The sequence below is a fragment of the Lepidochelys kempii genome, chromosome 2 (genome assembly GCF_965140285.1).
Source record: "Lepidochelys kempii isolate rLepKem1 chromosome 2, rLepKem1.hap1, whole genome shotgun sequence".
Taxonomy (NCBI): Eukaryota; Metazoa; Chordata; order Testudines; family Cheloniidae; genus Lepidochelys; species Lepidochelys kempii.
This window is the reverse complement of record NC_136381.1, coordinates 44689070-44833248: the sequence shown is the minus strand read 5'-3', so window position 1 is coordinate 44833248 and position 144179 is coordinate 44689070. Positions and strand designations below refer to the sequence as shown.

At 42.7% G+C, this 144179-nt stretch overlaps 1 protein-coding gene across 2 annotated transcripts; it reads right to left on the bottom strand.

Moving 5' to 3' along the window:
* Positions 1-45842: 45842 nt before the first annotated feature.
* TRIQK (triple QxxK/R motif containing) lies at positions 45843-125480 on the bottom strand. Of its 2 annotated transcripts, none has more exons than XM_073330587.2 (4): positions 124897-125477; positions 104165-104245; positions 70318-70403; positions 45843-48670 (listed from the first exon to the last, which is right to left on the bottom strand). In XM_073330587.2, the coding sequence occupies exons 2-4, from the start codon at positions 104223-104225 to the stop codon at positions 48557-48559; spliced, it is 261 nt and encodes an 86-aa protein (XP_073186688.1). In that variant the 5' UTR covers positions 104226-104245; positions 124897-125477; the 3' UTR covers positions 45843-48556. The 2 variants fall into 2 exon arrangements, with proteins under 2 accessions (XP_073186688.1, XP_073186689.1); XM_073330588.2 differs by lacking the exon at positions 45843-48670 and adding an exon at positions 65189-65442 and having other exon boundaries at positions 124897-125480.
* Positions 125481-144179: the final 18699 nt, after the last annotated feature.

Below are 144179 nucleotides of genomic sequence, written 5' to 3'. Positions count from 1 at the left end.
AGTGTGCACTCCCCTATGCTTTTAAAATCCCAGACACTTTCTTGAGGCCTTGCCTCCCTTCCCATGAAACTCCTCACACTCTTTTTAAGGTGATTGATTTTTTTCTCAGCCTCCTTTCTCCTCCAGCTTCCCTTAGCCAGTGCCCCATACTTCAGTCTCCCAGCTTGTCACTGCAGTCCCTGTAGTGTTAACCAGGAACTCAGATCTTGCCTATGGTTAACTGGATGTGCCCTAGGTTCCACACCTCAGAGTCTCCACCCAGCAGACTTGTTCCCCCAAACCGCATCTATCACCACAGAGAAAACTAAGAACAGGATTAACTATAAAGCAAACTGGTTTATTGAACAGTGACTCAAACAGGAAACAGGTTTCAGAGTAGCAGCCGTGTTAGTCTGTATTCACAAAAAGAAAAGGAGTACTTGTGGCACCTTAGAGACTAACAAATTTATTTGAGCATAAGCTTTCGTGAGCTACAGCTCACTTCATTGGATGCATTCAGTGGAAAATACAGTGGGGAGATTTATATACATAGAGAACATGAAACAACGGGTGTTACCATACACACTGGAATGAGAGTGATCACTTAAGGTGAGCTATTAGCAGCAGGAGAGCTGGGGGTGGGGCGTAGGGACCTTTTGTAGTGATAATCAAGGTGGGCCATTTCCAGCAGTTGACAAGAATGTTTGAGGAACAGTGGGGGTGTGAGGGGGTGGAAATAAACATGGGGGAATAGTTTTACTTTGTGTAATGACCCATCCACTCCCAGTTTGCAAATTAATTCCAATTCAGCAGTCTCTCGTTGGAGTCTGTTTTTGAAGTTTTTTTGTTGAAGCATTGCAACTTTTAGGTCTGTAATCAAGTGACCAGAGAGATTGAAGTGTTCTCCGACTGGTTTTTGAATGTTATAATTCTTGACGTCTGATTTGTGTCCATTTATTCTTTTACGTAGAGACTGTCCAGTTTGACCAATGTACATGGCAGAGGGGCATTGCTGGCACATGATGGCATATATCACATTGGTGGATGTGCAGGTGAACGAGCCTCTGATAGCGTGGCTGATGTGATTAGGCCCTATGATGGTGTCCCCTGAATAGATATGTGGACACAGTTGGCAACAGGCTTTGTTGCAAGGATAGGTTCCTGGGTTAGTGGTTTTGTTGTGTGGTGTGTGGTTGCTGGTGAGTATTTGCTTCAGGTTGGGGGGCTGTCTGTAAGCAAGGACTGGCCTGTCTCCCAAGATCTGTGAGAGTGATGGGCCATCCTTCAGGATAGGTTGTAGATCCTTGACGATGTGTTGGAGAGGTTTTAGTTGGGGGCTGAAGGTGATGGCTAGTGGCGTTCTGTTATTTTCTTTGTTGGGCCTGTCCTGCAGTTGGTGACTTCTGGGTACTCTCCTGGCTCTGTCAATCTGTTTCTTCACTTCAGCAGGTGGGTATTGTAGTTGTAAGAATGCTTGATAGAGATCTTGTAGGTGTTTGTCTCTGTCTGAGGGGTTGGAGCAAATACGGTTGTATCGTAGAGCTTGGCTGTAGACAATGGATCATGTGGTGTGGTCTGGGTGAAAGCTGGAGGCATGTAGGTAGGAATAGCGGTCAGTAGGTTTCCAGTATAGAGTGGTGTTTAGGTGACCATCGCTTATTTCCACTGTAGTGTCCAGGAAGTGGATCTCTTGTGTGGACTGGTCCGGGTTGAGGTTGATGGTAGGATGGGAATTGTTGAAATCATGGTGGAATTCCTCCAGGGCCTCTTTTCCATGGGTCCAGATGATGAAGATGTCATCAATGTAGAGCAAGTAGAGTAGGGGCATTAGGGGACAAGAGCTGAGGAAGCGTTGTTCTAAGTCAGCCATAAAAATGTTGGCATACTGTGGGGCCATGCGGGTACCCATAGCAGTGCCACTGATTTGAATGTATAGATTGTCCCCAAATGTGAAATAGTTATGGGTGAGGACAAAGTCACAAAATTCAGCCACCAGGTTTGCCGTGACATTATCGGGGATACTGTTCCTGGCGGCTTGTAGTCCATCTTTGTGTGGAATGTTGGTGTAGAGGGCTTCTACATCCATAGTGGCCAGGATGGTGTTATCAGGAAGATCACCGATGGACTGTAGTTTTCTCAGGAAGTCAGTGGTGTCTTGAGGATAGTTGGGAGTGCTAGTAGCGTAGGGCCTGAGGAGGGAGTCTACATAGCCAGACAATCCTGCTGTCAGGGTGCCAATGCCTGAGATGATGGGGTGCCCAGGATTTCCAGGTTTATGGATCTTGGGTAGTAGATAGAATACCCCAGGTCAGGGTTCCAGGGGTGTGTCTGTGTGGATTTGTTTTTGTGCTTTTTCAGGGAGTTTCTTGAGCAAATGCTGTAGTTTCTTTTGGTAACTCTCAGTGGGATCAGAGGGTACTGGCTAGTAGAAAGTGGTGTTGGAGAGCTGCCTAGCAGCCTCTTGTTCGTATTCCAACCTATTCATGATGACGATAGCACATCCTTTATCAGCCTTTTTGATTATGATGTCAGAGTTGTTTCTGAGGCTGTGGATGGCATTGTGTTCTGCACGGCTGAGGTTATGGGGCAAGTGATGCTGCTTTTCCACAATTTCAGCCCGTGCACGTCGGCGGAAGCACTCTATGTAGAAGTCCAGTCTGTTGTTTCTACCTTCATGAGGAGTCCACCCAGAATCCTTCTTTTTGTAGTCTTGGTAGGAAGGTCTCTGTGTGTTAGTATGTTGTTCAGAGGTGTGTTGCAAATATTCCTTGAGTCGGAGATGTCGAAAATAGGATTCTAGGTCACCACAGAACTGTATTATGTTCGTGGGGGTGGAGGGGCAGAAGGAGAGACCCCGAGATAGGACAGATTCTTCTGCTGGGCTAAGAGTATAGTTGGATAGATTAACAATATTGCTGGCTGGGTTAAGGGAACCACTGTTGTGGCCCCTTGTGGCATACAGCACTACAAAAGGTTCCCTCCCTCCCCGGCTCTACTGCTGGTAATAGCTCACCTTAAGTGATCACTCTCCTTACAGTGTGTATGGTAACACCCATTGTTTCATGTTCTCTATGTATATAAATCTCCCCACCTGTATTTTCCACTGAATGCATCTGATGAAGTGAGAGGTAGCTCACGAAAGCTTATGCTCAAATAAATTTGTTAGTCTCTAAGGTGCCACATGTACTCCTTTTCTTTTTGCGAATACAGACTAACACGGCTGCTACTCTGAAACCTTTCATGATAAAGAGATTGAGCTACAGTACTGGTATGATATGAATTGAAAAATACTATTTCTTTTGTTTATAATTTTTACAGTGCAAATATTTGTAATAAAAATAACATACAAATAATAATAATATGAAAATGTAGAAAAATATCCAAAATATGTAATAAATTTTAATTGGTAATTATTGTTTAATGGTGCAATTAAAACTGTGATTAATAGCGATTAATTTTTTGAGTTAATCACATGAGTTAACTGCGATTAATCGACAGCCCTACTTAAAACAGAATTTTAGCAGTCCAAGCACATTAGCGCTTCAGATCAACTAGAGTTAACTGTATTCTGAGTGGTAATTATGTTATTACCACCTAATCAAATGCTATTTAATGCAGGATGTAAGCTATATCCTTGGCTTTGTGTATGGCATGTGGTTTGTGAAGAAAGGAAGTATTCTGCAGAAGACAATTCACATAAGCACAGGATCTTGGATTAGTTAGAAAAACAAACATAAAACTATGGAAACTGCATACAAGTCTGGAGCAGGGAAGAGCACAATACATTACATTAAAATGGAAAAAGAAAAGGTGCATTTATTTAAAGATTTTATTTCTTTGGCTTTTATTATAATCAGAGTTTGTGGCACCACCTATAGTTAAGGTTTCATAGATTTTAATGCAAGAAGGGATCATTCGATCATCTTGTCTGACCTCCTGTATAGCACAGGCCATAGAATTTCACCCAGTTATCCCTGAATTGAAACCAGTAGCTTGTAATGGACTAAAGTGTATCTTCCAGAGATGCATCCAGTCTTGATCTGCAAACATCAAGCGATGGAGACTCTATCGCTTCCTTGGTAGTTTGTTCCAATGATTAATTACCCTCACTGTTACAAATTTATGCCCTATTTCTAATGTGCCTGTCACTTTCCATTATAAGACCTTGTTTTCAGTTGCTTAAAACTTTGCCAAATTAACAGTTTGGTCTAAAACTTTCCATGCTGGGTGTCTGTCTCATGCTGAATTTTTTGGGGGGAAGTTTCAGCTAAACAGGTTCATTGCTCCTTAGAATGAGGTTAGGAAAAATGCGTTGTTTGCCCATGTTAAAAAAATTCTTACAGCTGTTTTGTTGAGAAGCTCTAGCACCTCCATGATTTGGGACAGAAATTTGAAATTTGGCAGGAAGGTCACCCTGTTGTCAGGGATGTGCCTTTTGCCATGCCTGTGAAAATTTGCTTAAATTTAGCCATGTTTTAAGCCCCAAAAAACTCAGTTTGTGCATGCTAAGTAGACTCTTGTTAGAGTTTGGCAGCTAAATTCTCTGAGAAGTCCATCTCCACTGAACATGCTTCATCCCATAGCAGCTCCTACGTGCTGCCTAGACTGTGCATGAGCCATCCCTGCAGAGTGACTGAGCACATTTCATCCTGGAGCTCAGGGGGTGAGCAGGACTTTCCCTGCACTTGCTGCTACCAGCAGGGTTGCTACCTCTGAAGTTAAAAAATAAAGGGGACTTCTGGGATGATCCTGAGCCCACAAAACTGGACGACTGGCAGTGTACTGAGCACCGTTGCAGATTTCCCGGGACAGCTACCTCAAAAAGAGGATGGTCCTGGGGAAACCTGGCCAGCTGGCAACCTTAGCTCCCAACTCCTGGGGTCACTGCGCCACCAGATCTGAGAGCAGGGAGACCATCTATCTTGTGCTCTCACAGCTTTCCCTGCTGACACCCAAGCAACATGGACGAAAATGCAGAAGCATGAAAAATGGAGATGGGGGTTTCAAGAGCCAGGGGATGTTGAATTGTATAAGAGCAGAGGGAGGGGGTAGAGGAAGGCAAGATAGGAACAGAGGAGGAGGGAGGGCAGAGCAAAGACAGGAGTAGAGGGGAAGGAGCTGGGATGTGGGGATAGAGGGAGCAGAGTGAGAAAGAGACAGGATGTGGGCACAGGGGCAGCAGCACCTCTAACAACTACAGAATACTGAACATGGAGTTCTCAGTCTCGACATTCTTCTGCTGTCACCAAATAAACTGAAACCCACTGGCAAAATGTGTGTCCCATCCAATATAATAGCCTACTACTGCTATCCATTACTCTGTTAGCTCAGGTGGTAGAAATCTGTGTTGTGGCTCTAATGGTCCAAACCTTGGTGATGACCCAAACTGGAAATCAATATGATTCCACAGGATTACATTTCTGTTACATCCAAAAATGATGTTAAAAGAATTTTAAGATTGCAATGTCAAGCACTCAAAAGATAGGAATGTCTCCATACAGGTGCTTGTGCAACCTTAATTGCCTTTCCACCATCCGCTCCATACATATGTATTATGCTACAGTCTTCAATTGCATGATCACATACTATTTTTTCTACAGGACCTTAGAATTGTGGATTTTCTTCTGTATCCTTGTCCTTCTGACTGCTTCTGCTCAGACACACGCACCTCCACCAAGCAATTCCCAGGACCCTGTGAAACCCACCCCTCCTCCCACCCCACCGCCTGTGTTATGGGTGGCAGCCCCCTACTGTTTCAGCTGTCTTACTCCTAAAAGGAGCTTACCTTGCTCCTGAATGAAGGATGGGTATCATTGCCATCAGCTTCACCCAGGTTTCACTCAACCCCCATTATAACATTATGGCCCTCCATGTTATCATCTTTATACTGTTTACTTCTAAAATGGAATGGATTGTGCCCTAATATTTGAACATGTATCATTTCTTCCAACAGACACTCTGTGCTTCTCTTGCTTTACAGTAAATTTCAATGGATGCTGGTCTGCAATACTAGGCCCATATAATTTATTGGGCTAGTTATAATCCTGATGCACAAGATTTGATCATTATCTAATATATTATTTGAAATCTTGCCATAATGCACTTGATCAATAAGCTATCTTATAGATGATTTCTGAAGAATTTCTTTTCTGTCGTAATTAAAAAAAAAACACTTTACATACAGTAGGTATTTTATTTCCTTAATTATTTTCAAAAAGTTACTGAATGGTTTATGCATTCATCCCCATACACACAGCCTGCTATTCCCTGCTGGAATGCAACATGTGCTGAAAGTGAATTATTTGCATATCTAAATAACAAATATTCATTTCTACTGTCTGTTTACTGCCCAACTAAGTTTCACCTCTAAATTAATTTAACAATGAGTCATAGTTGAGGATATTGTTGGGTATAGGAAAAAGAAATCAAATACATAACATCACATAAAGAAAAGGAGGACTTGTGGCACCTTAGAGACTAACAAATTTACTTGAGCATAAGCTTTTGTGAGCTACAGCTCACTTCATCGGATGCATACTTTCACTTGAGACATAACTGTCTGGAGTACTTGTGGCACCTTAGAGACTAACCAATTTATTTGAGCATTTATTTCGTGAGCTACAGCTCACTTCATCAGAATTGGTTAGTCTCTAAGGTGCCACAAGTACTCCTTTTCTTTTTGCGAAGACAGACTAACACGGCTGTTACTCTGAAACATGTCATAACTGTCTGGGACTCCGCAGCTGAAAAGACAATAGCTGTAATAGGAATCTCAAAGATGCACAGGTTAAGGGGATTTCTCTCTCTCCATGAGGGTCCCAGGCCTCAAAAGATCCTGTTTTAAGGATAGTTTGGGAGACCCTATTGTGGTACTGAGGCCTGTGCTGTAAGAGCTGAGCTTCTCAGACAAAGAATTGTTGTTGTTATGCACAGCATGCAGAGCTCTTGGAAGCACTTTTAGCACTGTGTGATCAGTGAACACCCCACCTATCACACTTGGTTCCGTATAGCTATCACCCTCATGGTCACCAAGCTTTCTCTGTGCTCCTTGCCAACCTCATTTAGGCATCATAACATCATCTATTGGGGAAGGGCAGCCATTGTTTCTGATGCTTACTGCCTCTATTCCTTCGCTTAGGATCCCCTGCCCAACAGATTTCTCTATCAAATACTTCTCTTTGGATGCTCACAGAGCCTGAGCATCAAATCCCTTCCCACTTGTTCAGGTGAATTTGAATCCACCACTCATATTGAGAAGTCTTCCCTCCTCCACCTACCCAACCTATGTATGTGTTTACTTCTGACTCCTTGGAGAACCCTCCACTCATTCCTTTCCATTCTCAAGCTATTCGAATGACTGTTTCATCACAGACAGATCAATTTAAATACAAAGAAGTACATTTAAATAGCACCATGACTATTCTCTTGTGGATTAACACCAAAAGATTAAGAATTAATATCATTGCTCAGTCACTGAATAACACCTTTGTGAAAAAAGTGGAGAGGAAGCAATGGCTTGAGCCATCAGCTTGAAGTATTTGGCTTTTGTTGGTGCATGTATGTTGTAAGTGACACTCAGCCTTAATAAAATTGCAAAGTAGCTTTCTGGTAGCCAATATCTTTGCTGTTTAACAAACAAATAAAATATTACAAATGAACAAATGGGAGTAGCTTAAGTATTACAGAAAAACTGGAATTTTAACTTTGATAACCAGAAATGAGATATGAAACCCAGGACAACATGACTTTGTGTTCCCATCTGCTTCTAGTGCCAAGTTAAGATCTTGAATCTAACATTCAAAGACATCCATGGGTCAGGTCCCTACTACATCAGTGACTGCAGCTCCACCCATCACCCATCAACATAGCTGCATTCCCCTGGGATAATGCGGCTCGAACACATGATGGAAGTGGATGATATCTGCAGAGCAACTGTTCTGTGTTAAGGGGATGAGGCTATGGAGCAAATTTCCAGAAGAGAGCAGACTAATCTAGAGTCCTGAGTGTCATGTTGCAAGACCCTTTTTGATTTGAAGTTTTCCACCATAGCCTATTCTAAGGACATAAGTGGTGTAAAAGCCTCACGCTGGGCCCTCTACATAAGGCTGAGTTTCACCCTGAATGAGCAAAAAAGGTGAAAAGCAGGTCTCTTACATAACAAATATTTTAAACCAGGACAAAGTTCTCGGCCAAGTTTCAAGCACCCTAAAGACTGGTGCATTTCAGAGCCAGGGGTTTGGTTTGGTCCATTATAGAGATATGGGCCTGCTGAAATTCCATGTGAAATTCTAATGGTTACGTAAATTAGAAATACAACAAGATTTTTTAAAAAGTCATATAAAAGAGGGTTAAATAATAGGATTTCATTCATTTTGATACAATTGAATGGGTTTCTAGGGTTCAAAGCTCTTAAAATAGTGCTCACAAGCATATAAAATCTCTCTGAAGTGTTTAATGAGCTTCAGTAAACTTTTGACATATCTATCTTACCTTAGTGACCGCAAATTGATATCCAAGCTGTGTAATGGCCAACCATTCCTGAATAAAACAGGATATTGCGAGCAAACAGAAGAAACAAAAGCAAAAGGAAAGGATTTATGACAGAGTGCACCTCGTGCACACCTGCACTTCACAGACCTGTGTAAAAATGTACCACCTTCTTCCCTCCAGATAAATATCTACTAACAAATTACTCCTATCTCCAATCTCTGCGCTGCTGACAAATTAAATGAAACCGATGCAGAGTGCCAGGAGACAAACAATACACAAGCTAATTTTGGTTTTTGTCTGCCGGGAAAATAATCTTCATGGGAAGACCTAATTAAAAAGGATTCATCTGTTTGTGGAGCGGTCATGCTGCTTCTTCATAACAGAATAAGTTCTGATCTGGATACAGACACATTGAGACATGGACACAGAAGGATGGGCTGCACACAGAGACTGCGACTTTATTCAGTTTAGTTGTTAATTTGAGGTAACAGCATCCCAACAGCAACCTGGCAGAAAAGTTCCAGTGAATTTCAAATTGGCCACAGTAACTAAAGATATATTAGCAACCAGAAAGCAAAAGGGTCTTCCCCAACACCTCCTCCTTTGACTGCCACTTGGCCTGCATAGCTAGAGTCCTCCTTCCTGTCTTCATGTGAGGTAAGGCGTTAGATATGGAGAGCCTGAAGCTGTGCAAGACATTGAAAGTTCACTGTGTCAAACCAGCTCACAGGATCAATGACTGAATAGCATCCAAATGGGAGTAAGTGCCCATGATTGATGCTTGCAATCCACATTCAAATCCAGCCACAAGGTTCAAGAATCAACAAAATACTCCCAAATCCTTGAATGCCAAGAGGAAATAACGCAAAGTGTTTGCCATTTCTGCCAGCTTTTCTTTAAAACATCTTGGGAAAGTCAGATTTTTTTTCACTTAGTCATCCCTGCTAGTATTGCTTCCTCATCTATTCCTTCTACTCTTACTTCTGTCTTCTTTTCACTAAACTGAAGCTGCTCTTCTACCTTTTCCTCATGATCTTCTCTCTCTCCTGGTTTGATTGTGTCTCATGACTCCTTTTACAAGCGGCCACAGACACCCCTCTACTACTAGAGCTGTTCCTTCTGGGGTCTGAAGTAAAATGACCATGGATTCCTTAAACAGGACAGCTAAAAAGCTAAACTGACAGAAAATGATCAGATTCAGGTCAAAGATGTAAAATGTTCCAGTGCTAGATTTCTCGGTTACTATGATGGGAGAGCCTATATTCTAACCTACTGCACACATATTACTTGTGCTTGCCAAGAGTGGCTGCAAATGGCTGTGAATTCATGTGCAATCCTTATGTCTAGGCTTGGTAGAATTCAGTATTTCTTTTTTTATAATATCAGACAATGGGCGGGTCAGACAATAATTATTTAATGCAAGTGGATGTTGAGATTCAAAAAGTTACATCTTTATAACTGTTCAAACTCAAATTGTCAACATCATATGTCAAAATATACAACATATACAGCCTTCCAAACACTAATAAGTTCTCAGGAACATTTTTCTTATTTTGCCTATCTGTAAATTTCTATGATCATCCGTGGACATATTTTTTTCAGGGGTTTGTGTGTCTAGAAAGAAACAGATTTTTATTGATATTTACCAAGAAAAATCTAATCCTTCTAAGCTTACTTATAAGATGCAAACTATACTAATTGTATTAATTAATGTCAAAACAGAATTGTTCTGTGTCTAATTGGAAGACAGTCAGTCTATCACTAAGGATTAATCAATTTTTCAAAAGCTGCTTTAATTAACATATTAATATATTATTGTGTTGAAGTCTCTAACACAAGGTATGTATTTCTCAATGTCTGTCAAGTACCTAGCAAGATGTGTATCTCACTATATATTGATATAGATAGCTACACATCATGCTATGTTCTTCATAAACAAACAATATATTGCCTTGAATTGAAAATAAGGCAGTAATTCAATAGAGAAATTTATAGACAACATGAAATCCTTAAATTGAATTCATTTTAAATACAGCACTTACAGTACCCTTGGGTGAAAGCTTTTTTTAAAGCATTAGAGGAATCAAACAAACAAAGTCTATATTTTTGCATAGAGTGTTTTATGTTCAATGCCTCAATATTTATGTGCGGCATTATTTACTCTATGTGAAAATAAAGGCTTTGTGTCTTTCATTCACTCAGCATTTCAGAAGTGTGGATACCCATGGGTGTATTACACCCACAGGTTTTATGCTGACAGTACTTATATAATGAAAATGAATTTTTTACAATTTAAATTAAAGCTAACTTTAATTTGCAATTGTAATGTACTGTAAGAGATCATTATACAGTATGGGTGCCAAAGGAGATTTATTATGCCAGTGAGCTACATTACATGAAGGTTTGCTATGAATGAATGTGACACAGGAGAAGGAAAATAAAAAAAATCAAATGAATCAAGTTACTAATATATAATCATTTTATACAACTAAAATCCTTCCAACTGTAGGCTCAATAGTCTCTCTGTTAGAATCTGAATTGCACTCACCTACCACAGACTCTCATGACTAGCAAACCAACTTCACCAACAGGCTGTTCAACTACAGTATAAACAGTTCTCCAGTAATTATTCAAAAAATGATGGCTCAAAGATTTTCCTGGATAAACTGTCAACAACTGCACTCTAGTATTTTGTGTGTGTGTGTGTGACTGTGTGTGTTTGTGTGTAAAATGCAGAAGTCTTATTTTTGAATAATACAAGTAAGAAACACACCTTTACTACTATACCAGCATCCACTTCAGGCAAGCTTCCACCCTTTCCATTCCCTAGGGACCATTCTCAAGCAAAGCTGCTAATGACATCTTCCTGGTTAAATCTGAAGGTCTATCCTGCTCCTTTGCTACCTTCCTTTAATATCACTGATCTTTTTCTCCTCCTTGTCATCTCTTCCATTTGCTTCCATGACTCTGTCCTCTTCTTGGTCTCCTGGCATGATTACGTAGCCATCTTCCCTGTCTGTATAGTGCACTTCCAATGTGTTTCCCCACCAATTTCCTGTAATTTTCACTCTTAAACCTCACACAGGGGAGGGAGCCATAAATGCCTTACTCCCTATGGGCCAAACTGGCATTTGCCGGACTAGGCAGTAGCATGGAGACTCTTAGGGATGGATTGTTCCTCAGGAAAGCATAGAGTGGCCTGTTGTGCAGGGAGACTGTGCAAGATGCACCATCAATTAGGAGAGTGCGGCCCCTTCCTCTCAGTGCAGAGAGAGTAAGTGAGCTATTGCCACTCCTTTTGCTCTCCTGAGTGCCTGGTGTGTAATTGTGATAACCTTTGCACAGAACATGCAAAGGGACATGGGGATGCTCCTTGGCCCTTGTGCACTCACATAAGAGCCTATCACAATTTGGCTCGAAACAAAGAGAGGGTGTCACAAAGGTGCAATATGTAAAGATGGAACTGGAAGTGTCAAATCTCTGCTAACATAAACTATTTCGCAGATAGTGACTACAGACTGAGAGTTACTATCCCTAATGTGTAGTGATCAAGTATTTCCTGAATAAGGTCTGGTCTATACTACAGACTTATATCAGTATAAATTCACACCCCTGAGCGACATAGTTATACCAACCGAACCCCCCTAGAGACAGCGCTATATCAGCGGGAGAGCTTCTTCCGTCCATATAGCTACTGCCTCTCGGCGAGGTGGGCTAACTACGCCGATGGGAAAGCTCTCTCCTGTTGGTGTAGAGCATCTTCATTAAAGACGATGCAAGCTCTGCCAATACTGCATTTTAAGTGTAGATATGCCCTCAATCTGATCCACAACTAGAGTGTTTTTTGTTATTTTCCTTTTTTAATTTTCACTGCAAACACTGTCTATTTACACTCTGTCTGTTTTAAAATTCAGGTGTCAACCAAGTGCTAATCTGCTGCTATTTGCTGGTGCTTCAATTAACACATTATTAGCTATCAACAGCTGAAGGTGACTGGACCAGCACCTCTGTTTATTTCTTCAAAGTAACAGCTATCTGAAGCATCAGTATAGATGCACTCACATAAATATAACGCTGAACATAAACATATGCAGAATACATAATCATACACAGTTTCAACCAGATCTGTTAACAGAACCACGTCTTGTTAATTTTATCCACAGCCACAGCCTATGCAGTTCTGAGTATGGAGTCAATGTAATGATGCTAGAACTGACCTGTACCAGTTCTCTCTCTCGTATGCTTCAGCGACCAGTGTATGGAAATCATATAGGATTTATATAACTGAATTTGGTCCACTGGTGGGATCATTAGCTTCCCCCTGGCCGGGTACTGATGGGGAGTGCAAAGTGAATGATGATCCATGCCCCCGTAGCTCCATTGACTTGCACCACCTGAAGATCTGGCTCCTTGTAGATATCTTTCTATACCTACTGCCAGTCTGTCCAGATGCGACAATAAACAGAAACAAACAGTAGCAGTCTTCTAACAAGGTTTGACTTGAAAGGTCCCACCCTCCCTAGAGCAGAGAGACCTCAAATGCCCACTCCCCAGAGAACTTTAGGGAGTAAAGGCTATTTTACTTTGTCCCAGTTCCTTCCCCTACTTGTCTGTCTAATTTGAGAGAGAAAAGAAAAGACAGAGGGTGTATGCACTATACTAGCATTTCCCATCTCTCTCCCCCTCCTTTATTTTGCTCAAAATCTTACCTGCTTCTGTTTTCTCTTCATTATGGGCTGTTTTTGTTTGAAGAGGGCATCCAAGATGGAGGAAAGGCAATTAATAGAATTATATATAGTCCCCTCCGCCCCCCCTTGGAAAGGACCTATTGGCCTTGGACCCCATATATACAGTTCTGGCTCAGAATGTAGTCATTTTTGGAGAAGCTAGAGAAACTCTGTTTCTCTGATCAAAGCCATTTTTCTTTTTGTACATATAAAGTCTGGTTTATTGTCCCATTTGTTATTTTCATTCTTTCTCACTTGCTCTCTATAGCCACTTTAGTAATAAAAATTGCACATGTACTGTGCATTGTACCCAAAGCTTGGTTATAGGACTATTAGCTACCACTCTTCATCGCCCAAGGCAGCCTGACAGGTTTTAAGTACCAAGAAAAAGTGAGGTCCTTCCATTGAACTGACAGAGCTATTCTATAGCACTTAACTACCATCACTACCTACACAGGACCACATTTAATAGGAAATCTGGGATACTATCCAGGCAGTACCTGGCACTGGAACTAGCTTTTTCTCATCGCTGTGATGCCATGTACAAAAATGATCTTAATGTTTTTTATGCCCTATTTATGGAGAAATAGCAAACCAAAATTTAAAAAAATCTTCCTTGCCATCCCAGACATTTGCTGATAAAAGCAGCAAACCAAAGAAATGAGGATGGATACAGTACAGTTAAAGGAACTACCATGAATATGAGAATGGGAGCAGAAAGAATAATAGGAGTGATGAACACAATGTGAATAAAGTAGTTTTTGAGGAGACACTGACCAACAGGACTACTAATATGCATAACACTGAACACATTCATTAGTCTTTGCAAGACTGGGGCTGTAATTATCTTTCTCATCCAAAAATATTCTGTAACAGATGAGACCATTTTAACCATGTTTGTTGAATCAGGTCATAATATATGGTATTCACTTTGCTTATCACAAATTGTTGGATATAGATTTTGTGCATATGGATGTCTGATGGTCCACTTCTGCAGATGAAGAAACAACAGATCTGGATGAAGAATCCTGCCTTGTTGTGATAAATATCTGGAGACAGAGTAAGCTGCATCTACGATCCATCTGACAGCTGAAGCTGGTGTATGTACCACTGCTGTCTCAGCGAAGCAGAAGCAATTAATATGATTGTTGCCCTGTCCGGATGAATCTTCTTGACCACTTTCTGAGTCAATGGATAGGTGGGGAAAGCATACAGAAGGCCCTTTCCCCAATGTAGAAGGAAGGGATTCAAAAGGGATTGAAGGTGCTTCCTGCTCTTCAGAGCAGGGGATACTTTTTGTTAATTTCTGTCACAGAGAGTTCTACCTCGGGCTAACTCCAGTTACTAAAGATGTCATGAACTACTCAATCCTTCAGAGACGCCTCATGAATCTGAGAACAGTCCCTGCTGAGACAATCGGCTAGCCCATTTCTTTCCTGTGCTAGATGCAGGGCCACTAGACAGATATCATGAAGAATGCACCAGTCCCATAACCTGACCTTTTCGGTACACAATTGGAATAAGTGAACTCCTCCTTGTTTGTTCTCATAATACATAGCAGTTGTATGGTCTGTGGCTACCTGAACCATCTTCCCTTGAATACTGAGGTATTAGCTGAGAGACAAATTAATGGCCCTTAATTCCAACACATTGATGTGCAAGCTTTTTTCTTGAAAAGCCCAGTGACATTGGATATTTCACTAAGCTAAATGGGCTCCCCATTCAGTTTTGGAAACATCTGACATTGTCCTCATCAACGGTGAAGGGGGAACTGATGAAAACACCCTTGAGAACACTTGTCCTATTCATCTACCATGTCAATAAATGGAGACCATCCTGAGACCTGGTGCCAAACATATGAAAATTGTCTCAACTTGGTGTGTAAATGTGCCATTTGGAGCAGCTTGTGAACATCCATAAGCAAAATCACCTTGTGAGATGGTCCCTGAGAAGGGAAGGGTAGGGGGAATTGAAAGAAGGCAGTTTTTCAAATTGAATGGCATAGTCCTTTTCTATACTTTTTAGTATCTAGTTCAGTGGTTCTCAACCTGCGGCCCAATAAGAACACAGCTGTGGCCCATGTGACATCCTCAGGGTGGGGTGGGAGGGGAACAGAACCATCAGGGGGTGCAAAATGGGGAGGCACAGGATCAGGTCCAGCATCAGCCCCACAAGCAGGAGCAGGCCAGTGCTATCAGCCCCCTCCTTGCCTGGATCAGGCCCAGCGTGTCAGCAAAAGGCCAGGGTGCTCAGTGCCCCCACACCCCACAGTGACCCAGGCTGGAGCAGGCTTCCTAGCACTAGGATCGCAGCGGCAGGAAGTCAGGGCAGGCTGCATGCCTGAGCTACATGCAGCCGAAGTAGACCACCAGCGGGTGCAGGGAGGAGGTTGCAGAGGACTGGGGCATGGGGAGGGGGTGCAGCCAGTGTATGGGGGACAGACTCTAAGTGGGGGAACTGGTGGCTGGGGGGGCAGTCCCTGGATGCAGGGCTAGATACTGGGGCACAGTCCCTGGATGAGGGACATTGAGTGCTGGAGGGCAGTCCTTAGGGTGGCTGGGTGCTGAGGTTAGTTGTTGGGGTTTGCGGGGGGATAGTCCCCGGGTGGGGCATTCTGCCCCGGCCAGGGCACCCTGTCTCTGCAGGGCAGGCAAGTGTGCTAGCCCAGTGTTGGGGGTGGGGCTGGATGCTTGGGGGACGGTCCCAGGGTGGGGCTGGGTGATGAGAAGCAGTCCCTGGCTGGGGGAACAGTCTGGGGGGGCAGTCCTGGAATGCGGGGGCTTGGTGCATGGGGGACAGTCCCTGCATGGGGGGCTCAGTGTATGGGGTGCAGTCCAGGGCTGGGGCTGCACCCCACACCAGGCAGGGTTCCCCATCTTTGCAGGCAGGGTCCTCAACCGTGCTTTCTGGGCACTCAGCCCAACCGTGCTGCCAGCAGAAGTACACAAGTGAGGGTGGCAATACAGCATGCCATGCTTACAGTAAATTTATTTTAACAATTAATGTTTTGATGTATTTTGCTAATTTGAAATGTTCTTGGTAGACATTTGCCAGTGTTGAAATGAAAGGTACTATATTGATTTGAATCATATTGCTGTCATACAACAATTTTTTTTGTAGGTGTATCGGTAGTATATATATTGTGTGGATGCAAACCACATAACACACAGAGAACTGCATATGCAGCCCCCAATGGTAAATAGGTAGAGAATCGGGTGACCATATGTCCCGATTTTATAGGGGCAGTCCTGATATTCGGGACTTTGTCTTATATAGGTGCCTGTTGCCCCCCCTCCCTGTCCCGATTTTTCATACTTGCTATTTGGTCACCCTAGTTGAGAACCACTGATCTAGTCTAATGTAATAAGACTCCATTCATTGATAAATTAGGGTAGTCTGTCTCTGACTAACAGAGATGATTAGTCCACAACTCTTGAACCTCACATCAGATCAGAGGTCTCGTGTTTGCTGAAGATAATATTGTCTCTGGTATCTAAAGGATGGAGTAGAAGGTCTCTTCCTGATCCTGGCCCAAGAGAGCAAGCAATAAATCTAGTTGTCATAAATATAAAGGGAAGGATAACCACCTTTCTGTATACAGTGCTATAAAATCCCTCCTGGCCAGAGGCAAAGTCCTTCTGACTGCCTGTAAGATTATCTTCCATTCTGATCTTACAGAGTTGTTCTCTTATCTTTTTTTTTTGTTCTTCTAATAAAGTTCTGATTTTTAAGAATCTGATTGGGTTTTTTAGGTCTTAAAAATCCAAGGCTGGTTTGTGCTCATCTTGTTTATTCTCAAGCTGCCCCAGGAGAGGGGGTGTAAGGGTTTGGGGGGGATATTTTGGGGAAATAGGAATTCCCAGTGGTCCTTTCCCTGTTCTTTGTCTAAAACACTTGGTGGTGGCAGCATTTTACCTAATCCAAAGGCAAAGACTTTGTGCCTTGGGGAAGTTTTTAACGTAAGCTGGTAGAAATAAGTTTAGGGGGTCTTTCATGTGGGTCCCCACATCTGTACCCTAGAGTTCAGAGTGGGGAAGGAACCTTGACACTAGTGTCCTTCTATTTTTCCAAGTGTTTGTCTGTACTGGTCTTGGTAATGAAAATCTCAGCCCTTTCAAAGGGGTAGCACTCTACCTTAACTTTAGTATCCATAGCCAAAGAAGATGATTCTAAGCAAGCATGATTTCTCAAGGAGTCTGCAAATAAGAACGGCCATACTGGATCAAACCAATGGTCCATTTAGCCTGTATCCTGTCTTCTGACACTGGCCAATGCCAGATGCTTCAGAGAGAATGAACAGAACAGGTCACTTACCAAGTTATCCATCCCCAGTTGTCCAGACCCTGCTTTTGGCGGTGACAGGCTTAGGACACCCAGAGCATGTGGTTGCAGCTCTGACATCTTGTCTAATAGCCATTGATGGACCTATCCTCCAGGAATTTATCTAATTCTTTTTTTAACCCATTTATACTTTTAACCTTCACAACATCCCCAGTCACCAAGTTCCAGAGGTTGACAACACATTGTGTGAAGTACTTCCTTTTGTTTGCTTTAACCCTGTTGCCTATTAATTTCATTGGGTGATCCCTGGTATTTGTGTTAGGAGAAGAGGTAAATAACACTTCCTTATTCACCTTCCCTCTTATTCCATGGCTGCTTACTTTGCTTAACAGTCTTTGCTGAGGGACCTTGTCAAAGGCTTTCTAAAAGTCCAAGTATATGATATCCACTGGATCCCACTTGTCCACATTTTTATTGACCACCCTGAAAGAATTCTAATAGATTGGCGAGACATGATTTTGCTTTACACAAGCCATGTTGACTCTTCCCCAACAAATCATGCTCATCTACATATCTGAGAATTCTGTTATTTACTATAGTTTCAATCAGTTTGCTTGGTAATGAAGTTAGGCTTACTGGCCTGTAATTGCCAGGATTTCCCTAGGAGCCTTTTTTAAATGCCATAGCTCTAGCTGAAGAGTTTGAAGCACTGAATGATGCGCGTAGGCCATGCTTTGCCACATTCTATCCTTCTGTGAGGAGAACATTAGCCAGTATCCATTTGTCCTCTGGCATTTCTTGCACAAATAAAACAAATGTTTTGCCCATAGGTGAAAGAAGCATGCCATTACTGCTTGCTAATTAGCCACTCTAATTCCCAGAGAAGAGGAACAAAACACCTTTCTCACAAATCCATCAACCTTCTTCCTCTCTCTATTCACTGGTGTAAAGTGACCTTGGCCAGACCTAAACCTATTACTGGCAGCAGCCACCACCAGTAAATTTGGTACACAAAATGATGGGAGTGGAAATAAGAGAAACTTTCTTGCAGCACCTTATACAGTCTGTCTACTTTCTTAGAAGAAGGATGACAGGAAGAGGAGTTGACCAGATAGCTTTAGCAGCTTGCAAAAGGACACCCACAAAAGGTAGCCACCTCCTATTCATGGAGGTAATGCCCCAAATGTTAACTACAGGATGGGAGGTCTCCTCCACAGCCACAGGAGGTAAGTTCAATGTGGCTACCACCCCATAAGGTCATGGAACTGCACAGCATCCTTAGAAGGGGAGGATGCTGAAGCCACACCCATGTGCTCATCATGTGACAAATCCGGACTAAGGTCTGAATCCAGATGCTCTTCTTTAAAAAGAGGAGCCATTTCCTCCTCCTCTTTTTCTTAAAGTATATCCAGCACCACTGTCTCCACTGACTGGTCCAAAGGAACCAGCTCTGAGGACTGATTGGCCACCAGATGCTTACAAGAGGCAATTTCATCTCTCTATCTATGAGAAGGATAATCCCAAAACTGTTGCGGAGAACCCAATAGGGCCACAAAAAAGTCTCTCCAGAAGCTGGGATCTGGAACATACCCATGAGAGGAGGAGAAAAAGGAAAATGTGGCATAATGGAGAATGAAGCAGGTCTTCTGACTCTTCCTGTATCCTCCTCTAGGGATTGATCAGACCTCAGATCCCATATGGACCTCACTGGAGAGCTCAGAGGAACCAGAGGATGAAGACAAGTGAAGGGTGAGAAAGATCTGCCTGGAGATCCCATAGGAGTCTTGGGAGGAGGCACAGAAGGGACCAGAGAAAGACTAACAATTATCTCTTGTCTCCTCTTTTCAGGTGAAGCAGATCGTGGAACTGACGAAGATTGTCTCTTCTCTATTGTCAAGTTCCTGTCAGGTGACTCCAAGGGATGCTCAGGCAGAAGAAGATGAACATTAGCCACTACTGTTTTCTTCTTCAGATCTGATTATTTGAAATTCTTCTTACTCAAGGAAGCTACCAGAATAGAATCCAGGCTCCTAGTTTTTTGTTCCAATGAACTCCCAGAATGGCACAGTTTAACAACCAGAACTTCTTTCCCCAACAGTACCTGAAGACTCGTATGCCTATCCCTATGTGCTATAGGAGTGAACGTTCGACAAATGGAGCACCCAAAGGGAGAGTGTCCTTCTCCCTGACACTTGTAATTATCCAATGCTGGGAAAAGAGCGGGGCATGAAGCATACCTTTTAAGCCCAGATTCTTTTCCTTCTGCAGTTCTGCCACAGAACCTAATGTTATGAACCAGCCTTAACAATTATATACTCTATCTGTACTAAACACTAGCCTATACTGACTACTCTAAGAAGAAACAACTATAAGCTGTAATTTAACAAGGAACTTATAATGAAGAATACCCCAGATCTGAAGGACCTGAGTGGTTCACTTCCTTCTGCCACGGCTGTTGGAAGGAACAGAGGTGATAGAGGGCACAGGGCCCCCTTATACAGCCTCACCCTTCAAATGTTTGGAGACACTGAGGGGAGGAGTCAGAGGGGGCATGTGCACTCCAGCAGACTCTGCTAGGAGAAGTTTCTACCGTTAGGTGCCACCAGGTGGCGAAGTGCCCATAAACAGGAACATGCAGAGCCATTTGAAGAACTAAATATCTTTAATTATGACTGTAGAACTAGTGGCCCAAACAGCGAGGCAATTTTTCATGTGGGCCCAAAATATAGTTATTACCACAGACTTCCTGAGAATCATTCTGAGGCCCGGGAGCAGCCAGAGTTCTGAATGGTGATACGAAGGTGTAGAAACCTGTTCCACAGGTAAGGATGTACTGTTTTTGTTCTGCTTCTCAATTTGTTTCCCCAGTCAGGTATTTACTCATTGCCATGTCCCAGATGAGTCTGAACTGAGCTGTTTCTAATCCTTTTCCTTGTGGATTAATTTTCTTGTACTGAAAGCATCAGTTAGTTTTTCAGCAACAATCAAATATTGCTGTGTTTCGTGAACAAAGAAGAATGGGGTCCTTCATAACCAGTGGAAAAGCCTCACTACTTATGTTCATTTGCATTGCTTGTTTCACACGTCAGTAAATTACATAAACAGTTTTTAATAGCTGCTGTCAATTAAAAATTGTAGCATAAAGATGTGCACAGCCCTTCCCTGTCGGATTCAGTTTGGCTTCTCTTAGAAGGTATATGTGAATGGATGCAGTTTCATTTTAGCTACCCACTTTACTCCATGTCCTAGGGTGTACAGTACTGTGTCAAGCAGTTCAGTGTGTGCATTAAAAAGCATCTGGACTGTTCACAGCAGTTACTCTTAATCCCTTTCTCCAGCCACTTTATTTGTTCGCCTCATGCTAGGAGGGAAAACAGGGGGCAGCTGCTCTGGATAAACATGCACAATCGTGGGAGATCCCCTCAGGAGAAGTTCTGTCACCAAGGACTTTTACCTCATTGACAGTACAGTGCAGCCTGTCTTCTTGGCTGCTGCGCTCTGGAAAAGAAATGGCAGCATTTCAGGCTGTTAAAGGTGTGATTGATGGGTGCTGTCGTTCTCTACCTGTCAGCTCGTTGCATTGACAGGAATGAGTTCCCCTCTTGGGAGACAGACTTATACAACACAGCCCACCCATCCCTTTCAATGAGACTATAATATCCCACTGCTGATCTCCCAGCAAGTGGTAATCTACTTCACAGGCTGGGGAAGGGCTATTTGAAGAGCTGGAAATTCTATTTTTCCTGGCAAAGCCAATGACAGCCTTTACACATTTTAGCAGAGAGGAGATTACAGTCCACAGAGACTTGCTTATGTGAATGGCTAGTTCAGCTCAGAGTTAAGGTGGCTTCTGCTGTCATAACCCCAGCTGCAGGGCCTCCAGTGGTGGAAAATCCATTTGGGGGATGTTGGGCTGACTCCAGGTACCCCCAGCCTCCCCTCTTTGGAGGAGGCTGATGTAGTCAGCAGAGCCCAAAATGTGTGTACACTGGTGAGTGAGGGAGTGGGGCTAGAAAAGCCCTGGGATGTCCTGATTCACAGCTGCTACCAGCAGAGCAGTCATGCAGCTTTGTGAAAACTAAGGCCCCAAGCCTGCAAACATGTATGCACATGTTTACATGTGTCAAGGTTCCTTCCCCACTCTGAACTCTAGGGTACAGATGTGCGGACCTGCATGAAAAAACCCCTAAGCTTATTTTTTACCAGCTTAGGTTAAAACATCCCCAAGGTACAAACTATTTTACCTTTTGTCCCTGGACCTTATTGCTGCCACCACCAAGTGTCCAACAAAAATAACCAGGAAAGAGCCCACTTGGAAACGTCTTTTCCGCCAAAATCCCTCTGAGCCCTACACCCCCTTTGCTGGGGAAGGCTTGATAAAAATCCTCACCAATTTGCATAGGTGAACACAGACTCAAACCCTTGGATCTTAAGAACAATGAAAAGCAATCAGGTTCTTAAAAGAAGAATTTTAATAGAAGAAAAAGTAAAAGAATCACCTCTGTAAAATCAGGATGGTAAATACCTTACAGGGTAATCAGATTCAAAACATAGAGAATCCCTCTAGGCTAAACCTTAAGTTACAAAAAGACACAAAAACAGGAATATACATTCCATTCAGCACAACTTATTTTATCAGCCATCTAAACAAAACAGAATCTAACGCATAGCTAACTAGATTGCTTATTAACCCTTTACAGGAGTTCTGACCTGCATTCCTGCTCTGGTCCCAGCAAAAGATAACACAGACAGAGAGAACCCTTTGTTTCCCCCGCCCCCTCCAGCTTTGAAAGTATCTTGTCTTCTCATTGGTCATTTTGGTCAGGTGCCAGTGAGATTGTCTTAGCTTCTTAACCCTTTACAGGTGAAAGGGTTTTTCCTCTGGCCAGGAGGGATTTAAAAGTGTTTACCCTTTCCTTTATATTTATGACATGTCACATGCTTAGCTTTACATACATGTGTAAAGTTAAGCATGTGCAGAAGGGTGTGCAGGATCAGCTCCCAACCCCAAGGGAGGATGTGAGGCAATACAATCACTTACCCTCACTTGCGTGAATCTCCCATAAATGCAGAGGGGCTATTGGTGCAGGTGGGTGTCTATTGTAGCTCACGGAGATCAATCTAGCACTTAGCCCAATTCTTTTTCTGGCTTTGCATGCACACAAATAAAATAACTGGTCAGAATAACAAAGTGCCCTAGGACCCATATTTGCTCATTTTGTGTTTGCTAGTGTGTGAGTTAAGCCCACTTTTCAACAGCATAATGTAAAGATGATCTTTTAAACTACAAAAGCACTCAAATTAGCTCTCTGACCCTTCAACCAGTGTTGACACAAGAGAGTAGCCATAACAAAATCCAGCTCCCCTGATTCCAGTCACCTCCTCGTCTGCTGTATTTCTTCCTTTTCTGGCTGGACATAGAATCATAGAATATCAGGGTTGGAAGGGACCCCAGAAGGTCATCTAGTCCAACCCCCTGCTCCAAGCAGGACCAATTCCCAGTTAAATCATCCCAGCCAGGGCTTTGTCAAGCCTGACCTTAAAAACCTCTAAGGAAGGAGATTCTACCACCTCCCTAGGTAACGCATTCCAGTGTTTCACCACCCTCTTAGTGAAAAAGTTTTTCCTAATATCCAATCTAAACCTCCCCCACTGCAACTTGAGACCATTACTCCTCGTTCTGTCATCTGCTACCATTGAGAACAGTCTAGAGCCATCCTCTTTGGAACCCCCTTTCAGGTAGTTGAAAGCAGCTATCAAATCCCCCCTCATTCTTCTCTTCTGCAGGCTAAACAATCCCAGCTCCCTCAGCCTCTCCTCATAACTCATGTGTTCCAGTCCCCTAATCATTTTTGTTGCCCTTCGCTGGACTCTCTCCAATTTATCCACATCCTTCTTGAAGTGTGGGGCCCAAAACTGGACACAGTACTCCAGATGAGGCCTCACCAATGTCGAATAGAGGGAAACGATCACGTCCCTCGATCTGCTCGCTATGCCCCTACTTATACATCCCAAAATGCCATTGGCCTTCTTGGCAACAAGGGCACACTGCTGACTCATATCCAGCTTCTCGTCCACTGTCACCCCTAGGTCCTTTTCCGCAGAACTGCTGCCTAGCCATTCGGTTAACCTTTGTGCTGCTTGACCTCTCTTTCATCTGGTTTATCACAGGACTGGAGCAGTCAGGCAAGGAGACCCCAGTGGGCTGATCCAAAACTCACTGACATCAGTGGAAAGACTCCCAGGATCAGACCCAGTTTGAATGAGCACCATGGCCCCTTCAATAATCTTACTTGCCAGACTGTTATTCACAGGTAGGCATTGGGGCCTTGCATTAGACTATTGGGGGTACACTATACTGTACTGCAAGAAGAAGGTTGACTCCACCACTGGGAGGAGGGCAGGTATAGGCTTCCAGGCAATGCCTAAGATGAGACTCTGTGGTGGCTGGTGAAGGGATCCCTTTCCTTCTAAATCAGAAGCAAGGACTGCAGCTGTATAGCTAGAGCATCTATGTAGATTCTGTGGGCCACCAGCTAAGGATGCTGCTGTGCTTTTCTGCTGGATGGGAGCATTCCAATGGATGATGTGTATAAATATGTCTCCTATAAAAACTGCTCCATATCTTCCTCAATTAATTAAATGCTAATTTTTCTAATGAGGTGACAATGGCAATGACCCTATTATTAATATTTTAGCTACTACCAGCAGCCACTGGGCAAGTACAGAACCCTTATGCTATTGTTAAATTCCATTCCTATATTAATTAAATACTTTCACAGCTGTATTAGCCTGACACTGGACAGCAATGTGGATTGTAATTAAAAGGGAAAAATACCCATTTGGAGATTGCAGAGTGGTTTAGCGATATTTATGATTTTGCAGCATTGTTATAGAAACCTCTTCCAATTCTGCACTGCTACTTTAGGAAAGGTAAAACTCCGGAACACAGCCCTCCCCTTGCTAACATGAAGACTACAGTCATTTAAAAATGGTGCACATGGCAGATGGAAATTAAGGACAAAGTACATCCCTGAGATTATGTCCTGGGGAGGTGGGAGGTTGAGTAGGTATCTGGAAAAGGCCCAGAATAAGATGTACACCTCGGCCAAGATAGTCAAAGATATTTAGGCATGTAAGTTCCATGGCTTTCAATGGGAGTTTGGCACCTAAATACCTTGAAGAAACTGAGCCCTAGTATTCCCTTGAATGCTAAACTGAGGTGCTGGCTAAATATGTCCAAAGACATTTCATGGCCCAAGGGGAATTAGTCAGTGGATGAAGCAAACAGTTACTCCATTCTGGAACAGCAGCAGCAGGACAGCTCTCCACATTCCTCCCAGTCCCTTTTGCCCTTTATAGGGAGAGTGGCTGTGACATTCTCCCATTGACTTCACTCTCCTTAGCCCAGGTGGCTCAGAGGGGAAAAGGCAACATTTTCCCCTATTCCTGGAGATCCTATTAGTAAATGAAGAGACATCCTGTTTACATAAGGAATCTGTTGTTCACTGTCATGTTTAGTTAAACTAGTAGCGGATTTCCAGCTAGGGCATTTTACAACCATTATCTTCATGATATGAGTCTAATAGTAAAGACTACAAGGTGAGACATACCTGTAACTTTTCTTCTGAGTGTTTCATGTAGTCGATATTACAATGTCCTACACATGAATGCTAAAACCTGCCAAGATAATAAAGCTGTAATGTGAAATTCATGCTCTAAACGGTTTTAAGATCACTTCTTTATTGAATTCACATAAATATCTTCAGAACACTTTTATTATCTTTAGCACAATTTAAGCCAATGTAATAAACACAGCAGTGGTAATCAAATGTAAATCTATTCACAAAAAGCAGCAAGTAGACAAACACCCCTCAGATACACCTTTGTGTCCTTGTTTCTGCTGCCACAACGGAATGATAAATCCCTATTTTCTACTCCTACTCTTAGATAATAATACAGTAATTTACATTTAAATAGCACTTGTCGACCCAAAAGGATTTTACAAACTTAGCAAAATGATATTGAGGGAATCAATTTACCCAGATACTGAAATGCAGCCACCTCTGTGGTGAAACATGGCAGCTGATTAGCAGCACACCACAGAAGCACTGCATGACAGAGTAGGATCAGAAATAAATAAAGGTACTGTAACTAAAAGACACTGAAGGAGAATTAATTGAGATGCACTTTGGTAGAACATCAGGGTTAAAACACTTAGCTTTGAAATAAGTGTCATAGGTTGTTTAATGACCACACTTAGGTCATTCCATTCCATTTCATCCTAAATACAGAACATCCAGCTGCACAGTGCATTGCTTCTGTGCAGATTCATATAGAAGAGCAGAGCTCAGTCCTACACAGTCGCTGACATTAATGAGAGCTGAAGATTCCAGGCATCTGACAGGATTGGGCCACATGTTCTTTTCAGGTCTCTTCTCCAAGCTCTGATCCAGTCCAGCCATGCTTAGCTTTTGAGAGCTAATGGCTGGTTGCTCAGGGTCATATGGGGATAGGCAGATGGCCCTTTATGCATAGTTACCATACAACAGCAAAATAATGGGTCTTTTACATTTTTTATTTTCAATATTTTTATTTTTCCATTCAAACATTGCACTTTTCTTATATTCACATGATGCAAAATATAAATTAATGGAAACCACCCTGCTTAGTGCAGAGAGAGAGAGAATGTGTGAGAGAGAAATAATTGTTCTGCTGAGATCTCCCTGGTGCTTGGAGGTAGAACTCCCCATTCCCCAAAGTTATTTTACAAGACTTCCTTTGTTTCGTTTCCTTTAGTCCTGCCTCATTTATTCAGATTTCACATATAAGTTATGTCCTGGTGTTAAAGTTCCTTCTCCACTCTGAACTCTAGGGTACAGATGTGGGGACCTGCATGAAAAGCCCCCTAAGCTTATTTTTACCAGCTTAGGTTAAAACTTCCCCAAGGTACAAACTATTTTACCTTTTGTCCCTGGACCTTATTGCTGCCACCACCAAGTGTCTAACAAAAATAACCGGGAAAGAGCCCACTTGGAAATGTCTTTCCCCCCAAAATTCCCCCAAGCCCTACACCCCCTTTCCTGGGGAAGGCTTGAGAACAATCCTCACCAATTTGCATAGGTGAACACAGACCCAAACCCTTGGATCTTAAGAACAATGAAAAGCAATCAGGTTCTTAAAAGAAGAATTTTAATAGAAGAAAAAGTAAAAGAATCACCTCTGTAAAATCAGGATGGTAAATACCTTACAGGGTAATCAGATTCAAAACACACAACAGTCCAAAATTATAATGAGGCTGCCAAATTGCCTTCACTGCTGACCCGAGCCAAATTTAAAAACCAGTTTAGCACATTATAATACTTAGCCCTGCCTGAGTGCAGGGGATTGGACCAGATGACATTGACATTTCTATGATTAGTTTAGTGTGTCACCTGCATCCTTGTCCTCCCACATGCATTCTTTTTTTGGTTCTGCCTCAAGTGTTACTTACTCACTAATTCTTAAATAAATCCTGTGACTAGTAAATCTCTTGGAGGGCTGATGCAACATTAGCCCTTGCTCTGCCAGGGACATCCCCAACTAATGTAACCCAGAAAGCAGGCAACACTACCTAGGAAGTGAGTTTCACAAGGGCACCTGGAGGGTGCTGTATATTAAAGCTGGCAGAACCCATGGAAAGAGTAGTAGCGGAAACAGTACCTGTTTTCTCGCAGCATAAATGCCCCAGCTGGAGATGCTTCCTTTTCTGATGAAGACAGGTGCACATTGCACTACTCCTGTGCCAGGAGGAGTTATTCAGGCCCAAAATCCACATGGCTTTTTAAATTACAACTCTCCCACATCCAAAACAAGTTATTGTAACACTATAGTAGTAGTCAAACCATCTTTGTTGCTCAGAGGGATGGGCGCCCAAGATATCACAAAGGATTCCACAGCAGGCATCACCAGGTGGTGATGTTCCAAGTTCTCTTTCTTAGCACGTGACCAAGTTGTGACTCTTAGAACTACATGCTAGGTTACTGTTTGGTTTTGGTTATGCAGGGCTTTGTGCAGATGCAGCAACAGGAAAGAAGGCATGGTGTGAGCAGCAAGAGAGTTTGCTCTCTGTCTTAGCCTCTGATTAGAGTCAATTCTTGAGGCAGAGTTACTCCCTGGTAACTGGGCATTGGCATTGGGCAGGGCTGAAAAAAAGGGATTACCTGGCATGCTGTTTGACCAGCTCATTTCAGGGCTTGTGTTAATAAATCAAGTTAATACCCAGACTTCACATCATTGATTTCTCCTCCACTGGGAAGCTGATGTACAAGGTCCCAGCTTCTGCTACCACTTGACAGAGAAGCAACAACGGGTTCAGAACGAGACACAGGCATGGGAAGAAGGCACAAGGGTATCTTTTTCAGGCAGCCTACAGAGTAGCCTGGGATGTTTTACTCTGTATCCAAGGGAAGATGCGGTGTCTGCCATTGATAGGTGGCAGATAAAAATGGGAGTAAAAGTAGTAATATTTAAACCAACCAACCAAACATGAATATTGTCAAATTCCTTCCTACAGAAGTGTGGAGTATTGTGAAGTGCGACACATGCAATGAGTGTGTTAATCTTGAAAGTTCTGCCTGGATGTGCTCTTTAGGGCAATCTGGCTCCATCTGCCTCCTCTGCTTCTGTTTACTTTGAATATTTCCATTTTCAGTTGCTGCATCTATTCTCATTGGTCTTCTGACTTTGGTGTCAACCAATAGTAAGCTCAACCTTTACCTTGCAAGAGAAGAGATGTAAGACAAAAGGTACCACACATGTGAGATTCCCTGTATTCCTTGAGAGTTCTGATATGCAGGAGATCTTGGCAGTGCAAGAAAGTGCTGCTTATTGATCTTGGTTTAATATTTGTCTGGGAGGGAACGTAATAGTGGGGTACCTCTGCAAGCTATAATTTAATTAACCTAACTCTTTGTTTCTACAGCCCTAAACACCGGGATAGCAGGGAAGCCTAGAGTTTTGCAATACTGTTTTGTTTCATTAAAATGTTCAAGTTAGCTGTGTGGAACAATGTATTGTTCTACCACTGACAGACAATGAAAGGAAGAAGACATCATTAATACACATTACAGTATCCCCAACCACCATCAGAGTTGGCTCATCCACTAGTTCTTGAACAGAATTAAAATATTTCTAGTTGAAATGTTGTTTTACCTCTCATGTTCTGATAGATGTAGCAAACTGGAGTTTCCTGTTATATGTTCTAAGCCTTTTGGCTCTATACTATATGCCATTATATTTTGCAAAGACGTGGTAACATTCATAAATGAACTCTCAGTGTTACATCATGGTAGGTGTAGCTCAGCATATGCAGTTCCCATAATACCAGAGACTGGTTGCCTTTTCATGTAAAAACATATCTAAGGAGTAGCCATGGAGAGGAAAATGTCATGAGGATGCACTCACAGAATATTCCTGGCATCATTCCATTGCAGGGAGAGTGCATACGGGGTGGTATCCAGCAGCTGTTGGAGTCTCCTGTCGTGGTCAATGTATGAAAATCAGTTTGTTTCAGTGCATCTTCTTGTGCAAATGTAGATGTAGCGGGGTGGTCACCCACTCCATCCCAGAAGAGGTTAAAACAGCCCTGGGAAGAGGCCGCCCTGGGGAGCCAATAGGCTAGGCTGATTGGGGAAGCAGCCACAGCTGGGGCTACCCCCCAATCAGGCCGTAGCTGGCCCTATAAAGGGGCTGCTAGGCAGGAGCTAAGTAAGTTTCTCTCCAGCCTTAGAGGGAGATGGATCTGGCTACCAGGGAGCTCAGGGTACAGAGGGTGGAGCAGTGCTGGGGAAGGGGCAGGCTGAGCTGGGGAGTTCAGGCCTGGCAACCTCCCAGGCTGTGGCCTGATAGAAAGCCCAAAGCAGGTACTGGGGTTGCAGAGGGGCAGCCCAGGGTTAGGCAAAGGCAGCAGGTCCAAACCCTCCTTGCCGATCATGAGTGGTTTACAGACTGCAGTCTGCCCCAGCGAGCGGGGGCTAGATGGTGACTGGCAGTAGCCACTGAGGCAAGGTGGGGATAGAGGGTTGGGGGTTCCCCGGAGAGGGGAGACCCAGAGACTGAGGGGGTACTGCAGAGGGCACAAGGTAGAGGGGCACTGGGGTCTGGAACGGACACGGGGACCAGCGGCAGGAGAGACACCAGACTGCAGAGGGCGCTCCAGGCTGGAAGAGCTAATTCCCAGGAGGGACCAGCAGGAGGCGCTGCACCGGAGAGTCATCGCTTCACTACAGTAGACCAATGAGGGACCAGCAGATGTGTCCTCATGTCAGGCAGATGTGGCCGCATGTTTTTGCCACAGCTTGCTTTCTTCAATCACATTTTTCTTTGGCTTTTTCTGTTCTTCTATTCTCAATGCCTTTAAGTGCAAACCAACAGGTCGGCCACCATCATGATCGATCATCATCATCAGCAGCAGCTTCCCATGTGTTTGGGTTGACTTGACCCGCTTTTAGGTGAGCTTTGAGAGTTTCCTTACATTATTTGTATTGGCCTCCCAGCGTATGTGCTCCCATTTTCAACTGTCCATGAAATACGGCTTTGGGGAGTCATGCATTAGCCATATGTACAAGGTTACCAGCCTGGTGAAGATGCACTTGAATGATTATGGATTTAACACTAGTCATGCAGCACCAGTCTAGGACTTCGATATTTGGTATCCTGTCTGACCACTTGATGTTACAGAGGAGACGCAGACAACAGAGGTAAAAATGATCTAGCTGCTTAAAGTGCCTGCTACAGAGTGTCAATGTTTCACAGCCATAGTGAAGAATGCTTAACATGATTCATGACAGACACTAATCTTGGTGTAAAGCCAAATGCCTCTCATACTCCACAGGTCGTGACAAAGTTGACCATAGGCAGAACTGCCTTTAGAAATGGGCTATGTGATTTCATCATCAATCATGGCATTATTAGACAGTGTGCTACAAAGACAGCAATATTTTTCTACTGCATTAAGCAGTGTGTCATCAATTACAATTTTGGAGGGAGAACACATTTTTGGAGGGAGAAAGCACTTTGTTTTTCTTGAGACTGAGAATCCAAACTGCTTTGGCCAATCTAGAAAAGCCATCAATTAGATGCCGCATGTCTTTCATGATATATGCTACAAGTGCGTTATAGCTTGCAGAGGTACCCACAATGAAGAGGAAGTGACTGACAAACAATTTGTTTTTTGTAGTGCGAGCATGAAGATGCTGCCATCTGTGTGGAATGGCATGTAAACACCCCAGTCAGTCTTTTGAAATAATCTAGCAGCGTAGCACCAAAGAGAATGGTAAATAGTGTAGGTGCGAGCACACAGTCCTGCTTAATGCCATTCATGACAAAGAAAAGCTCTGATGAAGCTCCATTTTCCACCATTCCAGCATGAAATAAGCGCACAGTGGTGATGAATTTGTGCAGGCACCCAACTTTGTGCAAGATCCATCCTTGCGACTAACAGTGTCAAAAGTCTTTGTCAAGTCTACTAACACCACACAGAGGTCATGGTTGTGTTCCCAGCCCTTTTTCTGTATTTAGTGAGCAGCAAAAATTATATTCACTGTTCCACATCCCACAGGAAAGCGACACTAACTCTCTGAAATGTTATCAGTGATGGGGGAGAATCTATTGAGCAAGATATGCCAAAATCTTCCCAGCAGTGGAAAGAAGCAAGATACCATAATGGTTGTCAGACTGCTCGATCACCTTTGCGTTTGTATATATGGACAACTGAGGCATCCTTGCTGAGGCATGATCTCCTGCTTTGAGATGATTCTGAAGAGCCAGGTGAGCATTTAAAACATGTGATAACCATTATACTTATAGACTTCTGGTGGTATTCTATCTAAGTCAGGTGCCTTTCCTTGTGACAAATGTTTGATGGCGGCTTCTGTCTCAATAATTGGCACTTTAATGAGTTCTTTGTGAATTGAGAACGGTGGTATACCATCGATAGTAGCTTCCAGAACTGCAGATGGATGATTGAGTAGACTGTTAATGTATTCAGTACAACAATTGATGATGGCTTTCTTGTCTGTGTGTAGTATATTGCCATCTACATTTTGGATACACAGATATAGGACCAAAAATTGCTTCCACCAATTATATTTCTTTATACACAGCTTAGAATAGTCAGAGTGCTTAAAGCTGTGATAGGCAGTTTTCTTGGTGGTCCAAGTCTTGTCAGATAACCATACTTAATATGCCACATGGTCTTGAAGTGCTTTGACATTGTACCACTTTTGCTTAGTCTTTGGGTGTTTGCGGTGTGGTGGAGTGAGCTGCAAATACATGACTGATCTTACTAATCAATGGTCTGTCCAACAGTGATCTATACCTCTCACGGCTCATGTTATATAGATGTTGGCATAATCTTGGGCTTTGACTATAACATAGTCAAAGAGGTGCCAGTGTTTGGACCGAGGATGTTTCCAGGTGGTCTTAAATTTGTTACTCTGCCTAAAGATGGTATTTGTGATGAGCAGGTCATGCTCCACACATTTTCTGAGGAGAAGAATACCACTGGGGTTTACATTTCCCACCCCTTCTTTGCCTATTGTGCCACTCCAGACTCCCATCCGACCCTGGTATTGAAATCTCCCAGGAAGATGAGTTTCAGAGTAGCAGCCATGTTAGTCTGTATCCGAAAAAAGAAAAGGAGGACTTGTGGCACCTTAGAGATTAACAAATTTATTTGAGCATAAGCTTTCATGAGCTAAGCTCACTTCATCGGATGCATTCAGTGGAAAATACAGTGGAAGATGAGTTTGTCTGCCTTAGGTGTGGCTGTGAGGACTGCATCGAGAGCACTATAAAACTGCTCCTTGTTGTCTTCCTCATAGATTCATAGATACTAAGGTCAGAAGGGACCATTATGATCATCTAGTCTGACCTCCTGCACAACGCAGGCCACAGAATTTCACCCACCCACTCCTGCGAAAAACCTCTCACCTATGTCTGAGCTATTGAAGTCCTCAAATCGTGGTTTAAAGACTTCAAAGACTTCAAGGAGCAGAGAATCCTCCAGCAGGTGTTGGAGCGTTTGCACTGATGACTGTGGCATATTGGTTGTTGCTGAGCTTGAGCTGAAGAGTCATGAGACATTCATTGATCTCCATGGGAAGCTCCAAAAGCTGACTGACGATCTTATTTTTTATGGCAATGCCAACCCCATGAATGCATCTCTCTTCAGGTGACTTTTCTTTCCAAAAGAAGATGTAGCCACCTCCATCCTCTTTTAATTGGCCCGGCGGCTCTCACTAAGAGCTGCAATGTCAATGTTGACTCTTGCCAGTTCTCTGGCAATTATGGCAATTCTTCTTTCTGGGTATTAACTGTGCTGAGAGTCCACAAGGGTCCAGGTGGCAAAATTCATTGTCTTGTATCTCTTGTTTCGGCTGCAGAGTTGAGTGATCCCATCCTATGTGGCCATCCAGCCAGAAGAGTGTGAGACAGCCTATGTTAGGGGCACCTTTTCTAGCCCCTCCCCATTTGGGGTGAGCAGAGAGAATCCTAAAAAGGCCTGCTCAGTCACACCTGCTGCTGCTGAAATGCACTTCTGTCTCATTCACGCACAAGATGTCCTTCACGCGGCTGCCACCTGCATGCAGTTTTGTGACTAAAGACTCCCAGAGATCACTGTGCCTGTCTTCACCACCACTCGTCCATCTCTGCAAGGCTTTGTGTGCATGTCAGCCCTTTGGCAGAGGCCTGCATGTGAAATCTTTTAACATGGGTGTGCTGGGTTCAGTCACAGACAGCCCCTTGGGATTGTTACTTGGTGTGCTGAAATTACTTCTGAGCCCGTTTTCCCTGCCAGTTTGGGACTCCAGAACCCTCTTTGTTAAGCCAGACTGCTAGCCTGCTGCAACACAGACCCAGGTCTGAACCATGCCCCCAAAGCTGCAGGCTTTAACTGAAAACCACTCAGCAGCTTACCTATATCCAGCACTGAGACACCCAGTTCCCAATGGGATCAAAACCCCAAATAAATCCATTTTACTCTGCATAAAGCTTATACAGAGTAAAGTCATGAATTGTCTGCTCTCTATAACACTGATAAAGAGATATGCACAGCTGTTTGCTTTCCCAGGTATTAATCACTTACTCTGGGTTTGTTAATAAACAAAAGTGATTTTATTAAGTATAAAAAGTAGGATTCAAGTGGTTTCAACTAATAACAGACAGAACAAAGTAAGTTACCAAGCAAAGTAAAACAAAACACGCAAGTCTAAGCCTAATACATTAAGAAACTGAATACAGGTAAATCTCACCCTCAGAGATGTTCCAATAAGCTTCTTTCACAGACTAGACTCCTTCCTAGTCTGGGCCCAATCCTTTCCCCTGGTACAGTCCTTGTTAGTTCCAGCTCAGGTGGCAACTAGGGGATTTCTCATGACTGGCAGCCCCCTTGTTCTGCTCCACCCCATTTTATAGCTTAGGCCCAAGGCGGGAAAGCTTTGTCTCTTTAGATCCCCACCCCTCCTTCTAAATGGAAAAGCACCAGGTTTAAGATGGATTCCAGTATCACGTGACATGGTTACATGTCCTGTGAGACCCCAGCTTTCATTCTTCCAGGGCTGGCCTGCACATCCCCAGGAAGGTTTGCAAGTAAACCTATTGTCCTAGTCAATGGGAGCCATCAAGATTCCAAGCCACCATTAATGTCCCACACTTTGCATAATTACAATAGGACTTTAGAGTAATACTTCATATTTCTAGCTTCAGAAACAAGAATGATACAGTCATACAAATAGGTTGAACAGGTGATTAGATAATAGATTATAAGCTTTGTAATGATACCTTCCAAAAGACCTTTTCCGTAAAGCATATTCCAGTTACATTATATTTACACTCATAGGCATATTTCCATAAAACATATAGAGTGCAACATCACAATGGGGAAACCGGTGCTCAGGCAGTAACCACATGATACTTGACAGGAGGAAAACCCTGACCCAGTGGCAAGGAGATCCAAGACAACCAGGGACCTCCCTCCTGCTGCAGCTCTCATCCACCTTCACAGCTGCAGAGTACTAGAAGGTCTTCTATATGCGCCCGATCCACCATGGGGACTGTGAAGTTTGGACCATGGTTAGTCAGGAGCCTCGCCTTAGACCTGCTCACCAAGGGGGACCCTACCAGGAGTATGAAAGCTCCAGATAATGTAGCTCTGAGGGTCGTTAGCCCATGCAAGCCTCTTCACCATAACAAGGTTGCAGTCATCAGAGAGGAACTTCGTGCACTTCAAGTCCAAGCCAGCTGCGTGCGAGACGTTCCAGCAGTCAGCACTTGCCTGAGAAACTCTCTAACTTGCCTGATAACATCAACATTCAATAGCACTGGGATCAACTTAAAAATACCATTCACAGTGCATGTGCTGAAACCATAGGATATTCCACTCATTGGCACCAAGACTGGTTTGATGAAAACAGTGAGGAAAACCTAGCATTAATTCAACAGAAAAATGCATTCCATAACTGGCAAAATGATTCCTCTAACTGATGAAAACATGAGGCTTATCACCAGCTCAAAGCTAAAAGCCAAAGGAGGCTATGTGCCATCAAAAACAAGTAGTGTCAAGAGAATGCCTCTGAGATCCAGGGTTTTGTAGACCAGGATGACATGAGAAGCTTCTTTCAAGAAAAAAAATCTACATATGGGTCAATCTCCAAAGGCCCAACCCCTTTATGTTTCCAGGATGGCTCCACCCTCCTCACGGACAATGTAGACATTAAACAACAGTGGAAGAAGTTGAGAGCCTACTAAACTGCGAATCCACGGTCTCTGAAGACACCATTGAGTCTATTCCACAATGCTCAGCAATGGAACACCTTGCTGATCCCCCATCTTCTGAAGAAGTCCAGCATGCCATCACCTAGACAAAAAAATCAAAAGGCACCAGGTCCAGATGGCATCCCAGCTGAGGTTTTTAAAGCTGGTGGAACAATGCTCCAGCTCAAATTTTGCCAACTCCTCAACAAAATCTGGACCTACAAAAAAATTCCAATTAACTTCAATAACACCAACATTGTTACAATATTCAAGAAAGGGGACAAATCTTTCTGCGGAAACTACAGAGGTATTGCCCTCCTCTCCATTGCAGGGAAGATCTTTGCCCAGATCCTACTAAATTGCCTCCTCCCCCTTGCCAAGGAACTCCTCCCCGAATCCCAGTGTGGCTTCAGGCCATCCTGAGGCACAACTGACACGATCTTCATGTCATGACAGATTCAAGAGACGTGCAGAGAGCAACACCTGGGACTGTTCATGGCATTCATTGACCTACCCAAGGCCTTTGACTCTATCAATCATGATGGCCCATGGAAGGTGCTGTGTAGGATTGGCTGTCCACAGAAATTCATTTCCATCATCAGACTACTCCATGATGGGATGACTGCCACCATTCTGTGTAACCGCTCAGAGACTGAACCATTCATCATTCGCACTGGTGTCAAGCAGGGCTGTGTCATTGCTCCAACACTCATCTCCATTTACCTTGTTGTGAACCTGATTCTCATCCACAACCACCTTCTTGATGGAATCTGGATTGAGTATCATATGGATGGTCAACTCCTCAATCTCCAACGTCTCAGAACAAAATCTAAGATCACGAGAACTGGCATAACTGACTTTCAGTATGCAGATGATTGTGTTATTCTCGCACACAGAGAGGCCGACCTGCAAAGCACTCTAAATCTTTTTGCAGATGTCTAACACAGCCTGGGTGTCTCTCTCATGATCGGGAAAAAAAAGGTACTCTACCAGCCCTCAACTGCACAAACTACTCTTCGTACTCCACAAATCACCATCAGTGGAGAACCCCTTGAAAATGTGGACCATTTTCCATACCTTGGCAGCCACCTCTCCCAAACAGCCAGCATTGACACAGAAATTGAATACAGGATCCGCTGTGCCAGCACAACCTTTGGAAGACTACTCAAATGAGTCTTTACCAAGATCCTGGTTTACAAGGCAGCTGTCATCCCCACTCTTCTCTTTGAGTGAGAGACCTGGGTGACCTACAGACAACATCTCAAGCAGCTGGAATGGTTCCAGCAGTGCTGCCTCCGGAGGATTCTCAGGATCAGCTGGGAAAAATGATGCACTAACATCAGCATTCTCTCTGCAGCCAACATCAGCAGTATAGAAGCGCAGGTCATGAAACACCAACTCTGCTGGGCTGACCACTGTGTACATTTGCCTGACACTCACCTCCCAAAGTAAGTACTCTTCTCTCAGTTAAGTCAGGGAAGGGCTCGTGGAGGGCAGCAGCACTTCAAAGACATACTGAAAGTACACCTTAAAAAGGGAGGCATCAACCCAACAAACTGGGAGAACTTGGCACTGAACAGAACACAGTGGTGCCACACCATACACCATGCTACAGCTCACTCTGAGGAGAACAGACGTGCTCATAAGACAGAGAAGTGACAAAGGAGGAAAGAAACAGCACAACAGTCCAGCCAACAACTATGTTTCCTTCAAGATTACCCCTGTCACATCTGTGGGAAAATCTGCAGGGCATGAATTGGTCTCCTCAGATACTTAAAAACCCACCAATGAACCCCCTTGGCAGACATCATCTTCGCATTGAGGGATAGCTGAAGAAGTGATATGTCACATGCAGCAAGTCAAGAATGTGCATTATTTCTGAGGCATTTTCATTGAACCAATCTTGATGTTTTCTTGTGCTAAAGCCTAGCATGTAACTGGCAGAACTGAGGGTTATATCATGAAGCTGGCTTCACTCAGCCTCAACATCCATTACAGGGTTGTCTGAGGATAAAGCCTCTGAAAACATTTGCTGCAGTTCTTTCTGTTTATCTAAGAGCTGGAGCTTCTGGACGTTACATTTATTTATGGTTTTGGCTCACTACTGATGCTTCTTGGAACAGACGGCTAGCTACTTTTTGCTCCACACCAGTCTATGGTCAGACCAACAGTCAGTACCGCTCATCAGCCTGGTCAGGTTCACTTTCCGCAGATCACAATGGCACATTATGACAAAATCTATCAAATGATGATGGCAGGATTGAGGCTGTATCTATGGTGTTTTAAATTTGTTTGCCTGTAATACAGTATTGGTAATGACCAACCCATTGGCAGCACAGGTGGAAAGAAAAAAAGTACCATTGGAATTTTCACTGCCAATGCCATGGCCGTCAATGACGTTCTTCCAGACTGTATAATTATGGCTGACTCTGGCATTAAAATCTCCCAAGATTATGTTTGTCATTGAGTGGAATTGTTCCAATGATGCTTTTTAGATCATCATAGAATTTTTCCTTTTTTTCTATGGGGTTGGGAAAATGAGAGCATGTGCACTAACAATCATAACACATCTTCCACTGGATAGACCAATATGCAGAACCATAAGTCAGTGATGCGTTTTGGTAGAGAATCCAGCTCCTGTGAAATGGATGTTCAAATGGCACAATGAACACCTGACTGGTGCCTTTTGGCAGCAGTCAAACCGATCCAACAGAAGATATATCCAGCACCAACCTCTTCAAGCTGAGACTCATCGGCAAAGCAAGTTTCACTGAGAGCAGTGATGTCAATCTCATATTTGTTCAGTTTTCAGGGAATGATGGCAGTCCTCCTTCATGCTCAGGTATCAGTGTCCAGAAGTGTCTGGACATTCCATGAGGCAGTATTGATGGTGCGTTTTATATACTTCACATTCGTTGTTCTTTGATTGCAGAGTTGGATGATCAAACAGCCACAGTAAGCTGTCAGGTCAGGAAATAGAGCAGGCATTGTTTAGGGATCCTTTTCTCCCCTTTCCTCAGATTGGGGAGAGCAGGGCTGTCCCTAAAAAGGGCTGCTCTGATGCATGGGCAGGTTACAAACGATGCAGCTTCTCCAGTGGCTATGATAAGCAACCATCATGTCCACACCACCATGTGTGCAGGTTTGTGATCGGGCACTCCCAACAGTATCCTCTGTCTGCCCCCATTGCCACTCCCCCATTGCTTCAGGATTTGAGACTTGTGAAACAAACTGACTACTTGCATATTAAGTGGATCTAAGTGAGAGGGGTTGTGCATCAGCCAATCCCACTCTCTCATTCCGGCCAGACAAATGCCCAATTGGTACAGAAAACTGCAAAAAATAGCTGGTTAGGATGCAGCTATTTAACCCATAGGTAGGGGCTAATATGTCACTTTGAGAAGTTGTACATTTTCGCACTGAAGGATAGCCACCATCACCATTTAACCCATGGCTGGGACTATTTACCCATAACTGGGGCATAGTAGGTGAGTGCCGGGGCATATCCACACACCCATGGGCCTGCACACTCTACCTCTGGGGCCCATGATGCTCTGAGCTCTCTTGCACATTTAGCCTGAAGCTGCAGTCAGTTCCCAGCTGGTGCCACGGGGAGCGAGTCTTGACAATGGAGAGGCTATGTACCAGCAAGAAGGATTCACAAAATTTGCCTTCCTTTTGCCAAAGCTACCTAGTGGCTGGGAACAAAGCAAAAAGGAGAAGGTAATCGCACTACACAAAAAGAAAAGGAGTACTTGTGGCACCTTAGAGACTAACCAATTTATTTGAGCATAAGCTTTCGTGAGCTACAGCTCACTTCATCGGATGCATACTGTGGAAAGTACAGAAGATCTTTTTATACACACAAACCATGAAAAAATAGGTGTTTACCACTACAAAAGGTTTTCTCTTCCCCCACCCCAGTCTCCTGCTGGTAATAGCTTATCTAAAGTGATCACTCTCCTTACAATGTGTATGATAATCAAGGTGAGCCATTTCCAGCACAAATCCAGGGTTTAACAAGAATGTCTCGGGCGGGGGGGGGGGAGGTAGGAAAAAACAAGGGGAAATAGGTTACCTTGCATAATGACTTAGCCACTCCCAGTCTCTATTCAAGCCTAAGTTAATTGTATCCAATTTGCAAATGAATTCCAATTCAACAGTCTCTCACTGCATTCTGGATTTGAAGTTTTTCTGTTGTAATATCGCAACTTTCATGTCTGTAATCGCGTGACCAGAGAGATTGAAGTGTTCTCCGACTGGTTTATGAATGTTATAATTCTTGACCTCTGATTTGTGTCCATTTATTCTTTTACGTAGAGATTGTCCAGTTTGAACAATGTACATGGCAGAGGGGCATTGCTGGCACATGATGGCATATATCACATTGGTGGATGTGCAGGTGAACGAGCCTCTGATAGTGTGGCTGATGTTATTAGGCCCTGTGATGGTGTCCCCTGAATAGATATGTGGGCACAACACACTGTACGAGATATGTCACATAGTCCTGTGTTGAAGCACCATCGTCCATCTAGCAGTACATCTGTCTCCAACCCCTGCGGATCCATCAAGATTTGTAAGCATAAAAGTCTTGGGCTTCTGCTCTGGCATGGGAAACCCCTTGCCACAGAATCTGAGCCAGTACTTCTGTCTCTTGTTCAACAGGGCTCATGTACAGCAATCTTACTTTAAATGATTTGTTTTCCATCTTGGAAGTGTTTATCACTCTCCACACTACTCATCATTTTAAGTGTATGGGATCTCTCTCCAACTGGTAGAAACTGTCAAAAAATAGAAGAAACTTTTAAAGTGCCACTTTCTAGGAAAACTGTGAAACCCAGCTTATATGTAGAGTAAAATGAAGCCTTGGAGACCATTCTTTCCTAGGCAGATATTACTGTACTTTTAATCCTTGTACATCACCTAATGCTATGGTGATATGTGCCATATAAATGCTGTTTATTAGTCTAGACAGAACGGTTCCTTCAGGCTTTTTAGAGTGGTGAGAGCGAAGGGCACAACGGGACCTACAGGTCTGGCCTATAGTTCAGCTGAGTGTGGATAGCTTCATTGGGTGGATTGATAGAGCAATTGAAGGGCAGTCAAATTTTTTCCATTAGTCTGTATTGCTTTGTAACATTTGTATTTACATTATTGCACGTGTGCTTTGAGTTTTGACAGGCACATTTTAAATAGCTAAATAAATAAGAACGCAATAGTAACTTTTTTCTTTTTGCAATTTCTGGGAAAAAACGAATCATTTATGAATATGATTTATGAATCTGCCACTTGAGGGACAGAGCTTCTGAGCTGGTGGCAGAGCAGCCCAGGATATGAACCGTAGTTCTGAAGGTCACAATTAATATCCTGGTTCCCCCCAACTCCCGAGGAAATTAATCTTCCACTGGGCTATGCAGTAGCAGATTAGTTCCCATTCCATGCTGGTTCAGGTGCACTGGCCCATTCAAAAGGTTCCACACTCCATCCCAACCCCTGGTCACACACTCTCCACTGAACTGTGCAGGAAGGGAATGGATGCTACTCGCTCCCTCTTTGCAGTGTAAGCAATAGGGCACATATACCACGTAGGGGAAGGAGGGAATTTATGCCTCTTTACATCCCTTAGCAGGCATGTAACATGGAAGATCTTGCCCTTAATATTTATATTGTTTTCTTAATTGTACATGTTACACACTGTCCAGGACAATATCTTATATACATTTGTTTTTTATCTTAAAGTGCACAGATGGGAAGTTATCTTCTGCTTCAGATTTGACACCTTTGGTTATTTATATAAAGTGACAGCTGTCTCTCATGGGTGTACATAAATACGAATATTAATGTCATGGTATTATAAAGAATGTTTTTATCAGCATGAGTCTGAGATGGCGACAGCCATGAATGAGTCGTACAAACTCTCTCAAATGTGTAGACATGGCCTTTATATCACATATCACCATGTATTCTGAATATGCCACAGATGTGGTATAGTAGAGAGAGAATCTACATTCAAATTCTATTTTGTGTTGTATTTCAGACTTTCCAGTCTCGCATGCTATCTGGTTGAAAATCTCTGAAGGCAAAAGGTAAACCTTGCTTATGAAGAATTTGGATACTTAACGCAAAGTATTAAACAGGGTTCTGAAAAGAGAACAAAACTTCTCTTTTGGTAGTGCCATTTCTCAGAAATCTCTTCTAAGACCAACCTCGAATTTCCCCTCTAACAAAGATCATAAATGCCAAATTTCAGATGCAATGGATTTTTTTTGAGGAATTTGACAGAAGGGAGGGGTAAAACTGAGTTTACAATAGAAAGGTGACTGCATCCTTATAGAAAGGTTATTTGTTCCTCCATAATATCTCAAAACTATGAGGAGTGGTGCCTGTGACCGAGTTCTATCATCTAAGAACAAAGCAAATTTCCTATGAATTAAAAGCAGACAATGGTTATTTTGTGAAGTGTTCTCATGAATAATACAACCAAATTTTGAAGTCAATGAGGTTACTTGTGTTTAAAGTTAAGATCGTACTCAAAGTCTTTCAGAATAAAGCAAGATTGTCAAATGTTCACATGTATAGATCAGGTTGTAAATTGCTGTGCCTTCTAAAATAAAAATAAATCATTTTGTAAATTGAGTAATCTGCCCTAAGAAAGTTGCCTGTGTTTGAATTAATTCTTGAATTTAGTAAAGATTTGGAGGAACCCCCATGTTCTTTTGTTTGTATATCACAAACTGCTACCATTTGAAGGACAGATACAGTGGCACAAAGGTAAAGAATTCCTGGAGCAGAGCAGCTTGAGAATACCAATGATTAATGAACAGATAAAGACACATATGATTGCCTGCCGTTTTAAAATGAGCTGCTACCAGCTCATTAAGCTGGTGAGAACTCTTGAGACAACTGTTACAAACAGCCTTCCTTCGAGTCAAAAATGGTAGCACCTTAGTTCAAATTAGAGACCTTTAAGATTACAACCTGAGAGGAATCTTAATAAATTGCATTTCTCACAACAGTAGACTGATGTGCAGACTCACCAGTAAGGGAAGGAAAATTAAAGTCCCAGCTACAGATCTCTTCACCTTCCTTTCTTCAGGACTCTCTTTAGTTCCAAAACACAAACAAAATCCAGAACAAATAATCTCAAACTACTGGGTATAACCAGCAGAGGCTTTTCCAGCTTCGACTGGCTGGGCAGGGAGAAGACAGGATACATTCCTCCCCAGGATAGCATCCATGCTCCAGCTTTCCCTTCCCTTCCCTTCCATAACCCTCGCCAGAGGAGGCTGATGATAGGCACGAACCTATCCTTACAAGATGGAGTGATTTTACACTTGTCACACACGGGTACTGAAGCAGAACAACACCAGACACAAGCGCTGGTCATGACTGCTGAAATTTGAATAGGAAAAGAATCTAGCATCTTGCCCATCAGAACACACATCCCAAATATCAGAGCATCCAACTATTTGTGATAACAAATCACAAATGAAGGGTGGTAGATGATTCTCTCCATGTAGTATGAACCGTGTTCTGCTCTTCTTTACCTTCCAAAAAAATCCAGATAAATCAGTGGAATTTGGCTCTAAAGCCAGCACAATAGGTGCAGGGAGGGTCAACTCTGTGCACAGGTGATCCTCTGATGATGTAAACCAGCATAGGAGCTCTTATGCCACTCCCCCTCTTTACTATTAGTGTAACAGAAGGAAAAAGGTGTATCCAGAGAAAAGGGAACATGACTAGGAGGCTCCCGTGCCATGTCAATGCTCAGCTGTTGTTTCAGTCCGTTTTCAGGTGGTATACATGAGAGAAACCCCTGGCTGCTGTAATTCAGGACAGGGGGATAAGCTCTGTAGAGATGAGGCATCAAAGTCAGGGGCATCACACACACACACTCTCTCTCTCTCATCCAAACCCCCAAGATCCTCCCAAAAATATTTCTGACAGACTTAAAGTGATCATCAGTTCTCCTTTCTTCTTCTTCTCTGTCACAGTGGGATTGTGACACCAGGGTTACATCAGCCAATCATCACATTTTTTGTTGTCCTCTCTCCTTATGCCTCTATGCTCTAAAATCCCTACATTCTTCTATCAGTGATCATCAAACCTCATCCAGATCCAAACTCCCCTCCAAAATTCTCCCGAAGTTCAGCAGATCCAAACTTGGCCGATCTCTATAATGGTTCTGAACAAACATTCCTTTGTGAGTGTTTGGAGTAAAATATGGACTTTGTCACTTGGGCACATATATAAAGTGTAATTCACATTTTGAGTTATTTAATAAAAAGACATAGAAACAAATCTATTGTTTGAATGATTTTTTGTGGAGGGCTTATCATGCAAAACCAATATAACATGATTATATTTCCAGAAGTAAGAAAAAAATACATCCATGAAACAAGTGTCCATGAAAAAGGAGCCTTTCACATGAATTATCCTTCACTATCACCAGTTATTTGATGGCTCCCAACATCTATAGTTCATTGTTACAACTGTCAAAATTGGCAACCATCAAGATTGTTGTCTCAATTAGGGACAGTAAACAGATTGTCCCTATTTTTAATGAAAAAATCTAAAATGTAAAACTTCACAGTTTAACATGTTTATTCATCTAAACGAGCTAAAAAATAATGACGTGACATCTGTTTGAGAGACACTGGTACCTAACATTTTGGCTGTCTCTTCACCGATTTGGTTGTCATTAAAAAAAAAAAATAAGAGAGGATGCTGTCAATTAAATGCATTGACATACTGTATAAAAACCCTTTCCTGTTCTTGGAAATATGTACTAAACATATAGCACGGTGTGTAAGGCAAGCTAAGCAGTAAGTAAGATGAAGGGAAGAAGCACAGTGCTGCAAAAAATGCAAGTCTGTTTCCCTCTCCCCCCCTCTCGCAGGGTGTCAACAAACTCAGTGTTGTACACACAATCTTTGCCAGTTTATTCATCTTATGGATTCATTTCTACAAGTGCAAGCATAATCTACTAGCTCAGAAGCAGTCCAAACACCATATTTCTGCAGACTTATTGCTGTCCCATATTGTTATTTGCTTAGTCATAGGAATCACTGATTATTATGCTAGTTTGTATAAAACTCTAAATGCCATAAAATCTTTATTATTCTGTTTGTTGGGATTCTAAATTGATTTTAAGCACAATCCACTTGACCTTGAAAAATAAGGACTCAATTGTGCCTTACAGGCACAAGCCCATGTTGGAAAATATGGAGTACTTGCCTGTTGGGAGCCGCTAGAGGCTTCTTGCTCATTTGCAAAGGGACCACACATAATCTAGCCCTAAATTAAGTAATGAACCCCTTCAATAGTAGTAAATGTCACTGAACCAGTATGGGCCTTTTAATACAGTTTCTGCGCTCCCCCATGAGAAAGGATAATTTAAATTATTATTTATTTTTAAATATAATCTATGATCAAGTGGACAAGTCAATTATTATCCAGAGTTGAGGACTATCCTGGAAACCTAAGCAAACAAAAGAACGCTCTCATATGTTCTCAGTTAGATGTAAATGCATAACCTCATATATGTCATCGCTGCTACAGTTAATGGAATAAGCTGATGGGGCTATGATATACACAGGATCACATGGTGCCTATTTAACAAGCTACAGTGATCTTTAAATAAAGCACTTTTCAATAAAATTTTAAACAAATCTCTGGGGCCCCTGTTAGAGATACACTTATAATTACAGTGCAACCCTCAATTCCAATAAAAACGCATTCATGGATGACTACAAATACAGGTAGTAACTAAGTGGCAATGTATACCTCCTCTACTATTTGTACCATTGTAACCACTGTTATGGAGTTCGTAGGCTTCTGTTGTACTCCTGAAATTGTTCCAAATTCTGCTTTTACTTGTCAAAGAAAAAACAGGTACTGAACCAAGCTGTATTACTCAGGATCATTGCCAGCAGCTAGTCCTTCCAAAGACAAAACATCTACCTAAGTGGGGAGGTGAAACTGAGCAGCCACCCTCACTCTTCTGCAGGACCTAGAGCCATCCATCACTGCTCAAAAAAGAGCGCATGGCCAGCCAAGCCTAGACCAGCTGGAGCTGCTCTGAGTCAGTGCATCTCCTAAGCAGCTTCTGCTGGCTAGGAGCCTGGGCTGGAGTTTAAAGATGCACTCCTTAAGCAGATGTCTGCAGCAATACCGGAGCCTGCTCTATCCAGAGGTGAACTCCCTCATTTTGTAGCTGCCCCATGGAGTGGAGTCAAGTCCAAGGTGGTAGCAAGCCATATACAATTACTATTACAGTATTTTCTATTGGTTTAATATGATTAGGACCAGATCAGAGGAGTTCAATTTGTAAAATGTACTGTATTTGAAGAGACTAGACCAGAAATGAAGCTCTCTTTGTTACATTTTCAACATTTAAACCAGGGGCAGGAATCACTTGCTTTGCTCCACAACTTATAAACAGTGTGCATTCTTTGGTAGCACTGCTCAAACTTGTATATTGTGTTATCTAAGGTAATTTAATGTTCTTTCAAATGTATGTTTCATAGCAATGCAATAGATCCAACTTTAATAAGTGCTTTCAAAAAGTTCAAAGTTTAAAAATTCATTTTATTATTAAAATAGTCCATGAGTTACAGTTACAAAGACAAATGACCTAAAAAAATTATGGGATTGATTCTGATCTCAGATACATACATAGGTATCAACATTAGAGAGAGAGAGAGAGAGAGAGAGAGAGCGAGCATGCACACCTAGCATGCATTTGAGGAGCTAAAAGCAACTTCACTTAAAGATATCAGTGCTCCAAAAGGTATACTGGGAGACATAATCACAGGCCAGATTTTGATCTCATATTAGTGTGAGTAATTAGGAGTAAACAGGAGTAATTTCACTGAAGTCAAAGGAGACAGTGAAAATAGGTGTAAGCAAGACCCAACTCAGGCCTTATGTTTAATGCATTTGTGTTTATAAATTAAAAAATAAAACAGGTGGATAGTTTGACTAAAGCTGGGACACCTGCTATTAACAAACCTCTGTCTGTAACTAGTGGACTGAAAAATACATGGAAAATATTGCACTTGTGCTTTCAGTCCACTAGTTACAGAAAGCACAAGTGCAATATTTTCCATGTATTTGCTGCAATATTCTCCAAATATACCCATGTGCACTGGGCATGAATCTCCTCTCATGTTCTAAGCAATAGGCAACTCTCTAGTTACATGTGACTTAGCTACTATGTCTGTCACCTGAATGAAAACTAGCCGAATGCAAAATGCAGCACTTGAGAACATAATGGAGATTTGTGATATTTTCTAGTCTAGGGGACTTCTGGTCCATAAACCAATAAATAGATTTCATTCGTCCACAGGTGCAGTTTGGTTTTTACTTGTGACTCTCACAATATGGGAAATGTTCTTGTTCTAATAACTTCAAGTTACTATTTTAAGTTAAATGAAAAGAAGAATATTTCTAACTGTTTCAGAACACAATATATATATATAACAATATAAAATACTTAGCACTTCTACTGCATGTCTCATACAAAGCGCTGTACAAACATTAGCTACATAATCCTTACAGCATCCCGTGAGTTAGTGGAAAATGCTGTAAGGATTATGAAAATGAAAGAGGACTGCAGCATTTTGAGACACGTAGTATGGCACTCAGTGAAGTGAAAGGCATGTCACATCCAAAATGCTAGCTTGTGATTGCCTTTCACTACACTGAAAGGAATGCCACATGTCATAAAATGCTTCACTCCAAGTGCTGTATGTTGCTACACATTTGGTAGCATATATAATATTACTGGACTACAAGTACTATGAATGTATGATTTGGGGGATTTGGTGACTGAAAAAGTCACAATTTAGAGAATGAAAAATAAGTATAATATTTCCTTTTCATACATATGTTGGAGATGCTGGTGTATTCCGCATTTCTAGATGAGGTGTCCTATATTACACAAACCAAATAAGGAACATAAAAAGTGTATCCTTAGAGACTCATAGTGTATATAGGCACCAATACTGTATGGTCTAAACATCAACCATATTGATCTAAATTCCTGAACCAGGTTTTAAGTGGTGATAATGGGACTGTGGGTCAATTTAAAATAAATATAGTCTTATATACTACACTATTAGTATAGTTTTGGTTTCTCTTTGCCTCCAATATCCTCAGGTCAAATCTAAGTCTAACTTGAACACTTGCAAAACAGTCACTAAACAAAGGGAACTCAGTGGTTTATCCCTTAGTTGTGAGACTGTTATATAAGAGAAATTAGGGTTAATTTGCCAACAGAGTTTCTACAAGATGTCAGTGAGTCAAGACTCTTCCAGTTTTGGGGAGTAAGCATGAAAAAGATTTGTTAGCTGGTATAACCCCTTACATTAGTTTGATGGGAAAAAGATAGTATAACTGGAAAACAAATTTTTAACACAGCCTCCTAATGAGAGAAGCAAGCTGCTATTGCAATTAGCAGGAACAGTATAATTAAAACAGAATTTCAGCTTCATATTAATAATAGAGCAGCATACTAATTAAAATCAACATCAACTGAACTTTCTACATATACCAGTGCAGACAGCCCAAAAGGCAAGGAACTCTGTTTCAGAGACATATGTTAATGTTTGAGCTTCTGTCATCCAGGTGCCATTTCTGACAGAGCACATGTGCACTGAGCAGTTGGCAAGGAATGAAGAAAGATTACTGTAGATACATGTGCACATAGAATCTAGGATATAAAATAGGCCCTACAGGAAGTGGGAGAATGTTTCTAGAAAGAGAAATTACCTATGACTTCCTCCGTGTGTGAATAGCGAGAGAGTGCAAGACTCAGGGTGGTGCAGATGCCCTGGAAATACAAATCACTAAAGCAACTTGTATTTGGGGACTTGTGTTTTCTTTTGCATTTTTTTAAAAAAGAAAACCTACATTTCGCTATTGGAAAGTTTGGATTCGTGGATTTAAGTCAAGACAGCCTACCCAGAAATCAGCAGCTATTGTTTGCAATACCAACAACAATATGCAAAAAACTGTCTTTTGGCATCAGAGTTCTCAGCCTGAGAAACAAATAATGTAAACAATTCATTTAATTCATAATAGTACAGCTTGTTTCAACTTAAGTGTAGAATAGCTTTGCATGAGTCTTCTTTGCCTGTTCTGCAGATATGAATGTTAAGAGCGATGAGATATTGCATAGTATTATTATGCATCAGAACTGCGTGTTCCCAAGTAGTGTTGTTCAAGGTAGTTGCTTTTCCTGAAGAGAATCTGATGATAGGATAAATACATTGCATCTGCTAGTTTTCATTTGGATCCAGATCTACGTCAACTTCACTTGATAGATTAAGATAAAAGAAAGCGTAGAAAGCCAACAGAAATACCAGTATAGCTGCAAGGACAAGGGCAACTTCCTGCACAAACGAGAGAAAATTTTCAAAACGATAAAATGTTAGATACAGTATCATAATTTCAGATAAATCAGGAACAAATGTTACCTTCCATCTGCATCAAGCCTGCAGAAGTTAAGTTTTCATCAGACCATATAGTTCCCACAATCAAGTGGCTTTTTAATTAACACTTCTTTGCTGCCACCATTTCAGCATGTTATGGAAAAATTTTACTTGACGAGATGATCAATTTTTTGGTGGGCCAGATATATCCTTTTTTGCAATCAACACAGACAACGTTCATAAAAGAATTTGTAGGTTTGAATGCAAATGTGAGCAATGAAGTTAGATTGTGTTTGGCTATTTTTGCATTTTCTAGAAATATGATTACTTTTTTCATAGAATTGGAGATTCCTAGACCAGAAGACACCATTGTGGTTATCTAATCAGACATCCTGTATAACACACATCACAGAACTTCCCCAAAATAATTCACAGAACATATCTTTCAGAAAAACATCCAATTTTAAAAATGGTCAGTGGTGGAGAATCCAGCACAAACTGGTTAAGTTGTCCCAAAGGTTAGTTACCCTCAATGTTAAAAAAAAAGTTACGCCTTATTGCCAGCCTGAATTTTCTCTAGCTTCAGTTTCCAGCCATTAGATTGTGTTATACCTCTCTCTGATAGACTGAAGAGCCCATTATTAAATATTTATTCCCCATGTAGACTGTAATCAAGTCACCCCTTAACCTTCTCCTCCTTAAGCGAAACAGATTGAGCTCCTCGAGTCTATCACTAGAAGTATGTTTTCTAATCCTTTAATCGTTCTCGTGGCTCTTCTCTGAATATTTTCCTATTTATCAACATCCTTCTTGAATTGTGTGCATCTAAACTGGACACAGTATTCCAGTAGAGGTCGCACCAATGCCAAATACAGAGGTAAAATAACCTCTCTGGTCCTAGTTGAGATTCCCGTTTATGCATCCCAGGACCTCGTTAGCACTTTTGTCCACAGCATCACATTGGGAGCTCATGTTCACCTGATTACCCACCACGACTCCCAAATCATTTAGAGTCACTGCTTCCCAGGATAGAGTCCTCCATTTTGTAAGTATGGCTTACATTCTTTCTTCTTTTAGCAACAAGATTGCAAATTATTAATGAGGCATGCACACCACAGTGGATATCAATGAAAAATGCTACTCCTACCTCTCAACCTAGCAGAAAACAATGTGCCATGGTACCAATCTGCAAAATCCCTCAGTGCAGGAAAAAACTTTTCCATGCTCTTCAGTTCAATAATGCTGGCAGAAAGCACCAGAGTTTGCATTTGCACTTAACTCCCCCTCTCCAAACGAAAACCCTTCTGTAGCTGCCTTCATTATAATAAATGAATCTTCTACAGTGTACTTGATTTATAGTAAGCTTCAGAATTTGAGAAATGCTTTTGTAGTAAATGCCACAGGGCTGTCTGTTATCATATCCTCTTTTTCTTAGGGCTACTTAACTTAGGCTCCCAAATGTATTAAATTGCAGTATAACTATCCTCTTTATAATAATACTTCTTTACAACACAAAAAGACAATGTTCTATTAAAAAACAATATTTTCAGTTCACTGGAGAAGGCAACATACTCCTCTACATTATACAGTGTTGACTACCATTTTCATAGGCAGTGAAATATGGAGTATGACTTTGAATACTGCACTGTTATATCGCCACAATAAATGGAAATTGTCACTTCCACTGGTGACCAGGGTGATTATACATTATGCCTAATGTCGTGATTTATTTTTAAATCATGTATGGGGCCCCTCAATAAAAACAGCTGAACTCTGTTATAACAAATCCCCAACACTCCCACCAAAAATAAACCAAAAACGTGGTCCAATGGTCCATCTATATATCGTCTGCGTCAAACCACCCATTCAGATACATAAAAGGATAGGAGGAGAAAAGAGGGGCTAAGTAGGTGTGTAGTAACTAATATGAAAAGGAAAGACTGACAACAGGGTTTGAAATCAGCCACAGAGGGGGTCAGATTGATATTGTCAGCAAGAAAGGTCCATAGATAGGGCCACTGTGGGAAGGGCACTATAGTAGGAGCTATTATACCTGGCACTGACCTCAGCCTTCTGATTAGGGCGTGGTCTACTAGAAAATTAAGTTGGTATAACTATGTTGCTCAGAAAAACCACCCCACCTGAGCAGTGTAATTCATCTGACTTAAGTCCCCAAGTAGACACTGCTAGGTTGATGGAAGAATTCTTCTGTTGACATAGCTACTGCCTCTCGGGAAGGTGGATTACCTCTCATGGTGTAGTTACTGTCTACACTGCACGGCTGTAGAGTTTTAAGTGTAGAATAGCCATACCTCATTGTGTCCCCAAACCTGAAGGTGTTAAAATTTTTACTAGCTGCACATTTTAAAATCAGGCGCATGATCTGGCATTCTTCTCTAGAACAGCACTTTCATTTGCATTTACATTAATGCATTTTATATTTGATCAGAATGTTGGATCAATAATTCAAACATATGTCACCTAATAAACTTTGAAATATTACTGCTTATTTGACTTATGCTCTGTACGAATCTTTGTTCTATGAGAACCCTTTGGTTTATGTTCTACAGGGATGGCGGTTTAATTTTTAAGTCATTTGCAGCATTGTAGCGGTATTGGTCTCAGGATATTAAAGGGACAAGGTGGGTGAGGCAATATCTTTTATTGGACCAACTTCTGTTGGTGAAAGAGACAAGCTTTTGAATTTACACAGAGCTCTTCTTCACCAACAGAAGTTGGTCCAGTAAAAGACATTACCTCACTCACCTTGTTGCTCTAATTTATAAGTGACTTTTATTCTTCTAAACAAATGTTTAAATTGTTTGTATAAATTTGCTTAGGGCATTTGCTATGGGCTGTAACTAGAATTTCCTATTCGAATTATACTATAATTTGAACCTTATCATCTCATTTTATATGATTTGATTAAAAAAAGAATTACATCTAATTTACTAACACATTAAATGAATGTGATTTTTTCTTTGTTGCAGTTGCAACACTTCAGTATCTCCAAAGGGCATGGCAGCATCAGACAGGTTTCATTTATTTTCTTGTATCCACAGCTGTGCTCCAGACCCATCTGGCCACACAGCTACTAATTTTAAGAGGCTGTAATGAACAAGTGACACACAACTGCAAATTCCATCTGCTCAGAAGAGTGGACAACGATACCATACAATGCAGCCACCATTTACACTGAGAGCAGTATTATTTTTTTCCCTCTCATTTGGATGTTCAGCTTTCCACTTTATCGCAAGTTAACCTTTTTTCTTCTCCACCTCTTCTTTCCACAGTTGCCCTTAGAAAATTGTGTGCTGTATGTAAAAAACTTGTTGGCAATGTTTTATAATGAAGAAGCATTTCCTAGTGATTATAAGAAGAAACTGGGAGTCAGAAGATCTGGATTCTATTCCCAAATTATCTAATGATTTGTATGACTTTAGGAATTTATCTTTCTCTACACCTTAGTTTTGCCATCTATAAATTGGGGATAATACTGCTACTTTCCACAATCACAGGAGTATTAGGAAGGAGGTAGGAGACCTAATGTTTGTTAACCATTAAGAGATCTTAGTACTGAAAAGACTTGAGAAGTGAAACTAATGTATTAAAATTCTAGGCTTAAGAATAATACAAGAACCTCAACTTTGAGTTATTGAGAAACGCAGTGGAACAAAAAAACTCATGCTGTGGTTGCAAATATTTGAGTGACAAATGTCAGGTAACAAATCGATCTAACAGAATGAATGATATATTGTTCACAATTAGGCATGCAGTCTAGTATGTCTACGGTTGCAGGGATTTGATTTTTAAAAATAATTTTAACAGATAAAATTGATGGGTTTTTAGCATTTTTCCAATTTTTATTGATTTAAGTTTTCAGAGTTATGCAAAATTATGGGTTTAAACATTTTTCCTATTTTTATCAATTTAAATTTTCTCAGTTGTGGCAATTAATGGGGGTGTCAGACAACTAGGGATCAGCCAATAATTTGTTAATGAGATTCAAAAAGTTAAAGCTTTATAACCATTAAAACACAAAATTATAAACATCACACATCACAAATATACAAAGTAAATATCCTTAAATCAATCTCTAAGTTCTCAAGCAACACTTTTCTTTCTTTGCCTATCTGTAAATTATGATTATCATCAAAGGTAATATTTTTGTTGGTTTGCGTGCACATGGTGAAATTGACATTTACCGATAAAAATCGAATCCTTCCAAGCCTAAATATGTTTTAGAACCATATCTAATTTATAAACTTTCAAATAGAAACCCTGCAATGAACATCGTACCAAAACCACTACAAAACTGCTATATTTTCTTTGCAACATGAGTAAAAGTTGTCATTTTAATTTTTTTATATATCATATCAGCCTTTACAATTTGTGAGCCATACATAAAGGCAATGCCTTATTCAGGCCTGTCTGCAAAGGCCTGTACTTTAAGAATTTAGGTGTATTCTTATCACTTGGCTAGTTCTAGAGGTATAAAAGAAAGAATCAAAATCACTGTCTGCTGGTGTAAGGGCCTTCTCTTACTGTGACAGTCTGAGGCCCTGTTCTTAGGCTAAGGCCTTTGGCTAAGCAGCAGAGGCAGCCATAAGCTAGGAAGCGAACAGTCACATCCTCACATTCCAAACTAGTCACATTGAAATAAGGTGCTATTGGGCTGTTAGGCACTATCAGGACAGGATTGTATTCCTATCACCTCCAGAGAAAGGGAAGTGCCTAGAAAATGTAAAAGAAAACTTAGTTTGATAGCATCCTGTCTGGCAAGAACTCACTTATCAATAGCTGGGATGTGAAATCCTCACTTCTGTATTGTCTTGTCATTATAGTTCCCACTTTGCTATTGTTTGTCTGTATAATCTCTGTCTGGTTCTGTGATTGTTCCTGTCTGCTGTATAATTAATTTTGCTGGGTGTAAACTAATTAAGGTGGTGGGATATAATTGGTTACATAATCATGTTACAATATGTTAGGATTGGTTAGTTAAATTTCAGGAAAATGATTGGTTAAGGTATAGCTAAGCAGAACTCAAGTTTTACTATATAATCTGTAGTCAATGAGGAAGTGAGTGGGTGTGGGTGGGAGGGGGTGGGTGTGTGGGTGAAATGGGAACAGGGAATGGGGGTGCGGAAATTGAGATCATGTTTTGCTAAAGGGGGAAATGGGAACAGGGAATGGGAGTAAGGAAGTTGGAATCATGTTTTGCTAAGGGCAGGAATGGGAACAGGGACATAGGTGTAAGGCTCTGTGGTGTCAGAGCTGGGAAGGAGGACACTAAGGAAGGAAACTGGAATCATGCTTGCTGGAAGTTCACCCCAATAAACATCGAATTGTTTGCACCTTTGGACTTCGGGTATTGTTGCTCTCTGTTCATGCGAGAAGGACCAGGGAAGTAAGTGGGTGAAGGAATAAGCCCCCTAACACTACTATTGGTAACTTTCGGATTGCTCCTCCGTAAAAGTTATTTTACTCAGAGAATTTCACTCTGAATAATTAATTCTTATGGGAAAAGACCTACAGGAAACTGGAAATGATCATCAGGTTTTTTTCACCATAGTACAGAATTTAAGAGACTAATATCCCTGCTATAGAATTCTGAAGTATGGTTAAACAAGTCTTTAGAAGGAATATCATCCTCTATAAATCTCTATAGAGTTTTGAGAATTGTTTCTGTAGAACCCTACTGATTTCACCTCTATTAAGTTCTATAGGACTTTTCCATAAAGGAAACATACTTAGTTACTGTATATAATAAATCTGACTCTCCTCTCATTTATGCCAATTTTACATCATTGTAACTCACTGCAACAGACTACAATGATTTACACCAGCCTAAGTCTCTTATCCTGAAACTACTCTAAATGGATAGACCCCTATGCCAGCACAAAACCCCACTGAAGTCAGTAAGGCTCTGAGAATGCCCTGAGGCCTATCCATACGGAGCAATTTGCAGAGTTGGGGCCTAACCGAGGAAGAAAAATATAGTGCAGGCAATTTTGACACAAGACAAACTCCCATACTGTACATAGAGAACTACAGTATTCACAAGAAAAAAAAAATTCATATGTATTTATTTTAAATCCTCCCAATCCATGAGTATAATCTCTGAACTGATATCACTTTGAAACTCAATGTGACTGAACATCACAGGTGTGTCCCCCTCCAATTCTAAGCTACTTTTAGTTAGTTTAAACTCAGGCATGTTTGAAAAGGGGAGAAAAGAAGGAAGTGACAGTGATACTGGGTATTTCTTTTTTGGGGGAGGAAAACATGAAAAAGTGTTGGTGACAAGATATCCCTAACATATCTTGGCAAAGTGGATTAACTCAGAAGATTATGAACAGCATGAAATCACAGGACACTCTTTGGCAAACTGCATCAAGAATGTCATCTATTTGTATGCATCTAGCTCCAGGTGAGACAGATTCCTGGTAGGGAGCTAGCTCTATAGGTAAATAGATGAGGTAGCTATATAGAAGAATGGATGGATAGTACATTTCCCATATTCAGAAATTAGTTTTGCCTTGGTTCCATCAATGTCCCCTTTATTTAATCAGCCTTATTCTCTACTGACTTGCCCCTTGCACAGTCATGTGCATCTGAGCAAAGTGGGTATAAAATGCTACCATTCTGATTTGGTAGCATTTTTTACTTCCTTTGCACAGATGTACATGGCTGCACAAGGGATTAGGTAGTGGAGAAACAGGCCTTTATTCCTATCCTCTCCAGTTAATTTGTTATATTTATTAGTGACTATACTGAGGCACAGGCAGTGCAAAACATTACCCATATTTATTTTTTGGTTTCTATTTTGGGTATCAAAGGCTAGGGTTGACTATAGAAAACTTGCACATGCTACAGAGGGTCATTTAAAGGAAATCTCGGGCATGTTTTTTTTTTACATGACCTTGCAGTCCCCTTACTGGTGGCATAGCACAGCCATGCAGCGATACTGGAATAGTGACACTTGGATGAACTCAGTTTAACAACACAACATCTTTTTATTACTGGAAGGAGGTACAGAGGCAGTTCTCCTGCTGCTGGTACAGCTTCCCTCTCTCCTTGATGCAGGAAACACTCTTCAACTCCTCTGAGGCACCCATCTGTCACCCTGACATGGCATCCTGGGAGGTACACTGACTGCCAGGGGGCCATATCTGAGACGTTACGGAAGGATTGTTGCGGATCATCCGGCGTTTGACCACTACCCCATGCTAGTCATCCATGTAACAATACTGCGAAGTATGACCATCAGCAAATCAGAAGTGACTACAGGGCTCTGGGAGTAAGGGTGAAGGAGTTGGGAGTGCAGGTGGTGTACTCTTTGATCCTTCCGATCAAGGGTAGGGGCCCACGCAGACACAGATGCATCCTGGAGGTGAATGCATGGCTGCAACGATGGCGTCGCCAGGAGAGCTCCGGCTTCCTTGACCACGGAATGCTGTTCCAGGAAGAAGGACTACTAAGCAGAAAGGGGAACCACTTACGGAGGAAGGGGAAGAGCATATTTGGATACAGACTGGCTAACATAGTGAGGAAGGCTTTAAACTAGGTTTGAAGGGGGCAGGTGACCAAAGCCCACAGGAAGTCAAAAACATGGAGACCAGGGAAAAGGGTCAGAATTTGGGGGGAGCATGGGCTGCTATAGCAGGGATAAGGGAGAGACAAGACAGAACTTGCCGGGGGTGTGTGTGGGGGGGAATCAAATCAGTATCTTAGATGTCTGTATACCAATCCAAGAAGTATGGGGAATAAGCAGGAAGAACTCGAAATCCAGGAGTCCAGGAAAGCTGGCTGTATTTTAAAGAAGCCTTATTGAAGGCTTCCCGATGTGCAGAAGGAATAGCAAATATGGCAGGGGATCAGCTTGGCTTAACAGAGAAATCTTCAGTGAGCTTAAACACAAACAGGAAGCTTACAAGCAGTGGAAACTTGGACAGATGACCAGGGAGGAGTATAAAAATATTGCTCGAGCATGCCAGCAGATCTGGAAGGGTATAATCAGGAAGGCCAAAGCACAATTGGGGTTGCAGCTAGCAAGGGATGTGAAGGGTAACAAGAAGAGTTTCTCCAGGTATGTTAGCAACAAGAAGGTGGTCAGGGAAAGTGTGGGACCCTATGGGAGGCAACCTAGTGACAGATGATGTGGAAAAAGCTGAATGCTGAAGTACTCAGTGCTTCACAGACAGGGTCAGCTCCCAAACTGCTGCAGAGGGCAGTACAGTATGGGGAGGAGGTGAGCAGCCCTCAGTGGTGAAAGAACAGGTTAAGGACTAATTAGAAAAGCTGGCCATGAACAAGTCCATGGGGCCGGATCTAATGCATCTGAAGGTGCTGAGGGAGCTGGCTGATGTGATTGCAGAGCCATTGGCCATTATCTTTGAAAATTCGTGGTAATTGGGAGAGGTTCTAGACGATTGGAAAAAGACAAATATAGTGCCCATCTTTAAAAAAGGGAAGGAGAATCCAGGGAACTACAGATCGGTCAGCCTCACCTCAGTCCCTGGAAAAATCATGGAGCAGGTCCTCAAGGAATCCATTTTGAAGCACTTGGAGGAGAGGAAGGTGATCAGGTACAGTCAACATGGATTCACCAAGGGCAAGTCATGCCTGACAAACCTGATTGTCTTCTATGATGAGATAAGTGGTTCTGTGGATATGGGAAAAGTGGTGGATGCGATATACCATGACTTCAGCAAAGCCTTTGACATGGTCTTCCACAGTATTCTTGCCAGTAAGTTTAAAAAGTATGGATGGATGAATGGACTATAAAGGTGGATAGAAAGCTGGATAGATGGCCGGGCTCAACAGGTAGTGATCAATGGCTCCATGTCTAGCTGGCAGCCTGAATCAAGCGGAGTGCTCCAGTGGTCGGTCCTGGGGCCAGTTCTGTTCAACATCTTCATTAATGATCTGGATGATGGGATGGATTGCACCCTCAGCAAGTTTGTGGATGACACTAAGTTGGGGGGGAAAGGTAGGTACGCTGGAGGATAGGGACAGGGTCCAGAGTGACCTAGACAAACTGGAGGATTGGGCCAAAAGAAATTTGATGAGGTTCAACAAGGACAAGTGAAGAGTTCTGCACTTAGGATGGAAGAGTCCCATGCACCGCTACAGGCTGGGGACCGATGGGCTAAGTGGCAGTTCGGCAGAAAAGGACCTAAGGATTGCAGTGGACGAGAAGCTGGATATGAGTCAACTGTTGCCAAGAAGGCTAATGGCATATTGGGCTGCATTAGTAGGAGCATTGCCAGCAGATCGAGGGAAGTGATTATTCCCCTCTTTTTGGCACTGGTGAGGCCAGATCTGGAGTACTGCATCGAGTTTTGGGATCCCCACTACAGAAGGATGTGGACAAATTGGAGAGAGTCCAGTGGAGGGCAACGAAAATGATTAGGGGTCTGGGGCACATGACTTATGAGGAGAGGCTGAGGGAACTGGGCTTATTTAGTCTGCAGAAGAGACGAATAAGGGGGGATTTGATAGTAGCCTTCAACTACCTGAAAGGGGGATGAGGGTCAAAGGAGAATGGAGCTAGGCTGTTCCCAGTGGTGGTAGATGACAGAACAAGGAGCAATGGTCTCAAGTTGCAGTGTGGGAGGTCTAGGTTGGGTATTAGAAAACACTATTTACCTAGGGAGGTGGTGGAATCTCCATCATCAGAGGTTTTTAAGGCCCAGCTTGACAAAGCCCTGGCTGGGATGATTTAGTTGGAGTTGGTCCTGCTTTGAGCAGGGGGTTGGACGAGATGACCTCTTGATGTCTCTTCCTACCATAATCTTCTATGATTCTACGAAATGCTAGTAAATAAACACAACTATGACACAGTTGGCATCACAGATCTGACTTGGTGGGATAATACTCATGACTGGAATATTTGTACAGAAAGGTATAGCTCACTCAGGAAGGACAGGCAGGGAAAAAAGGGAGGAGGTGTTGCCTTACATATTAAAAATGTATACACTTGGAATGAGGTTGAGATGGAAATAGGAGACAGACTTGTTGAAATCTCTGGGTACCGTATAAAAGGGGTAAAAAACAAGGGTGATATCATGGTAGGGATCTACTACAGACCACCTAACCAGGAAGAAGAGGTCAATGCGGCTTTTTTTTAAAACAACTAACAAAATCATCCAAAGCACAAGACTTGGTGGTGATGGGGGACTTCAACTACCCAGACATCTGTTGGGAAAATAACACAGCAGGGCATAGATTACCCAACAAGTTCTTGGACTGTATTGGAGACATTTTTTTATTTCAGAAGGTGAAGAAAGCTACTAGGGGAGAGGCTATTCTAGATTTGATTTTGACAAATAGGGAGGAACTAGTTGAGAATTTGAAAGTGGAAGGCAGCTTGGGGGAAAGTGATTATGAAATGATAGAGTTCATGATTCTAAGGAATGATAGGAGGGAGAACAACAAAATAATGACAATGGACTTCAAGAAGGCAGACTTTAGCAAACTCAGGGAGTTTTTGGGTAAGATCCCATAGGAAACAAGTCTAAGGGGAAAAACAACTGAAGACAGTTGAAAGTTTTTCAAAGAGACATTATTAATGGCACAAGTGCAAACTATCCCACTGCGTAGGAAAGATAGAAAGTAAGGCAAAAGACCACCCTGATTTAACCAGGAGATCTTCAATGATTTAAAAATCAAAAAAGAGTCCTACAAAAAGTGGAAACTAGGTCAAATTACAAAGGATGAATACAAACAAATAATACAAGTATGTAGGGACAAAACTAGAAATGCCAAGGCACAAAACAAGATCAAATTAGCTAGAGACATAAAGGGTAATAAGAAAACATTCTACAAATTCTTCTTCTAGAAGCAAGAGGAAGACCAAGGACAGGGAGGCCTGTTACTCAGTGAGCGGGGGTGGGGGGGTGGGAGAGGGGACGGACGGACGACGACCATAACAGAAAATGTGGAAATGGCAGAGGTGCTTAATGACTTCTTTGTTTCGGTTTTCACCCAGAAGGTTGGTGGTGATTGGACGTCTAACATAGTGAATGCCAGTGAATATGAGTTAGGATAAGAGGCTAAAATAGGAAAAGAACATGTTAAAAATTACTTAGAGAAGTTAGATAGCTTCAAATCACCAGGGCCCAATTAAATACATCCTATAATACTCAAGGAGCTGACTGAGGAGATATCTGAGCCATAAGCATCATAGAAGAACGGAGAGATTCCAGAAGACTGCAACTACAGGGCCAATCTATAAAAAAGGAAATAAGGACAACCTGGGAAATTACAGACCAGTCAGCTTAACTTCTGTACCCAGAAAGATAATGGAGCAAATAATTAAGCAATCAATTTGCAAACATCTAGAAGATAATAAGGTGATAAGTAATAGTCAGCATGGATTTGTCAAGAACAAATTGTGTCAAACCAACCTGATAGCTTTCTATGACAGGGTAACAAGCCCTGTGGATGGAGGGAAGTGGTAAATGTGGTATATCTTGACTTTAGCAAAGCTTTTGATACTCTCTCGCATGACCTTCTCATAAACAAACGAGGGAAATGCAACTTAGACAGAGCTACTATAAGGTGGATGCACAACTGGTTGGAAAATTGTTCCCAGAGAGTAGCTATCAGTGGTTCACAGTCATGCTGAAAGGGCATAACGAGTGGGGTCCCATGGGGATCAGTTCTGGTTCTGGTTCTGTTCAATATCTTCCTCAATGATTTAGATAACGGCATACAGAGTACACTTATAAAGTTTGCGGACCCTACCAATCTGGTAGGGGTTGCAAGTGCTTTGGAGGATGGGATTATAATTCAAAATCATCTGGACAAACTGGAGAAATGGTGTGAAATAAACAGGTTGAAATTCAATAAGGACAAATTCTAAGTACTCCACTTAGGAAGGAACAATCAGTTGCACGCATACAAAATGGGAAATGACTGCCTAGGAAGGAGTTCTGTGGAAAGGACATCTGGTGGTCATAGTGGACCACAAGCTAAATATGAGTCAACAGTGTAACACTGTTGCAAAAAAAGTGAACATCATTCTGGGATGTATTAGCAGGAGCGCTGTAAGCAAGACATAAGAATTCTTCCTCTCTACTCTGCACTGATTAGGCCTCAACTGGAGTATTGTGCCCAGTTCTGGGTGCCACATTTCAGGAAAGATGTGGACAAATTGGCGAAAGTCCAGAGAAGAGCAACAAAAATGATTAAAAGTCTAGAAAACATCACCTATGAGGGAAGGTTGAAAAAACTGGGTTTTTTTAGTCTGGAGAAGACTGAGAGGGGACATGAAAACAGTTTTCAAGTACATAAAAGGTTGTTACAAGGAGGAGGGGAAAAAACTGTTCTTCTTAACCTTGAGGATAGGACTAGAAGCAATGGGCTTAAATTGCAGCAAGGGAGATTTAGGTTGGACATTAGAAAAAACTTCCTAACTGTCAGGGTGCTTAAGAACTGGAATAAATTGCCCAGGGAGGTTGTGGAATCTCCATCACTGGAGATTTTTAAGAGCAGTTTAGACAAATACCTGTCAGGGATGGTCTAGATAATACTTAGTCCTGCCATGAGTGCAGGGGATTGGACTAGATGACCTCTCAAGGTCCCTTCCAGTCCTATAATTGTCTTCATTTGGTACTGGCTGCTGTCGGAAGTCACGGTACCGGGCTAGCTAGACCATTGTTCTCACCCAGTGTGGCCACTCTTATGTTCACCAGTATCAGGTGGGTTTGTACTCAGCAAGGCTCAGCTGTACTTCTGCTACTGCAGCTACTCTGCTGTTTATACTTGTGCTAATTCAATGAGAGCTAGTGCAAGAATGTGCAGATGAGCAGGGGAATCACACACCTACCTCATTGTACAGATGTAGTCTCAGAGTTATGTCCTCAGACAGGGGTCCTTCCCATCTGGGAGGTCCTATATCCTTAGGGGCTGCCTGAGGATGTGCCACACACCCAAACCAAGACAGAACAATGACAATATTGGATAATATTTTTAAAAGGACAAAATACTGCACACTCAAAACAAGTACGGTCACGCTGGTTCAACTAAATTTTTGATATTTATAAGTCCTTAGTTGCTACTCTGACATTATCAACATGGATAAAATTGCTCATTGAGGAAATTAAAAAGCACTAAATGGCAATGACTGAAAGAAACTTTGTTACTTTAAATCCTGCATTAAAATGAAAAACAATTAGAATTTGACAAGACAAGCTAATTAGTCTAGCTCTGAAATGTACAGCACCTTCAGGGCAGTTGATTCCAAAAAGTTTCATGTCATTTCCAGGGGGTGGTTTCTTCCTTTTTTTCAAACAAATCTTATAAACTCTTTGGGTGAAATGCACCCCTATTGGAACTCCACTCACTTCCCTAGTTATGAGGAGATGATTTTTCACTGTTAATTTATCCTCTTCTCTCCCGTCTCCTCACATTCTACCCTCTTTCTTTGTTTATATCCACTTATTGTCTCACCTTACATGTTTAGACTGCCAGCTCTTTGGGGCAAGGACTGTCTATTATATGTCTGTACAGAGTATAGAGTAATGGGGTCCTGTTGCTTGATAGGGGCCTCTAGACACTATTGCAGCACATCTTAATACATTAATTAAATAATAATTACAACTGCAGTTATGCCCAGGATGGATTTGCCCTTATAATACTTCTGTTATCTACAAGTTAGCAATTTTTAGATTTTTAGAAGGGAGGAATACTGCACCACATGTTGAAGGCACTATGAGTAAATGAAATCCTTGGAAAATACACGTAAGTATGTGTTTTTCACATATTTGGCAACAAGACTGGGTACTTCCAGGATTATTTATTATGTTGTCTCCAGACTGTTTGCTACCATTGCAATTACCACAGAATTTTGTATATCAGCTACTTTTCAAACACATATTACAGGCTTGATCTGACCCTTACTGAAGTTAACTGCAAGTCCCATTGATTTTAATGGTACAGGATCCGGGTCTGTATTCTTTAAAGAAAATAAAGCCTACCCTTAGCACATATGAACCCTGTTGCTTATTACAGTTCACCAACAAAAACTTTGTTAATGCAGAGTTAAATTTGTGTTGTGGTGTCTTGCGGCCTGCCAGCACCTCAAGCTCAGCTACTCAATCCACTGAGATAATGAAAACTTAAGCCTCTGAAAACCAAGAAATACACAGTTAAAGTACATGTCATTCCTGTACGGTAACCTTAACTCTGACCCCAGGAACTGGCAACAGTTAGTGGGAATAGTTGAGTAAGGAAGGTGCCATAATAAGTAAACAGAGTTCAACTACTTCATATCTCCAAAGTTATCCGGAAAAGAAGATGGAGCTATCTGGAACATGTTCAGAATGAAGCCAGAGCATTTGCCATAACAAGCATGCCATCAGGCAGCTGAAGAACACACAGAAGGTGCTGAGAGGGAAAACTTCTGTGCTTTAAAAATGCAGAGAACATACACAGCAGCTCAGGATAGACAGGGATGGCAGAGCCTTGTTTGTGCCCTAAGTGAGGTTTGATAGAATAAGAAGGATTTCAGACTCAGATTTATCTACATGCACTCCAACTTCATTCACTGTGCTAGATGTAGTTGTATTGAAAGGTTCAGAGATTAGGTGAAGCAGGTTGGAAGAGCTGTCACTGTGATATGACGACAGTAATTTGGTGAAGAGGCTGTGACATTTAGCAAGTCTGGGTGGTTTGTATGGAATAGGCTCAATGTTTGTATAGATATCGCTTCTTTGCTATGTCTGACCTAAACCCAAGTTTTGCTTTAGCAAAGAGAAGATATTATACCTTGCCATACAGTGTTTATTGAGCTGTTCCCCAACTGTTCTGCAGCATCTGCAAGGGGTTTTAGAATGTGTGTTATGGGCATATTGGGGCATCACTCCATGAAGGCATAGCTAAGGTTGCATTGCAGGGATGGCATATTGCAGGGATTGCATGTACCTTAACTGTTTTCAAAGGCTTAAGTTTGCTTTCCGTAACTCTTCACTTCCTGCTTTTTCAGAGGTTTCAGTGTAATTCAGGGGTGGGCAAATTTTTTGGCCCATAGGCCACATCGGGGTTGCAAAACTTTATGGAGGGCCAGGTAGAGAAGGCTGTGCCTCCCCAAACAGCCTGAACCCCGCCCCCATCCGCCCCCCTCAGAGTTCCCGACCCATCCAACTCCATCCCACCCTGTTCCTTGTCTCCTGACTGCCCCGACCCCTATCCACACGCCTGCACCTAATCGCCCCCTGGGACCTCCCCCATCCAACCCCCCTGCTCCCCGTCCCCTGACCCCCCCACCCTGAACCTCCACCCCATCCAACCGCCCCCTGACCGTCCCCCAGGACCCTCTGCCCCTTATCCAACCCCTCCCCGCCCCCTTACAATGCCGCTCAGAGCGGCAGGAGCTTGCAGCCACGACGACGCCCTGCCTGGCAGGAGTGGCGGGCCAGAGCACTGGCGGCGTGCTGAGGCTGAGGGGGGAAGGGAGGGACGACAGAGGGGAAGGGGCTGGGAGCTAGCCTCCCCGGCCGGGAGCTCAGGAGCTGGGCAGGACGGTCCTGCGGGCCGTAGTTTGCCTACCTCTGGTGTAGCTGAATCTGATGTTCTGGAAGGGCACGAGGCACTACTGGGCAACCTTAACTCTGCATTAACAAAGTGTTTTCCCATTGTATTTCCTAATTTTTTGAACAGAAACAGAGATGTTATTTGTAGGAGACAACTATACCTTCTTAACGTAACACTATCACATGGTATGCAGGTGGAACTGAGGACAGATTAAAGATACCACATGGCATGTTTGTGGGGTCTTTCGCCTTCCTGTGTGTTTCATTACAGTCAAATGGCGATAATGCTCGTGTTATGACATTTTTTGAGTGTGGAGGTGCTGACAGGATAGGGAGAGAAAACAGACGTTTTCACAATATTTTGAAATTATTATTCCACGTAGTTTATAGTAACTTTAAGCATATGAAAGGAGACTAGTGTGTGTGTCTCTTCTCACCCTCTCCTTAGCTCACCGTCTCCCATAGCATACACCCCTTCCAGAGCATATAGCTGCCCCGCCGGCATTTGCAGATCTCCCTCCCCTGCCCATCTCTGTATCGGCAGCTACAGCTGACTGTTAGCAAGCTCAGAGGAGGACATTCAGGGCGTCTTCACTACTGCGCTACATGGGTGCCAATGTGCTACGTCGACAAGAGAGCACTCTTCTGTTGGCATAATTACTCCACCAAAAGGAGAGGCAGAAACTAGCATCTCCAGCTAACATAGTATGGTGTAGACACCGCTTTAAGTTGAGATAACTTACATTACTTAGAAGGGTGGTTTGTTCACACCCCTGAGTGATGTAAGTTACATCAACTTAAGGGGTAGTGTAGACAAGCCCTCAGAGAGGTGTGAAGTGGCCCGTTCATTTCAATGAGATCTCCCCAATGAATGAGAACACACCATGAAGATGAATGCAGCCTGAAAAGGGCTCCGAGAGGGAAGAGCTGCTCTGTTCATCTCAATGGGTGTTTTCATTTCATCGCATCTGTGGGTTTGTACCATGCACTAAGCAATCCTGTTCTCTGCTCCTCATCCTGGTCTCAGCATTGTCTTTGGTGCATGCTCTGGTCATGCCGCTTCTCAGCTCCCAACTATGATCTTAGTGCTGTGTACTGTACCATGCACCAAACATTCCTCTCCTCATCCCAGTCTCTGTATTGTATGCCTGTTCCATGCACTGAACATACTTGTTGTCAGTTCCCAAATATGATCTACCACAAAAGAAGAGCAACAAAAATTATTAAGGTTATGGAACATGGAGAGAGATTGAAAAGACAAGGACTTTGCAGCTAGGAAAGGAGACGACAAGTGGGGGGTACAATAGAGGTCTATAAAATCATGAATGGTGTGGAGAAAGTGAATAAGGAAGTGTTATTTACTCCTTCATATAACACAAGAACTAGGGTCACCAATGAAATAATAGGCACCAGGTTTAAAATGAACAAAAGGAAGTACTTCTTCACACAACACACAGTCAACCAGTGAAACTTGTTGCCAGAGGATATTGTGAAGGCCAAAACTAAAACCTGGTTAAAAAAAAATACGTAAGTTCATGGAGGATAGGTCCATCAGTGGCTATTAGCCAAGATGGTCAGGGATGCCAACTCATGCTCTGGGTTTCCCTAGCCTCTGACTGCCAGACTCTAGGAGTTTGTTACAGGGGATGGATTACTTGATGATTACCTGTTCTGTTCATTCCCTCTGAAGCCCATTCCACTCCTCACCCAGTCTCTACATCAGAGGTGGGCAAACTACAGCCCGCAGGCCACATCCGGCACGTGGGACCGTCCTGCCCGGCCCCTGAGCTCCCGGCCAGGGAGGCTGTCCTCCGCCCCGCCACCCCCCCGCAGCCTCAGCATGCCGCCAGCGCTCTGGCTCATCGCTCCTGCCGGGCAGGGAGGCAGCGTGGCTTCAAGCTCCTGCCACTCTGAGTGACGTGGTAAGGGGGTGGGGAGGGGTTGAATAAGGGGCAAGGGATCCTGGGGGCCAGTCAGGGGATGGGGGCAGTTGGATGGGGCAGAGTTTCGGGGGGGGGGGAGCGGTCGGGGGGGGGGAGCAGGGAGATTGGATAAGGGGTGGGGTCCCAGGGGGCGGTTAGGGGCGCAGGTGTGGATAGGGGTCAGGGAGGGTTGGATATGTGTGGGAGTCCCGGGGGCGCCTGTCAAGGGATGGGGGTGTGGATAGGGGTCGGGCAGTCAGGGGACAGGGAGCAGGGAGGGTTGGATATGTGTGGGAGTCCCGGGGGCGCCTGTCAAGGGATGGGGGTGTGGATAGGAGTCGGGCAGTCAGGGGACTGGGAGCAGGGGGGTTGGATAGGGGGTGGGGCCCCGGGGGGTTGGGGCGGGAATCCCAGGAGGGGGCTGTCAGGGACGGGAATCCCAGGAGGGGGCGGTCAGGGACAAGGAGTGGGGGGGCGTGTTGGATGGGTCGGGGATTCTGAGGGGGGCAATCAGGGGGCAGATAGGGAGCGGGGTCCAAGCTGTTTGGGGGAGGCACAGCCTTCCCTACCTGGCCCTCCATAGTTTCGCAACCCCGATGTGGCCCTCGGGCCAAAAAGTTTGCCCACTCCTGCTCTACATTGTATGCCCGTGTCATGCACTGAACATTCTTGTTCCCCTCCTACTCTCAGCACTAGGGGGGGCATATTTTGAAAGAAGGACAAAAATAGTGGTGGGCGCAAGAGGGAATATTCACAGGAGGAGAGCTGAAGTGCTCCCCAAATCCCTCACTGCATGCTCTGATCGCCCTTCTCTCCTCCCCACACTCTCCTGCACTGCTCTGACCTCCCTCTTTCCCAAGTAGCAGCAGCAGCCAGTGGAGAGGGAGCCTTGAACCCCTTCCCCACTGCTGGAGTAAGCATGGGAAAGAATGGGACTTCTGGGTTTCTTCCCCTGATTGGGGGACAGTGGAGGGAAGGGAAGCCTCTGAGCAACCTCCATTTCCCTTCCCTGTCAAGTCTAGCACTGTTGCCCAACTTACCCTTCCCCATGGTTCTGTTCTGTCAGCACTTCTGAGAAGCCAGAGAGCAAAGGTCCCTTTGAGGATGCACCTTTATTCACTGGGGGATCACAGAAAAACTACATATTTGGAAATCAAGTGCAGCATCAAAACTCTAGTCACTGAACTGGGTTTTCAAAAAAACACAGTATTTGGATGATTCTTTACACTAATAAGGGCCATTGTCTAAGGGTGTGAGGCACAGCTCTAAGTTGGCAAAGGGCCAGAGCTCCATCCTGCATCCTTCCAGTCTCCGTATCCCCTGCACTGCCCCATGCTCCCACATTTGCCTTCACTGTTCTGACACCCTATATCCCCTGGCTCTGCACCAAAAAAAGTATGAGAAGCTGTAAATATTACGAGCAGTTGATGTTGGGGGGCAGGAAGGCTCTGTATCAGGAACCCTTGACCAAACAACTCAGCATCTTGCTTTCCTTTTGATCCTACTTATTTCCATTCTATGGAAGCAGATGAAGATTATGAATCATGAGTACATTATCCTAACCACTTGTGTTCTTTCATCTTCTCTTTATTTAATACCAATTTCCTTGATAATATTTGAAAAGTAAAATCAGTCTGAATGTGAATGTGAATTTTAGAGCATATCTCATTAAAATATTACTCTTAAACTAGAAATGTTGGTTTCAGGGCAAAACTTTCCTGAAGAATGCAGTCAGAGATCAAGGACACACACATAACACATTCTCTAAAAGCCGCTAATGGTAGGGCTCAAATTCACATTGCATGGGTGCAGCTTAGGTTCAGTCACCACAGCATGTAACCCAGTTACTCTGACAACAGGCTGCCTACCAACCTTCTGGCTTCAACAGAGCCCTAGCCTTGCTGCAGATGTGCATTTCACTCTTTTGGGTACATCAGTTTGGCATGCACTGAACTGTAGTTACAAACTTTACTCTTAATAACTTTTTCAATCTTGCTTCCCCAGAGGGGCAGTGGGTCCCATGCATTAGCTAAAATAAATCCTCAGTGACTGAGATCAGTTTGCGGAGGACCAGAGCCAGAGTCTGAACCCCGGGTGAGAAAAGAGTTAGATGAACCAGGTGATGGGGGTGGGGAGACCTCTTGCTAAAATGACCACAAACTTAGACCACTAATACTACCCCCAGCACCCTCATAAGGTACAGCAAATTTAATTTAAATTTAAATTTAAATTTTAATTTAAATTTAAAGACAATCTAACTAAGCATGCAGATTTTGAGAACTTACAATAGTCATCCCTTAAACAGCAACACTCAACTTTATGTTTAGCAGAGCTAACGCTCTGCTAGACTACAATATGTTAAGGGAGAAACATGTTGCGACATAAAATTCTCTCTTATTTTCCTCAGTCACTAACATTTATACTTAAGATTCTATGTATCTTTATTCTTCTCAGTTTTGTGTACTTTTCAAGTAAGAATTATGCAATACAAGGAAATAGTGAGTGATCTAGTTTCTGAGAACACAGGAACAAAATATCCTCACTTGTAAAAGACATTTAGCAAAATCTCCAAAAACACTAATTGAGAGGGGTTTTTTTTTAAATTAACTGGGAGCTGAATGGACAATAAAAATGACCAGGTGGAACATCACTTTGAGAAGGTCATATCACAGAATTAAAAAAATAAGAGTAAAATGCAGTAGGGCTATGTCTACACTACAGCCTATGTTGGCAAAATGTATGTCGCTCAGGGGTGTGAATATTCCACCCCCTGAGCGACATAAATTGCACCGACATAAGCGTTTGTGTGCAGAGCACTATGTCAGCAGAAGAAACTCTCCCAATGACATCACTTATACTGCTCGCGGAGGTGGGGTGTTTTTTAATGCCAATGGGAGAGGTCTTTCCCATTGGCATAGAGCGTCTTCACCAGATGTGATGCAGCTGTACTGGTAAAGTTGCAGCCCTGTATGTATAGATATACCCTAAGAAAGAAAGGAAAAAACACAGAACTCCAGAGGTTAGTAATCCATCTTTTAAACAAAAAAGGCAATCTACTTTTTCTCATTAAAAACTGACACACAGCACTAACTGAGGAGATTATGTTGTGAAAACATACTGCACCGCATGGCAGTACTTGATCGAGATCAGCAATCAGGAGCAAAAGGAAAGTACTGTTTCATGATTATAATAGCAAATTCTGGAAGACAACCAAATACATCATCTGGCAGCTCAACAGCTGTTACAGCTTGGTAGTAATACCTTGGCATTTGCTATAAACTATAACTTGAAAAAATTGATTTCTCATCTGCCAGAAACAAGAATATGTTCTCCTTTTAACATTTCTGAGTTTCTTTCGATAGAACAGTTAGATTTTTGAGCCATTTTTATTCTGCATGTTTCTCAGCATGGCTGCCAAGTTAATTTCATATTATTTTATTTTGATTCAAAAATAAATTTGGGGGATAAATATTGGATGCAACTTAAATAAACGACATGCTTAGCCAAATTCCATCATAATAGCATGGTGAATAGTACAGAATATTTGTCCTTCATGTTAATATTTATTGCCCTGACCATTTAGTCATAATTATACTTCACACTCACTTGAAAACAGGAAGTTTCCAAGCACTTTGAAATTCAGGACACTCCTTGCTGTTTTGTTGGTGGTGAAGGCAATCATTTTCCATGTTGGAGTCAAAGTGGATGGATGTAGCCACATAATATATTATACTTATTAATGATGAGACTATACCAATATTTGTTTTTAAACAACTCCTGGATATAACATACTAGAAGAAGGCAGGAATTCATGGCTATTTTGAACAACTATATAAAACCATTAAAGCATTTTTGTTTATACAGTACCTGTCTAAAAAATCCTGTTTCTAAACATATACTATTCCACTGGCACTGTTAAATAAAAGTATGCTTCATATCAAGAATGTGGAACATTTAAAGTCCTTTAGAGTTTCAGTTATTCCAGTTATTTGAAGGTTAAAAACAATCCCTCATAAATATTTTAGATTCTGGCATTCCACTTAGGTCTTGAAGTGTCAAACAATATCTCTCAAAAATCAATATTCACACAGTACATCTATGGGGAAAAGAAACTCAACATGGTATAAGCTATCAAATAGATATCTACCTTTATGCCCAGTGCAGTTTTCTTGGCCTCTGCTTTTAATCTTGTTGCTCTTAACACTGGCCTGCTTTTCTTGTAATCTTGTTTTCCTAAGGTAGAAAAAAGAGTTAATGTAAATGATGCACTGAAGATAAGGTACATCTACAATAAATTGTAGCTTCAGTGGCAGATCTAAAATTTTTAAGAGTTCAGTGATAGAAAGAAAGAGTTGTGCCCCAAGAACAGGACCAATAGCAGGGTCAACAATGGTCTTTAAAACAAATAACAACCAGAAAACCAAAACAGTAGTTAACAAATCAACCTGGAGCCTGAGAGTCCAGTGAGCTACAAAATGCAAATTATGATACACCTCCAATGGTACGTTATTTACTAAAATGGCAACTGCAATGTTCAGTAGCCGTCAGACAGCATGTGTGTAGAAAACATCAACCTTCTGCAGGAGTCCCCCCGCACCCCACCAGTCTATTCAGCATCTATTCATATCCAGTGAAGAGATCCCCTTTGTGGCATACAGGGGATGCTCCCCTTGTACAAGTTCTCCTCCCCCAAACAGCCCCACATTAGGGATTAAATATTGTGAAGACCGTCTGTTCTTGAGCAAAAGTCATGCATAAAGGATGTGAATAATTATGACACATTTGATGCCAAAAGGAAAGGCACAGCACCAGAATGTATTGTCAGAGGAAAGCTAACAGAGTCTCTTAGGGGAAGGAAGGGAAAGAGAATTAGGGAATGAAAATTTGTATCCTAAACTCCAACAAATTCATCCAGTCAATGCATCATGAATGTCTTCCACCATTAGAGTACAGGGCCACTGGAGCTTTATATCGCAGGAGCTGCTGACCTCCTAAGATAGGCGGGCACCACAGAGCAGAGGAACAGTCATTTTCTAAAGCAATCAGAGAAACAACCCAAAGGTTACCTCATGAGAAGAGGGGAAACAGAACCAGCAGGGGTTTCTACCCTCCAAGTATTATAATAGCACTGTTTGCTATGCAATGGTTAAGGAGCTGTCAGAATTTCCATTATAAATTGCAGGAATTTATAACTCATAAAAATTCACTCCAGGGTGAAATTTGGCACAGAACTATCCCAGCTTGGAATATTTTTGAGCCAATTTTCAATAAAGTGATGCAGCTGTTCCAACTTACTTGTGAACAAACTATAGAAATTTATCCATTTGGGATTTTTAAGCACTAAAAATATCTTCAACTTAAAAAAAAAGATAATTGAAAAGTGCTCGCTCCAGTTTCAGCGCTCATGACTCAAATCCTCTGTCATTCCTTCCAAGGTAAACAAAGCAGAACAACCAACAGAATGACTTACATCCAAATATCTGCTCTTCCAGTGATGCAACAGAATTTTAGATAATGAGAACTATGCAGCCTTGAAAGAGCACAGGGAACCAGAAGCTACTGGACGTCAACAACTGAAATCCCCCCACTTACTGATATTCCCTCCGAAGGGTAAACTGCAAAGGTGACCAACGTTGGTGTAAATATTTCATACAGGGTATGTACTCTCTTTGATTAAAGTTCATTTGTTAGGATCAAATCTACTGCTACAAGGAGAAAGTCTATTATTGCTTGTAGCAAGGTGGCCATTTACTGCATGCTCCATCCTGGACAGGGGTTGCTTTTCAGGAACGCTGTCCCTTTTGCCCCCTTCTTGCAGGCCACTTAAGAACAGCACACAGGCTTTCACATGAATACCACCACCACCTGCTTGGGGATAGTTTAACAACAAAAACAATCCTCAGGGTCCCAAAATAAAGTCCATCACCACGCAACAGTCCATAATGATTTCTGGTGTCGTCTCTCACAGCCAGAGCTCTTCTTCTGTCCCAATCTGTTCCCACAGCCCAACTCTTCCTGGCTGGAACTCAGTCTTTTGGCACTGGCCTCTAGACCCCCAAACTTCTAGGTCCAAACTCAGCCCAGGTTTTCCCTTAGGAGCCTCCTGCTCCAGTGGTCTCAGGGCATTCCCTACAAGGGCCCTTTACATTCCCTCCCAACTCTCTATGCTTTCTTACACTTTCCCAAAGCACTGCAGCCTACACCTGTTCTTATAGGAAAATCATCCTGATCTTTCCCAGGTTTGGCTCATTCTGTAATCAGGAATTTCAGCCCACCAGCCCTTAAGGATTGTGCCACCCTGTCACATTACTCTTTCCATCAGTTTAAACCACTCTGGTACTACTTACTCCAGTAATGTGGTTATTGATGAGGCTGGACTGCAGTTACATAGAGAATGCTTCCAGATTTATATTAAAGTTGATATGAACAACTAAAATCATCTATATAACAAATATTTTAATGATGACTCTAAAGCAGTTAATTCTCCAAAACTATGTACCTGTCATTTAATTTACCACTCCTTGCTAAATACGACAGCCAAAAGACACCCTGCTTTGAGCAGGGGTTTGGACTAGATGACCTCCTGAGGTTGGACTAGATGACCCTGATATTTTATGATTCTATACTGGAGAAGAGTCTTGAGTCCACCAAGTGCAAAAGTTTTTAAAGGGCATCTCTTCATTTTTTTGCAATGAAAACTAGATTCTGCAATTGTACTAAAAAAACCTCTTTCTAAAGCCCTAGGAAAGACATCTGCACTATAGGACAGTAAAGAACTATGAAATGCAAAGTCCCTGGCCCATAAAACTGATAGTTATCACCTGTAACACATTGCACAGATAAATAATGTAGGTTCATTAGGTTCTTTGGGCCTAGAAATTCAACAGTTTGGAATATGCATTTGCACACTTCTAATTCCTTCCTGTTTCATCATGCTCATACTGCAAGCTCTCTCTGTACAAATATTAGTCATCATTAGTCTAAGCTGTTTCTTCTTCCCACCAAGTGACAGTCAAAGTCAGTTAAAATGGACTCATCAGACAAAGCCCCATTTGTCTCTTACCCAATATCTATTTGACAGACACTGAGTTCCTGAGAGAGCATAGGCAGAGAAGCAGCAGAGGATGTAGCTGGAAAACTTCCAGACTAAATCTGATCGTGACCTTGTGTATTGTTTAAGCAAAACCCTCTTCTCTTTCATCCCTTCTCCACTATCTTCCCTTAGAGTTGGAGAGTCCCTGGTCCAACACAGTTACCAGAAGACCAGGATATGTTACAGTAGTGAGCATAATAAAGAGAGGAGCTTCCTGGTCGGGAAGTTCTCCAGTTTCTGCTTTTAAGGCATGGCTCTTTCTCCCTCTGTCTCCAAACTACTTGTTGCAAAGTAAGTGCATCCCTCTCCTTAAAGAAATGGTAATGGGAAGAAAAGAGTAAAGAAAAAAAAAAAACACAAATGTGATCAGGAGCAGTTGGAGCAAATTTACAATGTTAGAACAGTGCATAACTAGACAGTCAGAAATCAAAGAACCCTGTAAGAGGGAAGGCTGGAAAAGCTGTGGCAAGCACCAAGTCAAAGCCGGCAACAACATCCAGCAAAAGAGGAAGAATGTAGGAAATGCCATAAAATGGGACATTTTGCAATAGCACACAGATCACTAAGAGTAATGGAAACAATCCACGAGGGAGTGTTATTGTAGGATTGAACAGGGAGACTTTGGCAAACCAGTAAAGTGCCTGAAACCACTATGGCTTATTACTAAAAGCAGCCAAGTCAGCAGGCTGTAAATTAGCCAAGTCAGCAGGCTTAGCTTAACCAAGGCAGGAGGGGAAGGGGTTTTTTGGGTGCCACAGAAAGGGCAGCTTGACCCTGCATCCTTCCTGATAAGAATTGTGTTGAAGTTGCTGATATATGCATCTTAGAAAAGTAGGATGTGCCCCAGGAATGTCTATTGGGGCCTCAAGGCTGCAAACTCTGGAAAAACCCACATCTGGTTAATCGATAATCAGAAGGAACCTCTTGCTTGACTATTGAAACTGCTTACTTAACAAGTTTTCTTTAAGGGACATGTCATTCTATTACTAATGTATAAATAAGGGGGAAAAGTTTGAGGTAGTTGGACTCTTTCTGGACTCTCCCTCTGGATACATCTTGCAGTCCCCACCTGCAGACGGAAGATTTGGCCACCGGAAGCCTACTGCTGTGCCACTCGAGAGCCACACTCAGCTTTGGTAATTATCAAGGGTTGGGGGTGTTTTACTAACCTGTTGTGGAGGTGCGTATAAGTGCTTGAGACTAAGTAAAGTTTAGCTTCAAATGAAAGCACTCGTGTGTTGTCCTGTTTGTGCCAGCCATCTGTCGGTCGGACGGCCGTGTCTCCCCTGATTTATTTCCTGACACCACCTCACACAGAATGAAAGTTACCAAGAGCTTTGGGTTGAAAGAACCCCGGGTAACAGGATGACAATTAATCCATATTTCTAGGGCCTATATTCTCAATAGAACATACTACACCTTGGTATACAAGTATAAATGTGAAGCATTGAAACCTTAAATTTAACACTGATCCTGGGGCAGCAGTCGCTGCCAAAAAGATATATAATCAGTCCTGGGATGGAGATCTGCAAAGACCAAATAATATTCTACATGGAGCTAGTACACTACCTTGGATGTTTGTGAATAGTTCTGTGGGAAACTGGAGAAAAGACGGAAAGGTCTTCAACAAATATATGTAATACAGGGACTAAAAACTAGGGTTGCTAGCAATATAAGGACTACAACTAATAGAGAAACTGGACAGAAATAATAGAAAAAAGCAAACTATACAGGAGATGTATCCACACATCTTCACTGAGTTAGGGAGCTATCCGGGGAGTACAAAATAAAATTAGTGCCATCAGCAACTACCTTTTGCTCTCGAAGTCCCATGCCACACCCCTATATCCTTGCTGGGCAAAGTCAAAGAATAATGAAAGAGAATGTATGACTTGGGGGTTATTTCCCAGATAAAGGAACCCACTGACTGAAAACCAATGACAAAATCCACATTTGTGTGGATCTTACAAAACTTAAGAAAAGAGTGTGTGCAGAGAAAGATATATGCTTCCTGCAGCTGACCAGACATTAGCTCTAGCAGTTGCCTGGACCTGTGAATGGCACAGTGTCTATCCATTCGGCTTGGATTTTAACACAGAAACAGACCACAAGCCTTTACTGGCATTATTGGGTGCAAAACCACTGGATGACCTACCTAGGATTCAAAGAGTTCAAATACGGCTTCTGTAATTTTCCTTCAACACTGAACACATATCTGAGACAGCACTCATAGCAGCAGACACTCCACCTAGAGCCCCAATTACACAGCCACCCAGAGATGAACTAAAGGTTTTAGTGAAGATGTCAAAGTTTACATTCTGGCAGCAATTTCAGCATCTGCCAGCCAACTTCAGCAATTAGAGATGAACAACTAAAGGACAAGACTTGCCAGAAACTTACTCAACTCTGCCAAAGAGGGTGGGGTTGAAGGAGTCAACTTTCAACAGATTTATTGCCATATTAGCAGGACCAAAATGACCTTCACATGGCCTACTTCTGAAAGGACAGCATGTTTTTATCCCGATAGTACCTCAGAAAGAGATGCTCTCCAAAATCCATAAGGAACACCAAGATGTAAAAAAGTATGGGGCATGAGCACAGCAATCCATATGGTGGCCCAGACTGAATAGGCAAATTCAGATCTTAGCAAAGGGCTGCGATGTATGTATCAAGGAAAAAACAAACAAAAACACCATTACTCACTATAAAGCTACCTGACAGACCTTGGCAGAGGGTAGTAACACATTTGTTTTTCTGGTAGGTACATATATTATTGTAGTCAATTTTTTCTCCAGTTACATTGACTTGGCTATACTCACACAAAACTCACAGGTTATCCAGAAACTAAAATTAATATTTGCAAGACATGTGGTTCCTGAAGTCTTCATATGTGGCAACAGGACTCAATTTACCACTGAACCATTCCTAGTATTAACACAGGATTTGGAACATATTATAAGTCCATGTTACCCTCAGAAGAGGGAGATGGAGAGAACAGTGCAGACTTAAGATTTCTCCAAAAATCACTGAACATATATATCAGTCAACACTACTTGTACCTGGACTATCTCCTGCAGCACTTCTGATGGGAAGATGACTAGGGACACATTTACCTGTAGCACTGATACATCTTAAACCTAAGTGACCTTATCTAAAGGAATTTAAAAAAACCGGGATTCTGAAATAAAAATTTGGCAATAACAACAACAAAAAACAGTTACTCACCTTCTCGTAACTGTTGTTCTTCAAGATATGTTGTTCATGTCCATTCCAATCAGGTATGTGCACGTGTGCATGCATGGCAGGTGGAAGATTTTCCCCCTAGCAGTATCCATCGGGTTGGTCCGAGGGTACCTTGGAGTGGCACCATCATGGCACTCAATATAGGGCCCTACCAACCCGCCACCCCCACAGTTCCTTCTTGCCAGCTACTCTGACAGAGGGGTAGGAGGGTAGGTATTGGAATGGACATGAACAACACATCTCGAAAACAACAGCTAAGAGAAGGTGAGTAACCGTTTTTCTTCTTCGAGTGCTTGTTCATGTCAATTCCAATCAGGTAACTCCCAAGCCTAAATTCAGGAGACGGGGTCGGAGCTGTCCACTGACTGGAGCACTGCTCTACCAAAGACCTCATCGTCTCTGGCCTGCTGGGTAATCACATAATGCGCGGTGAAAGTATGTATGGAGGACCACATCACCACTCTGCATATTTCCTGGGTCAGGACTTGAGCCAGGAACGCTGCTGAAGAAGCTTGTGCCGTAGTGGAGTGCGCTGTGAGCAGAGGGGCAGGCACCTCTGCTAGGTTATAGCATTCATGGATGCAGGACATGATTCACAAGAAAATTTGTTGGGAGGAGACTGGAATACCCTTCATCCTGTCTGCCACAGCCACAAACAGTTGTGACTTCCTAAACGGTTTCGTTCTTTCAATGTAAAAGGCTAGTGCTTTGCGGAAATCCAATGAGTGAAGCCTCTGCTCTCTGCCACTCAAGTGCAGCTTAGGATAGAACACTGGGAGGAAGATTTCTGGTTGATGTGAAACTGGGAGACAACTTCGGGAGAAAAGCTGGGTGTGGACTGAGCTGAACCTTGTCCTTATAGAACACGGTGTAAGGGGGCTCTGATGTTAGGGCCTCAACCTCTGGCTGAGGTTATCACTACCAGAAACGCCACTTTGTATGACAGGTACAGCGGGGAACACGTCACCAGCAGTTCAAAGGGCGGACCCATCAATTTGGAAAGGATCAGACTGAGGTCCCAGGACAGGGTTGGTTGCTGGATGTGTGGATATAGCCTATCGAGACCCTTCAGGAAACAGCTGACCATAGGGTTGGCAAACACCGACTGGCCCTCTGCGCCTGGATGGAAGGCAGAGAGGGCAGCCAAGTGAACTCTTATTGATAACATGGACAATCGCTGCTGCTTGAGATGGAGAAGGTAGTCCAATATGAGTGGGTTAGAGACGAGCATCTGGGACAAGTGATGCTGCGCCGACCAGAATCTCTTCCATTTGGCAAGGTAGGTAGCCCTGGTGGTGGGTTTCCTACTGCCAAGGAGGGTATGAGCAGGAGAGCTCCATGGGGTTCAGCCATGGAGCTTCCACACCATGAGGTGCAACAACTCGAAGTTCGGGTGCTGGAGACAGCTGTGATCCTGAGTTATTAAGTCTTGGAGGAGGAGCAAGGTAACTGGGGCTTCCATGGACATTTCCAGGAGAGATGTGTACCAGTGTTGGTGGGGCCAGGCTGGACCTATCAATATCACTGAAGCTCTTCCCTTGTATCTTGAGGAGCACCTTGTGCATGAGATGGATGGGCGGGAACGCGTAGAGAAGATGGCCTCCCCATGGGAGGAGGAACGCGTCTGTGATGGAGCCTGGGCAAAACTGTTGGTACTTCCTGTTGGGTTGCATGGCAAACAGGTTCATCTGGGGAAAGCCCTACCGTTGGAAGATGGAGTTCACAACATCCGGGTGCAGGGACCACTCGTGGCCGTGAAAAGACCTGTTGATATGGTTCGCCAACTCGTTCTGTACTCCCAGGAGATACGATACTTGCAGGTGTATCGAATGAGCTACACAAAAGTCCCACAGCATGATGGCTTCCTGGCACAGGGGAGAGCAGCGTGCACCCCCGTGTTTGTTGATATAGAACATTGCTGTGGTGTTGTCTGTCATGACTGATACACATCTCCCTCTCAAGTGGGCTCGGAAAGTCTGGCATGCCAGATGCACCGCTCTCAGCTCTCTGACATTAATGTGGAGAGCAAGTTCTGCCTGAGACCAGAGGCTTTGTGTCCTGAGGTCTCCCAGATGTGTTTCCCAGTCCAAGGCTGACACATCTGTCACTAGCGAGAGGGATGGCTGAGGACCAGTGAAGGGGACCTCTGCACACACTACCTGTGGGTCAAGGCACCACTGGAGGAAGTCGAGGACCGGGCAAGGATGTCCAAACTGTCCCGAGCTGGCCAATACACTGAGGCTAGCCACGATTGGAGAGGCTGGAGTCTGAGCCTGGCATGTTGCATCACAAAGGTACAGGAGGCCATGTGTCCTAGAAGCTTCAGGCAATTCCTTGCTGTGGTGGTGGGAAACTGCCTGAGACTTCAAATGATGTTGCCCAGGGCCTGAAACCTCACTTCCGGGAGGTATGCCCTAGCGTGTGTTGAGTCCAGCACCACCCCATGAACTCCATCCGCTGAACAGAGGACAGATTCGATTTCCCCATGTTCAGGATAAGGCCCAGTTCATCGACTGTCATTCTTATGAAGTTGACTTGTACCTCCATTTGAGACCTGGAGCAGCCCTTGATCAGCCAGTCGTCAAGGTACCTGTACCTGGTGTCTGCATAGGAATTCGGTCACGATTGCCATGTACTTGGTAAACACACGAGGTGTCGCTGACAGGCCGAATGGGAGGACTGTAAACTGGTAGTGTCTGTTGCTCACCACAGACCTGAGGTATTTTCTGTGGGACAATGTAATTGCTATATGAAAGGATGTGTCCTTCAAGTGGAGGCATACCAGTCCCCTGGATCCAAGGAAGGGATGATGGAGGCCAAATAGACCATGCAGAACTTCAGTTTCTTCATGAACTTGTTGAGCTCTCAAAGGTCTAGGATGGGCCTGAGCCCGCCTTTGGCTTTCGGCATTAGGAGATATCGGGAATAGAAACCCTTGCTCTTCAGCTCCTGAGGAACCTCTTAGACTGCTCCTAGCGATAGGAGAGAGTGCACCTCCTATATGGGGAGTTGCTCGTGAAAGGGTCTCTGAAGAAGGACAGAAAAGGGGAGTGGAAGGGCGGGAGGGCAGAGAATTGGAGAGAGTATCCCCTCTCTACTGTGTGGAGCACTCAACTGTCCAATGTGATATGGGCCCATGCAGGGTAGAAAAGGGGTAGTCAGGACGAGAAGGTAAGGTGGGTTGGATTCAGTCCAAGTTCTGGTGCACTGTCCTTGTTCGCACCTTTGAAAGGCCTGCTTCTGGCCGGATGAAGGTTTGGATGGGCCAGAGCCCGGGTCTGAGGACAGGTGAGGCCTCTTCCTGCCGCCCCTGTTTCTCCTCCATGAGCTGTCTTGCCGGTGCTGCAGTTGGTAGAACAGCGGAGGAGGTTGCGGCCTAAAATGCCTCGGCTGCATGGCGGGGGTGTGGAGGCCCAGTGATTCGAGGGTGGCTCTCGAGTTTTTTAGGCTATGTAGCCTTTAATCAGTCGTTTCGGAAAATAGAGTCACACCCTCAAAGGGGAGATCCTGAATGGTCTGTTGGACCTCGTATGGCAGACCTGATACCTAGAGCCAAGTTCCTCTTCTCATGGCAATCCTGATAGACATCACCCAAGTGGCCGCATCAGCCCCGTCCAGAGCGGCCTGCAATGAAGCTCTGGAAGTGAACTTGCCCTCCTCCACCAGGGCAGAGAATTCAGCACGGAAGTCCTGCGGCAGCAGCTCTGAGAACTTTTCCATTGCCTCTGTCATAAATATAAAGGGAAGGGTAAACACCTTTAAAATCCCTCCTGGCCAGAGGAAAAACCCTTTCACCTGTAAAGGGTTAAGAAGCTAGGATAACCTTGCTGGCTCCTGACCAAAATGACCAATGAGGAGACAAGATACTTTCAAAAGCTCGGGGGAGAGGGAAACAAAGCCTCTCTCTCTCTCTCTCTCTGTGATGCTTTTGCCGGGGACAGAACAGGAATGGAGTCTTAGAACTTAGTAAGTAATCTAGCTAGATATGCATTAGATTCTGATTTCTTTAAATGGCTGAGAAAATAAGCTGTGCTGAATGGAATGTAGATTCCTGTTTTTGTGTCTTTTTGTACCTTAAGGTTTTGCCTAGAGGGATTCTCTATGTTTTGAATCTAATTACCCTGTAAGGTATTTACCATCCTGATTTTACAGAAACTCTTTCTGGTGGACACCAGGAAGACTGGCATCCTCACAGACAGTTGGTACTTCCAACTAAGTACCGGGTCAAGCTCTTGAGCTTAGCCCACGATCATCCTAGCGGCCATGCTGGGGTGAACAGGACCAAAGACCGGTTGGGGAGGTCATTCCACTGGGAGGGAATGAGCAAGGATGTTTCTACCTATGTCTGGACTTGTGGGAAAACCCCAAAGACCAGGTCAAAGCCCCTCTCCAGCCACTCCCCATCACTGAAGTTCCATTTCAGCGAGCAGCTGTGGATATTCTGGGTCCTTCTGGCCCCTCTCTGGCCTCCTTTCTTCTGCAGCACTGATGATTGAAACCGGTGCCTGCCTGTGACATGTGAGCCACCAGTGGAGCCATGACGATGCCGAGAGTCCTTGTCTTTACTTGGCACTGATCCCCGTGCCGACGGTGCCGGGTCACTGCGTACTGAGGAGGAGGTACGTGGCACCGGGTCTGCTGAGCCAGGGTCGGACTGGAGACGGATTGCCGCTTCCATTAGTAGGATTTTCAGGTGCTGATCTCTATCTTACAGTGTCCTGGGGAAAAAAACCCCTACAGATCCTACAGCGATCCTTTTGATGGCTCTCCTCAAACACTTCAAACACGAAGCGTGAGAATCGCTTCTGGGCATACACTTGCCACGGACCTCACAGGCTTTGAAGCCAGGAGACCGCGGCATGCCCTGGCGCCGGGAGAGCGCTGAAGGGGAAAACCCTCCAAAGGAAACTTAAGAACTAAGTAAAGTACCTACTAACTACTTAACACTAACTACACCCCTACTCTACTTGCACTACATTGATGACATCTTCATCATCTGGACCCGTGGAAAAGAAGCCCTTGAGGAATTCCACCATGATTTCAACAATTTCCATCCCACCATCAACCTCAGCCTAGACCAATCTACACAAGCGGTCCATTTTCTGGACACTACTGTGCTAATAAGCGATGGTCACATAAACACCACCCTATACCGGAAACCTACTGACCGCTATACTTACCTACATGCCTCCAGCTTCCATCCAGGACACACTACATGATCCATTGTCTACAACCAAGCTCTAAGATACAACTGCATTTGCTCCAATCCCTCAGACAGAGACAAACACCTACAAGATCTCTATCAAGCATTCTTAAAACTACAATACCCACCTGCTAAAGTGAAAAAAACAGACTGACAGAGCCAGAAGAGTACCCAGAAGTCACCTACTACAGGACAGGTCCAACAAAGAAAATAACAGAAAGCCACTAGCTGTCACCTTCAGCCCCCAACTAAAACCTCTCCAGCGCATCATCAAAGATTTACAACCTATCCTGAAAAATGATCCGTCACTCTCACAGATCTTGGGAGACAGACCAGTCCTCGCTTACAGATAGACCCCCAACCTGAAGCAAATACTCTCCAGCAACCACACACCACACAACAAAAACACTAACCCAGGAACCTACCCTCGCAACAAAGCCCGATACCAACTCTATCCACGTATTTATTCAAGTGACACCATCATAGGACCTAATCACATTAGCCACGCCATCAGGGGCTCGTTCACCCGCACATCTACCAATGTGATATATTGATATGCCAGCAATACCCCTCTGCCATGTACGCTGGCCAAACCGGACAGTCTCTATGCAAAAGAATAAATGGACACAAATCTGACATCAGGAATCATAACATTCAAAAACCGGTAGGAGAACACTTCAACCTCTCTGGCCACTCAGTAAAAGATTTAAGAGTGGCAATTTTGCAACAGAAAAGCTTCAAAAACAGACTCCAATGAGAAACTGCTGATCTTGAATTAATATGCAAATTAGATACCATTAACTTGGGTTTGAATAGAGACTGGGAGTGGCTGGGTTATTACACATATTGAATCTATTTCCCTAAATTAAGTATCCTCACACCTTCTTGTCAACTGTCTAAATGGGCCATCTTGATTATCACTACAAAAGTTTTTTTTCTCCTGCTGATAATAGCTCATCTTAACTAATTAGCCTCTTACAGTTTGTATGGAAACTTCCACCTTCTCTGTATGTGTATATATATATATATATCTTCTTACTATATGTTCCATTCTATGCATCCGATGAAGTGGGCTGTAGCCCACGAAAGCTTATGCTCTAATAAATTTGTTAGTCTCTAAGGTGCCACAAGTACTCCTGTTCTTTTTACAGAACTAATGAGAACTATATACAGACTGTCAAATGTGCTTCTCATGACAAGAGCAAGGGGAAGTTCCAGCTAACTGTCACTGGTGGTAAGAGGGAACTGAGGGGGTCGAGGGTCGGTAGGGCCCTATATTGAGCACCAAGATGGCGTCACTTCCGGGGGTGCTCAGACCAACCCGATGGATACTGCTAGATGAAAAATCTTCCAGCTGCTGTGCATGCGTGCACACATCTGATTGGAATTGACATGAACAAGCACTCAAAGAAGAACTTCAACATTCAGCAAAAATGAAAACACTACCTGTCCTCTTCATCCCTTGCTTCTTGGTCTGCCCACAATCCTCTTCTTTCTTCTACTTTGTTAGTTCAGCAGCTATAATAGCCACTTTTACTAAGTGTGCATCACCATAAATTCTGCTTTAAGAATTTTTATGGGCAGAAGCTGAGACCTTTGGTAGTATCTGCAAATTTAGACATGGGTAAAGACAAGGGCAGTTTGTCATTTCTGCCATGAAACAGTTTCACAGTGAAAAATGCCAACATTCCTCCCCCACACCAAATGTTAGGTTTTCACATAACACAACAGGTGCTTGTTTCTCCTCTCACATATACAGTATTAAAATACACTGATTTCATGGGAATCAATGTGATTTATATCACTATTAGTGAGCGGGAATAAGGCCCCGTACATCTTTTTATTTAATAATATTAATAACAGATTAGAGATGACCTGACCCAGAATTTTGGTTATTTTTTTTCAAATTTAGTGTTTATGCAACAACAAGAAGAACATGGTTAGTACAAAACCTAAATTAAACACTAAAGATGAACTGCACAAGTTCAGTAAGTTCCGGAGGCCACTTTTCTTTAGGCATCAGGAATATTTTGTCACTAAATCTCTGTTTTGCTGGCATGAATGCCACCATATTTTTTTCGTCATCCCAACCATTGTACTGTGTTGTGATTAAGAATGTATTGCATTGAGAACAATATTTTGAGGACGTTGACTACACACAAGAGTGTGGTTGTTTGAGGAGCCTGCTATTTAAAATATAACTTGGCCAAACTCTATGAATTAGCTTCATTTAAGGGAGAGGGAAGGGACACCAATATTTACTGTTTCAAATAAGCCAATGTTTTAACAATAGTTTATTAAATACCGGGATTGAGTAACAGATTGAAGAGTATCTAACTGCTTTTCAATTCATCAGGCTTAAACAGAAACGGGGCTGCATCTTTGCCCTTTGTTGATACTGCTGTCCAAGCTCATTATCATATGAATACCTGATTATTGTTTTATAATGTTCACGTTTCAGAACCTCCCTGCTTTCTTTTCCCTCAGTAGACTTTACAGTATCCACCCTCATTATCATCATGTGGCAGTGCTGCTCTTCGCCTGCGTTTGCTTCTTTAAAAATTAATGCACTATTTTCTGAACACTGTACTGCATAAGCTGCTTATGAGTACATTATGCTATCAAGCAAGCACATGCAGAAAAGCTTCCTAAACTGTAATTCTTTCAATGAAAATACAGCTGGTTCTGCTTCAAAGGCACTTCTTTTCACCTGCAAATGGACTTGCTCCTACACTTATTCCTCAATTCATTGTCTTTTATTTGTGTCTGCAAATCTTTAATTGCCTTTAATTAGAAAAAAGTAAATTCAGTGCTTTAATCTTGCAAATACATTCAATCATAATTCTGTCTGGGATGAATACCAAGTTCTATTCACTGACTGATCTTTATAACAAAAGGTATATAAATTTATTGTCTGTTTATATAGACCACACCAATTAAGCCACAATAGAAAACCAAACAGATGAGAGTCAAAATATTTGAAATGAGAAATGTGCAATCTAAATTTAATTACTCAGATGAATTATTTGAAGATGAGTTATTTACAGAATGCCAAAAAACTGACAGATAGTAAAAGTTGCTAATCAACATTACAGATTTAAAATCCCTTTCAGTGCTTTCAGTCCAATTTGTAACCACAACAAACTGATGTCCTGATCTTTTTGTGTTGGTATTACAATCATAATCAAAACTGTAATAACATTTATTCCACATTGTAGTGATCCATTTCAGATGTTAAAATTAGCTAAGTTATGCCTGTAACTAGGGTGACCAGCTATCCCAATTTTATAGGGACAGTCCCGATTTTTGGGTCTTTTTCTTATATAGGCTCCTATTACCCACTCCCCCTACCACCACCCCGTCCTGATTTTTCACATTTGCTGACTGGTCACCCTACTTGTAACAAAAGTGCAAATACTAGTCATTTAAGTACCAGAAGTAACAACAATCTATGCTTTACCATATACATCAGGTTTAAAAAGTATAGGTGGCCAATTAAAGACACTAACAAATCTAGGGCAAACTGTAGTAACCCTTACACTGAAAATACTTATTCATATAACTAAGTCAGTTAAAGTCAATGGAACCAATAGTTCAAAATCCCACCAATGTAATTAGGGTTTCCACAGTCTGGTTCCAAATGGATATATTCCATCCCACCCTTACCCCTGCTCCATCTGAAGGCAGAGATACGGGGAGGCAGGAGAGCAGGAGGGAGGAGAATGTTTGATTTGACTGGCAACAGAAAGACAATCCCTGGGGTCCTGAAAAAGAAGGGCGAGACCTCAGTTCCCCTACTATTCCCCTGGCCCAGATGCAGTGGCAAGGGAGGAAGACAGTTTTCCCCCACCTTTGCTGACTGGCTGGGGGGAAGAGGAGAAAGCTGACTGACCAGTGTGTCCCGCTTCACTGTAATGAAAAGTCCACCCACCCACACGTGCAGCCACGCTACTTTATTTGCTGCCCTGCCCTCCCTAACCTATAAGTAAGGCACTGTTTGAATTATGTCTCCAAGATGCTGTGGGTCTGACCGGTCACCAGTTTTGTGTATCAGAAAAGTATTTTTCCCATGAGGCTAGATCAGCAAGATGTCTAATTTTTTTTTTCCATTTTCCTCGCAGAATCCTGGAGAATGCCCTGCTGGCAACCCTTCCTGCTGTATAACAGTGAGGCTTCTCCTTGGGTGTGTCTGCTGATCTTAACTTCTAGTAATGTGTGGAGAAAAGGTGTCTCTCAGGCAAGTAGGTACTAAGCCATTTACTATTTATTCAATAAGCAATAGAATTCCAATCTAATGCCATCTGGTATCATATCTACATTTTACACAATGCATAGATGAAATGCCAAGGTACAACACATATTACTACTAATCTAAACAGAATATCTAACTAGGAATAACAATTTATTAGAATATTAATGGAATCTAAGAGAGACAAAACCTCAGGGAAAATTAAGGGCCCAATCCCAGCTGCCATGAAAGTTAAATGTACAAAACCCGTAATGACTTTGATAGGAGTAGGATTTGGCCTTAAAACATTTAGCGCTGCTTTTTGCCCTCTCAAACCACCCTCCTAACATCTTCAGTGATCTCTCCCCGAAAAGCAGAAGAGAGATATGCCTTAATACAATTTCAAAGCAAGATTGTTGTGATTAGAGATGGTTTTGAAGTCTTAGGCTAAGAGACACATTTTGATACGTATTAAACACACTCATGAGAGACTGTATGTGCTCAAAAAAAGCATGAAGAACTCCCTACAGCCTCTCTCTTTTTTATTCAGGTTTAATGGAAGCTCAAATCACTGACCATTTTTCAATCGTGAGAGACGGAACAGCTTGACACTAATAATACATTTGCAAAGGACACATCATCATTTAATACAACATTAAGTGCTCAGGGACAACTTTTTTACAGTAGACACAACGTGCTCGGAGCTCAGGGTTGACATATCTTGACATTTAATGTTACAAAGATAATCCAACCTGTCGTTCATGAAAGGTAAATTAATTTTAGAACAACTACATTTCAGCTTTAAGCCAACAAGAAAGATGCATTAAAGTAAATAAGCTTCTTTTGTACTATCTGCAAAAAAAAAATTTGTGTAAATATAAGGCTTCCTCAAGTATACCAAAATCTTCCCATCCAACTATTTCAGCCCTCTCCTGATTCCAGCTCAGAACTCTTGTGACACATTTTAAATACAATTTTAAAGCTGGAAATAAAAACACCTGCAAACAGCCTACACTTTGCAGAACTTGTAAAGAGCTTCTATGCTACAGAAAGCAGTATTTCACAAAAAGGAACTCTCTGTTTAAAATCTCTGCATTCGGACTCATATTATAATAGAAAATAAAAAAATGTTTCCACTGTTTAATTTCTTTCCTGCACTCATTTATTTTAAGCAACTTTTTTAACAAGTCCATACAAACAATTTACAAAGGAATTTTAGAAAATGGAATACAAATAATTTAAAAAAAAATACCACACAATGAGACTACTATTTAAAATAAACTAAATCAAAAGTCATGTGATTTTCATTATATTTCCAACACTCATAGAATATGCAGGATGAATTGTATAAAGTTTAAATAAATGATACCTAAAACAATGCTCACACAAATGTTGATCTTTATTAGGCACTGTGTTCAAAGAATATGATTTTCCATATAATCATATATTTCAAAGTTTCTTTCTTAACACAAGTCTAATGGTTACAATAGTTTCTAGCTTGTGGATACTAGGAAGATAGCAGTTACGCATTAGTTAACCTTTCCAGCGATCATTTAAACATTTTATATTAAAATGAACGATAATGACAATGTTAAGTCTTTTAAAAATAAATTAATACAATGAATTTGAACCAGGCCACATCGTGAATGTATTGCCTCTCCCTCTGGCCCATTTATACATTGCTAGGGAAAACTACAAGCATTTCTACCGCCATGTAAACAAGCAGGTTTCATAGTAAGTTCTAGAATTGTGGTTAAAGCAAAACAAAATCACTACTGTTTAGGAGCCAGTGTAAAGTACTGACAATTATCATAATTTACAAGCCACAGTTATGCTAAATAATTAGTCAGACTGTTTGGGGGACAAAATAAACTATAGTAACTAGTTTCTTAACATTAAGTATTGTGAGATCATTATGCTATACAGAGGCAGTGCATTACTGAGAAGAAGAGGTAAGCTGTACAGGCCAAAAAGCATACCTGGAGCTTTTGCAAGACAGAATTGGTCTGATTCTGACTTTGCTTACACCAATTTTACTAACTCTGTTGACTTCAAACAGAGTGACATGATTTAGTCTAGAGTAAGCGAAAAAAGAATGAAGCTCAAAGCCTCTGAGGCAAGATGGACACAGTATGCTAGGCAATCATTTTACAACTGTACAAGTGTATGGAATGCTCTCTGCAGCACAGAGGAGATAAACTTTTTTGACTGTGCTCTATTTGAGGATACATGTACAGTTCATTTAAAATTATAGCCGAAAGCCAAGCAAGAGGGGCTCTGGGGAATGTTCTACATATAAGCTCTACAATTATGATCATCTAGTTGTACTACAGAAACACCTTGAGGACACAACTGAGATTAGGGCTAGGGTTTGTGCAAGCACATAACAACAGACAGGCCCTGTCCCGAACTTACTGTGAAGGATGAAGGAGCTGTCTGTAACATTTTATGAATATTATGTGTTCCATCTGTCTGTTTGTTATGTTGTTGGCTAGGTGATTACCAAGGGTTAATTCCAGAAGCAGTTGATCTGAAAGTAGGCAGGAAGGCTAACACATCTGATACCCACACTTGCCACTACATAAAAGACAATGCAGAGGACCAACTGCTTTGAAGTAGGTTGTAAATTCAGTCTAATTTTGATTTTTGGGTTTAGCATGCAAGTGCCAGATGTGCCGGAAGGGGCGGGGGGAGGAGAGGTAGAGGGGAAGGGCAGTGAGAGGGCTTGGGGAAAAGGGGTGGTGCGAGGGCGGGGGCTTGGGGTGACAGGGCAGTGTGTGTGGGGACCATGGTGCCTCCCCTACTATTAGGACGTTTCCGCCACCCCTTGCAAGATCTGGGTGGTGTTGGTGGCCTCTGATATACAGGTCAGAGTAGATGAACTGGTGGTCTCTTCTGGCCCTAAACTGTGATAATATGAAATCCATGTTCCCCCAATGGGTCATATAAACTGGTTTCTCCAAATTTAAGAGACCCAGAGCAAAGACTGACAAAAGGCCCCCTGAAGCACAATGGGAGAGGAAAACAGGGATTGCAGGGAAGCAGATTGAAACCCAGTCCCAGAAGTGGAGGTGTCTGGAGAAGCTATGCCTACCTAAGCTTTACATAAAATAGATGTTCATAAACTGTTTGTTGTGTTAAAACCCTTTCTCTCGTTATGCTGTGTTCCTACTTTGAGATTAAACAATACTTGGTTTTGGAAAGTTGGCGCCTGTAGCCCCAGAGTTGGTGCCTATACAACTTCTGAAGGAGCAGCATATTAACTTCTGAAGAGCTGCATGTGGCTCTGGAGCCACAGGTTGGCCACTCTTGGTCTAAATAGAAAAGACAGACAAAGAGTGGGAGAGGAAACAAAGGCAGAAAAAGGAATTACTCAAGGCCACACAGCAGGCCAATGGCAGAGCTGGATATAGAACCCAAATGTCTTAACTGCCTCACCCAGCAGACCATGCTGCTTCTTAATTTAGGATGAGGCTCTAAATTCTTAGATGCCGTCTGCCTACGTGTTACAACTCCTCAGTAAAAGGAATCATGTTACTCTGGACCAGCTGCACATTATAGGACTATCCCAAGATCCTTTGTATAGTGTCAGTGCAATTTGTTAATTCTGTCCAAGTGAGATGTTTCCAGTAATATTGTCAGCATTTGCCATTTTCACGTCAATGAAGCATATTACAAAGGATGCTTTGTCAGATCTATATATCACTGTCACTTCAGGTGTCAATGCAGACACTCTAAGCAGAAGTATATGTTAGATGATATTGTGAAAGTGATTCCACAAGATGAAAAATTTACATCAAAACAAGTTCTTGGAGACCCATTCACCAACAGTGTAGAAATCAGATGGTTTTAATGGAATTAACAGGGACAGGAACATCTCTTTTATGCATCACCATTATCTCTTGGGATCCTAAAATTATTTGTGAGGAATAATCTTCCCAAGTCACTCATAATTTTAGCACTCAAAAGAAATACAGTTCTTCAGTTCACTTGTAATTTAAACTCCTTTCCTTCAACATAAACACCACCTGACAGGTCTTAACTAAAAGTGAATGACAGCAATAGTAGCTTACTTAAAAGAGTAAAGGAAATGCATATTTATGAGGACCTAGAGTTTTGGTTCATGGACCTCCTAAATATAGGTGAGGTCTTGAACACATATTGGGAGGCACAATTTTGCCTTCAAAAGCAAAACTGGGCTAAAGCTAATGATGGGATCTATGTTTGTGTTACACCTCTACCCCGATATAACGCGGTCCTCAGGAGCCAAAAAAATCTTACCGCGTTATAGGTGAAACTGCGTTATATCGAACTTGCTTTGGCCTCGAGCATTTCCATTATTAATAGTCACTTCCCACCCCCTGACAGACACCTCAGAACCCCTGACCCATCCAACCCCCCCGCCAGGTCCTTGTCCCCTGACTACCTCCTCCAAAGACCCCCCCCAGCCCTAATCACCCCCAGGACCCCACCCCCTACGCAGCCCCCCTGCTCCCTGTCCCGATTGCTCCGACCCCATCTACACCCTCGCCCCTTGACAGACCCCCCCGAAACTCCCATGCTCTATCCAACGTCCCTTCTCCCTGTCCCCTGACAGCCCCGCCCCCAGAACCTCCAAACCATCTAACCCCCCCGCTCCCTGACCGCCCCCTGAGACCCTCTGCCCCTTATGCAACCCCTCGGCCACGGCCCAGCACCATTAACATGCCGCTCAGAGCAGCGTGTCGGAGGCTGATGCGCTGATCTGCTGGAGCGTGCAACTATGCTCCCCCAAAGCGCTGCTTTACCATGTTATATCCGAATGAGTGTTATATTGGCTAGCATTATATCGGGGTAGAGGTGTATTAACACCTGCTACTGCATAAAGAAAAGATAAAGAAGATTGGCTGTTAAACTTGTCTATATTTTCATATTTTCCCAGACATACTATTCCATATTATTTTTTCTTTTGGCAACTCACCATAAGAATCATAGAATATCAGGGTTGGAAGGGACCTCAGGAGGTCATCTAGTCCAACCACCTGCTCAAAGCAGGACCAATCCCCAACTAAATCATCCCAGCCAGGGCTTTGTCAAGCCTGACCTTAAAAACTTCTAAGGAAGGAGATTCTACCACCTCCGTAGGTAACACATTCCAGTGTTTCACCACCCTCCTAGTGAAAAAGTTTTTCCTGATATCCAACCTAAACCTCCCCCACTGCAACTTGAGACCATTACTCCTTGTCCTGTCATCCACTACCACTGAGAACAGTCTAGAACCATCCTCTCTGGAACCACCTCTCAGGTAGTTGAAAGCAGCTATCAAATCCCCCCTCATTCTTCTCTTCTGCAGACTAAACAATCCCAGTTCCCTCAGCCTCTCCTCATAAGTCATGTGTTCCAGTCCCCTAATCATTTTTGTTGCCCTTCGCTGGACTCTCTCCAATTTATCCACATCCTTCTTGTAGTGTGGGGCCCAAAACTGGACACAGTACTCCAGATGAGGCCTCACCAATGTCGAATAGATGGGGACTATCACGTCCCTCGATCTGCTCGCTATGCCCCTACTTATACATCCCAAAATGCCATTGGCCTTCTTGGCAACAAGGGCACACTGCTGACTCATATCCAGCTTCTTGTCCACTGTAAATCGTAGGTCCTTTTCCGCAGAACTGCTGCCTAGCCATCCGGTTCCTAGTCTGTAGTTGTGCATTGGGTTCTTCCGTCCTAAGTGCAGGACCCTGCACTTATCCTTATTGAACCTCATCAGATTTCTTTTGGCCCAATCCTCTAATTTGTCTAGGTCCCTCTGTATCCTATCCCTGCCCTCCAATGTATCTACCACTCCTCCCAGTTTAGTATTATCCGCAAATTTGCTCAGAGTGCAATCCACACCATCCTCCAGATCATTTATGAAGATATTGAACAAAACCGGCCCCAGGACCGACCCCTGGGGCACTCAACTTGACACCGGCTGCCAACTAGACATGGAGCCATTGATCACTACCCGTTGAGCCCGGGTAGTGAAGGATCTCTGTGTCCATATTAAGACGTGTTTGTTAAGATCAATGAAATTTCACCACTTATCCCAAGTCTGAATTAGGTGCTTTGGGTAAAAACAGCGTTTCATGTGTCTGATGTGCAGTTTGCCAAATATTGCCGTTTAAGGTACACGTAGGAAATTGCTGGGCTCCCACACACCTCCCCCTTTATACAAACAGAAATTAATTAATTTGCATGCAAAATTTATTTAATCGCCTTGCTACCATACAATCATCTACCAGAATGCAGGCAATAGGTATATTTGAAACCTTTTTTGTTTTCATTATTTCTTTGACCACTGCTGGCACTGAAATTATCATTTTCCCCTTTTACCTCTTCTCCTTTTTTAGGAGCCTGGTGACTGGTTTCAGAAAATAATCGTCTTTTAAAGCTTAATGTAGTTTAAATAACTTGTACAGTTCAAGGTGTGCGCCAGGGATATTTTCCAAATAAAACTAGCATTATCATCATTCCTTAAACTTCCTTCCAAAGCACTTTTAGTCTGCTAAGACTGTTGCCTTTGTCAAGCAATATAATGAACAAGGACTGGGTAGCGAGGAAGCTAATTTTCCTCCTGAAAGAACATTGCAGTGAAGTGATTAGAGCAGGGGTCAGCAATGTGTCCATACACAAGTGTCCACGGTAAAAATGTTGAGGTCCGTGGTAATTTTTCAAAAAATTTAATGACTGAATGACACAACCTACCCACAATGTCCATCACTAAATACATAATTTTGTCAAGTGTCTGTTGCGCTACACGGTGGTGCCGACTCCTGGATTAGAGTATGGAACTCGTTCATATTCCTGGGTCTTTCACTGGCCTTGCTGCATTAACATAAGGAAGTAAAAGCTGCAAAGAGTCCTGTGGCACCTTATAGACTAACAGACGTATTGGAGCATAAGCTTTCATGGGCGAATACCCACTTCGTCGGATGTATGTAGTGGAAATTTCCAGAGCCAGGTATAAATATGCAAGCAAGAATCAGGATAGGGATACATTCTTGCTACATCCCTTGGTAGTTGTTCCAATGGTTAATCATCCTCACTATTAAAAATGGATGGGAGATCTTGTTTATAAACTAGTGGACTAGTCTCCTTTTCAACATCCCCCGCTCTGACTCATTTTCTGCCTTAAAAAATACCAAAGAGAACAAACTAATAGTAAATCAGATGGAAATATCTATTATTCGCATCACATGCAGTCTAAATTGTCTTAGCATTTCTATTACAAAGAGTCATTTTCAGCTGCTTATAAATTTTTCTAAGATATATATAAATTTTGGGAGAATTGTTCTTCTGACGGTTTCATTTCAAGCATAGGACTGGGGGAAAAAACCTCTTCTTACCCAAGAAAAATGGTTGCACCTGTTTTTGAACAGTTCTAATACCTAAGCAGAAAGAGATGGAAAATTGGAATTTGGTAGGAATGCAGTCCCAAGGATTTATATATGTCTTCCAAGGATCCAATAAATATTGGCTCTGATTAGGCTAGGTTTTACAGGTTTATAAAGAGGACTTTGCACATGTATGCTGGATTATGTTAAATTATTAAAATTACTTATCACCTGTCCTTCCATTGGCATTTCACATTTGTGCAACATATAAACTGAGTGGAAATTTACATTGAATAGACCATGTCTCAGAATCAGTTGGAAGTGCATGTGTGGTTAATTAAATATAGTCGAATTTCAAGTTTAAGAGACTGTGGGGCTCTAGAATACAAACCTAACTTTAGCTCTGCCAACTCTGTCCTGTAAAGGTGTGTATGAAAAGAGGCAGGGCTTTGAAGGAATCCTGCTGTTTTACTTATGAGCTAAAAATTGTGTGTGGAATGAGGCAAGGGCTCATTGATTGCACATACTGTGCTATAGAGGGTATTTCACCGCTATCTAGCAAACAGTAGCATGATCAAACTTCTTTCTCTCTCTTTACTTTTCTTTATAAAAATAATATGAAATTCCATATCTATCTATATATTCAAGGGACATTAAAGTTGTAAATACAAGCACTCAAAAGTCAGGAAATGACAGTTAAAAGTTGCACAGTCTTAACTCTGCTCCTCAAGTCTGTATTATAACACAGATTTTCATTACATGATAATATTCAATTTATTGTGCCAAAGCCCTGGCCCCATTCAGTAAACACATTAGACAGTGGAGACAGCAGAGTTATGTAGTGAACTGAAAGTCTTGAGCACCCTTGCTCATACACTACACAGCTGCATGGTGCATCATAAGTAAGACGGATGTAATTCTTTGAAGAAGTTGTATGGTGCATAGTGAACGAGGCAAGGGGCCAACAGAAGATGACGAATGCTCTTGTGCATTCCAAAAATCAGTATTCAGAAATATCAGGTTTTGTACATGCTGGTTAAGAAAATATAGCATATACCAAAATGCAGATATATTTTGGAAGCTTATCTTTTTTCCCCTCCCTTTTTTTGCTCTGTCCTTTGACTAGAGAGGGATATAACAGAACTATCCCATACAAAGGAAATTTCCCCATTTCATTAGAGAGCTCAGTTCAGAGTAACAGTGTTTGACTGAAATTGAAAATGTTCCAATAACCTTGCTCAGAAAGTACTAACATAACCCAGTTGTGAAACCTTTGGTATTCGCTACAAATTACCATTCGCAAACTGCATCCTATTTGGTTATTAAAATAGGTGCCTATCTATGCTCCCTTACAGCTTATGACTTGCAAAACTGTTCTCTCTGCTGTCCTGTTTAAGTACTTAATATGCGCCAAATTTTCATCTGTCACCATTAAACGTATGATGTCAGGAATACCTGGGTCACATCCTATTGCTAGCAACAGGACATGCTGTAACAGTGAACAGCAGAGAGGCTAGCAGCGAACAGCAGAGAGGCTAACAGAGGGAGTTTGTCTGGAATCTGCCTGAGAGGAGGTACACTAAGGGCTGCATTACGGAGGCTGTGTTGGTGAGTATCTGAGTGTCTGTTATGGGGACAGTTTGACAGTGTGCTTGATTGGTTGTTTGAAAAGTGTGAATTGGGAGTGCTTTGTTCCAGGTGAGCCTTGAGTGGGCCTGACTGTTATAAAAAGCCAGTCAGCTGCGAACCAGCTGAGCAGCGAACAGCAGAGGCTAACAGAGGGAATTTGCCTGGAGAGAGTCCACTGAGGCTTACATCTTGCCGGCTTCTCTGAGTAGTTACTACAACTCCTGAGGAAGCTCATAGAAGGAAGGTAATATGGATGGGGAGTGTTCAGCTGTTGTGACCTGTACTGGACGTGCCATGTTTGTCTTTCTTCAACAGGACAGAAGCGACTTTGTCTGTACAAAGTGCAAGCTGGTTTCCATATTGGCTGAGAAGGTTCAAGGTCTGGAGCAACAGGTATCGACCCTGCGTTGCATAAGAGAAACTGAAGATTTCCTGGACAGACATCAGGATATGCTCCTACGGACACAATGTTCTGAAGATTCAGACCAGGCTGCACTGTGGGGATAGGAGGACGGTGAAGAAATTTGGCAGCATGCGACCTCCAGAAGAAGAAAGGGGAGCGTCCATGTACCAGCAATGCAGATACAGGTAAGTAACCGTTTTCATGTTCTCTTCACAGGTACTAATGCAGAGAGTGGACTAGATGATACATCTGAGGGAAGGGAACAGAAGGAGACTCCACCAATTGGAAGGCATGATATGCACTGTCCTAGGATTGGGGGTTCCATGACCAAGAGAAGGAGGCAGGTGGTGGTGGTTGGGGACTCTCTCCTCAGGGGGACTGAGTCATCTATCTGCCGCCCCAACCAGGAAAACCGAGAAGTCTGGTGCTTGCCAGGAGCAAAGATTAACGATGTGACAGAGAGACTGCCGAGACTCATCAAGCCCTCGGATCGCTACCCCTTCCTGCTTCTCCACGTGGGCACCAATGATACTGCCAAGAATGACCTTGAGCAGATCACTGTAGACTACGTGGCTCTGGGAAGAAAGATAAAGGAGTTTGAGGTACAAGTGGTGTTTTCGTCCATCCACCCTGTGGAAGGAAAAGGCCCGGGTAGAGATTGTCGAATTGTGGAAGTCAACGAATGGCTATGCAGGTGGTGTCGGAGACAAGGCTTTGGATTCTTTGACCATGGGATAGTGTTCCAAGGAGGAGGAGTGCTAGGCAGAGACGGGCTCCACCTAACGAAGAGAGGGAAGAGCATCTTCGCAAGCAGGCTGGCTAACCTAGTGAGGAGGGCTTTAAACTAGGTTCACTGGGGGAAGGAGACCAAAGCCCTGAGGTAAGTGGGAAAGTGGGATACCGGGAGGAAGCACGAGCAGAAGCGTGCGAGAGGGCTCCTGCCTCAATTGAGAGAGAGGGACGATCATCGAGTTATCTCAAGTGCCTATACACAAATGCAAGAGGCCTGGGAAACAAGCAGGGAGAACTGGAAGTCCTGGCACAGTCAAAGAATTATGATGTGATTGGAATAACAGAGACTTGGTGGGATAACTCACATGACTGGAGTACTGTCATGGATGGATATAAACTGTTCAGGAAGGACAGTGCTAAAGGAGTTGGCGGATGTGATTGCAGAGCCATTGACCATTATCTCTGAAAACTCATGGCGATCGGAGGAAGTCCCGGATGACTGGAAAAAGGCCAATGTAGTGCCCATCTGAAGAATCTCATGCACCGCTACAGACTAGGGACCGAATGGCTAGGCAGCAGTTCTGCGGAAAAGGACCTACGATTTACAGTGGACAAGAAGCTAGATATGAGTCAATAGTGTGCCCTTGTTGCCAAGAAGGCCAATGGCATTTTGGCATGTATAAGTAGGGGCAGTGCCAGCAGATCGAGGGACGTGATCGTTCCCCTCTGTTCGACATTGGTGAGGCCTCATCTGGAGTACTGTGTCCAGTTTTGGGCCCCACACTACAAGAAGGATGTGGAAAAATTGGAAAATGTCCAGCGGAGGGCAACAAAAATGATTAGGGGACTGGAACACACGACTTATGAGGAGAAGCTGAGGGAACTGGGATTGTTTAGTCTGCGGAAGAGAAGAATGAGGGGGGATTTGATAGCTGCTTTCAACTACCTGAAAGGGGTTCCAAAAAGGATGGATCTAGACTCTTCTCAGTGATAGCAGATGACAGAATGAGGAGTAATGGTCTCACGTTGCAATGGGGGAGGTTTAGGTTGGATATTAGGAAAAACTTTTTCACTAGGAGGGTTGGTGAAACACTGGAATGCGTTACCTAGGGAGGTGGTGGAATCTCCTTCCTTAGAAGTTTTTAAGGTCAGGCCTGACAAAGCCCTGGCTGGGATGATTTAGTTGGGGATTGGTCCTGCTTTGAGCAGGGGGTTAGACTAGATGACCTCCTGAGGTCCCTTCCAACCCTGATATTCTATGATTCTATGAACAACTGAGACCAAGTTAAATGGGAAATTCCAGTCTAAAATGTACAACTAGGGATATCCCAAGAGGACACATATTGTACCTGTCAGCTGGTCTATGAATGTTACATTTCTATAAATATAGTAGCAACAATAAATCGGAATTTATCCAGCAGTTTAAAAAAATATATAAAACAATGCTAAAAGTGATCCTTTTGACAATAAGCACCTTTCTGGTTCTTTAATCTCTGTTACTTTAATAGTTTTACTATTTTGTGCTGAAAGCATAAAGGTTGAGTGACAAAGGTTAACAGTTAGCACAGGAATTTGTCTTTTTTCCCTCCCAGTCTCTCAGCATGAATTTCCTATTCACTTCAGCAAAAGGAAACAGCCTGTTGAATTCATGATTATGTTCTTCAATTATTTTGAAATCCATACTTGGCTTTGGTGCAAATATCCAACTATGAAACAAAATTGTTCTGCTTTCTCAAGTACAACTACAGTGAGGTAATTTCTTGAAAGCCTTCTAAATATATTTTATTGATATAAGTCTCTCCAAAAGCTGCTTCCCTCGATAGAATTATCTCCTCATGGATCAGTCCTCGGAGTGGAGCCATATGCCATACCTTGGTTTTGTGGGTAAGGTATTGACTCCCATCACTTCTGCATTCCTGTGTGAAGACTCGTCACTGATGTGACATCAATGGCGTAAAAGGAGGTGCAGATATCTCTTGTGCTAGTACACTGCTGCTTTGTCCTCCCAAATAATGGAAGTGCATTGTATCTTCTATTTTAGGACCGTTTGCGCCCACAGAAATGGCCTCAGGACTTGACCCACAATATTTAGATCTATTTGTGTCCTGTCCATTTGCAGTCACTTTATACTGTTACAATTTTGTATTAGTACTGGTTGCATTTCCGAAATTAATTCTCCAACTCCAGTACGAAAAAGACATCAGTGAATACAGCTTTCTATTACTAACATGGCATGAAAAACAATCAACAAAACCTGAATCAACATAATTAGGCTTTTAAGTATCTGAACGTAATTCATCCTCACTCTTAATCCTTATGTGTAAGGCCTGATTCTTTCAATTACACTAGTGCACATCTGTAGAAACACCACTGAAACCAATGGAATTACACGAGCATCAAACTAGCATGAGAGCAAAATCAGGCCTCTCAGATAAATTCTTTCCAGTAGTCAGCTCAAGTTCTCCTAGTCCTATGAAGCATACCCACTCTTACTGAAAATTACCTGAGCTTACCTAGGAAAAGCAGAGGTGCTTAATATGGTATGCCATAAAATTCTCCTTAATTTCTCTCCATTCTTCCCCCGCCCCAGTGGCAGAGTTAAGGCCAGGGAAGATAAATGTCTTTTCTCCTTTATTATTTTTTGCTACAGCCAAGATCAGTCTCTCTCCAGGTAGAGTACTAAAATAGTACCTTCCAAGTTGTTCCTTTCATCCTGATTCCTCATAGGAATTCAATAGCTTTTCTCTATCCACTCAGCAGGTCATATTTGGTATTCCCATTAAGCCATTTCGGCAGTACCTTTCCATAAAGTATATGCTATGGGGTCTGTAGTTTCCCATCCTGCCTTCCAAGATAACTTGAACTCATACATTGCAGACAAAAGTCTGATTTTCTAGTAACTCTACTCACCATTCCCATATGTTACTGTTTTTAATAATAGTTTGGTTTGCTGATAAAGTATCTTAAGGGTTGTACCTTCAGTTCTATTAGATTTGAAATGTATTCAACCTTGCTAGCTTTTCCCCCCTGTGGCATTCATTCCAGCATTAAGTGTTTCTATCAACTCCAGGGAGGGCAAAAATTATAGTAGTTTATTCTTTTTAGAAAAGGATTTCTTCTGATATTATCCTGCTCATCTGTTCACTCTTCTTCTCAATGAGGAGGTACTCAACACAGCTTTGGCACCATGCCTGCACATGATGAAAAAGGCTGTGGGCTAAAAGAATCCCATTCTGGTCTGGTAGTGTGTGTTAGACATATGCAGCAAAATACTATTGCCTGGGGATAGCATAAAATACTTCTGAAAAGTGCTGATTTAAATGATCATACTTGCTGTTTTTACTTTCACCCCACAAAGAGAGCTGACCTTATCTACAAGTACTCGTGGCCCAAAGGACAGGTGAGTCTCAGGGTATATCTACACAGGGATAAAAGACCAGAGATGCAGCCACAGCTGGCCCAGATCAGCTGACTTGTGCCTGGGGGGCTCAGGCTATGGGGATAAAAATGGATTCCAGCACGAGCCCAAACGTCTACACAGAGCCCCATGAGCCCGAGTCATGTGACCTAGGCCAGTTGCGGGTTTTTTATCCCAATGCAGACATACCCTCAGAGAGTATGAAAAAGTGGGAATCTACCTTGGTGTTGCTTACACATTCTTCCTTTAATATGTCTGTTATGCCAAATTTGAACTTCTTTTAGGGTTACTTAGATTCTCTTTGACTCATATTTACAAATTCAGAGGTGTTGCCTAAATTAGAATTCCTCCACACTAACAGACACCTGTAGAGCTACTAACATGTGGTCTACCAATGCTCAAGGGAGTCTATGTAAGCATAATTTACCTGCTGAGAAGCTAGAAGAATGTGTAAATCAAATTAGCCCCCACAATACTTTAATTTACATAATCTTCCAGCTCCTCCATGTATAAATCACACCAACTCCCTTAGACATAGGTAGTGTATGTGTGCAAAACTCTGAAGGAATCTGACTATGAGGGGATTAACTTACACATCGCTTCTTCAGCTTCAGTGAATCTGCCTCATTGTCTCACCAACATGCCAAAACCCTGATTGAAAGTCCCATGCCCCCTGGTGAGACAGTTTGGCTGCTCATGCCAGTTTATAATCTGGCTTCTCTGACTCAACTGCCAACACGTAATGGTGTTTTTCAACACCTCTCCGCTGGGAAATGAATGCACAAACCTCACTTCATAATGCTCAGGGTGGACTGATTTAAATCAATGCAATTTAAACAGCAGATTTTAATCATGATTTAAATCAAGAAGCAGGAAACCTTGATTTAAATCTACTTTAATTGTGTTTTGAATTTTTGCTTTTTCATTATTTTCCTAAGCCTTAACTGTGCTGGATCCATAAGAAAAAAAGTTTAATAAATCAATTTTAATGCAAACCTGTCTAATAAACATAGAAAGTATTATCTGTAGTTGAACTAATTGTTTATGGTCACCTTGTCCTTCCAGATTTTAGAACTACAAGAACTCATTCTTTCACACCTAGCTTTTATTCATAGATTGGAAAAGTAAAACAAGCTTCCCTGCTTTTTCAACTCCCAAGTGGTTTCTTAATTTTGAATTAACTGGTCATTGAACTGAACTAGCTGAAATGAAGAAAACACACACATTGCACCTGCTAAACAGGCTACTGCTATCAAAAGCTGGTTTTGCACTTCAACAAACTCTGCTCTAAGGTACTTAACCAGTAATTTCCAACAGTTCAGTGTTTACTCCTGTGGGAATTCTACACCACTGCATAAGCGCAGAATTTAATGTCCCCCGCAGATTTTACTCTTTCCCCACAGACCCCAGGCAGCGGTCTCGAGCGGGCACATCCTGTTTGGGTGTCGGGAGCACCTGGCGAAGACATAAATCACCATCTGAGGGGGTGGAGTGTGACTAGGTAAGGGCGGGGATGGGGATGCCCCGGCCAGCAGCTCCTATCATGTGTCGGGCTCCAGCTGCTAGTTCTGGCTGGGCTGGTCTGCAGGACTTCCTCTTCCCCTGCACAGGCTAGGGCTGGGTCAGATCCACCCCCAGGAACCTCCCCTGGCTGCAAGAAGCTCCACACCCCCACAACCAGACCTCCCACCCATGAGGCCCACCCCCTGCATCCAGACTCCTTGCACCCAGACTCCCCCACCAAAGTCCCCCACCTCTGTACCTGGACCACCCCTCCGAGCCCCCTGCACCCACACCCCCTGTGATGCTCTGTACCTCTGGGGAACCCCCAGCACACCCATGTTCATCCTTGTAAAATGATTGTGTGGAATCTAATGCAAAGTTTGTCGTGTCGGGTGTCTTCGGAAGGCTCATGATGCAGTTATGAGGCTGAAAATGTATCCTTATGGCTTAAAATAAGCCCAAGCAAAAACTCTCCAAGAGCAGAGAGGCAGTTCACACCTCATCAGGGCAGGTATGGGACAAACCTAGCCCAGCCTCACAGGAACAAAGGACACTGGCCTAGACAGCAACAAAAGGATCTGTTGGACTCTCGAGTGAGTCACCCCCCTTCCTTTGGCCAGTTTGGGACTGCGATGAGGTAATGCTCACCTGAATCTGAAGGGGAAGTCGGGGGGCAAAGCTAAGAGGGAAGAAAGAACATGATAAAAGAGAGAGACATTTGCCATGCTCTTCCGCTTTCTTCCACCTATATCTATAGTCACCACACCAAGCAACTGAAGCGCTGATCGAAGGGGAGAGCCTGGCTAAAGAGCAACCAGCCAGCCTGTGGTAAGAAGCATCTAAGTTTGAAAGAGCACTGAAGTGTTAAGATCTGCTTAGAATGTGTTTTGCTTTTATTTCATTTGACCAAATCTGACTTATGCTTTGACTTATAATCACTTAAAAATCTATCTTTCATAGTTAATAAATGTGCTTGTTTATTCTTCCTGAAACACTGCATTTGGTTTGAAGCGTTTCAGAGGCTCCCATAGGGATAACAAGCCTGGTACATATCAATTTGTTAAACTGACAAACTCATATAAGCTTGCAGCATCCAACGGGCATAACTGGACACTGCAAGACAGAGGTTCCTAGGGTTGTGTCTGGGACCGGAGATATTGGCTAGTGTCTGGGAACAGAGATATTGGCTATTGGGGGTTCTCACAGCTGAGCAGGGTAAAGCTGACTCCCAGAGTCGAGGATTGGCGTGACCAAGCAGATCACCGGTCAGGATAACACCAGAGGGGAACGTCACACCCCCCACCCCAGTGAGCCCCAATATTTTTATATGATCACATACAATCTTTCCTGCAGATTTAAATGGCAGCTGTGGTTGCTCAGCAACTGCAAAATAAGGCCATTTACTTAAATGACTAACTATGGATAAAATGTACTTAACGTTAGGCAACCACTTTTGAAAATGTGGGTCTGTCTCTTATTATATAATATTTCAGAAGTAGAGAATTTTTAAGAGTGGATACAAATGGTAAGCACCTAAATTCATATTTAGGGAACCAGTTATATGGGGGGGGAGGTGTAATCTGCATATTTTCTACCTCTACATAGGAAATGAGTCATAACAAAAGAAAGTTAAGGGAAAATATTATATTTACTGTTTTTATTTTAAAGTGTTCAGTAATTATTGATTGAATTTGGTAATATCATATAAAGTCTTACACCACCCAATATATATTAAAAAATAGCTCTGGACCACCACATTTAACTTTAAATTTGCCAGGCATATATATTCATATAGAGATGGAATAAGACAAAGCTTCATCTGTTAAGGAGTATCATCTAACTATTTCTTTTTAATATTTTACTGACATCTGCAAGCATAAAATATGTTTGTGATGTGTTTGGGCCCTTTGGGGCGTCATCTGATGTGGTGGGATGCCACTGAGTCACCCATTCTGCCAACCTGGGTTCCCTTAACCTGGCCTTGCTGGGTTAGGCTCACAAGCCTCTTCCAGCTGACCACACAGGCAGGACCACACCCAGCTGCACAGAGAGACAGAGATCAGCTCTGGAAAGATTCAGCCTTAGGGGCTTGCCCCAACACTCTGATGCCCACTCCTTTTAAGGGGTACATACCCAAAGGTTTTATGAAATTTGCCCCCTCCCTCAATGTGGACGGAGATATGCACAACTTCTTGCCCCCCCACCCCCGCAGTTAGAAATTACATAAACTGGGTTATATTATAAAGAATAAATAAGTTTAACTATAAAAGGTGAATTTTAAGTGAATATAAGATATAAACAGACAGAACAAAGCAGATTACTGACCAAATAAAGCAAAATAGGCAAGCTAAGCTCAATATATTAAAAAAACAGGTTACCAAATGTAAATTCTCACTCTAAATGTTGTTATTTTAGGCAGGTTGCAAAGTTTCTGTGGTTCAGAGTTCAGAGTTATATTCCTTTTCAGACTGGACCCCTGCCTCAGTCTGGATTCCCCCTCCACGCCTTCACTTCAGGTGGCTTTAGCAGTCTTTCTTCTTGGGCAGACAGACCATGGAGAGGAGACAATACCTTCCTCCTCACCCTTAAATAGGATTTACATATGGCGGGAATCCTTTGTTTCCCAAACTTGACCCCCCCTTTCCCTTCCAGTGGAAAGTTACAAGAAGTCCTAGGTAATGTTTAGTATCAGGTGACAAGACCACCTGACTCTGTAGTATCACAGCGTCCAGGAGTCAGTGGCAGTATGGAGTGTCTGCAAGAAGGCCAAGCCTTTTTATAGTCCATTGTCCTCGTTGATGGGTCATCAACTCTGGCTGGCTTTTCCACGGTTGTACCTGAAGTGCTAGCAGTGGGCATCAACCAACATGGCATAGTTGAAATACAGATACATAGTCAATATTCCTAATTTCAGATACAGACATACAAATTGGATAATCACATCCATTAAATTATAGCCTTTCCAATGATATCTTACAAAACCATCTTGCATAAAGTACATCTCAGTTATGTCATATTCATATCACAAGCATATTTTCATAAAGAATATGGAGTGAAACATCACAATGTTGTTTTCTTTTAAAATCATGCATTTTTTCTTCTGTCTAAAGTCTTTGCTGAATGAGCTGGCCCTTAACACTGTATACAGGATGCATCCCAAAAGGAGACATTAATCTGTATTTCTTACCTATTTGTTTCCTGTATTGCTCAACAGGAGTTCTTGTGGCAGAGGCATCCTTTCTACCCATCCTTTTTGAGTCCAAAACCACTAAGTAAGGAAGGGGGGGAAAAAATCACATATTTTAAAATAATGAATTATCTAAACAAACCAATGAATTTTATGCATATCACAGAAAGTCTTTAATGAGTAAAATAGTTATCTAAATTCCATACAAAAGGAATAAATCTATACATGGTAGAAATGGTTACTAACCCTTCTGTACCTGTTTTTCTTTGAGATGTGTTGCACACGTCCACTCTGCTGTATGTGTATGTGTACCCCACCCCAATGCACAGTTGTCAGAATTTTCCCCTTAGCAGTACCCATTGGGGCAGCACGATCACCCTCTGCTGCTTCGTGCAGGCATAAAGCGCGGAGCCACCACTGACCCCCCTCAGCTTCTTCCTATCAGAAAGACTCCAATGGAGAGGGGAAGAAGGGCAGGTCGTGGAATGGACATGTGCTACACATCTTGAAGAACAACAGTTATGGAAAAGTTAGTAATCATTTCTTCTTCTTCAAGTGATATCACAGATGACTCAAAAGCAATCCAATCTGGTGGTGGCTCAGAGCCTATTTGAACAGAGACTGCAGGACAACTTGTCCAAACTTAGCAATGTCTCTAGACTATCAAGACATAGCACAGTGAGAGGCAAACATATGCCATGATGACCAGGTTGTCACTTTGCAAATGTCTAATATGGGAACATGGGCCAGACAGGCCGCAGAAGCTATTTGGGATCTAGTCAACTGACCCAAAACTCTATCCAGAAGCTTCACATTCACCATCTGGTAACATACATAGATATCCAAAATGTGATCCTTTGGGTAGATACAGGACAGACCTTCATTCTGTCCACACATGCTGTGAACGGTTGTGTCAAAGATCCAAAAGGTTTAGTCCATTCTAGATTTAAAAAAAAACTAAAGCTTTTCTAATATTTAGAGTATGAAGCCTCTCCTCACCTTTATAATCATGAGGCTTTGGAAAGAAGGTTGGTAAGAAGACTGCTTGGTTAATCTGAAAACTAGAAACCACCCTGAGAAGAAACCTTGGGTGGAGACGAATGCAAACTTTGTCTATATAGAAAATTGTATATGGAGGACCTAATACCAATGCCCTCAATTCCCCCAGCTGACATAATAGCCACTAAAAATGCCACCTTTATAGAAAGGTGCAACAGGGAGCAGGTCGCTAGAGGTTCAAAGGGGGTGACCCATCAGTTTTTCTAAGACTAGATTCAAGCTCCGTGGGGGAACAGGATTTTGCACCTGTGAAAACAGTCTATCCAGGCCCTTTAAAAATCTTACAGACATAAGGCTGAAAAAAGAGAATGGTTTTCAACAAGTGGGTGGAAGGTTAAGATAGCCACTAAATGCACTCTGATTGAACTAATCGCCAATGTTTAGTGTTTTAGGAACAGAAGATTGTTTCTGTTCAGCACATACAGGACTAAGACCAGGGAAGTTCTCTTCACTCTGACCCAGACAGAGAACTTCTTCCATTTAGCCAAATAAGTACTCCTAGTTGATGGTTTTCTACTATTTAGCAGCACTTCCTGAACAACCCTAGAACATGACTTTTCTGCAGACATTAGCCACAAAGCCTCCGAGTCATCAGGAGAAGGATCTGCAGATTGGGATGGAGGAGGTGACCCTGATTCTGTGAAATCAAGTTCATGTATAGTAGGAATGACAATGGGGGACTGATAGGTTTACTAGCTCCAAAAACCAGTGCTGACAGGGCCATCCCTCAGCATAAGATGAGCCTTGTTCTGCTTAACTTTGCACAGAACTTTGGGCAGGAGAGGAATGGGAAGAAAAGCATACAGGAGCTCATCTGACCACGGCAGTAGAACACATCAGTCAACAAACCTGGACTGTAGCCCACTGTGGAGCAAAACTGGTGTCTTTTGGTGTCTTTTGTTGCAAACTGATCCACTTGGGGAGTTCCCCAGAGCTGGAAAATGGACCTTGCTACATCTGAGTGAAGAGGCCATTTGCAGTGGTTGATGAACAGCCTGCTTAGGCAATCTGCCAATGTACTGTGGATCCCTGGAAGGTAAGCTGCTTTCAGGATTATGAAATTGGCAATGCAGAAGGCCCACAGTAGAACTGCTAAAATGACACAGCAGTGAAGACCAGGCTCCTCTTGGTTTTGTTTTTTTTATAAAACATGGCCACTGTATCATTGGTCATAACCAACAAACCCCTTCCTTTGATTTGTGGAAGAAATGCCATGCAAGCTAACCAGATAGCTTGCAACTCCCTGACATTTATATGCAGACTGAGATCTTGGGAAGACCAGAGATCTTGTGACTGTAGCAGACCCAAATGAGTCCCACCCCTCCTCAACTAGTAAGCTGGTCCGAGGCATCCATGACTAAGATGAGAGATTGTTGAGGCCAGGCAAAGGGAACTCCCTTGAAAACGTTAGCAAGACCTATCCACCAATCTAGGGAGGATAAGACTCAATTTGGAATGTGAACTATCATGTCCATGATGCTTCCTCAATGAAATACACTTTGCACATCCAGCCCCATAGCTCTCTCAAACGTAGCTTCAACAAAACTGTTTTTTGAACCTGAGACAGGATGGACTTCTTCATGTTCATCAGCAAGCCAAGCTCATCTAACATGGGCCGAAAAATGTCTCGCTTTATAAATCAACATGGCTTTATGAGAGGTCCCTGAAAAGGGACAGGGAAGGTATTACTGCGCTTCCACCATGTTAAAAACCTACCAATCTGTTGTGAAGGGGGTGCTGCCGAGATCATTTGCTGCTTTCCCCTTGATGGTACCATTTTGAACAGAACACTAACTGCTGCATCCCATGTTCCCAGATGGTGCAGAGGTGAAGGAATGAGTGTTGGTACCTTGGGCACCACGCAACGCTCTTGTACAGTCATTCAAAGAAGAACAACGAAATACTGGAACTAATCATCTGTATTACAAACACTATAAGATGAATTCTAAAAGTACACTTTTTCTATAATTTGGTTTATTAATATTATAGAACTCATTAGTTTGAACAACAAAATAAACGTAGTTTAAGAATTTGAAACAAAACAAGCTGCCATCCAATATGAACCTTGGTATAGTTGAAATCACTTTTAGTATAACTATTTTTCTTTGATAAATCACTGACTGAACTTAAAGTCTGCTATTATTCAGATTTCTACTATGCCCATCCCCACAGAATCTGGGTGCCCAAGAATATGAGCTAGTAAGAGAGAACGCAATGTGCGGGCTCATACAGATATAGGGCCAGACTGTGCTTGTGAGATCCACATGAAGAGGCCTCCCATGCACTTACCTCCCCCATCCAAAGTAGAAGGGGGAGTCTGCTTGCCTTCACAGCAGCAGTGCCCCATTCTCCTGCCACCCAGGGAAGCCTGTCCATAGTTCTAGACATCGCCAAGTGAGGAAAGGGTAGATAGTAGGTGGAGCCACTTTGATTGTCCTCCAACCTCACCTAGCAGCAAAACCAGAGGAGAATAAATACTGTCAGAGCCTGTATTAACTTTCCTCTATTTCTTATATTAACCCTCCTTGCTCTTAAAGGGGAGTCTCAAGAACAGTAACTGGGGAGCCTCGACAGTGCCATGCTGTCAGAGAGCCACAGGGCAGCACCAGGGGACGCAGAGCTGCTGCAGAAATGCAGGGACTCCACATGGATGGCCCCCTATCCCAGGATGATACCCAAGATCCATGCACATGTTTGGGGATCAGCAAGAAGTGTGGGTCTGACTCATTTTCTTCCACTGTAGGGAATAAACAGATGAATTCAGAGAAAATTCTGAAAAGGGAACGGCATAGATTTTACTGGATTGCAGCTCAGTCCAGAACTGAGGTACCTTAGTCCTCACACTTGCTATTCCAATTCCAGGTTTCTCTTGACCAGAGATGACAAATTAGATTATATTATACATGTGTAGTAATTGGGATTGTACAAATGGGGACTACAAATTTACAACCTAACTCAGGTCTCCAGAGTCTAAATCCACTATCTCTCTATTAACATTATTTTTAAAACCTTCAGAGTAATACATCAAAACGTACAGATGTTCTAAAATTAAAACAGCAAGGATGAAATTCACCCATCACCTTCCAAAATCTAACTAATCAACCTTTTGTATAGAGAACTCCAAATAGACTAGAGCAGTTTGGAATCTACCTCACAACTTGCAGGCAGGCTAGGGACCTGCACACAGTCCCTCTGAGGCTGCTATTCCCACTAATAATCACAGCTTCTTCACACTTTGGTATCACTTTTCTCTACTAGATCCACACAATCATGGTTCCAATAACCAAACACACCAGCTGAGTGTTATATAAGAGGTACTAAGATGCTGTATACAGCTGCTCCCTCTGTATGTTTCTCTCCCCGCCAAGTAACAACACCTGGTTTACCTGGTGCAGTGGGATGCTGGAAATGGATTAATTTTACCCTCTATTCCAATCACCAAAATCTGGCTTTAAATCCATGTGCAAAAAATACATATTAAACCACCAAGACAAGTTTGTCAAATGAGCTATTGTCAATGGCATAACTGTTTTCAAGCCAGGTTCAAAGCACAGTACCAGGAATTATCCCCAGGGCTTATTCATGCATCAAACAATGTAGCAGTTATTTTCACTGTTTGTCCATTTGATCATTTAGGGCCCAATTCTGCTTTTTGCTGACAGTACTGGCCAGAAATCAGCACCCATTATATCAGTGCAAATACACAGTAACTCCATTAACATTAATGGAAGATTTTCATACACTAAGTACATTTAACTCAGTAAATAACCCACATTTAGGTATCTATAGCATATACTAAGCTGAATGAAACTAAAGAAAAAGGATTGCATTTGGTTTTTTTCAGTCCCTCGCCCCCATTGCCCATAAAATCATAACCCAGCTGGGAAGAATGGCAACTGATTCCTACATAATGCTTACACCATGGTAACGGTAATGGAAAATAAAGTTAATATTTCAACTAATAAAGTAGATAATACAAAATTTTATACAGCAAAATCTAGTTTTTTGCTTATTTTATTCCACTGTTAGAAACAACGTTTGACTTGCCTTTTGCACTTTCAATAGCCTAGGAATGTTTTGTAACAAAATGTTAGCTGTGAAAGATGCTTGCAGTTTTAGTACTGTACTGCCAATAAAATACAAGAGTGCAGAAAAATTATTTCCCATTAGTTAAAATATATATTTGGCCTACTTAATATGAGCCACAGAGACATTCCTGTTCATCTGTGTGGTTCAAACTGTCACTGACTCAGGCATCTAGAACCTCTAAAATGCTGTGACTTTTCTTTGTTCTTCAAAGCCATGCAGTAATCATCATTCATTTCTACTGCTTTGATGGTTAGATAGCAAACTCCCGAGAAATCCATAGAGACATTAGCACATACAGCCGCAATGTCTAATAAGACAGCTATTTGCATAAAAGATCAGCCACAATTTAAAATGTGTTATGATAAACGTGGAAGGGGAATAACAGATCTATATTAGCATGTACGAAACCAAGATTGTTTTCACAATTTAATTCCTTGGGAGCTGTGGCTCATCACCTTCCCTTGTAAAGAATTCTGCATTCCCTGAGGAAGTAGCTTGCTATGAGCCAGAGTTAAGCTAAAATATGGATTAATAAGAGATAATATTTATTATTTATGAATCTTGCTGCAGGAATGGTTTCAAACGTAACCATCAGATCAGATTTCTAAAAAGAAAAGATCTGGAACCTTTCTGACTCATGAAATACTTTGAAGCGAAATTGTCACCCCTGTTTAAAACAGAAATTTTTCACACATAAATATATCTACTATTTCCCAAAATAATTCACACCATTTAACAAAGTATGGGCTCAGTCCTGCTTTCACTGTACTCAATAGCAAAATTTCATTAATGTCAGTTGGTGCAGGATCGAGCCCCCTTTCTTGTGTTTTTTTATTTAACCTGAATTCTACACAATCATAAAGTGCTGTACAAACTCTAAACTCTGTGCAGGTTCCTGGAATTTTAATGACTATATACCATTTAAAAACCATCTAAAGGAGTTTGCCACTGTTCTTTTAGATATTGCTAAAAAAACTTAAGGAATAGTTTCAGGTCATTAGAAATCAATGTGAGCTTTCTCCCAGCTCTCAGCTTCTACAAAAATGCTTTTTAAAAAAAAATCATGTACAAGTGATTTGAATGATATTTTGTTTTTTAGTTTGTTTTCAGGTTTTTAAAGGGGAATTTTTTCTTTGATCTTTTTTTCCCTTCTCTTTCCTTGCACCACAAGAGGAGTTCTTTATCTTTTTCTCTCCTGTTCTATCACATCTTGTTCACTATCCGAGATGAAGAAGTTGCCGATATCACACTCCATTGTCAATAATATATTTCTGATTTTGACAATTAATGAGAGCTATAGACAAAGAACTGTTTGAATGTCCATTCAAGATCTGACTATGAGAGAATTTAACTCACTACTGTTGAAATTCACTTCTGTTTTACTGTTCATGGGAATTTCAAAGAATATTATTCTGGCCATCTAAGGGATCATACAGTCCCTTTCATTAATGGAATAGAAACATATTGTGAATGACTAAAAAAAATTAATAAAAAATAAATATAGGGACTATAAAGCACATGGCACTGTGCTTTGTACATTTATGATGCTATATAAATGATTAATAACAATAATAAAATCTTAAGTAGGTTCCACTGTACATACCAAGAGCTGCATGAATGCAAAATTCCATGAAAATGAGACTTGGTGTTGAATAATGTGTTTTGATTCTTCAACTATAAAAGTTTTTTAAATATTAGTATATAGTATTTTTGAACATTAAATATAATTAAAGTTTGGAATGTAATTATTAATTTGACAGAAGAGAAATTAAGAATTTGTGACTGAAAGGACTCCCTGCAGAATGCTAATGTTATGGGCCAAATTTTCAGACACTAGCATCTAAGTCTAATTTACACATGCATCAATATGGATATACTCATAATGAGTACCAAATATCTATACATGTAGCTATCCATCTGCATGTACTACAAATGGATGCCACAAACAGGCAAACACACTTTTTTTATTTATGCAATGTAGGCCTATGTTTTCAAACTATAAAGGCAGCTGAGTCTTAACTCAGTCTATAACTCCGAGTTTGATTTAAAAATCTATAGAAGTCAATAGAAAGAGTTCCACTGACTTCAATGGACTTTAAATAGGTCTTTTGTCAATAAGTTGCATAGTCAGTTGAATAAACACAGTTTTTTAATAGAGTTAAATTAGCCAAAGGAGGGAGACCATAATCATCCATAAGTGCAGTGGGAAAACATTGCTAGTGACAAAAAAATCTAATACATTAAATAAGGACAACAGAACGAAGTGCTAAAACAAACCTCATGGCCAACTAGAAGTCACAGCTGCCGTCACTATGGTGCATGATAACTCAGAACTTCCTGGCAGCAACAGAACTAGAACTCATATCCTATTGCTTTCAGACAGACACCTACCACTTTAGGCAAAGGAGAAACTCTATTATCTGTTAGTAATATTGTGCCTATGGCACACAATAGAGCAATTCTGATTTTACCTAATAGGAATGGCAAAAATACACAGCACCCTAACTCAATGTTCTATATTCCTTAGTTCATTTCAAAATCCACAACAAATGAAAAACAAATTAAGTATCTTCTTCAAAAAGAGTTTAAAATATTTTATTAGACACCGAATACTAAAGATAAGGATTAAAAATATAACGATTGATTTTGATCATGTGAGAAAAAATATTATTTTAATTAAAATACAATTCTGATAGGATTTAAATCAAGATGTTCACATCAGTCAAATTTGATAAAAAAGGGGACATCTGTACAAAAATAAATGGCTTGTTTCCACTCTCACTCAAGTCGTTGCTCCAGGGGGAATTCTGCGCCACTGTGCTTATTCAGAATTCATGTCCCCCACAGAAAAATTACTGCTGATGGAGAAGGAAAGGAAAACTGCAAGAGCAGTCACATGACCCTCCCCAGCCACACAGGCACATCCTTTCATGCACCTGGAGCAGCCAGCAGAGAGATAAATCACCGTGGAAAGAGGGGCTGGGGATGCCCCAGCTGGTAGCTCTTACCCGGGCTCAGTTGCTAGTCACAGCTGGGATGGGAGTGGGGAAGGACAGGACTTCCTCATCCCCTGCAAGGAGCAGCCAGGGCCAGGTCAGACTCACTCCCAGAAATCTCCCCCAGCTACAGGAAGCTCTGCACACACACACCCTGCCGCTTCCTGCCCACATCGCTCCTCAGCCGCAGGGGGAGGGGTCACTGCACAGGGAACTGCTCCCCCGTCTGCCCAACCCCTGTGCATCTGGACCCTCCCCAGACCCACTGGCCAAGCCCCAACAACCTGCATGCAGCCCCCCACCCCACCTACCTGCTTCCCCCTGCATTCGGACCCCTGCCTCTCCACTCAGATAATCCCCCGCTGAGCCCTCGCAATTGAACCCCCAACTGGATGAGTCCCACCCCCCTGATGAGCCTCCCACACCTGGACCCTCACCCCACCGAGCCCCAACCAGCTGCACCTAGACCTCCACTCCATCAAGGCCCACTCTCCCAACACCCAAACCCTCCCTGCCAAGACCCATCCTCCCACACCTACACCTTCCCCCACCACTGGGCCCCAACAACCTTCACCTGGATCCCCCTGCAGAATCCCACCTGGATCCCCCTGCATTCCTCCTGAACCCAGAACCCCCACAGAGCCCCTGTGCATCCATTTAATAGCACCTGGGAGCTGCAACCCACAACAAGGCCTCATTAAGCTTTGGTTTTTCTGGAATCATAGAATATCAGGGTTGGAAGGGACCTCAGGAGGTCATCTAGTCCAACCCCCTGCTCAAAAGCAGGACCAATCCCCAATTAAATCATCCCAGCCAGGGCTTTGTCAAGCCTGACCTTAAAAACTTCTAAGGAAAGAGATTCTACCACCTCCCTAGGCAACGCATTCCAGTGTTTCACCACCCTCCTAGTGAAAAAGTTTTTCCTAATATCCAACCTAAATCTCCCCCACTGCAACTTGAGACCATTACTCCTTGTCCTGTCCTCTTCCACCACTGAGAATAGTCTAGAACCATCCTCTCTGGAACTACCTCTCAGGTAGTTGAAAGCAGCTATCAAATCCCCCCTCATTCTTCTCTTCTGCAGACTAAACAATCCCAGTTCCCTCAGCCTCTCCTCATAAGTCATGTGTTCCAGACCCCTAATCATTTGGAATATGGAATAATATGGAATTTACATATATTTTGATGTAAAGATGGACTTTCATCTGAACAAAATTTTAAGATTCAAGACTGTGAAAATATTAATGCCTTCACTAGAAAATATAACCCATTTTTAGGTGTGGGGAAATAGCTACTCATGGAGGAAGTCCATGTAGAAAGGACATATGTGTTTCATGAGTAATAGTATATTATATATCATATCTATCTACCTATTCATATGTGTGTGTGCGTGTGTGTGTATATGATGTTTTATTAATGTATTGATTGTAGCATATTAAAATGCCTTTTTCATAGTAATTCTTTAATATATCCAATAAAAATATGTTACTTACATGGCATTGGCATATAAGTAGTCATAGACTTTGGTTCCATGTGGAAGAGGGGAAGTCTACCTGGGTTTCTGTATCTCTTCTCACAAAGCCCCACAAAACATATGGACTCTGCAATCACACAAAGGAGGATTCTACCCCATCTCATTTATATGCATAAACATTTGAATTTGAGCTTACACGAAAAAAGTTCCAGTGCTTGTTATTGTCAGACACATACCCCAGATCCAGCAAAGAACTTCAACATGTGTTTAATTTAAGCATGTCAGTAGTCCCGCTGGAGTTAGTAGCATTACCCAAGTTAAGTATGTATCTAAATGCTTTGCTGCATGTGGGCCTAAGTCTGATATAATAGAGAAAGCAACAGCAACATTTTTTCTCTTACTGGGCTCTCAGTATATGGTCTGCTGGGGCTCTCAGTACAAGCTGTCCTATATCTTAAAAATTCAGACTTCTGTTCAATGTAATATACTATATTCACTTAAAAATACTGAATGTCTGCAATCAAAAAAGAGTCTCTACCCTTCTGACACTAAAAGAAGAAAACCCTCTCAGGTAAACATACTGCAGAGGGTTTTAATGCCTCCCATTGTGTGGCAGTTAGCCTTGTCGATGTACAAACTACAAACAAAACACTGTTTTTATACCTGCTCTAGAGGGGCAATTATCTATTTGAATACAGATCAGAAGCATCTCTCAGAACTGGAAGATGGAAAGAATGCCAATGAATGAAGACAACATGGCTAACATATTAATATTACTCATTTTCAAGATCTTTATTTTAAATTTACCTTAAATTCTATAGTTTTCCATTAAAATATATAAAATCAGATAATATTATATATGGTTTTCATCATCACACAACACAAAAATGAAGAACTGGTGGGGGGTTCTCTCTGAAAGAAAAATTATATGATATATATGAGTACATGTGATATTTAATGCTAACTTTTTTTTAAATAATGTGACCTATTATATACGGTATTTGATATATATAAGTAGCATTAAAAGCAAACACAGAAGCTGTACCATGTTGATTGTGATTTGAGGGTAGATAAGGAGAGCAAAGGCATTTGTCACTCTTATACAACATGAAAATAAAGCATGCACCTTTTACTGTGCAAGTTAAAAGCTTATTGAGTCAAGAGGAATGACTAGAATCAATTATTTCTTCTGCCTCAGTGATTCAAGATATCAACAGCAAACAGTCTGCAGTATGGTTGAATATAGGCACTTTCATTCCCTCTTTGATCCTTCACATCCACGCCTTCATCTTTCATTTCCTTTGATGAACTAGGGAATCATTTAAATTAAAACTACCATGCTATAGGGTCGTACACCTCAAATTTCAAAATTAACTACATTCTTCTGAGCACTCTAGTTATAATAACTTAAGATTTTACAATTCATGTATTTAATAGAGAATTATGTTGTTTCACTGGTATCTCACTCCATGGTATCAAAAATGTTATTTTGCTCTGCTCAAGTATTAACTAAGGGGCAGCACAACTCTCCCTACTCTGCTAAAAACCAAGGATAACCCTGTCTTCTCCCTTTCCCCAGCTTAGGGAAGTGCACCACATTTCCCCTCTCCCTCCCAATTTTTCCCACGCTGGGGTCCCAACAGGTCAAAGTTTAGTTTGCTTGGGTGCAAACTTTAAAATGTTTGGATTTAAGTGTAAGCTTCATTCTGAATTTCCTGCATTTAGAATGTTTGATTTGGGGATAGTTACAATTTCCCTTTAACAAACTGATCCTGAATTACTGGTACGTATTCTCAATCTTAACTTCATTTTAAGATAGCGATTGTCCGGGATAGTGGAAGGAGAAGTGAGAATCTCAGTAACTGGACCTTCCCACCCTGGCAGCCCACCATAAATTGGAGGCTGGGAGACCTGGAGAAAATACCAAAATAAATAAGGCCACTGCTCAAAAGCTAGAAGTCAGACAAATTTGTTTCTTTGGCGAATCCTATCACCACAGTATGATGCAATGTCAAATCACCACCAAGGTCATAATGATCAATAAAACTGGTGACCAACCTTTCCTATTTTGATATTCTTTAACCACTGTCTCACTTTGTACCTAGAAAAAAAACGGGTAAAGGCTGAAAGCAAGTTACAAATGACAGAAGCAAATAATATTTCAATACACATGGAGATAACTGTAACACTTCAGCAAAACTGAATTATTAGTTCCATTCTGAAAACTAGTCTTTGAAAGGATTTAAAAGGTAACCTTTCCAGCCTATGTTCAGAATGAATATTTTTCCCCTCTCTTTGAAACTACCACAACTCAATAAATATTAAATAAACTGATTTATGAATGAAAAAAAGTTTCATGCTCCTTTGTTGCGCCTCATGTTGTATTTGTTATTCAGGAAAGTGAATTAGCTTATACAAATATTTTAGTCAGAGTAAAAGAAATAATAAATGCACAAATAGTTTTAATTTGGATTTAAAAAAAAAAACTGATTAAAAACACCATAACCTGTTAGGGTATGTCAAAACAGCAACTAGGCAGAGTCCACCTCGCAGGATCCCAGAGCTCAGGCTCCAGCCCAAACCCGGAAGTCTACTCAGCAATGAAACAACCCAAGCCCCAAGAGCTCGAGTAGGCTGGCACAGGCCAGCCACAAGTGTCTAGCTTCTGTGTAGACATACCCTTAATGTTCTCAAATGGAGATCAGAAGACAAAATGAACATACATATCCTAATCCAACATTCTTCTGTAAATTTTTCTTTAATTTTGGCTATGAGAAACGAAGATGTAATTCTACTGGATTCTCCTCCCAGATGTAAAATTAAAACGTTCAGCTGATCTTAGGTCCTCCACTCAAAGCTCCAGTCATAATCCCAGAATAATTCAATTAAAGTTACATATCAAAATTGGACCAAATCCTTTGCATGGACCAATGGTCCACTGAAGATACAAATGCTGGTAACTAGCAGAAAAAGTAGCAACCTGCTTACTTTATAACAACAAAAGCCCTGGCCTCACTTTAGTGCTGCATGTTTTCACTATTTTGTGCTGCACAATTTCAACCGCATTTGCTCAAAACCAACAGTAGCAAAAGGTGGCATTCTGAAGGCTTTTTGCTTATATCCTGCATTGCAGCTGTGCATGCACTTACTATCGGCCTATTGGTCTAGACATTGCTAAACTTTACCATTGTTAGTTTGAACTGTCATGCTTGGTATTTCTGATATTTTTGAATAGGTCAAAAAGTGGGAGGTGCAGCATAGGAGTCACCTATCTTAGCTGTACACCCTCTGGGGACTGCCTCGTGCCATGGATCAGAGAGACAGGACTTCAAAGTTTTCGAGATGTAGCTAGGAAAATTTTAGCTAAATTTGGTATAACATGACTATCTCCTAACTGGATTAAGGTCTGTCTAACTCTGTTTTTAAAACCATGACCATGTATTACCTTCCCCGTTATATATATACAACTTCCACCAACATTTCAGTCAATGCTATAATAATTAAAATATATTAGAATACTCTGTAGGCATAATAGCTGGGATCATGACTAGGGTCCTACCAAATTCACAGTACATTTTGGTCAATTTCACGGTCATGGATTTAAAAAATCATAAATTTCATGATTTCAGCTATTTAAACCTGAAATGTCACATTGTTGTAATTGTAGGAATCCTGACCCAAAAAGGAATTGTGGCGTGGTCACAAGGTTATTATAGGCGGGGGTTGCGCTACTGCTACTCTTACTTTTGCGCTGCCGCTGGCGGCTGTGCTGCCTTCAGAGCTGGGCAGCTGGAGAGCAGCGGCTGCTGGCAGAACTGCCGCCAGCAGCAGTGCAGAAGTAAGGACGGCATGGTATGGTATTGCTACCCTTACTTCTGTGCTGCTGATGGCAGGGCGCTGCCTTCAGAGCTTGGCACCTGGCCAACAGCTGCCCCTCTCTGGCTGCCCAGCTCTGAAGGCAGCACAGAATGGTGGCAATGCTGTGACCCCCCCTAAAATAAGCTTGCAACCCCCCTGCAACTCCCTTTTTGGTCAGGACTCTCAATTTGAGAAACACTGTTTTCCTCTGTGAAATCTGTATAGTATAGGGTAAAAGCACACAAAATACCAGATTTCACAGGGGGAGACCAGATTTCACCATCTGTGATGCATTTTTCATGGCCGTGAAATTGGTAGGACCCTAGTCACAACCCAATACGCAGTTCTGTATTTGATTTCTGGACCTCAGACCAGTTAGCAATGGGAAAGTTGGGACATTTGTGAAAGCGAAACCTTCAGTCTCTACGATGCGAGCATTTAATGAGGTGCTACAGGGACAGGAAGATCTTTTCAGAAGCCATAGCCCAAAATAAAATAGTCCACTTTAACATCCTGGGTGCACTTCTCTAAACATTAGAAGTTAGCTCACACCCTTGGCTGGCGACAAAAGGAGAACATGTGCTTCAATATTACCATAAGGTTTTATGAGAGGGGGAAAAATACAGTGTCCAAAATATAGCCTTACAGTTTCTACATACAACAAAGAATACCAGGGTATTCAATAATATAAATCTAGGCCAGCTTGCATCAGAGCAAATAAATGAACAGATAAAATACAATACCAATATGAGAAATCTAACAAAGGCTACTCTCTTCCTAGTACTATCATTTTGTTCCACCACTACTACACCCTATGTCCTATTACCCTGTAAGCAGGCTTGAAGAGCAGAGAAGAGCTATATCAATTTTGTGTAGGAGTTTAATTACAGTTGTTTCCATTTTATTGCAGGATTATGAGTGTGTAATGCTACCCCTCCACACACAGAAACACACACCCCTTTGCTGAGACCTTAGCTTTACTACTCTGATGGGCTTTCATACAGGCTGTGTTAATTAAAATTGATACAGTAACTCCTCACTTAACGTTGTAGTTAAGTTCCTGAAAAATGTGACTTTAAGCGAAATGATGTTAAGCGAATCCAATTTCCCCAGAAGAATTAATGTAAATGGGGGGGTTAGGTTCCAGGGAAATTTGTTTTTTGCCAGACAAAAGGCATTATATACATTTTAAACAAGCAATTTAATACAGGTACTCTACTATAGTTGGGAGGTGTCCCCACCTTACCCCACACAGGCATAGCCTACTGGCACTGCAGGCAATGAAGCAGCCAAGGAGACTGAAGGTGCCGTAGGCTAGCAGAAGCACCTTGCGCAGCAGTAGCGGCAGCTTCCCAAGCACAGGCACCAACTTTGCCAGGGGCTGGAGGTCTCAAACATCGGCCCGCCCACTCCGCAACTTCCCCCAAGCTCCGACCCTTAACCCGCTTCCTCTCCTCCCCGCTCCACCTCCTCCCCCTTTAGGAGGAGGGGAGGAAAATCACTAGTCAGGTGCTCAGGGAGTGGCTGAAGAGGTAAGATGCAAATGTTAGTCTAATTTTTTTGAAAAACTGTGAAGCAAAGTAGTGAGCTCATTTGTACCAGTATGTCAATACAAAGAATGTTCTTCTAGCTACCAACTATTTCATGGCAGTGATGGTGTCTGAGCTTTTGACAACAGACCGATAGATTTGCTGCAGACTGTGGATGCACTGAGCTCTTTCCTGTAGGAGTACAGAAACATACTGTTCCTTAGCCTTGAAAATTACTTAGGGAAATGGTGCAAATTCTATAAAGTCCTTCTATGGTCAAGACATAGAATTTAACAGTCTGTACAATACACATTTTCTGTGTACAGTAAGTGGCAGAATGCAAGTGCTCTGAATTCTTGACTATTATTTTGTTCTGCATATATGGTTATGTTTTAGTACTCTACCCACATTTACATCATAATTTCCATGGATATATATAAACTCAGAGAAAGACAAACAGTTTCTCTTTACATGTAGAACTGGAAGAATTCATCCAACAGCTTTGCTTTGTAAATCATTTCAGGTCTATTCTATTAAAGCCATAAAGGATATTAGCAAGTGCACTGGGACCTTTTGTACGAAATTATTATGCTTTGTTACTTTAAGAGGCTACTAATATTATTTAATCTCATGGAATACTTAAAAAAAGCAACTTCCAATTTAAATTAAATTTTCATCTTTAACTAATGGCTACACGCTGATTTTCCAGATATTCCTATACCTATCTGGCCTAGTGGTTTTCTGCATTGCTTTCGTAATTAGATATCAAATCATCTTGTCCTATCTTTCTCAATAAATAGGTGACAAGTAAGTTAATTACAGTAGTCAGAGGGTGCAGTGTTCACTCTTCCCTCTGAAAATTACAGAAAGATCTGTTTATAATGTTCATAATAGTTACATTTGAATAGTATACGCAAAAAACCCCATATGAATACAACATTAAAACTGGGGGGCCTGATCCTCAAGATGGTGAAAATCTGAGTAGCTCTGTTGAAGTCACACCAATTCACACCAGCCAAGGATCTGACTCTCAGATTTTAATCAAACAGAAGATGGAGAGTGCACATACACATTATAGCAGCAACTTCCATTACACATTCACAAACAATGTAAGGAGACCTGCTATGCATGCGCCTCTACAGCATTAGAAAGAAATCACCAGCCTGGCAGCCTTCTCATCCGGTTCAACTGGGAACCACATGAACAGGCATAACAAGTTCATGGGGTAGAATATGGACATGCCAAGACCCTCAGGCCCCCTCCCAAGAGCAGCAACTGAAGGCAGAGACAGCAAATCAGGGCCTTACAGCCAGCAAATTCTAAGCCTACCCTCCCAGAAGAGGCTTCACAGTTCACTGACTTTGTAATTCTCTCTACTCTGAATCTTGAGAGGTCTATTTTTCCCCTCAATTGCCATAGGCTCTTGACACCCTCTTCATTTCACCCCCTCTTAACTATGAAAACCTCCATCTGCCCAACCTTACTCTCCCTGGTTATTATGTGTGTTACCCTCCTTCTCCTTCCCCTCACCCACTTCTTTTCCCATTCTATCTCCCTCTCTTTACTCACTCCCTGATTATGCCTCCCTCTTCTCTTCCCCACTTCAGTCCAACCGCAGCACCACAACCAAAACCCACTCTCTAGAAGGCAGGTCCTCACTTGGTGTAACTCAGTATAGTTGAATAACTAGTCAAAATTCACATTTCCTAATTTTGTGAGTGCTTGACTTTACAACCTTAACGTTCTTTTAATGCAGCCTTTTGGATGTAATTTCCTAAGTTTTTAAAGAAGCAAATTTCAAAAACAGAAATTCTATCAGGTAGCATCATATTCATACACACATGGGTCATCAGCAGGGCTGGAACTTTTAGATCCAGTACACACCTCTAACTCTTGAGACAGCGTAACGGACAGGAGTAGTAAATTGTCAGTCTCTATGTAGACCAGCCACTAGGGGGAATGAGAGACACACTTTGCCAGTGGGGTTCAAAGCATGGAGGCATTAGAGATTCTCATCACAACAGATATAAGATTTTTTTTAACATGGGCAAAGCAGCATATTTTCCTCTAATTTTGTTCTCAGAAATGGCTCAACCTTATGTTGAAGTCTTACAAAAAAAAAATAATAATCTGCCTGAAGTAGACATCACACATGAAAAATTTCAGTCCAAACAGGTAAAGTTTAGCAAAGTTATAAGCAACTGAAAACAGGGTTTTGCCAATGGAAAGAGTCAGGCAACCTTAATGACAGGTGGCAGTAGCAATTCAACCTATAATGAATTTAATGTTAAAGTTGAGATTTCAAAAGTCAGAAAATTAAATATGCCTGTTGGGCATACTGGGCATATGATTTCCAATTTCTGTCATACATATCGCAAGAAAGAAACAATGCTGTTTTCTAAGTAGGTACCATTGTTACATACTCACCTCTCAGAGTAGAGCTGCACTTTAAGGTGAGATTTGAACAGAGCTGTAGATATGTAGTATACTGAACACAGAAATGCAGCGGCCGTTTAAAAACAAACAGCATTTAAAACAGGAAGTGAAGAATAACAAAATCACTTGAAATTGTAGTGGAGACAGAGTGAAGTCAATGGGACTAATCAATACAGGAAGTTAACTATGAGAAGCAATTATCATGGGCCCAGTTATCTTTTTTTCCTTATTTATACCAAATAGCACAACCCAAGAGAAAATGATGATTGAAACTTGGAAATATTTTACACTTTCCATCTGATCAGTATTCCCACTATATTAAAAATTGAACTAACAGAGCAATGTTTGTATAATTCAGAATGTAAAAGGTTTTTTTTAAATAGATTCGAATGGAATTACACCAGGATTTTGCCCATTAGTTAGAAGACACTAACCCACAGACAGCACTCCCTACAGCAGATAACAAATTGGCCTATATGAATAACAATGTCTTCCTTGTTTAAGATATTGTCCTTTCTGGTCTACCTTATGGACCTCCTCTTCCCACTGCCATTCTCTATATTTATCTAGCATCCACCTTTAATCTGTCCCTTCTCTCAAACTTTTCACTTCTGGTGCAAGAACTTTCTCTGATGTAGCTTCTGCCATCTGGAACAATCTTACTGTATCTATTCAATTTGCCAGCTCTTCATCTATTTTCTAATTTAATGTTATCACTTCTTTTCCGACTATGCGTCCTTATTCCTCTTTACCTCTTTTGTTGGACTTAGACACTGCATGGTGATGAATTAATAATACTATCACTGTTCTATGTTTGAGATTGCAAGCACAATACAGCAGGGATCACGTCTTCTTTGTTTTGTATAGCACCAAGCACAGTTTTGACACTCAAATAAATAATAATTTATTCACATACTGTTCTGCATTTAGCTCTGCAAAGTTTCCTGGGATATATAAGCTATGCAAAATAAAGTTGCATAGTACAACTGGAATAGATGGTTAGCAAGGTAAAAACAAGCAAAATAATACTAAAGTTGATTGCTAAACCTATTGCTTAAGGAAATCCAGAAGAAATGTAAAACAAAGAAATTAGCATCCTCCATTTTAAGAACGCCTGGGGTAAATGTTTAGTCAATCCTCTGAATTATAGTGGTAGGGCTACATGCAGCTAGTGTAACAAAAGCACCTGGGGTGCCATGACATTTTCTCATGACCTGCAAACATAATTCAAACTGAAAGAGTAAAAATGTATCTCTAATCATAGGCAGTTGCAGACAATTTTAGGATACTAAGGCTGCATTCATGTGTGTCCTTCCTAAGAAAACACATGCTAGGGCTTTTTCTTCTTCTTTCAGCCTTTGCCACAGACCACCTAGGTTTGTCATTACATGAAACAAAGTTCCTTTATGAATGGCAAATGACATTTAATTTCATTCCTTAGACTGGGTTTCTGTCTCATCTTCAGTATTAGAAAAATAACTACTCACTCATTCACATGTCAAAGAATATTTCAACACCAAAACTGCATATTAAAGAGCAATAACATGAACTGTGTTTCTTCATCTTCTCTACCAACATTTCCATGCTGTTTATACAGTTAGTGCACAATACTGCAATGATATATGAGATCATCAGTATGGTGATGTGAAAATAGTTTCAGTGTCTGTGATTGATAAAGTGTGGAGGTATTAAAACATTAAAAAAGTTAATCTTTGTAATAATCTCCTGAAAAGTTTTTTATATTAATTTAAAGCATTGATCATTTTAATATTTAATCATTGCAGACTTCATTTGAAATTAAGGTATCCATAGCACTAAAAAGCACTTTTCATTTTAAAAAATGATCGGTCGTGTATCCTTCATATAATTCTCTTCATTTTTTTTTACTTAGTAAAAATAGGGAACCAGTTAGCAAATGAAACATTATTTATAAGAGAATACCCAAAACATTTTCGACAGGGATTGTGCCAGAACATATACATTTCTGTAGTTTCACAGCAGAAAACACAATCTTGTTTCTCAGAAGTACATATGTACTATGGTGTATGTATGTTGGTTTTTGTTGTTGTGTTGGTTACTGGAGGATTTTGGGGGGGCAAGGGAAGTAGAGATAGCCAGCGTGGGTGAGACCTACACTATTTGCACACCACTTTCTTTATATGACTCATTCAGATATTTTATCTGTGATAGAATAGGGAACCAGGGCTGTCCACTATGGTACTCGCCATTATAATCAGACTTTCCCTAGAAATACTCTTTGAAACATTCACCATCCTAACTTCAAGGAAAGTTCATAAAGGCACTGCAAGATATCCTATTATAAAAAGCGTATTCTCTGTAATTAGGAACTTCTGTTGCATAGTAAAATATTTTTGAGTGGTTAATATGAAAAGATATCCCAGACAAACAACCAAAAAACTTCCTAATTCCTTTTCTGGGGAAGAGGGAAGATTTTAACCACAATTCAGTGTAAACTTGCGGGGTGAGGGGTGTCAACAATTACTTTGGATCAACAATTACTTTGATTCACTCTTTCTCCTCCATATCACAAAGCTAACGATCTGGCATGTTGTGCTTGAGAAGCTCCAGAATGAAAGACCGAAGAGCTTCAGTTCAGAATATAAATAATTTGTCAGAGGAGTATTTGGGAATTTGCATGATGCATGCCCCAATCCTAGCTCAAGTTAATGTTATTAGTCCCTTATTTTCAATAAGCACTAAACTCACTCAGGATTTTGTATAAAGATATATATCTGGCTTCAAATTACAATTTGCCACCATCAGTTTTGCAACCAGAGCTGTGGAGCAGCTAAAAAACAATAAATTAAATGTGATAAATGAATTCATGATTTGACACCTGGGCTGCTCCTATCACAAGCAGTTCATGGATAGTAAGTAGTATTTAATATTGAACTCCATGAAAATAAACAAACTTACTTTCACTGGGAGATATATTACCAGGTTCAGTAGTATTCTCCATTTAAATAAAAACAATCTGACTCAAAGCACTATATCCTTAAAGCACTTTAAATTTTTGAAGTTTTCTGTTTTCAGCAACGAAATAGTCATTTAAGACTATTTAAAGTCCAATTTTGAGTGGCCTTGTTTCGACTGAGCAGGCTCACATTAATAAATCAAAATGCTAAGAGAATTCACTATTTGGTAAGGAACAAGGATAGAGGGGAACAATGGCCATTTCCCAGAAATGCAGAATAACTCCCAGCAGAATGATCAGTTGCCACAGCGAGCCTTGTTCTTCATCTTCCTTGTGTTCATGTTTAAAATACTGACCTGGGGCGGTGTTATATCTCTGAGAGCTCCACGTAGGCACAAACCACGTCCTCCTAGGAGGGTAAATTGGGCTGATTCGAGATCAAACGCAATCATGCCAACCCCAGCGTCTGCCAAGGAGCGTCTTTGGGGAACAAACCCCTCCTGCCCCGTAGGGCCTAGCACGCTTTGGGGAAGTGAAGTGACTCCTCAAAGGGGCTCGTTGGCAGAGAGGCAGCTAATTCGTTGTAAGCATCAGCCACTGCTGCAGCCCTCAAAGGCCCCCGTCGCCAGCTCCAGAGCCCGGCGGGGAGGAGCCGGGACCAGAAGGGACGGCTCCGCACAGGGCACTGCCCACACCTGCTGCCTCCAGCGCTGAGCCGCCCTGCCTGCCACGGCCGGAGGGAGTTACGGTGAAGGCGGGGTGCGAGTGTACAGGGACAGGCCGCGGGGCTAGGGTGACACAAGTGCAGGCTGTGGGCTCGCTGCACCCCCGAGGCAGCCTAGCCCCGATCCGTTCCGGGCACTCCACGCACCACCCCCTAACTGGCACCATTTCGCCCAGGGCCTCTCCCGCCCGCAACCAAAATGGCCGCCCCGAGCAGAGAGCCGGGGAACGTCACTTCGCCTAGATTGGCAGCGCACCTGGACCAATCGCGGCAAAGAGAGTTCTGCTCGACCAATGAAGAGAAGGCAAAGGTGGAAGAGGGCGGGCCACCGAGGACGCGGGCCACGCCCGTGCGATGATCCGCTAACGGCGGCCGCACGCGCTGGTCCGAGACCGCCGGGTGAGGCGACAGCCCTGGGGGAAGCGCAGTGACAAGGGCTGCGGCTGGGCCGGAGCGCCCTAACAACGTCAGCAGCGGCTCGGTACCTCCTGGGCTGAGCGGGCAAGCTCCGCCTCCTCCTGCCGTCGCTGGGCGGACTTCTCGGGCCAGGGCCTCCCGCGCCGCCCCCACCCAGCCACTGGAACAGCCTCCCCCTGCCGCCGCGGGCGAGCCCAGCCGCCCCACCCCGGCCTGCGAGGGCAGCCTGGCGGTGGCGGGCTCCAGCGTCCGCGGCCCAGCCGCAGAGCTAGGCGGGAGCTGCGGGCTTCTGGGTCCCGTTGGGGAACCCAGCCCCCCTGTCCGGCCTCTCGGGGCCCTGCCGTTGGACACGCGCCTCCAGGGCAGGAGCGGGCTCCCCACCAAGGGAGCAGCACCTGCGCTCGCACGCTTGGCAGGTGCCTGTTCCGAGCCCTGTGGAACACGTGGCCTCTTCATGAATTAGATGGGTCAGTGCTTTGTACTTTATTCTAGCCGTAAGGTACCTTGCACCTGGATGTCTAAGCAGTGCTCGCCTACCTGCCAACTCTGCCTGTTTACGAGGGATCATCCCTATTTTTTTACACAGTTCTTGGTGTCCAATGTAGTTCAAAGTCATCCATATTTTTCTTTGCTAACATCCTTATTTATAGCTTTCTGGTGGTGGCAGGTATGTATCTGTTGTGTTTATTATACAAACTGGATAGAACTATAAATACAACCTCCTCCATTTCTCCCCAAACAGGTCAGCCTGATCAAAAAGCCTATTTCACTGGCATGTTAGTTGATATTCTGGCAACAGAAATTAGGAATCTGTCACAGTTACGCCTGTTACTATTTTGTTTTGTTTTTATTATTGGCATAGTGCCAATAGTGCTAGGTCTTTTCAAATGTATTTGCTTTGTTTTGACATAAAACAATAAAGAGCACCCACACTCAGGCTCTGAGCACCCCACCAGTTATTTAAAATTACAAAACCAAATACACAGTTCAGTCAATTCATAATCCAGTGCTACCACTCCTGTACATGAACCTCTACTTCAGTCTCCTGCACACAGAAAATCAAGGTTTTAAAACTCAGAGATTCTAAGATCAGAAGGAACCATTGTGATTATCTAATCTGCCCTCCTGTACTGCACAGACCATAGAATTTCCCCTAGTAAATCCTGCAGCAAGTTCAGTAACTTGTGGTTGAATTAGAATGTATCCTTTTTTAGAAGGACATTCAATCTTGATTTGATGCTGATTTATTTACCTCTGTGGAGACCACTATATGCCTTTTCTGTTTACAATTCCCATGCCAACAATAACTGGCTTCTTTGAACATAGGTAGCTCACTTAATATGCTGTTAAGTTTCTTTTACACTTTACTGTCCATGTTCAATGTAGCTTAATTACATCTTTTATTCTGGGAAAGGTCTATGTACTGTACAGGAGGTCAGAGTAGATGATCACAGTGGTTCCCTTCTGACCTTAGAATCTATGAATCTGCTGCTGGCACTATGAATAAATTTCATAACTTCTGTATATTTAAAATCTCCACTACAATATTTCATTAACTTATTTTTCATTTAATATCCTTAATTGATAAGGAGCCACGAGTGCACATTTAAACTGAAAATATTTGAATATTTGAGATACAGTTAAACCCAGAGAATGTTTGTGCAATTGCACATCCAAATACAGTATGTATGTACAGTACATGGGATCATATGCACATATACTGTATGGTTACTTGATTTTGTAAGTACTGAAACAATCAGTAGAAAATAAGCACATATGGGCATCTGAACCCAGGCACCTTGTTACATGGTTCTGAGTGATCTGAAATAGTGCTGAATACAGTTTGTCCGTGTCTGAACATGCAGCTAAATTGTGTTCAGCGTATTGGTGATCCCCATTTTCACCAGTGGATCATTTTTTCCAAATGTAGACAAATTTTGTGTGTTCCCAGCAGCTTCAAAATAAAGATTTGCTTTTAATTTAGATAATTTTTTCACTTCCAGGTCTGAGAGACACAGACAAGGTTTTCATCTCAAGGCCAAAAGACATCTGTGTCATGTCTTCATTGGAAGGGACTTACATTACCCATTGACAATTTTTTCACGATCTTCAACTTCTCTTTCCTTATACAGGCCCCTGTCCTTCTAAGGAAACTGTCTGTTTCTATTGTCCAGGTTTGTTCTCCTGTGAAACAGGCACCTAAAATAGTTAAAAGTTTAGAAGTGTAGTTTAAGATTTTCGGATGAGAAGAGTAGCACTGGGTAGTTTCCTGTATTTTGTAGAACGCCAAGCAGGCTGGTGGGCGTGTGTGTGTCCAGGGGCAACTGAAGTCCAAATTCTGTCTCTTGACACTTCACAGATACCATTTCTGAAAAAGTATCCCACACTGATACCACATCAATACTAAAAAGAAAAGGAGTACTTGTGGCACCTTAGAGACTAACAAATTTATTAGCCTATAAAAGGGCAAGAAGTATTGTCATTTGAGTTTCACACTATACATCAGTTTGATGCCATACCCATTAAGTATGTGGATGTACCAGAAATAGCTTTAAAATTTGCAGATTTGTTACTGAAGAAATCCCTAATTTGTACTTCATCTCAGTAAATTGTCATAGGTCAAATCTGTTTTAAAACAGACATCTACAGTCCTGATTAGGAATAAGATAAAGTACCTGTAGGTTGATACTGTTTAATTAAAAATACATGTTATCCTAACTCCCTAACAGTATAATTACCATCTCTATTTAAATCCTTGTGCTTTTTTACTTTTGTTTCTAAAACTGGGTTGGCAGTGGGGGAATTTTTTAGTGATGATGAAAAATTCTATATTCATAGGCCTAGAAACTGAAATCCTACATGAATGGAACATCTACACTCTAGACAATTACAGAACAAGTTTCTCTACCCCACCCCAATCCACCAGTGTTTCTCACTCCTGATCTGGAGGATAAAGGTAATTCTGACTCCATGCCCTTTCATTTCCTATCCTCTGCTCAGAGTCCCAACAGGGTGTCAGTCGTGATAGATGATGGTTTTGTGACATGAACACCTGTCTGTTGGGAGCTGTACAGGGACCAACTCATTTCACAGAAGCCACTGAAGAGCCATCAGATGGTAATGACTTTCAGTCCCTGTTGACCTGGGCCAATTTGAATCGGTGATCTAGGGGTGAAAGGCTCCATATTCCATTACCAGTTTTCTGAGCCATCAAGTCTACTCCATTCCGCCCCTACTACTTCTGTACAGATATATTTGATAGCATTTTTCTAAATGCTATCATCCATACGGACGTCTGCCATCATTTGTTGATACGGTCAATCAATACTACATTAAATGTTACTTTTCAGTTTACCCTTAATTGTCTAAAGTATATGTGGAATTTCATTATTTATATTACTCTGCCATTAAATTATGCATTACAGATTAAAAGAATAAAAGTCTTGTTTACATTATTATTATTGCTCTGGCATCAACTTTTGGATTTCTGTGTAAAGAAATTAATTTCCTTTCGGAGGGGGAGAAATGGGGAATGACAAGCACTAGCTCCTGCTGCCTCTGGGACATAATTATGCTCGCAAACACAAAAATGGAAAAATCATGACCTCAACACAGTTGAGACTCTTGAAAGTTTCATCTCAGCATGAAGCTATGTTTTAATTATTATTTTTGTCTGCATTGTTCAGCTTGTCAGTGCACCAACTAGAATAAGTTCTTATCCTAGTTAATTCTTCATGAGGCTTATGTCACTGGAAGATGCTTTTAATTTATTTTCTCCCCTCCCCCCACATTTAATCCAACACTGACAAAAAGGTTATCTGTAAACATTAAACAAAGGGTCTTACTGCTTTAAACTCCCCTTGACTTCAATTGACTTTGGCTAGGGCGAAGAAGTATGCTGTGGATGCATGTTTGGTAGAATTTACAAATTAAACTTTCGGTGTTTTAATGTATTAAGTTTTCTGTATGGTAGAGAAATTTTGTTTTTACCCACTGAGTTTAGACTCTACCTCTAGTCAGTTATTAGAGAGCTGTATATATATTTACTGATTCTCCCCCTAAGATTTAATGATGTCAAAATCTCTGAAGTATTATGTGATACTTTTCCTCCAATGCAATCTTTGGAATTCTAAGGCTCTTTCTACAAGAACTTATATAATTATTACACCGAAATGATATCATGGTGTATGATGTATGACAGGATTATACCTGCTGCATGTACAGTAAAAGCTTTGTTATCCAGCTTGTTGGGGGAATGGGAGGTGCCGGTTAGTCAAAAATTCTGGTTAACTAAGAGCTATACTTACTAATGGAACGATGGACTTTGGGTACAGGAGGGGGCTCAGGACTGGGGTGCAGGATGCAGGCTCTGGGAGGGAGTTTGGGTCCAGGAGGGGGTTGGGGGGCAGGAGGAGTTTCAGGGTGCCTGATCCCAGCAGGACTCACCTCAGGTGGCTCCCCATAAGCAGCGACCTGTCCCCTACTGCTCCTAGGTGGAAGCGTGGTCAGGTGACTCTCTGTGCTGCCTCTGCCTGCAGGCGCTGCCCCTGCAGCTCCCATTGGTAGCGGTTCCCAGCCAATGGGAGCTGCAGAGCCAGCAGGCAGGGCGGGGGCAGTGCACAGAGCTCCAGTGGCCATTCCTCCACCTAGGACCAGCAGGGATATGTTGCTGCTTCCAGGGAGCCACACAGAGCAAGATAGGGAGCCTGCTGGCCTCAGGCCAACTGGACTTCTAATGGATATCAGAAATGCTTGTTTCTAGAGCTTTCCGGTTGGTAAAATGCCAGATAACACAGCTTTTACTGTACTTAGATAATGCCTTGATGTATAACATATTTGGAAAAACTGAAATTATTTTCCATGTGGTAGCTTGTGTTAATATTTCAAAAGCAATTAAATATAAGAGGAAAAAATAAAACTTACAAGACTTGTCATTTAATATGAGCTCAGTTTGAGTTATTGTTTCAAAAACCTGGTTGCTAAGCGGCAACGTAAGTTACCTATTACATTTAAAAAAACAAGGTTGAAATCCTGGTTCCACTGAAGTCAACGGAAGTTTTGCCACAGATTTCTTTGGGTCCAGGATTTCACCCCAGGTACTAAAAAGCAAGAAAATAAATAAGTCTGGATATCATGCCCACCTTTATCTAACTTTGGGTTTCTGTAGCTCCCTTCAACTTACTAACACATTTTCGTCAAATATAAATAAATATGTAATCACAGTATAATTGTAGCTCAGACCCATTGAGTATTATTTACTATTGTTAACTTTATTTCTGTATCAAAACATTTTCTTTTAATAGATACTTATAAAAGGAAAATATCAGTTATATATACACACACAGATAAAAACTGTTAAAAGAATACTAGTAAGGTTGCAAAGTCAAGCACTGAAATACTAGAAAATTCCAGATTTAAGATTGCATGTGCAACCTTAAGTCAGTCCCCTGTGTATATGCATTATGATAGTCATTAATCACATGCTATTTTTTCCACAGGACCACCTCCTCATTCAGTACACAGGATAGCTCATTCAATGAGTATTCAATATTTTATTTTATTTTTGTTTTTCAGTGTGTTGGCCCCATGCCTTATTTACTGCATACTGTTGAAACCCAGCTCTGAAAACCGAGTAATATACTCATCATCTTTTCCATGGCACTCATCATTAGTCTCTGAATGCTTCACAAACATAAATATGTCTTAATAACCTGAGGCGAGGGACTGGGAGCTGAGGCATAGAATAAAGTCAAAAGTTTCCACTAATTTTGCATGCCCAATTTGAGATGCCTAGGACCTGATTTTTCAGAGTATTGAGTGTTATACAGCCCTTTTTGTTTAAAGCACAGCTCTCATTGACTTCAGTTGCAGCTGTCAGTACTCAGCACTTTTGCAAGTCAGATTTCAGGGTATCAAGCTGGACACCCAAAAAATGAGGAACATGCAATTAGTGACCTATGAAAAGTTTGTTTTAATTGACTTGCCTAGTATCACACAGGAACTCTGTGGCAGAGGTTGGGATAGAATCTAATTATCCAGGTCAACATTCAACTGCCTTAACCATGAGACTGTCCTATCTCTTTTTGCAGTCTCCTGGCTCATTCACTACCCACCTTCCAACTTCTGCAACAAATAAGGCTGGGGTTCTACAGATAACAGCCCCCTTTATTACACAACCTGATTTATCCTGTCCTGGTCCCTTCATTTCAGGCTCGGAGGCACAGCCCTGCATAGATACAAAATTTGTATCCGCATCCAATCTGCAAAAATGGTCAGCGAAGAGATAGATTAAGATTTATTGGGGCCCTGGGCACAAATAACTTTTGGGCCCCCCATATCTGCCTCATCATGAGGCTCTGCTCCTCCTCTCCCCTGAGGCCCTGCCCCTTGGCCAGGCCAGAAGCCACAGCCAGGCAGGGAGACAGATTGTTGCAGAGAGCCCAAGGGTGCTGGAGCTTTTGTAAAAGTGGGGAAGGTCAAGACCAAAGTGGCAGAGGAATCCTCCCTCATCACCCTGGGCTCTGCTCTCTCCCCTGCCCCCATTCCCCTGAACTCCCTTCCATGGCCTTGCACTCCAGGCCCATCTCATTTCTTGCCTCTTGACCATAGTGCCCGCCTGTAAGGCCAGCTCTATGTTCACCTTATTTCCAAACTCCACTTCCTTCATGGATTGGCATCAGGATACACATACCAAAATTAAAACTCCCAGGCTCAGAGATGAGTAAGATCTAAAACAGCAGGCTACTAGCATTAAGATTGACACTACTGGCCAAGATTCATGCTCTCAGTATATTAAAATGCACCTAACAGGGCCATAATGACAGAATTTACATTACAGAGACAAGGTGGGTGATGTAATGTCTTTTATTGGACCAGCTTCTGTAGGTGAGAGAGACAAGCTTTTGAGTTTACAGACCTGAAGAAGAGCTCTGCATAAGGTTGGAAGCTTGACTCTCAGCAACAGAAATTGGTCCAGTAAAAGATATTACCTCACCCACCTTGCCTCTCTAATGTCCTGGGACCAATAGGGTTACAATAACAGTGCATACAAAAAGAGAGGATTCAGAGTAACAGCCCAGAGTGACCATCACACCAGGGCACTATTTTCAGAATTCATATTCCTAGCATAGTGTCATTACACCAGGGCACAAGCAATACCAGCACAAAGAAATACATATAGCATGGGGTGAGTGTCAAAAATTCACAGTACAAGCACACTGGGATCCACACAGCAGGACAGCAGTGGCAGAAAGCATGCTCACAATATAGTGGGGATGCACTCAATCTCTGAGTGTAAGAGCGTTCAGCTAAACACAAGGGCACTTGCAAACAGCTGTACTAACAGCAGGAGCTACACTACTGGCCCTGTAGGAGTTGCATGTCAAGACGCTAACTCACAATCTGAGAGCAATGAGATCCAGGCACCAGGTCTTTAGTACCAGAATTTGTACTCCCAGAATACTGGGATGGAATTATAGAAATTAGAGGACAAAAAAACCCTCTGTGATCATCCCATCTTGGTTCCTCTCCCAGCAAATGCTTTGTCCAGTCTCCTTTTAAAAGTCCCAAGCCTGGGGATTTCCAGCCCTTCCCTTGGGAGATTGTTCCACAGCCTATGACAGAAATTACACTGCCAGGAAGGTTTCCCCGATAGCTTTGCATTTCCCCCTCTTAATTTTGTCCTGTTACTCAGAGTACTGGTTTGTGCAGAGCAGGGTAATAGTCTTAGGAGTCCCCTTCTGAGCAATGTGAGAGCTGCACGCCAGCCCCAGCCAGGGGGATCCTCACCTCCACGATCTTGGTGAAAGGTGTCTGTTTCACCAGATGGTGGAGGGAGAACCCTGGGCTCTGGAGAGAGGATGTATGTGGGGTGGTGTGCAGACATGCTTGGCTTCGTGCAGGCAGTTTAAACTGTGACAGAGAGGAGGCCCAGGTGAGTGGGGGGAGGGGGCTCTGGGTGTGTCCCCATGGTGTTGCCGGCACCCAGTGCCAGAGGCAAACAACAGCAGGGGTTCGTTGCCCGGTGTGTGTCACCCAATAATCACAACGGGGTGGAGAAGCGGAAAAGTTTATTTGAAGCTTCAAAGAAGGTACAGGGAGAATAGAATCTCAAATCCTGCACACAGAGCAGGAAGTTACACAGACTTTTATACATTGTTTCTTCAGCATACTTATCCAATAGCAAGCTGCCCTAAGTATCCATATAGCCAGCCAATCCAGTTACCAGCTAGTTCCCTTGTTCTCTGTACCATCTATTAAACTATAGATATAAAGCTGCTTTGTTCATCATTGTTCTGCCATATCTGCCCTGTTTGGCCTTGTTTAGTTTCAAGCAGTGTGACTTTGCAACATATTGTTGCGAAATCCCCAGCATGACTGCTGCGAGTGCCTCCGGGCGGGGGAGCCAAGGACACTTGGGCCTAGTGCGAGGGGGCTTCATCGACACTCATGGTCTTCCATCCCCTCGAGTTACCTAGTGACCATGCCCAGTGTCCCCAACAACTGAATGGGGGGATCCTGGATCCCAGTCTGTAAGGGATGTATCCTCTGGGGCAGGGGGATCCCAGGCTGTAGAGAAGGTATCCCTCTAGGGTGAGGGGATACCAGACTCTGCGCAATCGTGCACCATGTTGGGCAGGCACAGGCGGGAGGCAGAGCAGAGGCAATTGGAGGCCCCGGGATTGGGTCGCTGCACTCTGGCCCCTGCACTCAGCACTGCAGCTGCCGCAATCTCCAGTCAAAAGTTGCAAAGTCCCATCCCAGCTGCCACATGGAAAAGAGCCCGAAGGAGCTGCAGTCCCAACACTGCCTGGAGCAGAGCAAGAAAGCAGGTGCTCAGGAACATCCCAGCTCCAGCGGTGCTGCGGAGCAAGCTGCCAGGCGGCCGGGCCCTGGGGGCACCAGAGTCTGCTGGGAGAGGGCTCGGATAAGGTGGAGGGGCTGGGTCCCCCCACAGGGACCCAAGCTCCCTGGGCGGCTCTGGCTCAGCTCCGGCTTCCGGCCTGGCCAGGGGGAAGAGGAGGAGCAGGGGGCAGGGCCGCAGTCCTCATGCTCCTGGGAGCCCCCAAATGGGCCCACGCGTTAATCTGCCACTTGATCAGTGGAAATAAAGTAGACATCTGCAGATTTGCAGGGCTCTATTTGGAGGGAGGCCACTCTGATTTGCTGCATCAGGCAATAAACAGAAGCTAATTAGCAGTGTCTCGCCCAAGCCTCCTGGCAAGGGCAGACGGTAATCACAGTATGGGCTCAGACCTATTGGGCAGGTCAAAGCAATAAGGAGTCTTTGGGCTCAAGCCTTCTGACTAAGACAAGGAGTAAATATAGTCTAGGCTCTGACACCCTGAGTGGGGCAGCACAATAAGCAGTCTTTAGCCTGAGCCTTCTGGCTAAGGCAGACAGCAATCACCGTCAGTGGCTCTGGCCCTCTGAACAGGGCAGAGCAACAAGCAATTAAGCAGTCTTTTGTCTAGCCTCCTGACTAAAGGACACACAGTCTATGGGCTTGCAGCCTTCTGGGGGGGGCAAGCCACAAACAAGGCACAGGCCTTCCGGCCATCACTCAAGGGTTGGGGTTGGCAACAGTGAAGGTAGGGGGACCTGGACCCATCCTACTCCACCAGGTTCCAGCCCAGGGCCCTAACAGTGGTGGGGGACCCCACCCCTGGATCAGCAGGGATCCTACCAAAACATGCTGACTTGGAAGGCAACAGCACAACCTGACTAATGTCTGGTTCCTCTGGGCTACTTCCTATCCCAGTCCATTGGTGTGGCTCCATAGTCTGCAGGTCCTCCCACTCCTCAGGGTAAGTGGCGGACAGCAGTCAAAGTAGCTCCTCTCCACTTTTGGTCTCATCCAGGGACAGGACACCATATAGCTTGGGGTCTGGTCCAGATTCCTGCAGCAGGGTAGAAACATCTGCCTTCTTTACTGGCTCTGGTCCAATTAAGCTGAATGGCCAGCCTTTTATATTTCCTGTCCCTCACCTCTGCTTCCAGCATGGGGGGCAGGGCCGTCTTGGTTTTGCCCACCAGGGAGAGTGTAGAGGGAGGCCACTCTGCCTCACTACAATCCCAAACCAGGTTATTCTGTGTACTTTGGGCAAAACAATATGATCATGTAATTAAGGACTGAATCATAATTAGGCTTGGCAGAATTAAAAAAAATTCTAATAATTTTGATGGGTAATATTGATGTTTATTTATAAGCATTTTTTTATTTTTATCGATTTAAATTTACACAGTTGCAGGAAATTACGGGGCAGGGGTCAGACAAAAATTATTTAATGACAGTAGATGCTGAGATTCAAAATGTTAAAACTTTAGAACTGTTAACGAAAATTGTCAACATCACATATCAAAATATATAAAGTAAATCAAACTCTAATCCTAATACATACCCACAAGGGGGACAAATTAAGATTGCACAGGCACTTTAATTCTGGCATTTCCTAATTTGGGTGTTCTTGACTTTGCAACCTTAATAATGTTCTGTTAACATAGGTTTTTTATATGTAATTTCCTAGTTTTTTAAAATAGTAAACTACAAAGACAGAAATTACATCATGTTGCAACATACTGACACCCACCTGGGTCATCAACAGGGTTGAAAGGAGAGGTTATTGTGACACTCTCACAAGGTTATGAGACATTTCACCACTACTTGTCCTTAGCATGGAATGGTCTTGTCTGTGCCTGCTGTTGCTTAGCTCCCTAAAACCAGCAGCCTCTGACAGCACAAGCACTGCCTTCCAGGCTTCCACGGGCCTCAGTCTTCTGTGCAGGCTCATCCTGTTGGGATCCAGGAAGTGGGAGGAAGAAAGCCTGCTCACTGCTAAAGGACCTCCCCACAGCCTAAGGGGAGGATCCACAGGTCCAGGATTCCAAATAATTACAGGGGATAACTACGGAAATAACAGGAACGGGAGTGAGGTCACAGGGCTAAACAAAGGGAACCTGACAGGGACACCAAGCAGAGAACCCCGGGCAACGCCCACTGCTCCTCGAAGGCGTCAAGGGAGCCAGCGGATGCTGCCCAGAGGAACTCTGCCCGGATGCATGAATGGACTCAGGAGCGGAAATAGGCCCCACAGATGCAGGAAACCCCATCGGCCAACCTCCTCTCCCTGGTTTTGTAGATGTCCATTTTGGACCGGGCTAAGAGGAGGTTGACAAGGAGGTCCCGTGACTTTGTGGGGCCATGGATAGGGAGTGCGTAGATGAGAAGGCGAGGGGAAAAAGTGCAACCAAAAACATAATAAAATATCTAGGGGGAGCCGGAATAGGGGCTGCAACCTGGCGCACTCCAGATAAACGTGTGCCAAGGTCTCTCTCACGCTGCAAAAGGGGCAGGTGTCCGAGAGGGGAGTGAACCGCACCAAGTACACACCCGTGCTCATGGCGCTATGAAGGAGTCGCCAGCTGATGTCCCCAGCAGGCCTCAGGAACAGGGTAGAATATAGGCTGGCCCACCGGGGCTCCTCACCCTCCAGAGGTGGCAAGAGGTCCCGCCACTTCGTGTCGGGGCGGGACGAGAGGGTGAGGACGTGAAGAGTGTGGAGCACGAGTGTGTTCAGATGCTTTCTTGGCATGGTGCAGAACCGAACTGGCTGCAAGTTGTGCAGCCGGCTCACGGTAAAGGGGTGGAATGGCCTGGCAGGTCCACGGGGCAGGGGCCTGATGAAAAGGTCCAGAGGGCCTGGGGTGGGTGGGGCATGCCCTCTTGCAGGACCCACTTGAGGAAGACCCAAGCAGTGGGCGATAAAGCAGCCCTCACCTCCAGAAGTACACGCCGGGGAGTACAAGGCCTGGAGAGCCCCATATGCTGAGCGAGCATCAGGGGATCCAGCCAGTCTCCCCAGTTGTAGTCCAGGAGCTCTCCTACTCTGGTGACTTCTGCCAGGACCAACCTCTGGTGCACCGAGGGGGATTCCGCCACCTGCACACAGAGCTGGGGGTTGTGTAGCATGATCTCCACGAGGAGATCCACCCCCTCAGCAGCCGCCACAGACCTGGTGGCCGAAACCAGTTTCCAGGTCCGGAGGAGGTCCTGGTAGAAGACCAGCAGCCCAGAGAGGTCTCGCGGAAGACCCCTCAGATGGAGATAAAGGAGCTGCCGGTCGTATCGGAGCCCTCGGAAGCGGTGCAGGAAGGTATGCACCAGTACGCTCCACGCCGGACTACCTGCTCCATAAAGGAGCCTCTGCAGACCCTGGAGGCGGAAGACGTGGACCTGAGTGCGCAGGCACTTCAGGCCCTGTCCTCCCTCCTCCAGGTGCAGGTGGAGGACCCCTGCAGAGACCCAGTGCAGTCCTGGCCAGAAGAACTCCAGGACCAATGTCCAAAGGTTGGCCAGGAAGCCCGGGGCCAGGACCAGGGTGTTGAGCCGGTGCCAGAGCATGGACAGGACTAGCTGATCAAGCACCAGTGCCCTCCCTCGGAGGGAGAGGCACCAGAATAGTCCTGTCCCTCTCTGGAGCCGCTCTGCCACCCTGCCCTCTAAACCTTGCCAGTTCTCTGGCAGAGACGGTTGCATCGCAGAAGGGTAAATGCCAAGGTAGAGCTGTGGATCCGCGCTCCATCGGACGGCCTGAAGCGCGGGTGGGAGGGAGCTCACCTGCCACCTGTCCCTGACCACCAGGCCAGAGCTTTTGACCCAGGTGACCCGGGCGGAGGAGGCTGCTAAGTAGACGGTCTGGCAAGCCTCCACCCATGCCAAGTCGCCCGGGTCCTGGACCACAAGGACCACATCGTCAGCGTACGCCGATAGGACCAGCTCCAGCTCCAGCTCTCCCAGCACCAACCCTGTCAACCTCCAGCGGTGATAGGCAGGCACAACCAACTCCAAGTCCTCAGAGCACTCACTGTCCAGCTCTTACCCACTGCACACACAGAAATTACAAGGTTTGTTATCCCCAAGAGGACAGTATGACCCAAGGTGCCTAGGGTAGCCCACACTGACAATGCCAAGGTCAGGGCAGGTTGCAAAACAGAGAGCAGATTATCCCCAAAATGGTGATTAACACTGTAGTTAGATTCACCAACCAGTCACAATCTGTGCTCCTGATCCCCCACACTGGTTATCAAGAAGTTGGAAAAAAAGAAATCACAATGCCCCCTTTATTGCATTCAAGTCTCTGGCTCTCAGTCAACAACTAGGTCCAGTAAAGTCAGAAGTTATTTAAAACTATTCACTATACAATATGTTCTGATCCCCAAAGGGCCAGCCACATTACCAGATCAATACTAGTTTGGATCTTACCCAAAATACTATGCTGCCAGCCAATCCTTTAGTATCTAAAACCAAAGGTTTATTAGAAAAGAAAAGAACGTGAAGAGAGTTGTTAAACAGTCAAAGCAATGAGATACATACATATGACTTCAGAGTCCATATATCTGGTTCTTAGCAGCATTGGTGAGTTTGCTGGCTTGTAAAGTGCCTCTGGAACACATCCAAAGCTTGGATGGGTCATTCAGCCCCCTTGTTCAAAGCTTCAGTTTGCAGAGAATTTACTCCAGAGGTAAGAAGCAGGATTGAAGACAAAATGGAGACGATGCAGCTGCCTTTTTCTATCCTTTGCCATATGGCTTGTACATCCTCTGTCCCAAACACAAGCTCACAGCAGATGGGTATGGAAAAGCACGTTGAGTCCCCTATCCACAGGCATGTCCCTACATGTCCCCCTGACTTATAAGTGTAGCCCCTGGCTTCTCTCAATGGGTTCATTGTACAGCTGATTGCTCTTGATGGGCCATTAAGCAGGCTGGATAGTGCTGATGCCAATCTGTCTGGGATGTCATCCAGATACACAGCACAAGTTTGAGATATCAATATATCACACATATTTATAACTCACAATACAAAGATGATAACAACGAGGAGTCCGGTGGCACCTTAAAGACTAACAAATTTATTTGGGCATAAGCTTTCGTGGGTAAAAAACCCACTTCTTCAGATGCAATGCTTCTCATACTTAGCAAATCATACCTTTTCCCCTGATACCTTACATGGCATATCTTGTAAGATTCATTGCAATTTTGTAATATTAGTATCAATAATATTAGAAATGGTCACCTATATTCCATACAGCGTCACAGTCAGTCCACACACTAGCTTGTTTTATTCAACTGAGGATAAACTGCTATATACCAGTCACGAGAACTGAGATATGGTTATAGTGAAAACAATCATAACTTTATTATCAAAGTCTAACATTTAAGAGATAGTGAGTACGAATAATAATGGAATCAGAAATAGTTACATATAAAACAAAAATATAGCATGCTTTCTAGAGTCTTAACTTAACTTCAGCAGGCTAACCCCTTGTCAAAAGTAGTTTATCTCACCTAAACCAATCTCATAGTGTCTCTAACCAACAGGGCTGGATCCCTCTTTCATGAATGCAAAAAGTGATGTCCTTTTTCGCTTCCTCTGGGGAAGATAAAGAGCTGTCTTTTTGCCTTCCCTGTAGAGTCCCCAAAATCACTGTCTGACCCCATTTGCCTTTGATGGTGTGTAGTCCCAGATGGACTCCTCATCCCAAGAGGGATGCATCTGAAGTGATAACGATAGTAAGAAGAGGTTGAATGAAAGGAACTCCCATACAGACTTTCAAAAGGTTCTTCCACCAGTTGAGTGAGTCCAGAACCTGACAGTAAACAGACACTTGTTTGTCCAGACTGTGCTTATTCGATATATAAACTGTCCTGAATCAAACACCAGAGATATAATCATAGAATCATAGAATATCAGGGTTGGAAGGGGGGGATATCCAGGAATATCAGGAGGTCATCTAGTCCAACCCCCTGCTCAAAGCAGGACCAACCCCCAACTAAATCATCCCAGCCACGGCTTTGTCAAGCCTGACCTTAAAAACTTCTAGGGAAGGAGATTCCACCACCTCCCTAGGTAACCCATTCCAGTGTTTCACCACCCTCATAGTGAAAAAGTTTCTCCTAATATCCAACCTAAATCTCCCCCACTACAACTTGAGACCATTACTCCTTGTTCTGTCATCTGCTACCACTGAGAACAGTCTAGAGCCATCCTCTTTGGAACCCCCTTTCAGGTAGTTGAAAGCAGCTATCAAATCCCCCCTCATTCTTCTCTTCTGAAGACTAAACATCCCCAGTTCCCTCAGCCTCTCCTCATAAGTCATGCGTTCCAGTCCCCTACTCATTTTTGTTGCCCTCCGCTGGACTCTTTCCAATTTTTCCACATCCTTCTTGTAGTGTGGGGCCCAAAACTGGACACAGTACTCCAGATGAGGCCTCACCAATGTCGAATAGAGGGGAACGATCACGTCCCTCAATCTGCTGGCAATGCCACTGGCCTTCTTGGATTCTTCCATCCTAAGTGCAGGACTCGGCACTTGTCCTTTGTTGAACCTCATCAGATTTCTTTTGGCCCAATCCTCCAATTTGTCTAGGTCCCTCTGTATCCTATCCCTACCCTCCAGCGTATCTACCACTCCTCCCAGTTTAGTATCATCTGCAAACTTGTTGAGGATGCAATCCACACCATCCTCCAGATCATTTATGAAGATATTGAACAAAACCAGCCCGAGGACCGACCCCTGGGGCACTCCACTTGATACTGGCTGCCAACTAGACATGGAGCCATTGATCATTACCCATTGAGCCTGACAATCTAGCCAGCTTTCTATCCACCTTATAGTCCATTCATCCAGCTCATACTTCTTTAATTTGCTGGCAAGAATACTGTGGGAGACTGTGTCAAAAGCTTTGCTAAAGTCAAGGAACAACACGTCCACTGCTTTCCCTTCATCCACAGAGCCAGTTATCTCATCATAGAAGGCAATTAGATTAGTCAGGCATGACTTGCCCTTTGTGAATCCATGCTGACTGTTCCTGATCACTTTTCTCTCCTCTAAGTGCTTCAGAATTGATTCCTTGAGGACCTGCTCCATGATTTTTTCCAGGGACTGAGGTGAGGCTGACTGGCCTGTAGTTCCCCGGATCCTCCTTCTTCCCTTTCTTAAAGATGGGCACTACATTAGCCTTTTTCCAGTTATCCAGGACCTCCCCGGATCACCATGAGTTTTCAAAGATAATGGCCAATGGCTCTGCAATCACATCCGCCAACTCCTTTAGCACTCTCGGATGCAACGCATCTGGCCCCATGGACTTGTGCTCGTCCAGCTTTTCTAAATAGTCCTGAATCATTTCTTTCTCCACAGAGGGCTGGTCACCTCCTCCCCATGCTGTGCTGCCCAGTGCAGTAGTCTGGGAGCTGACCTTGTTCGTGAAGACAGACGCAAAGAAAGCATTGAGTACATTAGCTTTTTCCACATCCTCTGTCACTAGGTTGCCTCCCTCATTCAGTAAGGGGCCCACACTTCCCTTGGCTTTCTTCTTGTTGCTAACATACCTGAAGAAACCCTTCTTGTTACTCTTAACATCTCTTGCTAGCTGCAACTCCAGTGTGATTTGGCCTTCCTGATTTCACTCCTGCAAGCCCGAGCAATATTTTTATACTCATCTCTGGTCGTTTGTCCAATCTTCCACTTCTTGTAAGCTTCTTTTTTGTATTTAAGAGCAGCAAGGATTTCACTGTTAAGTCAAGCTGGTCGCCTGCCATATTTACCATTCTTTCTACACATCGGGATGGTTTGTCCCTGTAACCTCAATAAGGATTCTTTAAAATACAGCCAGCTCTCCTGGACTCCTTTCCCCCTCATGTTATTCTCCCAGGGGATCTTGCCCATAATCTTGTGTGTTGGATCATGATGGTGCAAGCTGCGATATGATCTAAAAGCTGGAGACCATTTCATGCTGAGGTTTGAGGACTTATATGAATCCTTGCAATAGATGTTTTCATGTTCGAGAACCTGTCCACAGGCAGGTAAGCCCTGGCTGTCACAGCATCTAGAGATGCTCCTATAAATCTATCCATTGAACTGGGGTCAAAACAGACTTTGAGATTGTATTGGAGGCCTCAACAGTAGAACAGAGACTTTGTTGTTTGTACTGCCAATAGAACTTCTTGGTAAGATCGACCGCTGAATAGCCAATCATCGAAATAAGGGAAGATTATTATTGATAGTTGACATAGGTGGGTGGCTATGAGTGCCATGATCTCTGAGAACACCCTTGGGGCAGAGGAGAGGCTCAAAGGGAACGCACAGTACTAGAAGTGATCATGGTCAACTGTAAAACAAAGAAATGTCTTGTGAGAGGTGAATCACAACATGAAAATATGCATCTTGAAGATTGAGAGTTTACAAACCAATCCCCATAAGTTAGGGAGAAAAGTATAGCTGCAAGGGTCAATATCCTGAATTTCTGCTGTTTCACATAATTGTTTAGATGTTTGAGATTTATATTGCTCTCCATCCCCCATTCTTTAGGGGCCCAGAAAGTACTTGAAATAGAACCCCTTTCTTCTGTGCTAGACTGGAACTACTTCTATGTCCCCTTAAGCGTACAAGAGAGGCACCTTCCTGCCTCAGCAACTGATCGAGATGAGTGAGATGAGTCCCTGAAAAAGGATGGGGAAAGAGAGATTAAGTGGACTGAATAACCAGATGTTATGACCTCCAAAGCCCATTTGTCAAACATTATTTTCTCCCATTCAGGCTGAAATTGGGAGAGGCAGTATCCAAAGTGGGGAAGGAGGATGGGATAGTGCAGCTGTACATTCTTGTGCAATGGTTGGTCTAGATTCTTGACTAAGCCATCAGAACGGATATTTGAATGAAATGGATGGCTTGGATAAGGTAGCTTTTTTGAGTACCTCGGGCTCTTGGCAGGAGGCTCAGGGGATCTTTTTACACTAGAGAAATGAATGGGGTGAGATCTCTGAGCTACATTGTCTTTGCAGGTATATAAAACCTGAGAGATCTAAGTGTGGCCCTTGAATCTTTTAAAGTATGAAGTAAGTCATTGGTAGACTAACCAAACAACTTGAGACCATCCAAAGGGAGGTCCTCAACAGTACTCTGCACCTCCGTGGGGAATCTGGACAACTGAAACCAAGATGGTCATCACATTACAATTGTGGTGGAAATGGATCAGGCTGCAGTATTGGCCAATTTAAGGAGGCTTGTAATTATGTTTTTGCTAAGAGTTCTCCTTCCTTTAAGATGGCCTTAAACTGCTTGTGGTGCTCCTCCGGCAAATGCTCAATAAAGATGTTGAATTCATTATAAATCAGATAGGCATATTTTGACATGAGTGCTTGATGGTTAGCTATTCTGAATTGCAATGCTACAGAAGATTAATACTTATGACTGAAGAGGTTGAATCACTTCTGGTCAAAGTTGCAAGGGGTAGCCATTGTATTGTGCTGTCTCCTGCATTCATTAACTGCACAAATCAGGGAATTTGGTGTTGGGTGTGAAAATAAAAATTCTGAGTTCTTGGTTGGAACACTATAATTTTGTTGGCACGTTGACAGGAAGGAGGTACTGTAGCTAGAGTCTGCCATATGGTCTTAGCAGTCTCTAGCAAAGCTTCATTCACAGGAAGGACCACACA

Coding starts and splice junctions, on each gene's coding strand:
- TRIQK (XM_073330587.2), bottom strand. CDS start 104,225: ATGGGTAGAAAGGATGCCTCTGCCACAAGAACTCCTGTTGAGCAATAC. Junction 70,404..104,164: donor GCAATACAGGAAACAAATAG/GTAAGAAATACA, acceptor TTTCTACCTTAG/GAAAACAAGATTACAAGAAA. Junction 48,671..70,317: donor AAACTGCACTGGGCATAAAG/GTAGATATCTAT, acceptor TCGTTTGTGCAG/GAAGTTGCCCTTGTCCTTGC.